The sequence below is a fragment of the Eumetopias jubatus genome, unplaced genomic scaffold (genome assembly GCF_037043125.1).
Source record: "Eumetopias jubatus isolate StellerSeaLion01/CBP00866 unplaced genomic scaffold, mEumJub1_p1.0 scaffold_10, whole genome shotgun sequence".
Lineage (NCBI taxonomy): Eukaryota > Metazoa > Chordata > Mammalia > Carnivora > Otariidae > Eumetopias > Eumetopias jubatus.
Genome location: NW_028274816.1, coordinates 102,478,293 through 102,583,974, shown reverse-complemented (window position 1 = coordinate 102,583,974; position 105,682 = coordinate 102,478,293). Strand labels below are relative to the sequence as shown.

The following is a 105,682-nucleotide window of genomic DNA, read 5'->3' as shown; positions in this document are numbered from 1 at the left end:
GGCTACTGTGTGCCAGGGTCCTGGTTACGTCCTTTACACCTCACAACAATCCTGGGAGGTGGCCAATCTGTCTCCATTCCACCGATGTGGAAACAGAGACGCCGAATGGCTAAAAACGAGCTTGCTCAAGGTGAACAGGCAGTTAAGTGACAGAGCCTGGAACTGAGACCAGGGCTCTAAGACCCCAAATCCCACACTCTTGTCCCACCGCTTCTCTCATTCAACCAAGGGCAAGTGCAGGCACCCAGAATTTAGGGACCAGAGACCTAGGTCCAAATGGTGGTTCTGTGGCTCATCTGCCCTGTGATGTGAGCATATGTCACTCTCTGGCATGCCTCAGTGTCCTCATCAGGACAGCGGAGGTCATCAGCCTACCCTGCCTGCCTCACACAGATATGAGAAGAATCAAACAGAATAGAAGTCAAGTGTTTTTGAAAGCCATTGTGCACTATAGAAATATTGCTTACACGGGACAGTCTTTGATGATGGTTTATGGTTGTGGCCGGCAGAGGATCATGAATGTGAGCCCCCAAAGGGGCTGCTTTGGAGGGTGGTTTCCTTTGTGACCTGCAGGTCTCTGAACCTAGGAGAGTAGAATCAGGATCCTGAGGCAGGCTACACTGACCCCCCCAGTCCCTGAGAGATGGGTCAATGCAGATGACCAGAGATGGCTCATGCAGACTGTTTGGACAGGGAAGGAATAAGAACAAACGAAGCACTGCCAGGTAGTTAAGCAAGCTGGGAGGAGCACCTGAGAATTCACCACCACAGGTAAATTCCTTCTTCTGCCTCACAAAGTGGGATTTCCCAAGGCTCGGGCAACCTGCTCGCTCTTCTCCCACACAGACTTGGTTTGCAAGGCTGGCGTTTATGGAAGCATTTATGTGCTTCTGAAGTTGTAATTTAGTCAACCTCTTAAAATGCTTTATAAGCTTCTCTCTGGAATTACTCAAGAGGGTTGGCGGTGGTGCACACGCCTCGCCCAGCGCAGTGGACACCTCGACGGGTGCCTGAGAGCAGCCCCTCCTGGGAGTGAGAGCGGGGACCTCAGGCTCTTACAGCAGGCCCATCGTCCCTGCTCTCCCGGCAGAGCCTCCGCACTGTTGACATCGTAGACTACAGAATTCTTCGTGGTGGGGGCCTTGTGTGCATTGTAAGATGTTGGCAACATCTCTGGATTCCACCACCAGATGCCAGTAGCAACCTCCTCCCCCAGGTGTGAACCCCAAACTGTCTCCAGACCTTGCCAAATGTCCCCTGGGAAGCAAAACCACCCTCGCTTAAGAACCACTGGCCCATCAGGACAGGGGCCGGGGCTCTGAGCAGACCTCCTACAGACACCCCCCTTTACTTTCTAGGAAAACTAGTGCCGAGTCTGGCTGTCCCTCCGGGGCCCCCTTGGGCAAGTCCTTAAGGTGCCCAGGCTTCGATTTACTTCATTGATGACACAGCACGCTCATTCTTAGGGCTGCCGTCACTGAGCCTGGTGTGGCTCTTCTCTGGGGTGTCAGGCTGCCGGGCATCAGAAGTTAGTGTTCTCATTTTCTGGGCTTCTTAAGCCCTTCTGCTGTGCCATCCACATCTGAAGATGAGGCTAGGTTTCTTTCAGGGTAACTGCTGCTCTGGAGGTCCCATCACTCTCAGCCTGTGCATCAGGAGGACCACCATGGGCCAGAGTCCAGACAGGGGTCTTCCAAGCTATGAGGAGAGGCACACACCTCTCCTGGAGCAGGTGACAAGAGGGCCAGAGAAGGGCTTTTGGTCCCTCTTGGTCCCCTGCCTTTTCTCCATGGTGTAGACTGCAAGGCCACCTCTCAGAGGGAAGCGTGGAGGGGGCCTCATGGGAGGAATTCCTCTACTTTCTTCCACCCAGGAGCCGGGACCATCGCAGGATGAAGTGAGGCCCACAGGATGAACAGATGCTCTACCTGTATCAGGAAAGAGAAGCCGGGGGGGGGGGGACTCACAGAGCTGCTCCTCTCCCAGCACAGGCCCAGGGATCTGCCCACCCCACTCCCCCTGGTGGCCCCACCCTGGAGAAAATCCACCTGTTCAGTGTTAAGGAAACCAGAAGTGCCCACTCATCAGGTTTTATTTCAAAATAGAGCCCCTATTCTGAGACCATTCTTTCTAAGGTTAATCTAAAATACACTGGGCTAAGGATAGAGGGCCTGGACTCCAGGCTAACTCAGCCCCAAACTCCCTGAGTGAGCCCTGTCCACTCCGGACTCCAGAGCCCCAGTCTGAACAGGAAGGGCCTAGACAAGGCCAGTTTGAGGTCCTTCCATCTCAGACATTATAGGCATTTCCTATGCAGGGGGCCAGGAGTCGCCTGGACGTGTCTGTGACTCATTCATCATCCCCCACAGCCACCATCCCTTCTTTGCCACTGACCTACAGAATAAAGGAGTAAAGAAGAGTTACAGACGGTCAAGCTCATGACATAGTTTCTTTTCTCGTTGTTGTTCTGTTTCTGCAAACTCCCTTGGACCCCAGGTCACCCTTTGCCTCCACGCCTACGCACCACAAGAGCTATGGCATGGGCTTCCTTCTGACCTTCCCTCATAGGCAGAAGCCACATTAGGTCACCTCCCAGGGCTGCTCCCCAGAAGCCCCATTCGGAGGTACAGCATCACCAGGATGTTGAGCGGGCATCCCAGCATGTCCAAGCTGAAATGACATCTCTGGCCAACTGAGCCAGGACATGGCTTTGCAAAAGAAGGGGCTCGGATCATGTCAGGCTGGACAGTGGGGGTCCTGGGCCTGAATTCAGCCAGACCTCAGTTCAAGCTACTCAGTCACTCTGAGCTTCAGATTTCCCCAAGAGGCACCACATTCACGGGATCAGAAGACGTAAATGGACACATGCTTGATAAATAGGAATGGGTGTCATGGATTTGAGATCAAAACTGTTCTTAGAACCCATCTAGTGTGAGCCCCAGTCAAATGCTATAACCAAGGGCACAAACCACTCGCCCTGGCTTCATGGGACACTGGCCTACCCCAGTTGTGCAAGGAAAGACAGTGGCTGGGACCATGTCCAGAGCAGCAGGGACCCCCCCAGATGAGGCCTCTGACCCTTATTCTAGCAGCTTCCAAAGCCACCTCCACTTCCTGCTGGCACAAAGTGCTGGTTTTAGAGCCACAGAGCTGACAAGAGGCTCTCTGCCCACCGTGGCCCCAGCTTCAGGGGCAAGAGGATAAGTGGAGATGCTGCTGCAGGAGCATAAAACACCCTGGCTTTTCCCAAGCCTACCTTGGAAGGCCACCAAGTTCAAAATCAACCACTGGGTTTGTGGGGCCTTTTTTGGTAAGAAGAAGTTTCCGTTCCCAAATGAGCTTCCGTCTGAAAGCCAAGGTTCTCCATGGACAACGACCCAAAAAATCAAGCCTGAATCTCCTTCCCAGCAGATCAGTCCCTTCAGCATGGAAGGGACCAGGCACAGCCCATCACAGTGTGCCCAAGGACGATAGCAGAGTTCCTCTTTTCCTGCTTCTCGGGGCTGTGGTTAAAAGGTGCCCATCACCACCACCACACAGTGCTCCAAAGGCATCAGGGGAAGAAGACAATGGACCATGGGGCAGCCAGGTCACCTACAAATGGGCGCCCAAAGGAATAAGATCATTCCAGAAGCACAATGTCTCGTGCTCAATCTCTCTCTGACTGGCCTACTGGCTTAAGCATGAGCTCCCTGGCGTTCTCCTGGTACCTATTTGATCTTTGATGCCCATACACACAGGTCCTACAGAATTTCCCACTATAAGAGACGTCTAAGAAATACTGATCCCAGGAGCACCTGGCTGGCTCAGTCAGAAGAGCACGTGACTCTTGACCTGGGGGTCGTAAGTTCGAGCCCCACGTTGGGTTTAGAGATGACTTAAATAAATAAAGACTGTTAAAGAAAAAATTTTAGTAAAAATAATTTTAAAAAAATACTGATCCCAAGTCTTCAACTCTTTAGACCCTACAACAGCACCCACCCACCCAGAAATGGGGAGACCCACACTGATCTTCATATCTTCCCCCCACACAACTACTTTTTCCATTTATTCAAGCAACGAAGTGCGTGGAATTCCTGGCCCCTCCCCGAAAAGTGTGGTTACTATATACTCTGTGTCTAATAACCACATCAAAAGCTCGTGCCGAATCTGCCTCCAGCTGTTGGGTTCTAGTGCAGACATGCAGTAACAGGTACACAAAGTTGAAGGCAGCATTATGGGAGGGGGAAAAAAAAAAAACTTCAATTAAGACATTTTGAGCCACCAATTTGATTTGTCCAAAGAATCAGAGAAAGGTCTCGCTTCTTTAGTCTTGATGATAGGAGACTCAGAGCTGTACCCAGACCTCCTAAGGATATCTTTGCCAGATTTAGCAAATAAAAGTGCATAAAAATATTGGGACATACTTGTACTAAAAATTTTTCATCTTCTATCTGCAATTCCAAATTAACTGGGCAGGGCTGCCATTTTTGCCCTCACAGGCAACAGCGAGCAGGACTCAGATGTACCCTGCTGGGTTGTGCTCTCTCTCGTCCTGGCCACCTCAGGGACATTCCACCCTCAGAGCAGCTGCCTTGAGCAAGGTGACTCAGATCTTCTTAGGCAAGATTTGGCAAGTCCCTCCCTGCTCATTTCCACTCCCCCCGGACTGAGTCCCAAACCTCCACCTACCCTCTGCTGCTGCCTGCCCTCACCAGGCTCAGGATAGTCTGGACACACCCTAAGTGGCGAAGGGGGTCTTTCCCCACTCCCTGACTGCCCCTCTAAAGGGCCCAGAGCCCATGCTCAGAGGCCTGGGGAGAGCTGATGAGCGGTGGCTCCTCCAGAGACTCAAGGGCTCACCAGGGCTCCTGGGGATGTGGCTTCCCAGCCTGCTGCTCTTTGCATGGCCCTGACCTCACCCAGATTAGGCCTTGAAATTCCCACTTCACCAGCCCTAGAATGCTTCCAGAACTCTCATTTCCCCCACCAAGATACAAAGGTACTTTCTCTCCCCCTGGGGTATAATGTTGGCAATTGCCCGGGGCGTCAGGATTCTGCTCCAAATGGCTGTGGCCTTGGAGGAGGCCCAGAGAGCCACCCTGACCCCCATCTTCAGCCATACCTCTCCAGTTCTCTCTCACCAGGCTCTGCCTCTTGCATCCCAGGCCCACTTGCCTCACCTGGAGCCAGCTTTTCCTGCACAGCTGCGTCCGCTGACAGCTCCCATCTGGAAGAGTCCAGGGCCTCCTGCTCAGATCCACTCAGCCCCTAACTGCCCCCCACCCAGCTTTTATGGAAAATTCCAGAGCTGTCACTGCCCTCCCCGATGTGCCTAGGGAACCTGTGGTTTGTGGGAGACGCGCAGCCAAGCCCACTGAGAGAAAGAAGCGGTACCTCAGTCTCCCGTGTCCCCTTGGTTCAGGTACCACTTAAGTGAACTACAAAGCAAATTTCCCAAACACCCTCTTCAATTGGATTCCATTGTCCGAATTTACAGGGCCTGGTGTGCACTTGGTCTCAGTATCTCCTCCTCACGACAACATGTCTGCAAACCAGACAGTGGGCTCCAGGATGTAATTAACTATGCTTTATACTGTGGATTCCACTTTCAAACTAGTCTGAGATCCTTGGATGAAAGAAGCCACAGAGTCATTATGGCTGTTCATAAAAATGGGCCTGAAGAGTGAATACCAGCTCTTTGCCAACTGCCCCCTATTCGCACCCCCAGCAGGTGCCTGTACGGGTCTCAGCACCCACCCACCAACCTGATCCCTCCCAACCTCTGTGGGAGGATGGAGTCTGATGCGTGCTCAGCTCTTGCAGAACCTCCCAGAGGAACTGCTCAAAGGGATGCCACCCACATACCCTGCTCCACTCCAGCCACTAACAGCCCCAGGAACACCATCCAATAGGAGCCAGGTCCCCAGGCAGCCCTGAGATGTGCTGACCCAGGCAGAGAAACAAGAAGGGCCCCAGTGGTGACATGGGGAAGATGGAACTGTGCATATTCACACGTCCTTGACCACAGCCTTCCTGTGACACCCCTTCCTTCTCTTCCCTCAAGCTTCCCTTGGGAGGGACCATGAGATCCCCCTTCCCAGAAAGCCCCAGGCACACTTCGTCTCACACTCTGCGTCTTTTGTGGACCCTCAAAGGTTGCCACCCAAAGCGGAGAGACAGAGGCCTCCAAGGGGTCTCGGGGCTATAGTTCTAGCCTGAGCTATGCCCTGTTCACCAGAGTGCCCACCTGCCCAACACGAGGCTGGGGACTGGCCAGGGCCATGTGTCAAGACCAAGCCCAGATAGGATCAGGTCTGGGACTCTGTTCCTCCTCCGTGGGTCCCAGCAGGTGGCGGAAGACGAGCTGATCTGCTTCCTGGGGTGAGCCTGCCCCCTGGAGGGCCCAGGCAGGACATGCAACCCCATCAGGGAGGGGAAAAAGTTCATTGCCGCATCCAGGGGGTGGAGCCTGAGGGAGAGGGAGGCGCCTTTTGCTGCCGGTGAGGAGCAAGGTGGCCCAGGGAGCCTGGAACCACAGAGGCAACACAGCAATTAGCCACCCTTGTGCAGCACCTACCGTGTGGCGGTGCTTGCCTCCGGAGCCTGAGCAGCTCTGAGGCACTGGGACGCCACAGGAACATTCCAAGGTTGACGCCTTTGTCCCCTGAGCATCGGGACTTAGAAGAGAGCCTCATTTCTTTCCCTAGATTCCCAGGGCTGACTGCTTGACTTTGAAAGAAGGCCAACCACAGTCTTGGAAAGCACACTGGCACACGGATCCCCGCTCTCACGATAGGCCACTTCACCAGTCTGGTCCTCAGTCTTCAGATGTGTAAAATGGGCACAATGGTGCCAACTCATGGGCTTGTTAGAAAGATGAAATAAAGAATGAAAAGGAGTTCTGTAAAGAGTCAAGTGCTAGACATATTGTTCCTCTCCCCTTTATTTTTACCCCCTCTGTGTGGCATCTCTTGTCTTCACATGTGCTCAGTGGCAATCATGACAGAGAGCCTAGCCAGACGCTCATAGCCGCAGTACTGGGAAGCAGGGGTGTGAGCCCGGGGTGGGTGGGGGCACCTAGCGAACCAGGGAGGGAAATATGGACCCAGCAGCCCCGATAAAGCTATCCCCCCTCCAGTGGCCACCCCCTGCAGATGACAGGGGAGAAAATTGAGTCCCGGGTGGAAAGTCCCACCCCTCAGATGACACTGCTAAGGGGACCGCCTCCTCCCAGTTCGGGAAGGCTCCTGGGTTGGTTTGTACAGCCCCTCCTGGGCTTCCCTGGGACACCCAATAGGGCCACAGAAGCCCTCGGGTGGAGCCCAGCTTTCTCAGTGTCCTTCCTGGGGTCTGGGTGAAAGGGTCCCAGACCAGAGCCCTCACTGGGCCCAGGGTCCAGCTCATTTCACTGCTCCACATGGACCACTAACCTCAAACCCCACTAGGCTCTTCAACACAAGCTCAGAAAAGGAGGGGGCTGCCCCCTAAAGAGCCTTGGCCTGGGTCTCTGGGAGAGGGGCTGCTCCTGGCCCAGTAAGCCTGGGATATGGACCCTGGAAGCCTTGGACCAGCCACAGGGCTCAGCTCTGAGGAGATCCTCTGGCCCGGGTCCCTCCCTCAGCCTGGGGGACACCCTTTCTCCGGGTGATCTCAGTGCAGTGTGCCTCCTTACTTCTTCCATCGCCATGGCTCACCTTTATCCACTCTCTCGTCCTCCATCCAGCAGGTTTATTGAGCTCCTAGAACATTCTGGGTGTGAGGATGAGGGCTACAAGGAACTGCCCTGCAAGGACTCACGGTTCAGGAGGAGAGTCGGAAAGCTCTCTTACTGAGCGCTGGCTCTGTGCCGAGGACTGCTTTACTAAGCCTCCCAGGGAGGCAGGGCTGGGCAGGTGAGGAAAGTGAGCCCATGAGCTAAGTCTCTTGGCCAAGGTTAGGAATAGAGCATGTGGCAGAGCCGGGCACAAAGATGTTGCTCCAGAGCGTGTGGCCCTCACGCCCTGCTCTCCAATAATTGCTGCGATGGTCATCAACACATGGGGACAGATGGAGACGCTGGAGGCTTTGGGGACAGATTGGGAATGCTGGGAGTGGTGGGGGGAGACCCAGACAGGGTGAGGCATGAGCTGAGCTTTGAAGGTTGCAATCACTTATTGTTGGGGTGTCTCTTCCCTCTGCCCCGTCTGTCTGTCAGTCCGTGAGCTCCTTGAAGACAGACCCCGCACAGTGCCTGTCGCACAGCGGGCACTCAACAAACAGCTGCTGACGAAATCGAACCACAGACAGGTTACAAAGCTTTCGGGAGAAGAGCCCAGGTCCTGTTTCCCTTTGATGCCTCAGCTCGAGCACAGTTCTGAGCTCGGGAGCTAGAACCCAGCCCCGCCTGTTCTGCCGTGGGGTGCAATCTGGAACCATCTGGCTTAGTCAGCCAGGTGGGCCATGTCTGAGTGACCCTGTGGGGCTAAGCCAGCCAGCTGAGCCCACAGCAAGCTTGCAATGGAGGAGGAGAAGGAGGACAGGGAATGAGGGGAATAAACTGTGCAGGGGCCTGGGGGCGGAGAGGGGGAAAATGAGGAGGAGGCAGAAAAGGGAGAAGCTGGCAGGGGCGGCAGAGCCCACCTATGCTCTGGCCTAAACCCCGTGACAGAAACTACATAGCATGGGCCAGGCACTGCCCCGTTCATTCAGCCATCTCTGCCTCTGGTACTCGGGGCTGAGCCCAGGGGCAGGCTGGCCGGGAGACAGACAGACAGCCCCGCCCTCCAAGCACATGGTCAATGCTGTGCGGCTTGGACCTGCACACACCTGAACACACCCACAGTACCCGGGGGCCACAGAAGGGGGGTGTTCATCTCAGTCTGAATGTTGAATAAAAACCTGGTAGTCTCCAATAACACAAAGATGGGGGTTCAGAGAGAGAGGAGGAAGGTCAGACTGAGGTCACTCACTGAACAAAGGCCGGAGGCTCCCGGCCACATGGCTGGGTCACGGAGAGCAGTTTGCAGTGGCAAGACTGCAGGGGGGGAGAGGAGCTGATTATAGAATTCAGGGCTGGAGAGAGGCAGGAAGAGTCCCAGGGTGCTCTCTGCCAGGGAGGAGTCGGTGTTTTCCTCAGTGGCCGGGGGTAGCTTTGAAAGCATCGCTAGGCCAGGAGGAAGACTTTCCATTCCCAGCAATCGTCCCCATTGGAGTGTGGAGCAAGGATGCAGGGGAAGCTCAAACTGGAGGCAGGAAGGCCAGGGAGGCTGTAAGGACATTATAGCGAACAGCATCCACGGGATGGACTTGGAAGGGGAGTAGGGAGTGAGGAGGCCAAGGTGACTCCTGGGCTCCTGGCTTGGGTTTCCAGGTCCTCTGGAATGGGGGACCAGGAAGGCACAGATCTGGGAGAATGAGGGGCGCTCCTTCCGACAAGTAGATTTGAGGAGGCAATGGCCAGTGCAACTGGGCATGAGAGTCTGGTGTGGAGGAGAGGGGCCTCCCTGGAGTGTCATCAGAAAGTACTGGCAATTGCGACCAAGGACATGTCCCAGATGGGCCAAGGGGGGAGTGAAAAGGAGAAAGAGAAGTGTGCCTGTGCCAGAATCCAGAGGACCAGACTCCATGTAAGGAGTGAGCCAAGCAAGAGGAGGTTGTAAGTCTGAGCTGGGACACAGAGAGAGGCAGGGGGCACAGGAGTGCAGAGGGGAATTGGGGAGGAAGCTCAGCTCAAATTGAGCGGGTTGGAATGGCAGGATCTTAGGGTAGGCCAGGGGCTAGGGGCAACTGAAGGTCTGGATGTCCATCATCTTAAAAGGAAAGGCTCTGGGCGTGCCTGGGTGGCTCAGTCGGTTACGCATCTGCCTTCAGCTCAGGTCATGATCTCAGGGTCCCGGGATTGAGCCCTGCATGAGGCTCCCTGCTCAAGTGGGGAGCCTGCTTCTCCCTCTGCCCTTCCCTCTACTCATGTATGTGCTCTCTCTCGCAGATAAATAAATAATCTTTTAAAAAGGGGGTCTCTGGGGCGCCCGGGTGGCTCAGTCATTAAGCGTCTGCCTTCGGCTCAGGTCATGATCCCAGGGTCCCGGGATTGGGCCCCACGTCAGGCTCCTCGCTCAGCGGGAAGCCTGCTTCTCCCTCTCCCGTTCCCCCTGCTTGTGTTCCCTCTCTCGCTGTGTCTCTCTCTGTCAAATAAGTAAATAAAAAATCTTTTTAAAAAAGGTGGGGGCTCTGCAGAAAGGGAGGCAGCAGGTTGGGCCTGGGGTAATTGTCCTGGGTCTCCTCCTTAAATCAGCCCTGCACTGGCCCCTCAAAGCCTGCCCCAGAGTCCTCTGTACCTCTTTCCATCACCTGACGCTACTAGAACCCTGTTGCTGCCATACATCCTACAGGGTGTTGAACTGGCTCATGTGTCCCCCCATGTCTCCAGTTTGCTCCATTTGTCCATGTTTGCTGAGCACCCCCACCCATGAACCACCCGTTTCCCCCATGTCTGTGCCCTGATGGTTGACCCAGGTGCCTTGTGTCCTTCCCAGCTGGGAGCTCCCTGGGCCAGACCTTGTCAGGGGGAGCCACTTGACCCAATGGCACCCATTCCCCCACCGTCCCAAATCAGGGTCTTGGCAGGTGCTGCCCTCAGAAACCAGGCCAGAATCAAAAATACATTTGCAAAAAGGCAGGAAACTTTATTGAATTATCTTTTCTTGTTAGTAGAGAAGCTGAGAAGGCAGAGTAACCAGGTAAGGGAGAAGAGGAAGTGCACAAGGAGAGAAGCACGGAGTGCCCGCCCTCGGGAAAGCGTGGGGCAGGGGAGCATCATGAGGTCTCTCCCTCTCCTGCAGGGACCCATCAGCTCTCTCCTCTGGACGCTGAAGACAGAGGAAGAGGATGCTGAATGGATTTAAAGCCTACGGGTGTCTGAAGTGCTGCGACCCAAAGAGGAGGTGGTGGTGGTGACCGAGACGCCGGGGCTTCCTGAGAAATGGGCAGGGCAAGACACACTCAAGCTGGAGAAGACCGACCTCAGCAGGTCAGGGTCCCCGGGGAGGGCCCCACGCCCCATGCCCCCACAGCGCAGGTTGGAGATTAATTGATAAGGACTCAGGTTATTGTCCCCAAAGGCGGCTCCCTCTCCAAAGTATCCCAGTGGCTCAGTGGGACAGAGCCAGCTATTTTGCAAAGAAAACAGACAAGCAAATGACCACGTCCACCAGAGCCCCCTCCCTCCCTCCCTACACTGGGGAGTCCAGCACGGCCTCTCTCCCAGCCCCCCAGGGTGCTGAACAGGAGCCGGACTCGCCCCTCTCCTCAGGTTGTTTCCTTACCTCCCGAGGAGGGTAAGCCAGCCATCCTGGAAGAGAGAAGAGAGGTCACGTGAGCAGAAGGCCCCCGAGGACAGTTGCTCACCTGTCCGCGGAGGGAGCGACTCAGATCATCATTCAGAGCCCCCAAGTTGGGCTTTTTTACCAACTCTGCCCCCAGCCCAAGGGGCAGCAGCTGGTGCCTGCCAGGTCTGTCTGCTGTCTGTGAGGCCTCAGGAGGAGACAATACCGGTCCCAAATCCAGGACATTTGCCAGAAGTTTTGTCCTCCCTCTGGTCCATTTGGTACCTCTCCCCCACCACCTCTACTCCCCCTGAGCCCACAAGGGTGGCCTGGTCCCTGCAAATGGTCTGAAGGGAGTTAAATCACCACGTTTATAGCTTTGTTCAGCTGACCTGAACCCAAGGTAATAGTTTTTCCAACATGAGATGTTCTGTCCATGGCCCCTATTCCTGCCCGTCTAATCCAGAGGCCCAAACCAGAAAGCTTAAAGGGACAGACTCTGCAGCCTGCTTGAGGAAATGCCCCCACAATCTGATTCTAGAAAATAGGGAGCTCTGGTGCTGGATCTGCATCCAGTCTGTTTAAGCTCAGATGGTCCCCTTCCGTGTGGGCCATGAGGACCTGATCCTTAAGGCCCCACCTGCTCGGCTGTCCAAGGGTCCTGTGGTCACTTTCCCAAGAGACTCGAGAGGCCTTACCTGGCGTCCTGGCCCTCCAGCAGGCTGCGGTAGGTGGCGATCTCCTGCTCCAGCCGCGTCTTGATGTCCAGCAGCGTCTTGTACTCCTGGTTCTGGCACTCCATGTCACTACGGAGCTCACTCAGCTGGGCCTCCAGGCCACTGATGAGACCCTGGATCTGCTGCAGCTGCAGTGCGTAGCGGCACTCCGTATCCGCCACGGTGCTCTCCAGCCCAGCTTTCTGGTGGGGCAACAAAGAAGTGATGAGGGGAGCCAGGCCAGGCAGAGGCGTAGAGGTGGTGGGGCCGCCGGGCAGAGGGCAGTGGGTGTACCATGCTGAGCTGGGACTGCAGCTCGATCTCCAGGCCCTGGAGCGTATGCCTCAGCTCCGTGATCTCCGTCTTGCTGGTCTGGATCATGGCGGTGCTAGAGGACACCTCCTTGTTCAGCTCTGCACTCTGAAATTAGAGGAGGAAGAAGGTTATGGAGGAGCCCAGTGGAAGGCCCTGGCAGCCCCCGGCTCCACAGGGTAAGAAGGCCGGGCACCTTGCTGTGGAACCATTCCTCGGCATCCCGCCGGTTCTTCTCCGCCATGGCCTCGTACTGCTCCCTCATCTCGGCCAGCACACGGGTCAGGTCAATGCCGGGGGTGGCGTCCATCTCCACGTTGACCTGACCTACCACCTGGCTGCTGAACTCCTTCATCTCCTATAGGGATGGAAGAGGAAGATGTGTGATGCTCTTCATCCTCCCCCCCACCCCCCCTACCCCTACCCCTACCGCCCCCCACCCCCGCCTTGGCTCTGAGTGCTACCAGCATGTTCTGGGAAGCGCTTCCAGGTCCCACAGCAGAGGGCTGGGTCTGGTTGCTCCCCTTTCTCGCTGGAGGGGATTCAGCCCTGGCAGGCCCCTTCCGGCCCTCACCTCCTCGTGGTTCTTCTTCAGGTAGGCCAGCTCCTCGTTCAGGCTCTCGATCTGCATCTCCAGGTCGGTCTTGGACAGGGTCAGCTCGTCCAGCACCCGGCGCAGGCCATTGATGTCGGCCTCCACGCTCTGGCGCAGGGTCAGCTCGTTCTCATACCTAAAGGTTTTGTTTTTGTTTTTTTAATTGGAGAAGCAACACAGAAATATTAGATCCTCCCCTACTTCTGCACTGGACCCTGCTACTTCTCCAAGACCTTCACTCCTGCGATGCTCTGATTTCACTGTTCAGATGAGCACTGGTCTCAAATAAAAGACAGTTTGGAAAGGCCAGTGAGGACAATGAACTCACTTGAGCCTGAAGTCGTCCGCAGCCAGCCGGGCGTTGTCAATCTCCAGAATGACCCGGTTGTTGTCAATGGTGGCCGCCAGGATCTGCAAAACACAAAGGGTAACCACTGGAGGGTCCACGAGCTTGGGGGGGAGGAAGAGAAAACACAGGCTAGACTGCTGTCATCAGACATCAGGCTGCCTCCGCACTGTCCCTATGAGCAGATACGGCCCTGCTCTCCGGGCCTCGATGAAGTGAGGGGCAGAGCACGTCCTTCCTCTGGTTCTGTCTCTCTGGCATCCTACCTCTCTATGCCTGGTCGTGATGGGGAAGATCGAAATGTACATTTCAGGGGAATGACCCTGCCCAGGACATCTTAAGTTAGTCATGTCTTCACAGCCTCAGACTAGCGACCTCTCTAGGTCACCGTCGTGACAGCCTTCTCCTTAAGGTCAGAAGGGGGTCAGCCTGGGTCCACACAGCTCATAGTAACCTCACTGGAGCTGGCCTCCTGGCTGAGCAGAAGGAAGAGCCAATAAATATTCCCATCCATTTGAATTTCTCATCTAAACTCTCATATTCCAAAGCAGTTAAAAATCCACCCCACATAGCTGGGACCCAGCCCAGGCAGGTGGATTTCTGTTCCAATAAGCTGGGACCCCAGCATGACAGACAGGCCTTGATGAAGGAGTCTCAGCTCAGCTTAGCACGGCCTGAGCTTCCTCCCACACCTCATAGCCAGTTGAGAATAACAGTTTAAATGGGGCCCCTACAAAATCAACTAGTATTCCCAGACCAGTGTATGAACATGTATCCCTTTCTTGTCTGATTTTAATCATTCTTAGCAGCTTTTAAAACTGTCATGGTTTCCAAACAGCTCTATGGATTGGAATTATAGGGATCAAGTCATTAATAACATAACCATTTGAGAAGCAGTAAAAATGTTGACATGAGTAGTAAGAACAGTAAAAGTGGATAATGAGAAAGAACGTGTTTGGGGAGCAGTGGCATAAGAAAGCTTATCAGTAGTGTCATAAGAAAGCTTTGCTTGGTAATAAAAGACTAAACTCTCATATTCCAAAGCAGTTAAAAATCCACCCTCTGCAGGTGGGGTGAGGGTTCCACCACGCTGCATCTTCTGGTCCTTTGGTTCCCTGGCCTTTGCAGCTAGCTCTGCTCTGCACAGAAGAAAGCTCGCCAACACCTGAGGGCTCACCTTGTCCCGCAGCTCCTCAATGGTCTTGAAGTAGGGGCTGTAGTCCCGCTCGGGGCTGCTGGGGCTCTGCTTCTGGTGCCAGTCTCGGATCTTCACCTCCAGCTCAGTATTGGCCTCCTCCAGGGCGCGCACCTTGTCCAGGTAGGAGGCCAGGCGGTCGTTGAGGTTCTGCATGGTGAACTTCTCATTGCCGGAGAGGAGGCTGCCATCGCCACCACCATAGTCACCAAAGCTACCGCCGAAACCCCCACCAAGGCCACCTCCAAGGCCACCTCCAAAGCCACCTCCAAAGCTGCCCCCAAAACCACCACCAGCCCCTCCACCGAAGCCACAGCTCATGCCACCCCCATAGCCCCCAGCTGATCCCCCAGAGACAAAGCGGGTTGAACAAGCAGAGATACTGCGGCCTCCTCCCAGCTGGCAGGAGCCACCCCCAAAACCACCTCCATAGCTGGCAGAGGAGCTCTGCAGACGATAGCTCATGGTGAGAGCAAGATGAGGAGCAGGTGTGGACAGGAGCTGGGTTTGGCCTGGGCCAAAGACTGTGGCTCTTCCCCACAGTGGGTGCCTTTTATACTGCCCTCCACGAGGTCGGACAGTTGCCCCAATCTTCTCTCCTCCCCACCCCACCCTCCGACTGGTGCCAACTGCACTTCTGTTTCCCACAAGCCCAGTTACCTCTGCTCTCCAAGGTGGGTTGTGCCTTTTGGGGTTGCTTTTTTTTTTTTTTTAATCCTTAACAAAGAGGATGATTCAGAGGGCACAGTGTTCTGCCTGAGACTACCCCTTTGACAGCTGAATTCCATTTCGTCTCTGCACTTAGGGAGCTCACTCCACAAGCTCTCAGCTCCACCCAGTACTAGAATGGGGACGGAGCTGCAAGGTGGCCCTGTGCTTTACAAAGTCACCGTAGACCTCAGCTCCCTTCTTTCTATTTCTAAAACCTCGGACTGGAATGTTCTGCATCCTTGTTAGCATTTCCCCTACTCCAGTGATCCCAGCGACTCTGATGAGAAACTTCACTTGTTCCTGTAGAATCGACCACCTTGAAAGAGTTTAGGCTGGGGAGTGGGGGTGGGGAAGCTCCAAGACCATCAGATAAAGTCACGGTGGCAAGGGACCTTAGGGACCATCTAACACAGCTGGGGAAACTGAGGTACCGAATATGGAAGCAAACAACCCTGCGCATCATAATAGCTAACACACTCAGATCCCTCACCATAAGTATACTCCCTGTGTCATTCAATCTTTGCAGCAGCCCAATGAGGTAGGTCCTGCTAGTCACCCCATTTTACACACGGAGAAACTGAGGCTTAAGGGTAGTCAGGACTGAAACCCAAGTCTGGTTTGGTCTGACACAAAGGCTGCCTTTCTAGGTATGTAATTCATACAGTAAATTGTACAAGCCATTAGTGAACAGCTTAATGCATGTTTACCTATGTAGAAAGCTTCAAGCACATATTCGCCTGTGTACCCAGCACCCAGAACATTACCAGCACTCCATAAAGCTCCATACCTTTTCCCAGTCAATTACCCACACCCTATGCCCCTAACGAGACCACAATTCCCACTTCTGTCCCCCTGGAATGATTTGGAGATCTCGGCTAGGGGCTCTTTCTCTCCCTAGAGAACATTTGACAATATCTGGAGACATTTCGGTTGTCACAACAGGGGGATGCTACTGGTATCTAGAGGACAGAAAGCAGGGGTGCTGCTAAATACCCTAGCATGCACAGGACAGCCCCCACAACAAAGAACTCTCCAGCCCAAAAGGTCAATAGTGTTGAGGTTGAGAAGCGCTGGATCCGCCTGACCCCTGTGTTCAATCGTACTCATACCAGCTGCCTTCAAGGCCTGATGGCTCCTCTAGCCCCCCGATCCCAGGACGCCTGTCTCAGCTTGTGAGCATTTGACCAAGAGGCCACATAGGAGGATGGGACCCAGGGCCTGGGGCCAGGGTCTCTGCCGAGGAGCCTGGGACATAGCTAAAACTCGGGGACTGCTTAGTCACCCTGCCAGAGAAGGCCTTAGGCCAGAATCAAAGGGCCTAGAGGTGGCCCCTCAGAGCCCAGGGCAGAAGGAGAAGTTTCCAGGGCTAAGAATGGAGGACTCGGGACTCAGGCTCCGACTCCCACTCACCAAGGGGGCCAGGGTCACCGTGAGGCCTCTCAGGGTGAGCCTGCTGGCCCACAGCAGCCGGGGGGTTTGGACCAAGCTAAGGACTAGGGTGGGGTGACCCAGGCTTGAGGTTATCCAGAGAACCCCTTTGCAGACTCAGCAAGCCAGGAAAGAAGGCTCTGAGTCAGGGCTTTCCTGCCCTTCGTTTTCTGCAGGTAGGGGACGAGGCCTGTGTTTCACCCAGTGGGTGTCAGCACCAGGGAGAGAGCCAGGGCATGCTTGAGGTCTCACAGGGAGGCCAGGGGTTCAGGCTGACCTCTGACCCTGCCCAGCCCTCCTGCCCCAAGTTGATAGCTCAGCACTCTTGCTCGCTCTCTCTCTCTCTCTGAAAAGCTGTGTGATTCAGCCCAAAGCAAGAGCTCTCAAGCTCTCTTTCTCTTCTCTCTCAGTAGAGGATCAAAACTGACAAAAAGGTGATTAATAAAACCTGCCAGGCCTGGAGTGACAATCCTCCCCCCACCCCCCCAAGGGCTGACAGCAGGTTGAGACCAACGCCTCTTAGAAGAACAATGCCACAGATCCTCCAAAGTCCCAGGAGTACAAACACAGGGTGGCCATGACATGCCTCCCCTTGCAGGGTCAGGGCCCGGCCCCTCCCCTCCAGGCCCCTCCCCTCCCTGAGCAGGTGCTTATGGTGCCTTAACACAGGAATGCCTCCCCTGACCCATGGTGAACCCCAGGGCCCTCCTGGAGGAAGCTGGGCAGAGACCCATCCTGGGGCCCCGGTTTCACCTCTCCTGGCCCTGTTCCTGATGGGGCAGGACAGAGTGCTGGGGCGGAGGCTCTACAGCTCACACGTCTTCAGCTTCCTTCTTTGCTTTCTGACAAAATCACACCGACTTCAGTAAGGAGAGGGAAAGCCACATTTGTGAGAAGCCCCCACAAACAAGGCTGGGCTTCACCCACTGTCACTGTGTCCCCCCGACAACGGGAGAGGGGTTTTCTTGGCCCCATTTTACATCTGAGGTTAATGAAGTCTGAGTTACTTGCTCAAGGTCACCATGAAGGCAAGATTCAAACCTCATCTCTGGCTCTCTGTACCCTGACCGATGGTGCCTTGGAGCCTCACCGTGAGCTCAGTATATGTTCTCTGAGTGTTCCATGCTGTATTTATTAAAGATAATAAATTAACACTAGCTAACATTTCTTGAACACTGTGTTAAACACTCTGCATGTGTCACTGCAAAAAAAAAAAAAAAACTACTGTTTTGGTCACATCCCCTTTTCACCTGAGGACACTGAAGCCCAGAAAAGTTAAATTCCTTGCCCAAGATCCAAACCTCTGGCTCCAAGGTCTGCACCCTTGGCTACTGCCTGCTAAAGCCCTTTAGGCCAGTGTCTGCACCACCCTGCACAAGCACGGGCGTCCTCGGTTGCCCTCCATGCTCCCAGGCTCCCTGTCACTGCAGGCCCAGTGGCTAGATGGTCCTGTTTCCACCAGCGGCTGGGCCTGTGCTGCTGATGGCCTGACAGGGCAGCCTGGTTGCTATCTGTCCCGGTGTGAACGCCAAAGCTTGGGGACTTGCAAGGGTGCTCAATGCAGAATGTCAAAGCCAGAGTTGTCCTAGGAACTTTCCCATCCAACGCCCTCATTCACATGTGGCGAAAATGAGACCCAGAATGCCAAGGCCCAAGGCAGTGGGAAGCAAAGAGAAATGCATGGTTTTCCTGCTTTACCACCAACTCGCTCTAGGCCTTACGTTGAATGACTTCTGAGTTTCCTTCAGCAATGCCTTTCTGAGTCTCTGATTCTCAAGGATTTGTCCAGAGTTGCCAGATTGTTCACCTGCACAGCTGAAGCATGAATACTGTCCCCCAGCTACGAATTCAGGGATCCTTGCTTGGCTCTTGGATCAGGCTCCTCTCTCCTTCTCTCTTTCCCTGGACCACATGGGGCCTGGAGCCCAGTACGGCTGACCCACCTCCCAAAGGGTTTTGAGGCTCCCCAACGGTGAAGGAGCCTCTCATGAAAAGCAGACCTCCCCCAGGCAGTGGACCTGGCCTATCTGGTCAGCCCCCCTCACCCTCAGAGACCCCTGCTTCACATAAGCAGTAGTCAGGAGCTTCTCCCGCCCAGTGTCAATGCCCTGAGTCCTTACATGGCTATAGTCCCCAACTTTCTAAAATCCTTTATACCACCCGGGCTTCCCAGAAACCCAGGGAGGGCGGCAAAGGCTTTGAATTAGGTGGAACTGAGTTTCAACCCTGTATCTGCCATCAACTGGCTGTGTGACCCTGGGAAAGTTACTCAGCATTTCAGTGGTTTGGTGACCACAACTGAAAACCAGGCATTAGATGAGTTAGCATGTAAGAAGCGCCTGATATGCAGGAAAACTTGGCAAGCAGGAGGTTGGTAGGCCCTCCCTTTTACAAATGAGGAAATTCAAACTCACCCTTGGGTCTGACCTGTTCTGGGCCTCCATTCTGTGCCAGTTTGCTGTGCTCCTGTCTCTGGTCCCTGCAGCCAGCATGGTGCCCACAAGGACCAGACAAGTGACAGTGGGTGGCATTCCTATCTTATTTCCCCGACTCAGCTTTACATTCCCTGAGGAAAAGGTCTTTGAGTACCCCCAAATACTACTCCTGGCACAGGGAAGCTGTCAAATGCCTGAGAAGCAGTTTCAGGGACACTCTGTCTGCTGGCTTTAGGGGAGAGGGGACAACGACCAGGAGGGGTATCCAGTGGGGTCATCCCAGCTGCAAATCTCACAGGAAAAGCGGCCAGCTACAGATTTCCCCCTCTGCTGCCTGCCGCCCGCCAAGGGACAGGTGACCACCAGGCGCACACTCATCCAAGGTACTAGTGAATGTCCGGAGCCATGTCTAAGGCGGGGAAAAGCAAGGGAGAAGCAAGGTCATGCATTAATTCAATGAATATTTATGTAGGTCCCATTCTGAGGGCTCAGCAGTTTGAGGAGGAGACACAGGCCCTGGTGTCACCTATCTCACAGGCCAGGTTCCCCTCGGAGGTCCCAGGACACAGATGAACTCATAGAGAACCTTGAGTCTGGTCCAGCCAGTTTCCCCAGTTTAAAGGTGAGGACGCTGAGACCCGGAGAGGGACAGGGACCAGCCAAAGTCCTCAGGGAGATGGGTAGGCATTCCCTGTGCCTGCTCTGGGAAGACCAGCCTCACCGGAGACTAGCCCAAGTCCCTAATCCCTGGTCCCAAAGCTAGCCTCTCTCTAAGGGAGAAGGGAGGCCTACTGCCTGCCTCCCAGATTGGTTGGAAACCCGACCTCAGCCCAGGGGCAGGCAGAAGGCGGGCCATCTCTGCCCAAAGACTATTTAAAGGGCTCGGCCGGGAACAAGGGATACCTGGGTGTGAGCTTCTCACTCCAGGGTTAGGCAGGAAACAGGATTTGGCAAATCCAAGGAGCTCTCTCGGACCCCAGGATCCGAGGAGAGAAGGAATGGGCTCATTCCCTCTCCAGCCCGGGGTCTGGCCCTGAGAGAAGGCCCACTGGATGAGAAGGGGGCCCCACCTTGCTTCTCTGCACCTTTGCAGACGTTATTGTGGCAAACTGTGGGCTGAGAAAACCCTCTGTGGGTTGCTCTGAAGACCTGAGACTCCTCGACAGAGACCCGGAGGCCAGTGAAGCAAGAGTGGCAGTCAGCCCGTTGGGCCTGGGAGACTCAGGAAGGGGCGTGGCTGTTCTCAGGATGTCCCTGTGCTCTGGGCTTCAGCATGAGCTCAAGTCCTGGTGTGAGCAGCTACGGTTAGACATGAGAATACTCTTGCTGACAGTGATGGCTGGATGCCATTTGAACAGGTTTCCCTCAGAGGTTAAGAAAGGGGTTTCAGATTAACACACCCTCTTCAGAAAGGTGTTGCCGGTTTCCATCACCCTCGAGACATCAAGGGAAAAGCAAGGGTCTGAAACCAGAGAGACCAGTCCCATGCCCAACCTCACTGCTTCCCAGCTGGCGACTTCATTCAAGTTACTGAACTTCCCTGAGCCTCAGTTTCCTCTCTGAAAACTGATGCTGTAGGCTGATCCCACCTTTACAAATCCTCTGGGAGAGTAAATGAGAGACCATCCACTGAATGCCCTGCCCAGAGCCCTGCAAAGTATAGACACTTAATAAATTCTGTTTCATTCCTCCAGCCCTAGAGAAGTCTGGCTTCAAAGTGTGTACTCAGGAGACACATTCTAGATTAAATCTCCCTCAGAAAAAACAGGTGCCACCCTCTCTCCAACCAGGATTGCTGGGCAAGGAGCTTCACCCAGCAAGACTCATGGAGGTGCCTCAAGGGGGCTTGATTCTGCCCCCACAAATGATCTGATTCTCAGGAGAACAGAGGCACCTCCAACCTCCTCTTCCCAGCAGGACTAAGAAACCGGTTTTCCCTCTCCCCCCAGTCCTCACCAGAGCCCAGCCCAGCCACAGCACCCAGAGTTCTCTGCTTCCTCATTCCTTGCCCTCTGTCTGGGGTTATGAATCCCAGAAGAACCAGCCTCAGAGCAGAGGCAACAAATTAAGTGTGTGTGGATGTTGCTGCCCTAATGAGCCCAAGGACAGAGATGCTGGGGACAGGGGAGCAGGAGCAGGGTTTGGACTGAGGAGGGCAACAGGGGTTGATGTTTCTTTGGAATTAAGCTTAGAGAAATCAGGGAGGGCTTCCTGGAGTTGGTGTCTTTCCCTCTGAGCACTTTAATTGCCTTATGGAAAGGAGATGGTGGCTTCAGGGGGCAAGGGGGTGGATAAGGTCCCTCTTTGCAGGAGGCAGAGATGTTACCTGGCTCAGCTACTCTGGAGGTCAGGTGTGCCGGACTGGAAAAAAAGGGGAAGTTCTAGGGACACGTGTGGGAGGGCCAGAAATAAGGAGGAAAGTCCTGGCAATGAGTTGTGAAGGGCCAGAGCCTGGGCTCCCGGAACAAGTGCTGGACTTTGAATCATGCAGATGTGGGGCCCAGTCCCAGCCCTGTTGCTCACTATCCATCCCTGGCAAAGTCATTCACCTCCCTGACTTCCTCATCTCTCAGATGGGAATCATAAATCCCGACCGCCCACAGTTGCATTAAACAAAACCCATGGGTGGGGTTGCCTAGCACAGTGCCAAGCCACACAAGGGTGAACCAATAATATCTATACAGTCAATTGGGTAAATAACTGTTCAATGCGACAAGTACTGTGCTGGGTGCACCAAAATGCTCTGAGGAAAATCCCCATCTCCTGCTTCCATGATCACTGGATGGAATAAGCCAGAACAGCAAGTTACCTGAGCAGCTTGAGTTGGTCCTCAGTGCCCTGGGCACCCCAAAGAATGAATTATGACCATGCAGAGAAAAGGGCCAAAGTAAGAAGAGATGCCAACCTGTGGGTCCTAGGCCCACAGAGGCCCTCAACAAGAAAAACTGGACATACTACCAAGAGATATTTGCAAAAGGAAAAGCAGTTCTTTATTGCACAGACAGACATGGTACCAACGAGCTTGTTATACGATCCAGCAGCTTCTTGCCCATCCCTGCTCAAAAGCGGATGGGGAGAGCTGGAGGGGAGCAGGAAGGGGAGCATGCCAAGCACCCAACAAGGAGAGCTGGATCCTCTGAAAGCAGGGACTGGCGTTTGCTCTTCTGGCCCCTCTGGCCAGTCCTCCACCCAGCCTGGGGAGGGAGGAGGAGACGAGGGACGTCTCTCCTGCACCGGGCACTCAGACCTCTCGCTTGCGAGAAGAAACCACCTTCCCGTCCACTGTCTCCTCGACGTTGATGCGAACTTTGCCACCACCGCCTCCCAGGGAGACAATAGAAAGAAGGAGCAGACTTTAGAGTGGGGGACCCTTGCTGTTCTCCCTCCCAAGGCAGCCAGGACCTTGGCTGAGCTCGGGAAGAACTGGACAGCACCCCTGAGAATGGCCACTGGCCAGGAGGTCTGGCGCTGAATCACTCATCACAGAGGTGGGCGGTGGTAACAACAGTTATGCCCCGCAGTGAGCAAGAAAGTCAGGGATTGGGGCGCCTGGGTGGCTCAGTTGGTTAAGCGACTGCCTTCGGCTCAGGTCATGATCCTGGAGTCCCGGGATCGAGTCCCGCATCGGGCTCCCTGCTCAGCAGAGAGTCTGCTTCTCCCTCTGACCCTCCTCCCTCTCATGCTCTCTGTCTCTCATTCTCTCTCTCAAATAAATAAATAAAATCTTTAAAAAAAATAAATAAATAAAGTCAGGGATTTAGTGGCAGGTGAACGGGAAGTGATCGGGGGCTTCTTACCATTAAGTGCAGGAAGGTGGGGCCTGGGGTAAGCTATTCCCCGGACAAAGCCTGCTCAACCTGGAAGGTTCTCAATAAATCTTCAGCCCCACTCTACTGGGGCTGATAGAGGGTCCCTGCGAAAGAGGTATTGCCTAGAATGGGTGTGTCCCCTCCCTACTGGCTTGTTGGGCATCTTTCTCCGTCCAGCCCATTCCAGGGGGAACGGTGGCTTCAACAGCTGCCCTTGCCACCCCACGAAGGAAGACTGAAGCGTTCTTACCTTCTCTGGTGCCAATGCCAGCCATCCTAAAAGAGAGGGGAAGCAGATATAAGAGAAGGGCATGAGCCCAGATCTCCTTAAGGGAGGCCCCGGTGGCTAGCTAAGCAATCCTCTCCAGGACCCCCCACCACCAGCCACACATCTGATTTCTCTAGAGTCTGGGACATCCTGAGAGCCTGTCCAGACCTGCCACCCCTAAGCAGATAGATTCTGATACCCAGTAACACCCCATCTGCTTCCTTTATGCTGTCCCGCTGCTGCCCGGGTAAGATGACTCTCCACCCCAACCCCAACCAGGCCCTCCCTCATTCCTCCCCCTGCACCCTCGCCCCTGCCTGGCGTCCTGGCCCTCCAGCAGGCTGCGGTAGGTGGCGATCTCCTGCTCCAGCCGCGTCTTGATGTCCAGCAGCGTCTTGTACTCCTGGTTCTGGCACTCCATCTCACTACGGAGCTCACTCAGCTGAGCCTCCAGGCCACTGATGAGTCCCTGGATCTGCTGCAGCTGCGTGGCGTAGCGGCACTCAGTCTCGGCCAGCGAACCCTCCAGCCCTGCTTTCTGGAGGGGTAACAGATCAAGAGACACCCCGTCAGGCCAGGAAGGAAGCTGCAGTGGGCATGGGTACCGATGTTGAATGGAGGGCAGAGAACCCCTCGGACGGGGCTTGGGAACCCAAGACTTAACCAGCCCTGGTTGGTGGGAAAGGCCGGGCCACACTGGGGTGGGCTGGGGTGGGCTGAGGGGCAGGTGGCCCTACCATGCTGAGCTGGGACTGCAGCTCGATCTCCAGCCCCTGCATCGTGCGCCTCAGGTCTGTGATCTCCGTCTTGCTGGTCTGGATCATCTCTGTGTTGGACGCCACCTCCTTGTTCAGCTCCTCTGTCTATAGGTCACACACAAGGCAAGTGAGGCCCACAGCCATCCTGGGAGACCTGGGGAGCCGGGGCGGGGCTGCGAGGTCAGGCCCACCTTGCTGAAGAACCAGGCCTCAGCGTCCCGCCGGTTCTTCTCCGCCATGGCCTCGTACTGCTCCCTCATCTCGGCCAGCACGCGGGTCAGGTCCACGCCTGGTGCCGCGTCCATCTCCACGTTGACCTGGCCTGCCAGCTGGCTGCCATACTCCTTCATCTCCTGCAGGGTGGGCAGGCCCGTTTAGGGACACAGGGCAGAAGAGAGAGCTGAGAGCCTGGGTTCCCACAGGCCCATCCTGGCTTCGCATTCCTGCGTACCCACCCCAGCCTCTGTTCCCCACTGAACATGAAGAGGTTCGATCACATGGGCCCCTTGGCTCTGAGGGCCTCTCTTCCTTGCCAGGTGCTACGGGAGGACCTCAAGACAGTAGGGCCCTTGTCTGAGCTCATGAAACAAATCAGGACAGCAGGTCACACTGACCACTTGGCCTGGCTCTGGATCTGAGAAGGAAAGGAGTCTGGGTCCCCAAAGGATAGTACCCCTTGCTCTCCATGGGGACCCCTGTTTTGGTGGAGGGGAAGCATATCTGAACCACTAAGCCCTTCAGCCAACTAGGAGGAGGTGCCAGTGGCCCTACTCTGCCTCCCGCCACCAGCAGTCCCTGCCGGCCCTCACCTCCTCGTGGTTCTTCTTCAGGTAGGCCAGCTCCTCGTTCAGGCCCTCGATCTGCATCTCCAGGTCGGTCTTGGCCAGGGTCAGCTCGTCCAGCACCCGGCGCAGGCCGTTGATGTCGGCCTCCACGCTCTGGCGCAGGGCCAGCTCGTTCTCATACCTGGGAAGAGAGAGGGAGCCCAGAGTAAGGACGGGCAAGAGGTCTGGGCTGTTGGAGCTAGAGGAGGGAGAGAAGGCCAAGAAAAGGTGGGGAATCCAGAAGGGGTGAGGGAGGCAGGAGCGCACTTGAGTCTGAAGTCATCCGCCGCCAGCCGGGCGTTGTCAATCTCCAGGATGACACGGGAGTTGTCAATGGTGGCCGCCAGGATCTGCAGAAGTCAGGAAGTCGGTGCCTAGAGCAGTGTTCCATCCTCCCTGCTGCTCTCCCCACCCTGTGCCCCAGGTCGGACCCCTGGCTGACACCAGCAACAGAAGCCTGTAGGCTTCCCAGGGCAGAGTTCAGCGCCCCCTCAAGTGCCCACGTGAGGTCTGCCCCCACGCCACCCTTCCTGGGCTCCAGGGCGTGAAAGACCAAGGAGCCCAGAGTGCCTGGACTCCCCTGTGGGAATTGCCAGGAGGGGTTGGGGTGGGGTTCAGTGGACTCCGACAACAGCCCTCCCAGGGAGAGTCCACCAGCCTGCCCTGGTCACTGGCCCCCAGCACACCTGGACACAGCCATGGACCCACAGAACATCCCACAGCCAGGAGGAACCTGGAGGGCAGGTCAGGAAGGCACACTACAGCTGAGGAAACCGGTCCAGGTGAGTTGAAAAGGTGAGTAAATGGCTGGCAGAGCACATCATGAGTTCGAGGTGTCCTAAGTCCCAATACTGCTTTTGGCACCAAAGATACCCTCAAAGGGTGAGACAGGTGGTCCTGGCATTCAGGGCTCCTAAGGCGACACTTACCGTTCTTGCAAAAGAAGCAAAGGGGCACCTGATGCACAGCCCTGCAGGGCGTGTGTCACTGCCCCCACCTTGGACCCCCCGCCCCCACCCCGTCCTGACCAGAATCTCAGGATCTTCCCACACTGCCAAGTTGAGCGGATGTGCCCTGGCATCACACCTGGGAAGCCATTCCCTGCTTCTCCGAGCTATACACCGACAATCACGGCCTGGGCAGGAAAGGGTCTCCTTGCCGCAGCTGGAGCACTGATGTTACAGACATGTGCAGGACCAGCCACCTGCTCCATCTCTCTGACACCCGAGGACTCACCTTGTCCCGCAGCTCCTCGATGGTCTTGAAGTAGGGGCTGTAGTCCCGCTCGGGGCTGCTGGGGCTCTGCTTCTGGTACCAGTCACGGATCTTCACCTCCAGATCGGTGTTGGCCTCCTCCAGGGCACGCACCTTGTCCAGGTAGGAGGCCAGGCGGTCGTTGAGGTTCTGCATGGTGAACTTCTCATTGCCGGAGAGGAGGCTGCCCCCGCCACCACCGTAGTCACCAAAGCCACCACCGAAACCCCCACCAAAGCCACCTCCAAGGCCACCTCCAAAGCCACCTCCAAAGCCCCCGCCGCCCAAACCACTACCAGCCCCTCCACCGAAGCCGCAGCTCATGCCGGCCCCATAGCCCCCTCCTGACCCAGAGGACACGAACCTAGCAGAAGAAGCCAAAATACTGCAGCTTCCACCGCCCCCACAGAGACTCCTCCCACCAAAGCCGCCTCCCCCAACCCGGAGGGAACCCCCCCTGGTAGAGCCACCCCCAAAGGTGGAGGAAGAGGTCTGCAGAAATGTGGTGCTCATGGCCAGGCAGTGGGTGAGTTCTCTGAAAGCACAGAGGTGCTGGTGGAAGTGCAGGCTGGGCTGAGAGCAGAGCACTGGCTGGTCATCCCCCAGCCTGGGGCTCCTTATATACCCCTCCGAGGGTGTTGTGGGACCGCATCTCCTCCCCCAAAGGGAAGCCAACTCCTGTGTTCAAACACAACTGCCTGCACACCTCTGTGTGGCTGATGTGGAGTTTCTCTTTTCTTTCTTTTTTTTTTCAATGCAACAAAAGAGATGATTCAGAATGAATGGTGTTTTGCCCCAGGGCCATGGTTTTAACACTTCCAATGCAGGCTCATCTCTGCGCTCTGGGAGAAAACCAAGAGTAGCGGGGAGCAAACCCCAATCACTCCACAGCTCCCAGGCCTCCGCCCGCAGGGTGGGAGCAGTTCAAGACAGATCTGCCCTCGCTGGACATCTCTGCTGCCACCAGCCCAGGACCTTCACCCCAAGGCGGCCAGCTCCCCACTCTTAGTTTGAGAGTCCACTCCCCATCACTGCTCTGTGTTGTCCCACTCACAGACCCCACGTGTGAGCCTGCAGGGCCTGGGGAGAGCCATGGCTTGGCAGGGGGGAGGGGAGGAGAGGGGAGGGGTGTGAGTGGGCGGAGGCACAGGGAGGCATGCAGGGCCCATGGGGGACAGGCTGAAGACAGGAGAGGGGGGTCATGAGTCAAGTTCCAGCTAAGGTGATCAGAGAAGCCTACCGTCTGTCTCTTCCCTGCCGCCACAGGACCCTCCTCCTCCATGCCTCCCCCCTCCCCCCCAGCTCCCCCCCAGCCCCCGGCTCCATTGCACTGGCACTCTCACAAAGGCCAGGAGGCTCGGGGCTGACAAGGGGCTGATTGATAATGCCGCCACCTGCCAACTGCACATGTCACTGAACCTTTGCTTGCTCCTGGGACACGTCGGGGCAAACCTCTGCAGATAAGACCGGAGCACAGTCCAGAAAGCCCCTGCCTTCTCCAGAGAGAGGGCATGTCCCTGCAGAGCAGGGCCAGAGTAACTCGGTTTGTCCTGTCAAGCGCTTTGGGGCTGTGGAGGGACCCAACCCAGAGGGCTCTACATGCCTGAGTGTCGGGAAGGAGGATTCAGGGAGGCCTGGCAGGCAGACCGGAAGACACCGCTTCTCGAGCAGGATGCTGAGGCCAGAGAGGGGAGCTGAACACTCAGGAGAGCCCTTCTCTCGGCCGCCAACCCAGGGGCAGGCTTTCGGGGATACATAATACATGCCGGCTGTGCCACTTGGAGACAGAGCCTGGCCCTCTGGCCCCGGCTCCAGGGTTTCAGAAGAGCTGGGGGGTTGGGGAGGGAAGCAAGGCCAATCTGGAGAGTCAGAAGGATATCTGGTCCAGGGCTGAAGCACAGTGAGGTGGATGGAGCTCCGGAGCCCCTCAGGCTCAGGTTCAAATCCTGGCTCCATCAATTACTACCTATGAATCCCTGGACGTGTTACCGTGGCGAGGGGCACTTTCAGCTTCCACCTGAGGCCCCAGAGCCCCCAGCCTGCTTCCACCTGCCTCCCCATCTTCTAAGGAAGCAGACAGTGGGGCTCAGTGCCTGGGGTTCTCGTCTGAGCCAGGGTGGTGCAAGAAGGACCAAAGGCCTAGGTGGATGGGGGTGGATGAGCCAGGCCTCTGAGTGCTGGGCGCAGACAGGGCGGTATTGTCTCATGGGTAGGAGGGTATTGTCTTTTCTTCCAAAAGAAAAATAATCAAACTCAGATCAGCCACAGCTCATTAAAGCCTCTGCAGACATCACGGCCCCAGCAATTAACAGGGGAACAATTGCACACCAACACTCCAGGCTGAGGGAGGCCTGGGCTCCAGCCAGCCCCTCTTCTGCCACCCTGACTCCCCTCCAGCGCCCCTCGAGAGGTGGCTTTCATACGCTATCAGGCCCATGCAGGCGCAGCAGCTGCCCCAGTCACAAATATGTTTTCGATGCAAACAGCTCCTGTGAGCTCAAGGTCTGGGCCACTTGGTGCCTGCTCATTAGCACCAGGTGGGGAGGCGGGGCAAGGGTGGGGACCCAGCTCTCTTTGGCTCCAGCCCAGGCTGCAGCCCAGGACCCTGTCCCCAGGGCCTTCTCTCCTTGGGATGGGATGGGATGTGCGGCCCAGTGGAAAAGCCTGGGCTGGACTCCACCTCTCGGTGTGACTCTACCTCTCTGAGCCAGGTTCCCAACTTAACATTGGGCCATTTTTCCACTCACATGAGTACTTAGAGTAGTCAGAATCACAGAAGGAGTTACTGTTTAACAGATTGAGAGTCTCAGTTTTACAAGATGGAAACAGTGGTGGCACCATAATGTGAACGGAATTAATGCCACAGAACTGTCCACTTAAACACAGCTAAGATGGTAAATTATGTGTGTATTTTACCAGAAGACACAAAAAGAAAAAAATGGAGCCATCAACACTGAGTCCTGTTACAGGGTCCCAGACAGCATTCGATGACACATGGGGGTGTGGTCTCCCTACATCCACCCCTCACCTCCCCACTCCCCAGGGAGATGCTAGGAAAGAGCACAAGTCCTAGGGCCTGGATAATTCCTCCTCTATTAGGTATGTGGCTCTCTTAGTAATCCGGCTGCCTCTCTCAGCCTGTCTACCAATCCGGAAAATGGAAATAACCCCTGCCCAGCCTGCCGCCCAGGGATGGAGCTATGCCCAGCAGCGAGGGTAAGACTCACCCCAAGACTCACCCCATGAATCCTCTCCCCTTCTCTCTCCTTCCCTCCCTCTCCTCCATCCCAGCCTGTTAACACAGTACCCCTGGTTTCAGCTCCCTGACTGAGACAGAAAATTGTCCCTGCGCTTGCCTCCCAATGCCACACACACACACACACACACACACACACACACACACACACACACACAGGAAGGCTTCATTCCTGACACCCAGACCTGCGACCCAGTCACCTGCCCCACCTGTTTGGGCCCAGACCCCACCCCACGGCCACATATCCAGGGGCCTCTGGGGCATAGGGGAGGGTTTCAGCTGTGACAACAGAGGCTTTCATGAACAGGGGACAAAAATCTCTGGGCAGTCTCAGCCTGAGGGTGAGCCAGACCTCTAAATTTAAGTGGGAGAGGGGGGCTGTGGGTGCTGGAGGCCACAGCAGAATAGCTCGGGAGGTGGCAGAAGGGGCTCCCGGCCCAGGGAGAGGAGGAAGCACTGTGCTCTGGGGTCCCCAGTTCTGTGACCTGAAGCAAGTTAAGGAAGGTCTCTAAGACCCACAGGAAACTGACAGAAAGAGGACCTCCTTCAGGATTCTTAGCACAGGGTATGACTGGGTCACAGCCTCCTTCACACAGCACTGGGCACTCATGGCGGCCATGTGTTCCCCTCCAGACCTTCTGGGGGCACAGGATAGAGTGCTCCTCACTGGCCCCCCTCCAGCACAGGATCAGGCAGATCCGTGGGACCTAACAGGCCCACTCAGCCTGCACCTTTCAGCCAAGGGGAAGTGGGACTACTTATTTACCTTTAATTGGCCTCAGTTCTTGGCAGCTGAACTGTAAACCACAGGGGCAAGACCATACCTACACAAGGGCAGAGTTAGACCAGGAAGCTGGGACTTAACGTTCCTTTGCTGGCCTAGGACCAGCCTCTGGTAAGCCAGGTTGGGGGTCCGTACGGGAGGTCCAGGTCACCGCTGGGTCCCATTCCAGGCTCTGGGCCCAGGTATGAGCTGGTGGGCGTAAGGGGCTTTTGTGGGGCTGCCCAGGGATGGATGAATGTGTTAGTGCATGCACACACACTGACACCGACAGGTATACCCTCTTCAGCCTTTTGACTGGGATGCCTGCCCCCATTACTCAGGCTCTGACCCCCAAAGCCCCAGGCTCTCCTTCAGTTAGGTGGAGAAATGTATCACAAGGAACTGCCCCGGGGGATTCTAGTCCCAGGCCCTCACACGGCGCAAGACTGACAGGTACTGAGAACCTGGCATAAGAAGCATCAATCCTGGGGCGCCTGGGTGGCTCGGTCATTAAGCGTCTGCCTTCAGCTCGGGTCATGGTCCCAGGGTCCTGGGATCAAGCCCCGTATCGGGCTCCCTGCTCCGCGGGAAGCCTGCTTCTCCCTCTCTCACTCCCCCTTTCTTGTGTTCCCTCTCTCGCTGTGTCTGTCTGTCAAATAAGTAAATAAAATCTTAAAAAAAAAAAAAAAGAAGCATCAATCCCAGGAGACTGGGGTACATACAGGGTGGCACCTACAGGAAACCTAGTTTCTGGTCCTGGCTCTGCCGTGAAGTCACTGTGTGACCTCGGACAAGTTACTCAACCTCTCTGAAACTGTCTCTTGCTCTATAAGATGCTACTCATACTACCTTTTAAGGTTGTTTGATCCTATGGTGCATACTATGTGCTCAAGTAAACATTAATTTCAGACACACAAATACACACCAACACTTGAAGGAGTAAAGTGGAGAGAAAACTAAATCTGAAAAAAAAAAAAAAACCCACAGTTTCAAATCCCACCTTTGCCATGTTAGAAGAGTTACATCTACAACAAACCACCTCACCTGTCTGACCCTTAGTTTACCCCTCGGTAAAAAGGGAGCAATGCGGGGTGCCTGGGTAGCTCAACAGCTTCTGATTCTTGGTTTCAGCTCAGGTCATGATCTCATGGGTCCTGGGATCTGGCCCTGCGTTGGGCTTCACGCTCAGCGGGGCGTCTGCTTGGGGATTCTCTCCCTCTGCCCCTCACCCCACTCATGCACGCTTGTTCTCGAGCTCTCCCTCTCTCTCACTTAAATAAATAAATAAATCTTTAAAAGAAAGGAGGGGGGAGCAATGCTTGTTTCACAAGCTTATTTTAAGGAACAGGTTAGACAAACTTAGAGTTCTGCAAACAGGAATTGGCCTACCAGTAGGAGTTGGTGAGCACCCTCTCTTCCCTCTCCTGGACAGGGTGCACTCTGATCCAAATAAAACCAAAACAGAACCATCTCTATGGGCCGAAAAAACAAACCCAACATCCTTCCTCGAGCCATAAAACTTTATTGGCAGGTCAAGGGGAAGAACCAGGGGTAGGGTCCCTCCCCTCCCATGGCCCTACCCAGGGGATCTCCTCTGCAGGAGAGCAGGAAGCCCAGGAGGCTGCTGGACTCAGAGAGCCTTGGGGGTTGGCAGGTTGTTGTAGTGGGCATCCTGGCCCTCCAGCAGGCTGCGGTAGGTGGCGATCTCCTGCTCCAGCCGCGACTTGATGTTCATGAGCTGCTGGTACTCCTGGTTCTGCCGCTCAGTGTCGGCACGCACCTCGCTCAGCTGGGTTTCCATGCTGCTGATCAGAGCCTGGATCTGGGCCAGCTGGGCTCCAAAGCGGGCCTCTGTTTCCGCCAGTGTTCCTTCCAGGGCGGCTTTCTGAGGGCAGGGAGAGGGAAAGAGACTCAGTGGAGACTGGTTCCTGAGAGGGCAAAGGCACAGCCATGGCCCAGGCTGCACAAGGCTGTGAGGGCACCAGTGTGTATCCCACAGGGCAGGGGGTACAGACCATGCTTAGCTGAGACTGCAGCTCGATCTCCAGACCCTGGAGGGTGCGCCGCAGGTCAGTGACTTCCGACTTGCTCATCTGCAGCTGCTCTGTGTGGCCAGCCACCTCCCGATTCAGCTCCTCGGTCTGCAAGAAGAGAGCAGGCAGAAGGAATAAGCAGTGAGGCAGACCTCTGCGTGAGGGCATGAAGCCACCTCTCCAAAGGACACCTGCTTCCCCCTACGTACCCGGCTGGTGAACCAGGCTTCAGCATCCTTTCGGTTCTTCTCAGCCATGACCTCATATTGGCTTCTCATGTCACTCAGGATCTTGGCAAGGTCGATGCCCGGAGCGGAATCCACCTCCACACTGACCTGGCCACCCACCTGGCCCCTCAGGGCACTGATTTCCTGGAAAGACACAGCAGAGATGGGCATGTCAGAGCCCAGAGCCTGCTGGGCCTGGGCCAGGTCACTCCCCCACCCCCCAGATGGGAAAGGGGCTGGTTCAGGTGCAGACCTCGGAGCCAGCACCGAGAGATAGACCAGGTGGCCACCATCCCCTGCTGGAGCCCTGGGAGCCCCGCTCCACACCCAGGGCCATATCAAGGGTACAGCAAGTGTGGCCACGGTCAAGAGGATACAGGAGGATAAAAAAGTGTCCTTAGCCCTGGGAAGTTGGGGTGGGATGGACAGAAGGCCCAGCCTGAAACCCACCTCCTCGTGGTTCTTCTTCAGGTAGGCCAGTTCCTCCTTCAGGCCCTCGATCTGCATCTCCAGGTCGGTCCTGGCCAGAGTCAGCTCGTCCAGCACCCGGCGCAGGCCGTTGATGTCGGCCTCCACGCTCATGCGGAGGGCCCGCTCCGTCTCAAACCTTTCAGAGGAAATAGGTGTAGTCAGACCAGAATTTCCTCTGAACCCCTGAAGACTTCCCCCATCTCCCCCAGGGTTCAGGAGTCCATGAGAGGGTTGCTTCAGGCCAGCTGGGGTAAGTGAGGACAGAGTCTAGTCCCCCTCACTGCACGGAGCCCCCCCAAAGGGTCTGGGATTGCCTCTCCTTCTCTGTCCTGGCTTCTGCAGCCCCCCGAGGCAAACACATACTCACTTGGTTCGGAAGTCATCTGCAGCCAGACGGGCATTGTCGATCTGCAGGACAATCTTGGAGTTCTCGATGGTGGCACCAAGAATCTGGAAGATAAGAGGCAGGAAGTTGGCACCAGTTTAGTATACTGGCACTGCCCACCCCCTTTCTTCCTAGAAGAGAGAGGAGAGCAAATGAGTATGCCTCTACCCCCTAGAGACCAAAGCCCCAGCCATGTCTCAGCTGTCCATTGGGCTGCTCTCTGGGAGGTCTTAGAATCAGTCCATGCCCAGGAGCTGGAGCAGGAGAAACCATTGTCAGGGACGCTGAGCCAGGGGGTAGGGCATGGGTGTGGGAGGGCATGGAGGTAAGTCTGGGAGGAAAGTGTCTGAGACCTGTACCCAGGGAAACTCTAAATGGTCTTAGGGGAGGCAGACCCTAGTGATCTGCAAACCAGATGCCGTGTTGGAGTACTTTTGTCTGTAGCCCCATTCAAAGCACATTCGGCCTCAGGAAAGGGAATTCCCATTTGTTGAGCATCAATTATGTGACAAGCACTTCGCACCTCATCTTTCATGCCAGGTCAGTGGGTATGCCTATTTTATAGAGGCGGGAAATGAAGCTCAGGATTTCTTGTCCAAGTTCACCCCCATCTGAGGTCCCTCTGCTGTGATGGCCATATTCACACCATTGTTTAGGTAGTTGGGTTTATGTTTTTCAAAGAGCAAGTCATGACTCATTAGTCATTGTACTGGGAGATAATTTGCATAGGTTTTTTTTTTTTAAGATTTTATTTTTATTTATTTGACAGAGAGAGACACAGCAAGAGAGGGAACACAAGCAGGGGGAGTGGGAGAGGGAGAAGCAGGCTCCCAGCTGAGCAGGGAGCCCGATGCGAGACTCGATCCCAGGACTCTGGGATCATGACCTGAGCCGAAGGCAGATGCTTAACCGACTGAGCCACCCAGGCGCCCCTGCATAGTTTTTTAATGAACCTGAACAGAATATAAAATATGAGAAGAGATCACCCACAGTACGGTAAGAATTATTTCAAGAAAGTTTTGCTGGGGCGCCTGGATGGCTCAGTTGGTTAAACAGCTGACTCGGTTTTTTTGCTCAGGTCACAATCTCAGGGTCCTGGGATGGAGCCCTGCACAGGTCTTCACACTCAGCGGGAGTCTGCTTGAGGATTGATTCTCTCTCTCTCCCTCTCCCTCTCTCCCTCCCCTGACCCTGCTCTCTTGCTCGCTCTCTCTCTCTCAAATAAATAAATCTTTAAATAAATAAATAAAGTTTTGCTTCCGTTTTGGGTGTGTATATAACAGAAAGAGAATGGGTGAAGGTACATGGTAAAATGTATTTCTTATTGTTAGGTTACAATTTTTTTAAAGTGTGTAAGCAGTATTCTACTTTGTTGTTTACAACTCTAGCTGTCCCTCCTTGTCCACAGGTCTGGTCTTTCTGCTCTATGCCCCTGGCACCCAGTACCATGCGGACCACATGGCAGGCACAGGGCCACGTAGTGGGGAGCGGCGTGTTTGGAGCCCCAGCAGGTGGGATCGTTAAATGTCCCACTGGCTTCTGATAACATTTCTTCCCGGCAGAACTCCCAGCTTTTCCCTGAGGGTGGAGACCAAGCCCCACCCTGCATGCCCTTAGGGGCTCCCTGTTAGACTTATGGCTCAAGCACCCCCAACCCCAGGACTCTCCACCCACAGAGAACTATTGCCGAAAAGTTCGGGGGGGGGGGCGGTCCCCCGCGTGTATGTCCTGCCTTTACCAGCTCCTTAGGCCATTAGCCTATGTCCCTTCTCATTCTTCCTATAAGTTCCTAAGTCCGGTGTGGCCCCCCGCCCTGGGCGGGGCAGGAGGGGTTTCAGCCTGAGCGTGATGGAAACCAGACCTGCCCCACCAGAGAAAAGGAATGCGGAGGGGCCCATGCCGGGGGCAGCGGAGGGTAGGTTTGGCGCGGGGTGGACTGCATTCCTCTCAGGCCAAATTCTTGCTTGTCTCCGGGCTGCCACCGCGGCCCCGGACCAAGACCTCTGGGCAGCTCACAGCCTCGTCCTATCTCCTCCCACTCCTTCGGAGCCCCCCTCCCAGACCTCCCCGCCCACCAGCCCCGCCCCCGCCGCCTCTGCACACCCCACCCACTAACCCGCCCCCTTCCCGATACCAGGACATCCACTTCCTGCCCCACCGCCCTGCCCCTCCTTACCTGCCCCCGGCTCTCTGCCCCACCCTGCGGCCCTCCCACGTCCTAACGGGCTAGCTCCCGCCCCGCCGGTGGTGGCTCGGGTGGCTGCCGTCCCTCCCCCGGCCTCGCCCGGCCCGCGGGGCTGGGTTTGCGCGGCAGGTGCACCTCCCGCAAATGGGCCGCCGCCCACCTTGTCCCGCAGCTCCTCGATAGTCTTGAAGAAGTGGCTGTAGTCGCGGGCGGGCCCGGGCCCCTGCTTCTGGTACCAGCCGCGGATCTTCACCTCCAGGTCGCCGTTGGCCTCCTCCAGGGCGCGCACCTTGTCCAGGTAGGAGGCCAGGCGGTCGTTGAGGTTCTGCATGGTGAGCTTCTCATTGCCCGACAGCAGCCCGTCGGACCCGGCCAGGCCGCCGGCAAAGCTGCCGCCGTAGCCCCCGCCGTAGCCGCCGGAGGACGAGGACACGAAGCGGGCGGAGGACACAGACACGCCGCGGCCGCCCGAGCCCCCGTGGATGCTGGGCGCGCGGAAGGCACCTCCCGCCCCGAGGCGCAGGGAGCCGCCGCCCGGGCCCCCGAAGGACGAGGTGGCGGACGATTGACGATAGCTGTAGGAAGTCATGGCGAAGGAGGACTCGGACGACACTGGTCAGAGGAGCAGCGGTGGGCGAGAGGAGTGGCGAGAGCCTCACCTGGCGCCTTTTATGCCCGGGGCGGGCGGGGGAGGAGGAGGGAGAAGGGGAGAGGTGGGAGGGGATGGGGCGGATATCTGAGCCCCGAGGAATTTGCAGGCTCCTGGGTGCAAATACGGGCACTGTCCCCATTGGTCAGTTCCTGGTGGCTCTACCTTCAGCTCTTCCTTGCTGCGGCCGTGCGGGGAACTGCCCCACCCCAGCCCACTCCGGAGTCCCGGAGCCCCGATTGCATACCTCCTCACCTCCTAGCACACTCCTTCCTTTCTTCACCCCCATCACACACACAGACACCCTCATTCACATTCTGACCCTCCCCCGTGAAGCTGTTAAGATTAACCCAGGCTTGAAACCCCCCAGGAATTAAGCCCTCCTGGGAGTAGACTCCTACACCCTGTCCTCCCTTCAACCCCCCATCCCCTCTGGGATTATGTTCTGAAGCCCCTTCCTGGGAGTCAGAGCTAAACACTTCCCTCCAATACATTCAGGAGATTCCTACACCCCACTTGGAGTTACAGCCTCTCAGAGCCTGCCCCTTGGGGATCACCCACACCCTGACTTCCTCTCAGTCCCCCAGAGGAGGGTGATCTGGCCACTGGCCTCCTGAGACAAAGCTGCCCTGCCCTGCTGGAGCCGTACAAAGCCCTGGGGTGACCATAGGCTCCTGAGAACAGCTGCAGGGAGGCTTCTGCAGGCTTCTGTGGCTGGACTGTAAAAGACTTGCAGGCAACCCCAGGCTCAAGCCTGACCCCACCTGGGGCAGGCCCCCACTGGGGGCCTCTTACCGCCCACCCCCTCCAGGACAACCCCAACCTCCAGCCCCCAAATCATGCATTCATTCAACACAGATTTGCTGAAATTATGATGGGGAATCTGAGCCTGAAGGAGGCAAATAACTTGCCCATGAGACATTTAGCACCTGCCACCCAGAGACAAAAATGGGAGGGGATCCCTCGCTCCTTGTGAGCATCTGGAAGGAGGGTGTCAGACTGAATCCTGGAGCCTGACAGGGTCCTGTCTTAGTACCTGGATCAATGAGTGGACTGCTAGGCCCTGCAGGGTGCTCTCCAACAAAGTGAAGAGCTTCAATAATAGGAAGGAGCCCCCCTCTCTACACACAGCCCCCAGCCTTGCTCTTCACCCTGCTCAACAATTCCACCCACCCTTTTTTTTTTTTTTGCACTTGGGAGGGCCAGGCCCCCTGCCAGACACTGCCTGTGCCTCACCCCAGTTCCTGTCCCCAAGGACCTCACCGCTCCCCAGAACTGTCCCCATGGTTCCTTAGGTCAGAGCAGTCACCCAGTCGCAAGACAGAGGCCCTAAGCCCTTTTGAGACGGTGTTAGGGAGGTGGGGCAGCAACAGGCCTCAGTTTCCCCCAGTGAAATCTCAGCCCTCCTTTCTGCACATCATCACCTGGGTCACCTGTAGCTAAAGGAAGACTTGTCCCAGCCTCTGACACCAGTCCCCAATAAACTGCCTTCCAGCTACCCACTTACCCAGGAGCAGGGGGGCGGGGGGGGGGGCAGGAAACCGCCTACATACCCCATAACCCACCAGGAGCAGCCCTGAGCCACTCAGGAAGGCCAGCCTGAGGCTGTTTAAACTAGTGAACCAGACCTGCAAGTGGACCCGAGGTGCCCAAAAGGGAAAGGAGGCGGGCATGACCCAAGGCAGGCCATGAAAGCAGGGTGCGGCTGGGCTTTCACAAAGGTTGTAGCCGCCAGGGCTGGTCTGAGGTGAGTCACTCTTTATTTGACCCTGAGAAGGAGGCCTGCTCCTTATGTGCCGGATAGTTGCTACGCACACCACCACGCCCCCGCTGGAAACTCTGGTTTTCTGGCCTGACAGGTGGCTTTGGGAAGGGACTTTGTGTTAGGAAACAAAATAATAGAACCAACAATCCCCCCCCCCCCCAGATATTAAGGGGTTGTGAGCTCCTGAACTCCAGAGGACCTTGGGGTCCCAGTGCACACCCCAGGGCCACGGTCGTAAGAACACCTAACTGAGGGTGGTACAGCTTACAGTCTTTGGGGGCCTCACTGGGTCCTCTTGGCGGCCCAGCCTGTTTCACACAGGACAATACAGAGGCTCCGAGGGGAGCAATGACCGGCCGGGTCCCCATCCAGGGGTGTCAGAGTCTGGCTTCCAGCCTCTCAACCTTCAGCCCCGTGGCCTGGGTTCTTGCGTGTGACAGAGGCTGTGCTTTCCCTTCCGAGGAGGTCCCAGCTCCAGAACAACTCCTTTGGGTCCTGTTTCCAAAATCTTATACCAACTCCAGGAGCAGTAAACCCCAGACTGAAATGCAGGTGAAGTCAGGAAGAATCCCCCACTCCCACTCTCTGGCCACAACAGTGCCCAGCACCTTCCACCATGAGCTATGTGGCCTCTGACCAGTCCTCTGGTACATCAAGAACTCAGGAGAGCAGTCTGTACAGGCTGCCCTCCCCAGAGATGGAACTGAGGGGTCATGAAATGACTGCCCACAACCAGGAGTCTCGGATCCGCTCCTGGCTGCTTGAGGGCAAAACCTGACCGGAGGAGCTCCCTTCCCAAGCTCTGGTCCCCGAGCTGGGGTTCTGTCATCTCCAGGGGATGTACGCACAGGGTGAGGATTGGGAAGGGAATATTAAAGCATGAAGGGACCCCCACAGCAGATCCTGCCCAGCCGCCCCCAGCTCATGTCTGCAGAGCCCCAGCATCCTGAGATCCCTGCGGGAAAGGGGGGCTCTGTCCAATAAGATCAGAAACACTGCTTGTTAGAGAGTTACAGTGCATGGTAGCCCAGTGTCTGATACCCTGAGTCATTTGTGAAATAGAGATTAAAATATTAATAATAGTAACAACCTGGTTCATGGGTTGTTTTGAGGGTTAAATGAGGTGGTGCTTGTAAGGGTACCTGACACATCGTGAGCACTCATAAAATGTTATTATATAATTGTGAAATAGTAATATCACAATATTTTACAATAATATTATATAATAAATACACATATTTGTTATATTATCATTATAAGTATTATTACATACATATAATAAGTATTCTTTAACTTGGTCCAACCAACATTTATCAACTACACTGGACCATGGAATCTTTTGTCAGGTAATTAATTATTATTAATAATCCATATGTCACAAGAAAAGCTGATCCACTCCAAAGATCAGCTGAGGCTCAAAGAGATTAATAATTTGACCAAGGTCACACAAGTAAGTAATGGACCCAGGATTCAAGCCCAGATTTTTTTTTTTTAATCTTTAAGATTTTATGTATGTATTTGTCAGACAGAGAGAGGGAGAGAGCACAAGCAGGAGGAGAGGCAGGCAGAAGGAGAAGCAGGCTCCTCACTGAGCAAGGAGCCCGATGTGGGACTCGATCCCAGGACCCTGGGATCATGACCTGAGCCGAAGGCAGACGCTTAACCGACTGAGCCACGCTGGCGCCCCCCAAGCCCTGATCTTTAGTGCCCTAAAGCCACAGTACCAACCAGGAATGCTGTGTTCCTCTCACAGGATGGAGGTCAGGGTACCTTCCTCCACTGGCCTCATCAAGCTGGGAAAGGCATAGGGTCACCTGTTAAGATCCTAACTTGTCCCCCCTGCTCCAATACATGATTATTTATTTGGTCAGTTGGTAGATCATTCAAGCAAAGCTCTAAGTTCAGCCACTGCAGAGGAGGTAGACTCGTGCACATGAACAGAACAGAATTCATAAGCTGGAGGAAAGAAAAATAAAAGTGTGGAGATTTCATGAACTTGCTTATTGTATAAATTGGTAACCCTTGGGCGCCTGGGTGGCTCAGATGGTTAAGCGTCTGCCTTCGGCTCAGGTCATGATCCCAGGGTCCTGGGATCGAGTCCCGCATCGGGCTCCCTGCTCCTTGGGAGCCTGCTTCTCCCTCTGCTTCTCTCTCTCTCTCTTCCTCTGTCTCTCATGAATAAATAAATAAAATCTTTTAAAAAATAAATAAATAAATAAATAAATAAATAAATTGGTAACCCTTCCCTAGACACCATCCCCTTCCCCAGGGCCCTTCATCAAGGATGCTAAAGATACTTTCTAACCTGTGCCTCCATTCATCGACCCTGTATCTGTCCCTGTCGCCTATCTACCGGGCATAGTACTAGGTGCTGAGATACAGAAGGATATACAAGTTTGTTGTTTTTTTTTTAAGATTTTGAGAGAGACAGCGAGAGCAGGAACACAAGCAGGGGGAGTGGGAGAGGGAGAAGCAGGCTTCCCGCGGAGCAGGGAGCCCGATGTGGGACTCGATCCCAGGACCCCGGGATCACGACCTGAGCCGAAGGCAGACGCTTAACGACTGAGCCACCCAGGCGGCCAGGATATACAAGTTTTTGCTGCCTCTAAAAAACTTAACAATCCGGCAGGGGATTATAGAGATGTATTAGTTTTGATGAAATGTGTTAGATTGAATACTCACATTAATTTCCACTCCTTCCTAAAACCCTGCTAAGCTGACAGTTAAGGAATACTGGAGAGAATAAAACAACAGCAAGAGAAGATGATTAACTCCGACAAAAAATTGAAAGCCCAAAAATGGTAATTAACAACAGACTGGAGGAAGCTGAGACCAGGGCTTGGGAGCACAGGGGTAACATAAACAGAATGAGTAATGTCAATATACAGTGACACAAAAATCCCTAAAGAATGAGGTCTTAGATAAAAGTGGCAAGAGGGCAACACATATGATAAATTAATGCTGACATTAATGTACATGTGATTATGCACATAAGCACATATGTGTGTATGATTGTGCACATGCGCACATACGATGTGCATGTAATTATGCACATAAGCACATATGATGTACATGATTGTGCGCGTGAGCACATACGATGTGCATGTGGTTATGCACATGAGCACATAGGATGTACATATGATTGTGCACGTGAGCACATACGATGTGCTTATGCACATGAGTACATACGATGTACATATGATTATGCACATAAGCACATAGACATGAGAGGAGATGCACCAGCCTGAAGACAAGGGTTTCCTCTGAGAGAAACCAAGTGAAGGCTTGTAGTCAAGGGGAGGCTTGTAGTCGAGGGGAACCCACACTTATCTCTGCTGTTCTAATTTTTACAAGGATGTGTTTACATAGAACCTGTTTCATGTTATGTATTGGAAAGGTAGTATTTTCTTAAACACTCTATGATGGACATTGAGAACCAACTGCATCTGATATAATAATACCCCTTCCTCTCCATCGTTGTGCCACTGGCATCCTGATCTCACTCATATACTAGAGAGTAAGCTTTGGAAAGGGGAGCAGCAGATGTGGGGAAAAGAGAGCCCCCAAAGAGTTTTCTAGGCTCCTGCCTCCACCCCTGGGTCCCTTGCACTGGTTTTCCCTCTTCATGAAGCAAGAGGGTAGAAGGGAAGAGATGGCAGAACTTTGCAGGAGGAACTTGGAAGGAGTCTGGGTGCAGGAGGGCTCCTCCAGGCCTGATGACGTGGAATGGGGGGGATGCGGTGAGGAGACCCGTGCGCTGGCTCCCCAAGGACCAGAAGTTTTAGGAACATCCAGAGTTGGCCCACCAGCAGGGACACGGGTAGCGCACATGGACCATGAAGGGGGCGGGTGGCTGGAGCTGGAGGGAAGCAGAGTATACCCCACACGAGCCTACAGCCAGCAGGAACCTTGTCAGCACACGGGGGCCATTCCTCCGGGGACTTTCTGAAATAACTGGAGGATTTCTAGAGGTGCTGGAGTGAGTAGCAACTATGAGGGCCACCTTTCTAGAACTATTGAGCCAGTAGGCATTTAGGCCTCAAACAGATCAGTAGAATCAAGTGTGTAGGTGCTGGGAATTGGGTCTGCACAGGAGCAAAGTGGGGGGCAAAGGTAAAGAGCCTTCATTTCTGCCTGGGAGCATGGACAGATGTTTCATAGAGGGCGTGACCCTTGAGCAAGAGGCTAAAAGACTAGTAGGTGTTTATCAGACAGAGGGTCAAGGGGACAGGGGCCTGGAAAAGTAGCATCACTGGGGCCAGCTTGGGGAACCCCTGGTAATTCGGTCTGGTTGGGGTCCGTGGGGGGATGGGCAGGGATCAGGGAACGGATGGGAGAGGGGGCTGTAAGCTCAGCCAAGGAGTTGGACTTCATCCGGAAGACAATGGGAAGTTATTTTAACCAGAGATGTGATGTGGCCACACCTATTCTTTAGAAGTTGCTGTGGGTTCCACGTGGTGAGGGAGGCGGGTGGGACAAGGTCGGTAGGCGTGGTCTGGGGTAGGGAGACCAGTTTAGGGTCGGCTGATACAGTCCGAGTTACAGATAAAGAGAGCCTGGGTTAAGTCCTAGCAGGGAGCATGGGTTGGAAAAGGACAGAGACAAGAAATACTGGCCATGCTGCGAGGAGCTCAAGACCTTGCTCCGGCCAGGTGCGTGGCGTCATAGGGACCCAAGGCCAGCAGCCCAGATCCAGCTGCTTCTGTGGCAGCTCATCTCGGTCACTTTCCCCTGGTGGGAACCCAGGAAAGGTGGGGCAGGGCCGGCCGGGTCAGGATGGCCCCTGGTGTTCCTCTTCAAGCCCCAGGGGAGGAAAAACCAGCCTGACAGGAACCAGAGCCAATCCTGGGGGAGGGGAAGAAGCTCGGAGTCCTAGGGAACTGCCCCTTGTCCGGGCAGTGGGGGAAGGGAGAGGGTCAGCTTCCCCCCAGGTGCCACATTCCACACTCTGGGAAGACCCGGGTGTCTCTCCCTCCCACCCTACCCCTCCCGAGAGGGGCTCGGTGTACTCGACCGGCTCCGGCTTCTCTGCACACAAAGAGGGGTGCCTCTCTCTGCCTCTGCCCTGGCCCCAGGCTCTCAGGGCCCCCTTTGGAGCCCCGTGCCAAGCCTCAGCCCATCCCACCTGCGCTGGGACACTGGGAGGGCCAGACGCAGGACAGACAGACAGAAAGAAGAATGTCTAGGGTCTGCCCTGATTCCATCTGGATGGTCCTGGGCTCCCTTTCCAGCCAGCTAACTTCCTTCCCACCAGGGAAGCAGCGCTGCCTCCCTTGGGCACAAAGACTCTAGGCTTGGGGCTCTTTCCATTTCAAAACTCATCTGATCCTGTGAATCCCTAGGTGAGCTCTACAGAGCCCATATTACCCTCACCCCCACAAGGCTCCAGTCCAGCAACCGAAATGGTCGTCTGCAAAATCAGATGTGGCTCCGGGACACTGTCTACCTCAGCAGTTTCACTGAGCACCTACTGTGTACCAGAGGTGACATCCCTGCCCTCCAGGAGGGACCAGGACCTTCCTCAGGCCTGGAGAATCCTCCCTCCTCGCCTGCCTCCTCCCTTTCCCTAGATGTCAGGAGCTCCAGCTCCTCTTTCAAGCCCAGAGCTCAGCTTGGGCCTCACCTCCCCTGGCACGTCCTCCCTGATGCACTCAGGCTGGGCCAGTTTTTCCCACTATTGCCTCCACCCCCAACAACCCCCTGGGCTCTCCACATCAGATGCACAGCCCTGTCTCCCTGTCGGAGCTTCCCCACTGCATCTGGCCCCAGGGCTGACTCCCTAGTGAATGATTAATGAGTATTTGCTGGGAAGGAGGACAGGAAGAAGCCCTTTTTTTCATTCAACCAATAATTACAGACCACCCTCTACGTGCCAGGCACCTTTTGGATTCTGGGCTTCAGGAACAAAATGGTCAAAAACTCCCTGCCCTCCTGAGATTTCAATCTGGGTGAGGCAAACACACAGTAATTCTAGCAGGGAGTTGTGCCTGGGGAGGAGCTAATCATCGGGGAAGGGGTGAAGAGCCACTAGTGGAGAGAGGCCATCGAGGGAGGGCTGGGAACAGAGGAGGTAGCACACGGACAGAGAGACCTCAATGAAGCAAAGGAGCCTTCCGGCGCCTGGGGGAGCCAGGCCAAGGGCAAGGCAGAGGCAAGCTCCCCGAGGAAGAATGAGCCAGGTGTGTCCCAGGAACACCAGGCACCCCCTGGCTGGGAGGGGTAGGCCAGGGGAAGGGCGTGCAGGAGAGGAGGCCAGGCCAGAGCACAGCACAAGGAGGGGCTGCAGTCCTGTTCTCAAGGGCTGGGCTTTTTTTCTGAGAGCTTTGGTCAGAGCAGCTCTGGGAGCCCCGGGGCTCCTCTGGAGCTAGATGGGGGCCCGGGTGGAAGCTGGAAATCTGATAAGAGGCTCTCATAAAGTTAGAGATGCTGAGAGCTCATTCTGGGGCCCTGTGGGAGAGCCTGTGAGTGAGAAGTGGCCTGGGGGCGTTCTGAAAGCAGAGACTTCTGAACAGGGGGAGCTGGTGGATTCACCTGGAGCAGAGGGAAGAAGAAGCATCCAGGTGACTCCTAGCTTGAGGCCTGAGCTTGGCATTTGCATTGCCGTCAGAGGACTGGTCGGGCGGGGGCCATGGTTTACCTGATCCGCCTCCAGATAGACAGTGGTCACCCCAGGGTCATCCCCAGATCTGGATCATCAAGCAGCCTTCTGTTCTCATTGGGTTCTGCTCACCAAGCACTCACTGTGCCCACGCCTGGCAGCGCTGACACCCACTGAGGGCGGGGGGAGGACAAAGGCTGTGCCCACCCAGGCCCTGCCCTCACAAGCCCATAGATGGGGGAGGGGGTAGGCAGGTGACTTCTGACCTGTGGCTTTCTCAATTTTCAACAAAGCTACACTGAACGGGTATCCCTTCTGTAATCGGGGGTGAGGGGCGTTTATATATTTTCAATTCTGACTTGCCCCAGGTTCCACTGGCTTCAAGCTGGCAAGTAGGGCCGGGCAGGCTTGGGGTGGAGAGGGTCAGGTTAGCTGAGTTTCTGGAAAAGTTGCCTCTTCGACAGAGAGGAAGATAGGCAGAGAGGGAGAGGGGCATTCTTGAGAGCAGAGGCAATTCAGAGCTGCTCTAGAGACAGAATGCTGAGCACCCCCTCTCCTGGCCCCTCCGGGCTCCTCCTGGGTCCAGCCGGGCTGCAGGGTAAACATTCATTAGCAGATCCCGCAAAGAATCCCATAACAAGGTAGGCTGCCGGAAGCTGGGGACGCCCAGGTCTGGGTCTCATGGGTGAGATGCCCTTTACCCAGAGAAAGAACAGCTGGGGCCCCACCCTCTGCCAGGGGCCTGGTATCAATGGACAGTTGATTGGGAGAGAAAGGGACTATACATCCCAGCCAAGACACACACACACACACACACACACACACACACACACACACACGGCCTCACCGGAGGACAAAACTTCACTGGCTCCTGGGACTATACATCCCAGCCAAGACACACACACACACACACACACACACACACACACACACACACACACACACACACACACACACACACACACACACACACACGGCCTCACCGGAGGACAAAACTTCACTGGCTCCTGTGAGCACCTCACGGCTCATGCATGCAGGACCTCTCAGGCCCAGGCCTCACCAAGGTGCCTGAGCACCAGCCTGAGGCCTCCGACCCGGCCAACACCACAGGGGCAAAGGGGAAGCAGCTAGGAAGCCCTCCAGTCCTACCAGAGCCCCAGCCCCCCTCCAGCGGAATGTGCTGGAGTTGGGGAGGGGCTACTTCCTCCGCAGGCCTGGGATTAGGGCAGGGGCCTGTGGAGACCACAACATGCAGCAAAGACATCAGTCCGAGCTCAGCAGACGCACAGCTAGGGCCCCTGGCGCACAGAAACCAAACAAACGCCTTCACACGGAGAGATCGGTATCTGCGGTTTCTGAAGGAAGGGTTTGAGCTCAGGAAGGGGAGGGGGGGGAGGTTTCAGGAACCCAGAACTTGCCAGTTTTGCCAGGCCTGTTTTCCTTTGTCCTTACCCTCCTCCTGACCACGAAGAAACATTAAGCATCTACGAGGAGCCTAGCGAGATGAATCAGACGAACTCCTACCCTTGTAGGTCGTGAAGCTAGAAACCTCTACACCCAGAGGTTTTCACGCGTGGCCTGCAGAGCCCTCAGCGCGGCGGCTGACCGCCCACACTCACACACACGTGTGGTCACTCAGACACGCATGCTCGCACACACACCGCACACCCTCCCATACCCTCCACACTCACAGTTGCGTGTTCACATGCTCACACGTACACTCACATACTTACTCATACCCCCACATGCTCACACACACACGTGAGCACGCACTCGCCCAGAGCCGCTCCGCCCTCATTGGTGTTACCCACCACGGCTTCCGGTAGGATCTCTGCTTAAGCAGAACGTCCTCCTCTTTTAAAAAGCTCAGGAACTGGCCCTTTAGCCCAACTCCATCCATCTGTAGATCAAAAACTGAGACAGGGGCAGATGCTCCACCTGCCCCAGGGCACACAGCCGGTTTCCTGCTGAACGGAGCCCCATAGGCAGGTGTCCTGGATCCAGGCTGTCGGCCCCTAGGGGAAGATCTGTGCTTACAGGAGAGTAAGGTAAACACCACAGGCTCCTGACAAGAGCAGGTGGCAGGCCAGGGTCAGAGGAAGGACGCAAATCAGAGGACTGCTGGAGCTCAGGGAAGGACAGCACCCGCAGTGAGGCCTGGGGTGAGCAGGAAGGGCCTCCTGGAGGAGGAGGGCTCTGAGCAGAGCCCAGGGTGAACCACCACAAGCAGTGAAGGGAGTGAGGATACAGAGCTGGCCGATGGGTGGAAAGTCCCAGGAGCAAAGGATCTTGAAAAAACAGTCCGTATCTACTGAGTCCTTACTATAGGCCTGACTCCCTAAGTGCATGACATGCACTGACTTGTTTAAATCATCAGAGCTCCTATGCTGTAGACACTGTGGCCAATAGCAACCTCCCCTTTTCACTGACTAGGAAACTGAGGGCAACCGGCTTAAGCTTAAAGTTTGGTAAGTGGCAGAGCTGAGACTTTAACCCAGGAGGTCTGGCCCTGTGCCTCATGGTCTCACCTCTGCGCCAAAGAAGGATCAGGGCAGTAGAGGCTGCCAAGCTGGCCAGATTCAGACAAGGAAGGGCCTTGCAGACCAGGCCACTGGATTTCTTTTTTTTTTTTTTCCCCCTGCAGAAGCAACAATGGCTTTTGAGTCAAAAGGTGACCCACGCAAAGTGGCAGATGAGTCAGACAGCCCGGCTGTAGGATGCCCTGAAGCTGGGAGCACAGGGCTATCGTCCCAGCTGGACATCCCAACAACCCATTCATTCCTTCCTTCTGCCACCCCCCCTAATCCAAGCCTTATCACCTCAAGACCTAACAACAGCGGCGCCTCCCTCAGAGCTGATCTCCAGTGCCTCTCCCAGGAGCAGGCTCGTCCATCTCCAGCCAGCTTCGATCAAGTCACTCGGCCCACGAACTTGCAGTGGCCACCTGCTCACAGCAGTGACTCCCCTGCATCCTTAGACCCCCTGCATCAGCATCACATGAGGAGCTTATTTAAAATGCTGATGCCTGCGTGTCCCCCCGCCCCGGGTTACTGAATCAAATCTCTGGGGGTAAGCCTACATTTTTAATAAGTCCACATCCTCTCCATGCTCATGGTTCTGAGGCTCACTGCAGCTTGAGGATCACTGGCGCCAGAATGAGATTCATCAAACCCCCGCGTTGGAACGATGCAGGAGGTATGGGAGAGACACAAAGATAAATCAGCCTCAAGAGCCTAGCTGTGGCCAGCTTACCTGCCAGCACGGGAAGGCTATGCATAGCCAAAACCCAGGGTGGGAAGTAAGAGATCCAATTCCAGGCCCAGCTTTGCCGCTTTCTATCGGAGTGACCTCGGGCTCAGGTGAACAAAGCCTCACCTTGTCCAGCTGCCAAACTGTCAAGAACCGTAAGGGTCTGAGATTTACTCTTTTTGGCAAGATAACAAGTTAGCCTGCCACAGTTTTATGGATGCTGGCAGACCAGAGAGTCCTGGGTCAGAGACAAAGGACATGATTATTCAAGGCACAGCAAGCCGTTGAAGTTTCAGGTTTGCACTGATTCCTCTCACCCTGTCCATCAAAGACCATGGGGTGATGCAAAGCTTGACCCAGCTGGGTGCTCCATATACAATGGGTTTTGAATCACAGCTGAGAAACCCTAAGCTTTGGGAAACCAAATCTTTTATAATGAGCAGCAAGCAAACCTGTGTGGTCTTCGCTCCAACGGGAAGCATCATCATTATTATGCAGAACAGGAAAAAATAACCTGCCTCTGCTCAAGTGGGAGATGCTATTTCTACCCTCCAAGGCAGTCGACTCCTAAAAAATCCTTGAAAAGACAGACCACATCGAAAGCCATTCAGCACCTCTGGTTGCAAGATGTGCAGAATACATGCAACAGATCCATGGATAATTGTCTCCCAACATAAATGGGAATTCATCTTGCATGGAGCTTATAAGCTGTAAACCAGATCACACAAGGGAAAGACACCCAGCATATGAGAGATAATTACAGAGGAGATAAGATAAGGAGGCGAGTAACCAGAGTCAAAGGTGGAAAGTGATAAGCAGGGAGCCTTTCACAACAGACCTTGTGGAAATGACAACAGGGAAAATATTTGCAACCTATATCGTGGGCCAAGGGCCAATATCCTTAACACATATAAAGAGTTCCTACAGATAACTGAATAATAGATCGATAACCCAGGAGGGAGAAAAAGAGCAAAGAATATAGGCAAACAGTTCCTAGAAAAGAATATGCAAATCGCATTTAGATATATGAAAATGTTCGGCCTCACAGTAAGAAAGAGAAATGCAAATTTTAGACTATCATAAAATCTCTTTTTTTTAAGATTTTTTTTTTAATTTATTTGCCAGAGAGAAAGAGAGAGGGAGAGTACAAGCAGGGAGAATGGCAGGCAGAGGGAGAAGCAGGCTCCCCGCTAAGCAAGGATCCCAATGTGGGATTCGATCCCAGAACCCTGGGATCATGACCTGAACCGAAGGCAGACGCTCAACCATCTGAGCCACCCAAGGGCTCCATAAAAATCTCATTTTTTACAGGTGTCAAATTGGCAAGGATGAAAAGGGTTGATATCTTACTGTTTGTTGAGAACAACAGACTCCCACACGTTGTTGGTAGAGGTAAAATCAGGATAAACTGTACGAACAGTAATTGCCAATATCTATCAAGATTTTAAATCTAATTCTTTGTCCTATCAACCTCTCTTACAGGTATTTTATCTTTCTGGTGTAGTTTTGCACACGTGCAAAATGACATCATGTACTAGGATATTCATTGCCGTGTTATTCGTAGTAGCAAAAGAGTGAAAACACCTAAATATCTATTATATGATGCCTTTGGTACAGTAGGATACTGTGCAACCTTCAGAAAGAATGTGTCCAGAGGACTGGTAGGAAAGAGCGATGTGCATCATTGGCTACGCCTTATACCTGTGCTCCTGGGGAGAACATAGACACGACCAGGTTTGTAAATGCAGGGATATCTTTAGAAAGATGCACAAGAAAGTGACGCACAGGCTGCTGCTTGGAGCTGGAGCTGGAAGACTGGATTCACAGGAGGCAAGAAGACCATTTTGTTGTAGATCCTTTGTCCTTTTACAATTTTGTACTCTATTGGGCGTGTATTATCTCTTCCCCAAACTATGCATAAAATATACTTGTAAAAAAAAAAAAAAACTTGAATGTTTGGATCTGCCAAGAAATTTGGAGGGGCTGGGATCCCAGGTCTGCACCTCGCATGGCCTCAAGCCTGCAGCCCCTCTGGATCTCAGTGGCTGCTGATGGCCTCCACTCAGAGCCATGCCCGGGGAAGCATCATTTACTCCTCCATTTGCTCATCTGGCCAGGCTTGTGCTCTGAGCCAGACCTGTGCAGGGTGCGGAACACAGAGATGAGAGACCCAGGCCCAGTGCCCGCCAGCTCCCCGATGGTGGCCGAGGGGAAGGTGGGTAGGAGACATACGTACAAACAACTACAAGGCAGAGGCTAAGTGGCATCGTGTGGCAGATTAAGATTAATGAGTGACCACGTAGTGAGACAGGGACAAGCTTGGCCTTTGAAACAAGCCACACCTTGGTTTGGGAGCCACTCCTTAGCCTGGCCCAGTTACTGAATCTCCCCAAGCTTCAGTTCCCTCCACTATAAAATGAGGCCTGGGTTTAATTCATGGATCCACTATTTATTTTAAAGCCATGGCACTTACCTACCTGTCAGAGCCTCAGCTCCCTCATCTCCAAAGTGGAGCCGGTAAGATAAGTCTCAGAGGGTTTGTTGGGGAGAAATCAAAACCGTGTGTCAAGAACAGTGCCCGGGGGACGCCTGGGTGGCTCCAACGGAAAGTCGGTTAAGCGGCTGTCTTCAGCTCAGGTCATGATCCCGGGGTTCTGAGATCGAGTCCCGCATTAGGATCCCTGCTCAGTGGGGAGCCTGCTTCTCCCTCTGCCTCTGCCTGCCGCTGGCCCTGCCTGTGCTCTCTCTCTCTCTGACAAATAAAATCTTAAAAAAAAAAAAAAAAAAAGAACAGTGCCCGGCACACAGTAAGCCTTCAAGAGTCGATAGCCCTTACCCCCAGCAGGAGGATTGAAGGTGATGTGTCCATCATCCTGGCACCGGACAGCCACTCATCAGGCACGGGCTATCATAAAAGATCCCGTGGAAGCCGCTCACTGCTTCCATGCTTGGTGGAGAGGAGGCAAGGGGGAGGCAGCCTTCCCAAGAGCTGAAGCTTTGAGGCTGAGTAGTGGGGAAGGGGATGGGGGCTCCTGGAATGGGCTGGGCCCAACCGGTGAGCAGATGAGGGAAGTTCAGGAGCAGGGAACCATTCAGGGTGGCTGGGGAGTCAAGCTGGAGGAAAGAATTGGAAGCTGGAGGCTGGCACAGACCACGGAGGGGAAACAAGCCCAGATCAGCCATTTGGAGGGTGAAGAGAGGAGGGGAGGGGAGGGGAGGGAAGGGGAGGGGAGGGTGGTACTGATTCTGAGGAAGTCTGCAGTGGGAGTCACATGGGTGGGAGGGGGCAGGGCTAAATGGAGGACACCCCTGGGAAACAATTACAAGGGTATTCTGGCCACCATACCTGAAAAGAGCAGCTCTAAGTCCTGGAGGAACAGTCCTGCCCCAGCCCCACCATCCTTCAGGGGACCAGTCTGCCTCATTACCCCAGGGGCCAACTGGGTTCATTTAGACATGGAGTGGGCACTGGCCTTTCAGCTTCCCCAGGCTGTTCTCCCAAACCATACCTTCCTGCAACCACACACCAGGAGCTGGCTGGTGTTGCCTCCGTCCTCAGGCTCTGGCCTCTCCTCAGGAGGGGAGCATCCTTTCCCTCAGCCCTCACATGTCTTAAGCCCCACCCCACCTGCGGTGCCACCTGCGGTTGGCAGAATAATGACCCTCCAGAGATGCATGTCCCCAGAACACCCAAACACGCACCTTATGTGGCAAAAAGGGACTCTGTCGATGGGATGAAGTTAAGGGTCTTGCGATGGAGAGATTATCCTGGATTATCTGAGTGGGCTCAGTGTAATCGCCAGGGTCCTCATAAGAGGGAGGCAAGGTGGTCAAGGTCAGAGAGAGGAGATGGGACCATGGAAACAGGGCAGAACGATGCACTTTGAAGGAGGAAGGGGCCATGAGCCAAGGCACGTAGCAGCCTCTAAGAGCTGGAAAGGCAAGGAAACAGACTCTCCCCTAGAACCTCCAGAAGGAACACGGTTCTGCGGACACCTTGACTTTGGCCCATAAGACCCATTTCAGACTTCTGACCTCTACAATGATAAGACACCAAGTTGGTGTAGTTCTAAGCCACTGAGTTTGTGGCAACTTGTAACAGCAACAAAAGGAAGCTTCTTCCTTAAAGCCACTGTGATCCCCGGCCCCGCCCAGCCCAGCTCCCTCCCCCCTCCGGGCCTGTCCGGTGCTTTGTCTCCCCTGGGACTGTCCTCTTCCCGCCTGGTGAGCTTAGTCGGCTCTTACTTCCTCCAGCCAGTGAGCAACTTGAGGGCAGGGTCTGGCTTATTCATCTTCTGTCCCCGTCATCCTGATCATTCTCCTGGGTCCTTGCGGATCCATTCCCCGCCCTTCTGTGCCCTGCTCTCCTGGAGGAAGGCTGATCAGCCAATGGGAGGCAGCTGCAGGTGGTGGGGGGTATCACTTAAGCGCCCTGGGCAGCCCTCCCCACCACCCCCCTCACCAGCTACCATCACACCGCCCCTTCACCTGTCCCTTCCGCCTCCCGCTGCTCATCCCACTCCCCTCCCCACCCTCCACGCCCCAGGTTTGGGCCCATCCCTGATCCCATTCACATTTCCAAAACTTGTTCTTTCTCTAAAGTCCCTTCAGTCGATGCTGAGAGTCCACAGTGTCCTGCAGACCCCCGACCAAGGCAGGTATGGCTAAAGTCTGCTGCAACGGGCCTGACGCCCGTGTGGACACTATCTCGGTCTGTCTGTCTTAGATGGGGACCCTCTGGAGGCTGGGAGAGACCCATAGAGCGTTCTCTTCCAGCCCCAGCCACAGGGGCAGGCAGAAACCTTAGCAAGGGTAGAGAGCTGGAGAGGGCAGGGAGCCGGGGGAGGAAAGTGTCCTGAACCTCACGCTCAGCGAGGGACCCCACTCACCACACAGGCCCACCCTGAGAAGCCCCAGACCAGGTTTCTCCTCTGGCCCGCCCCGCTCCTGGGGTGCACCAGAAACTGGCAGTGTGGGGCAGGCACGGGGCCACACCCTCGGCTCCGGCTGCAGGCGGCCTCCCTGCCTGGGATTCTGGTGCCTGGTGCCGCCAGGCCTGGCCAGGCCCCCGCACTCCTTCCCCTTCCCTCTGCAGCATCTGGGCTGGTGAGTGACTCACCCCGCCTCCCTCACACCCTGCCCTGCCCCTGACCCCGGCAGACCTGGCCCCTCTCAGCTCCATCTCTGCACTAGCTCCAGTGATGTGAGCAATGCCTGCCGCACACTCTGCACCCCAGAGTCCAGAGCAGCGCACCCCGGCCTCGGGGAGGCACAGCAGGGCTCTGACATCCCCAGCCTGGATCCCTGGGGAGAAGGCTACACAAGAGGACAGGGCCTGGCAGCCCCCACGTTTACAACACTGGCCGCCCTAGACCAGGTGCCTGGCTGTCTCTGTCCATCATGTCCATTTCTGACAGCCACCTCCCAAGGGAAATAATTACCACCCATTTTACAGATGAGAAGTGGAGGTACAGAAAGGTTGAGTGACTTGCCAAGACCCCCTGAGCAGGTAGTAGTGGAGGTGACTCCAAAGCCCCCTGCCTGTCGCAACACACCTACCTCCCCATTAACCCTGAGCCGAACTCACGGGAACCTGAGTGTGTAGGAAACGGGGCTGGATTTAAGAGTCTGAAGCTCTGGTCCAAGGCCACGCTCTGCCTTTAGCAGCTGGCTGGACCCGGCCAATCCCTCGGCCTCTCTGAAACTGTTCACCATCCTAGTAACAGGGACAGGGATCCTGCCTGCCCACCTTCCTGAACATGGGGAAACTCAACAAGGAGAGGTAGCGTCTGGAAAGTGTAGTTTCGAGGAGGGCGTTGCGAGGCGGATTAGAGGCCTGGCGTCTTGAGCCACGGAAAGAGGTGCTCGTGTCCACTCTGGAGCCGGCCACAGCTTCGGACAGGGCAGGCTGCGGGCCACGGGGCTCCCCACACGCTCCCCAGGCTGCCTGCCGCTCCCTTTGTCTTCCCCGAGCCCAGGCGGCTCCGCCCCTGCAGCGGGGGCCCAGGGACCTGCCAACTCGGTGCCACAGCGCCCCCTAGAGGCCACATGGGGACACTGCCCTGCCACCAGGAGTGTTCCTTCCTGGACCCCTCTTTCTGGACCCCTGACCCCGCTCAGTTCTGAAGCGAGAAGAAGGATCAGAGAGGGTCTATGTGGGCAAAGGCAGGCCCTACACTCCAGGCTACTCTTTGGCCTTCCTGCGCACAACAGAAGGGCACTGAGCTGGGAGTGATACAAGAGAAAGAGTCCCAGAAGGGCTAGAAGTCCAAGGACCTGGATTCTAGCTGTGTGACCCAGGGCATGTATCTTTCCTTCTCTGGGCAACAAAGGCGTGCAGGAGGCCCTCTCTCTAAGGAAAGGTACTCCCCCCTAACACTCGGTTTCCCCGTGTGTAAAATGGCCACAAGGGGCCGCTGCAGCCACAGCTGTGAAGGAAGCTGGCACCCACATGGCCCCAGCCCAACTACCTGCCCCCATCATGCCCCTGTGGCTTCAGCCCAGTCTCCTGCCTCCCAGTGCCTTCCAGACCTGCTGGAATCACAGTGTAACCCGAATGGTTAAAAACTTCCAGGAATAGGACAATCCTCTTAATTCAGTTGATTGGGAGTGGAGTTTATTGGGATCCTTGGAGATCAAGCTACGGCAAACAGGGCATATATCCAATGAGACCTAGAAACAGCCCTAAATCCTTTGGGTCTGTCTCAAACTTGACATTCTCCTGTGGGTTTTGTGTTTTTGTGCTTCATTTCCTTGAGGTTTCCCTCTGTCTTGACAAAAGTTCCCAACACATCTTAGCCATGCTGAGGGGGACACATGAAAGGGATCATGGGTTTGATCTGAGTCCAAGTAAGAATGGCATGTCCCTGAGACTGAGGGTGCTGGTGGCAGCAGAGATGGATTGAGAGATTCCTGGTGGAGAGATTCCAGGAAGCTCAGGAGGATCAAAGCCATCTGACAATGTATGAAGATCATAAGCAGGTATTGTTGGGGCCGAGGGGTCCTTAGGCACTATCTGGTCCAATGCCCTCATCCCCTCCTTAGCTGTTCACTCACTCATTCCTTTAACAAGCTCAGACAGGGGCGCCTGGGTGGCTCAGTTGTTGAGCGTCTGCCTTCGGCTCAGGTCATGATCCCAGGGTCCTGGGATCGAGCCCTGCATCGGGCTCCCTGCTCGGCGGGAAGCCTGCTTCTCCCTCTCCCACTCCCCCTGCTTGTGTTCCCTCTCTCGCTGTCTCTCTCTCTCTCTCTGTCAAAATAAATAAATAAATAAATCTTAAAAAAAAAAAAAAGCTCAGACAAAGTGCCTTCAGGGGGAACTGAGGCCAGAGACTGCAAAGCTTGCTCTTGGTTCCTTGCACAGTTGTCTCAAAACAGTTCTGCTCATCGAAAGCCCATCTCTGACCTTAGAAAGTTCTGAAAATTGTTAGAGGCCAGGTGGGCAGTGCAGGGAGGGCAAGATTTGGAGCCAGGCCAACCTTGGTATATGTGACTTGGGCAAGTATCTCCCCTTCTCTGAGCCTGTCTGCTCATTGGCAAGTGGAGGCAACAGTATCTACCTCCCATGGCTGTTGTGAGAAACAATGACACACGGAACATCCCTGTCCCACACCTGTCATAGGAACCTCCCCAACTGCCATGGTTAGGTCAGAAGGCTGCACTTTCAAGGCCCCGGGGCTCATCCTGCCGTGGACCATGCTCACCGCGCCATTCCGCAATTACCGACCCGCACATCTACCTCCAGCTCGGGACCAAGAGCCCCACGGGGAAAGACACTTCATCTGTTTCCCCCCTCCCCCAGTTTTCTTTCTTTCCAGCCCCAACAGAAAGGTCACCAAGAAATATTTGTTGAATGAAGGAACAGATGAATGAAATGATCTGAAGAGTGGATGAAAACAGAAGCTCCAGTGAGAGTTTCATAAAGAGACAGCATTGAGACTCCCACTGCCCCCCCCCCGCCTTTCCTCAGTAACTTTTCTTTTTTTTTAAGATATGTTTATTTATTTGAAAGAGAGTGAGTGAGCACGGTGGGGAGGGGCAGAGGGAGAGAGAATCCCAAGCAGACTCTCCGCTGAGCGCAGAGCCCGACGCTGAGCATGGAGCCCAACGCGGGGCTCAATCTCACAACCCTGAGATCATGACCTGAGCCAAAATCATGAATCCAACGCTTAACCAACTGAGCCATCCAGGTGTCCCTTTCCTCACTAAATTCTAACCTCACACTGTACTGTGTCTCCTGGCTTGCACTCAGTGGAGGTGTCCATCTCCTTGAACTTCCCTTTGGTTTCATGAGAACCCCCAGACAGTCCCAGTGGTTCCCAGACTAGTAAGAGGAGCAGAGAAGGGAATGTTGCTCCTGTCTGGGCCTGAGGTGGGGAGAGAGCACCAGAGCCCCAGGCCAGGAGGGCCAGCAGCAGCCTCCAGCCGTAGAAGAGACTCGCAGGGGTGTGGGGCTCAGTGAGATCAAAGCGCTGGAGGTTTATGAGTCTTGGAACAAGAGCTGTTGGAGCCAAGAGGGTTTTCCAAGGCCATCCAGCTGTCATTCTTCATTCCTCCACTATTCGCTCCTTTACCCATTCTTCCCTTTGGCAAGCACAGACCCAGGGCATTCTCGTGGGGGAAACTGAGGTCCCAGCAAAGAACCTACATGTTCGAGGTTGCCCATCTTCTTCTCAGTTCTTTGTGCCATCATTGCTTCCCACACAGGGCATTTCTGACAAGCTTCTGCTTAGGGGCGCTGCTTGTCTCTGTATTCATAGGGGGCTCAATAATTGTTTGAGGTCAGACAGGGCAGAAAGAGCACCAGCTTTGGAGCCAGGCCAAACTGGATTTGAGTCTTTGCTCAGTTACTTATAAGCTCTGTCGCCTCGAACGAGTTACCTGACGTCTCTGAGCTAGAGTTTCTTCTTCTGTAAAATGGGCATAATCCTCTCTGCTTTGTTGGAACAGAGTCTAGATTCACATCCTGGCTCCACCGCTTAGGAGCTGTGCAATCTTTTTGGCAAGTCACTGAATCCCTTGAAACATGCATGTCCTCATGCATGAAACAAAAATATGAACAGCATCATGAGGTTCCTGTGAGGACTAAGGAAGGTAATATATGTGAAGCGCTTAGCATGGCGCCTTGCATATAGTAAGTGCTTCATAAATGTTTCTCCCTGCCCCTTTCTCTTGTTCTTATTCTTGGCCGCCCAGATCCTTTGCAAAGGAATTCTCCACGAGGTGGCTGTGCCTCCCCAGTGTAGAAGCCAGAATTAGCCTTCCAGGCTCCCTGGCAGCCGGAACACAGACACGTGACCCGAATCTCCCCCTAACCAAACCCAAGGCATAAGCCAGCAAGCTGAGAGCTACTGATGTAACGAAGGAGGTGCCCCGTGGGGTCCATCCTGGCAGGAGTGCCCATAGAGACAACGGAGCAGCAATGCCAGAGCCTGAGTGGCAGGTTCGGTTGGAACATGCCACTGAATCTATGCCCACAGACGGGGGCAAGCGTGGGGCTTCCTCCAGCTGCACGGCCTGCAAGTCTCCTTTTCCGGGAGTTCTTCCCGGGGATTCTATGACACACCTAACATCCCTTAACAAACCGGCTTCAGAGTGTGGCTTCCAATCTGTGCAGGTAAAAACCCTGACTGACAGAATAGCTAAAATTAACAAGTCAGGAAATGACAGATGTTGGCGGGGATGTGGAGAAAGGGGAACCCTCCTACACTGTTGGTGGGAATGCAAGCTGGTGCAACCCCTCTGGAAAACAGTATGGAGCTTCCTCAAACAGTTGAAAATAGAGCTACCATACGATCCAGCAATTGCACTACTGGGTATTTACCCCAAAGATACAAATGTAGGGATCCGAAGGGGTACGTGCACCCCAATGTTTATAGCAGCAATGTCCACAATAGCCAAACTGTGGAAAGAGCCAAGATGTCCATCGACAGATGAATGGATAAAGAAGATGTGGTATATATACACAAGGGAATATTATGCAGCCATCAAAAGGAATGAGATCTTGCCATTTGCAACGACGTGGATGGAACTGGAGGGTGTTATGCTGAGTGAAATAAGTCAATCAGAGAAAGACATGTATCATATGACCTCACTGATATGAGGAATTCTTAATCTCAGGAAACAAACTGAGGGTTGCTGGAGTGGGGGTGGGGTGGGAGGGATGGGGTGGCTGGGTGATAGACATTGGGGAGGGTATGTGCTATGGTGAGCGCTGTGAATTGTGCGGGACTGTTGAATCACAGATCTGTACCTCTGAAACAAATAATGCAATATATGTTAAGAAAAAAAAAAGAAGATAGCAGGAGGGGAAGAATGGGGGGGAAATCGGAGGGGTAGACGAACCGTGAGAGATGATGGACTCTGAAAAACAAACTGAGGGTTCTAGAGGGGAGGGGGGTGGGGGGATGGGTTAGCCTGGTGATGGGTATTAAAGAGGGCACATTCTGCGTGGAGCACTGGGTGTTATGCACAAATAATGAATCATGGAGCACTATATTAAAAACTAATGATGTAATGTATGGTGATTAACATAACAATAAAAATTTTTTTAAAAGTCAAGAATGTTAACTATATCACTAATATTTTATATTGAAATATAAATTTCAATATAAATTTTATATGTTGAAACTATGTTTGGGCTCTACTGGATGTAATAATATATTATTAAATTTAATTCACCTTTAAGAAAGAAAACCCTGACTGATTCAGGATTTAGTAAAAAAAAAAAAAGGGAGGGGTGTGGGGGGAGGCCGGCAAAAGATTCCTAAGAAATCTCTGCTTGGGTGTCTGACTTACTTAGCCTGCTCAGGCTGCCATACACAAATACCAGAGTGGGCAGCCTCCACAACAGAAATTTATTTTCTCACAGTTCCGGAAGCTAGACATCCGAAATTAAGGTGTCACAGGTTTGGTTTCTTCTGAAGCCTCTCTCCTTGGCTTGCAGATGGCCTCCTTGTTGCTATGTCCTCCCACGATCTTTCCTCTGTGAGAGCAGACCCCTCTTGTCTCCCTTGGTGTCCAGATTTCCTCTTCATATAAGGACGCCAGTCAGAGTGGATTAAGGCCCACTGTAATGGTCTCGCTTTAACTTAATCATCACTTTAAAGGCCCTATCTCCAAGTTCAGTCACCTTCTGAGGTGATTGGGGACAAGGCTTCAGCATACAGATTTGAGGAGCTACAACTCATCCCATAACGGTGTCAAAAGACCTTATAATTCAGCGTGTCCCCAAGTGACTCATCTTCCACCCCAACTGCCTCCACTCAGTGCCTTCTCGTCTCAGTGGGTGACAACTCCTCTCATCCAGGTGCTCAGACCAAAGATTAAGGGACATCCTAGATTCCCTTCTTTTATACCAACATGGAATCACTAAAAAATCCTCTTGGAGCCACCTTCAAATTACGTCCAGAGCCGTCACATCTCCACTGTGAGTGCCCCAGTCTCTCACCTGCATTACCTCCCTCCAAACTGGTCTCTCTGCTTCTACCCCTGGTCCCTTGACCCCTTACCAAACGATAGCCCAAGAGATCCTTTTAAGACATCACTTACATGGTGCTACACCTCTGCTGCAAGCCCTTTATGTTAGTTGTGCTCATCAATGCTAGCTGTTGTAAGAACCTCAAAAATCTCCCAGGCTTAATGTGGTGAATGTTTGTCACTTGCTCACATAAGGAACAACCTGGTTGGGCAGCTTTCCTGAAAACTCCCCTCCAAACAATGAGCTCAGGCATCCAGGCTCCTTCTAGCCTCTGCCATCTACCATCTTGGAGTCCTTTACTTTCTTTCTTTTTAAGATTTTATTTATTTGAGAGAGAGAGAAAAACCTGAGCAGGGGAAGGGGCAGAGGGAGAAGCAGACTCTCCACTGAGCAGGGAGCCCAATGTGGGGCTAGATCCGTGTGATCGTGACCTGAGCTAAAGGCAGACATTCAACCGACTGAGCCACCCAGGCACCCCTGGAGTCCTTTGCTTTCAACTCTGCCTTTAGTGGCTCCCCATTTCACTGAGTGTCAAAACCAAGTTCTTTAGAGTACCCCATAAAGCCCTGTGTGATATAGCCATGCCTTACCTCTCTGATCCTCACTGCTTTTTCCTCACTTGCTCTGCTCCAACTACACTGGCCTCCTTACTCGTCTTTATTTTTTTTTAATTTTATTTATTTATTTGACAGAGAGAGACACAGCGAGAGAGGGAACACAAGCAGGGGGAGTGGGGGGAGAAGCAGGCCTCCCACCGAGCAGGGAGCCCGATGCGGGGCTCGATCCCAGGATCCTGGGATCATGACCTGAGCCCAAAGGCAGACGCCTAATGACTGAGCCACCCAGGTGCCCCATACTCGTCTTTAAACATACCAAATATGTTCCCTTCTGACCTTAGGGTCTTCACACACCCATGCCCTGTGCCCAGATTGATCTCCTACCTCGTACCTGCTTACCTATCTCCCTCACTGTGTCAGATCATTGCTTATATTTCAGCCTCTCAATGACCCCACCTTGGCCACCCATTCAACCTTGCCATCCTTCCCTCCCTACCACAGCACTCCAACCCCCCCTCACCATTCCCTACTTCTCTCTGCACTTACCACCTTAGAATACATCATGATAATTTATCTGTGTATTACACTTGTTGTTTTCCCCTCCCCCTACCTATAATGTAAGCTCCGGAGAGGCAAGGATCTTTGCCTCTTCTGTTCATTGAACAGTGCCTGGCATAGAAGGAACATAATACATTTTTACCCCATAAGGGTTGTTGAAGGAATGACATAGGAATCAGAATGGTTATCTGTCCTACATGGGCCAATGTAAATCCAGCTATTATTAAAATATGGAGTTCTGAAAGCCCAAGGTAGGCAGTGTTGAGATATGGGTTGTCTAGTTTCTTCTAACAGCACTGGAGAGCTTAGAGAAAGAGTAGTGTACTCAAATTCTTAACTTCTGGGCTTTATGGGCAGTGAGAAGACCAGGGACTTTCCATGGCTACCCTGAAAATGTCTCTTATTTCCTGTATTTACCAGGCTGAAGTAGCTAAGAGTTCATCCCAAAGGAATTCCCCAAGTTGCCAAGTCACAGCATCAGTTGAAATCACAACTTTGCCAAGTCTCCTATGTAAAAATTAGACAGTTGATCTGGAAACAGGGCACTCACAAAATTGGAATGGAAATATATGCAAGGATTTCATTGATTTACAATTCCCCCAAACTCCATATTATCCTCACACTCCACCTTACCACCCTTTACTGCCTCCAAAATTATAAATAAGTCAGATCTCTGGAAGAGAAGATACATTAGAAAGTCAAAGCTTAGAGAGAAAGGGTTACCCACCGGGAGAATTTCAAGATGTTGCAAATCTGTATCAGCAGAAATGAGAAGACTGGGTTTGAGAATTAATTCTAATTTTTGATCAGGCTGAATTAATCAATATGGAGGCATTCACCGGAGAGTCACAGTTGAGCTAGCTACTAGCTTGAGTATCTGGGAGTGGGTCTAAATATTTGCTCAGTTGGGTGGCAGACACTGAACTCAGTGTGGCTTATACAAAATAAAATTGAGTTTCCAGAAAATTCCTGTTGTAATAAAGAAGGAATGCAACCAGTTAAGGAAATGGGAATGTTGGAGTGGAGTTATCATATGGAACCCATTCAACGATTCTCCAACTATGAGAGCCCAGAAGACACTGTGTAGATTCTGGCAATTAAGAAATACCTAGACAAGAGGGAACACAGCATCTCTGAAAAGCACAGTAGCAGTGTTCTATGAGGATGTGGGTGAGAGATGCTACCACTGAATGAGAATCCCTATTTCAATAACAATGAGATTCTATGTGTCAGAGGACAAGTACGGGCATTTTAATGCTGGAGGGCTAAAAAGTAGGTAAAATGATAAAATCTGTAGGGATCAATGATTATTATGGCCAGTTGGTCATGGGTCTCTGAAACCAAAATATAGGGGCACCCGGGTGGCTCAGTCAGTTAAGCATCTGCCTTCAGCTCAGGTCATAATCCCAGGGTCCTGGGATGGAGCCCCGCATTGGGCTCCCTGCTCAGCAGGAAGCCTGCTTCTCCCTCTCCCACTCCCCCTGCTTGTGTTCCCTCTCTCGCTGTCTCGCTCTCTCTGTAAAATAAATAAATAAAATCTTTAGAAAAAAAATAAAAAAAATAAAACCAAAATATATCAGCAGCCCACCAAGGTCCTGATTCAATCAGGATTTCATTTTAAGTAACAGAAACAAACCTCACTTTTTTAACAGAAAGGAATTTAATACAGAGCATTACGTGCTTACAAAATCATGGAAGAATGGACTCTGGATTGGGCATCTAGGAATAGCTTCCAGATTAACACCACAGAACCAGCCCCCAAGGGAACTCCTGGTCTCTCACAAGCAGAAAGCTTGGGAATCTGTAAGCCAGAACCAGATCTGTTGACCCCAGGACCATATAGTACCTAGTAGATCTATACCAGCAAAAACATTCCCCACTCTAGACCTCTCCCCACTTGACTCATGTCCCACAGAAGCGTAAGTGACTGGGAAAATCTAAATTGCATCTAAATTGCTAGGTCTAAGATAATCCGCCTTTAGAGTACAGGAATGCTCACTAGAAGGATGTGGGACTGATATGAGCAAGTCGGTCTTCCATATGTGCCCCAATTCCCTATCCCGCACTCCAAAAAGAAAACTTTAGGTCAAAAAGAGGCCTGTCTCAAGCCCCATGATAGAGAATGACAGACTCATCTAATCCCAAAACCAGAACTAGCTCAGAGATGCAGAGGACTTTGAATAAAGGGAAGTCCAGGTATCCTTGAGGAAGGACTTTGCAATAACATCATAAGCACATAGTGTATGTCTACCTCCAATCTTCCCCATAGGAACCTATGGGAATTTACAAGAGTAACTATATACTGGGGGAAGAGAAATACCTGGACCTTCGTGGGTTATTGGACACTGACTCCACACTAACTCTAATCTTTGAAAATTGGAGGTTAGCGTAACAACACTGTGGTTTACCAGTTAGACCGGAAGCTTATGTGGATATATGTTATATCTGTCGTTTTGATTACTATTCTTTCCCAGGTACATCCAAAAACTACATTTCCCAGCCTTCTTTGCTGGGAAATGAGGTTCTGCACCATGTGAGCTTTAATTTACTTAATCACTCTAAAGGATTGTGTCAAGAAGACACCACTGCCATTGCTACTGGGCACAGAATTGTAGCTCAAACTGTTGATGTTGGGCACTGCATATCTCTGCAGAGCCACCATTTCTGTGGCCTCAATAAACTGTGGGTCTCTACCCCAGCTCTGTTCATGCCATATTAGATTCCACCCAGGGCTTCCTTCACATTCAAATCAGTCTTGTGTAGGAGCACCTGATTGGCAGAGCTGTGTCACATGTTCATGCCTTTGCTGCAAGGGAGGTTGGGAAAGCAAGTTTCTAGCTTCTCTCTAGGGGAGCCTTAGACTCAAGATGGGCAGTTCTCCAAGTAGAGGTAGAGGGAAGATATAAAGTGGTAAGAGAAGAAGACAGCTAGTAGCAGGAGGAGAACCAGGGAACAGAGTAACCCTTTGCATAGTAAGGGGTGTAGCACTAGTGAAAGAATCAAAAACTCTCACTGCTCCAGCAACCTACTAGAGCCATCTTGGCCCCAGAGACATCATTCAGCTTCCATCTTCATAAATCCCCGGATCTTGAGTTTTCCTGAGCTTCTGTGCCACTCCTGTCCTATGTTTACCTTTATGCAACCTCTCCCCCAATAATTTGGCCAATCTATGGCAAATTGTTTTCCAGAGATCAATATATCCCATTCCACATGCTGATCTTCAACGTGACATTAACACTCCTCCATCTTGAGATGGGGTTTGTACTTGTTTTCTATTTCTGCTCAACAAATTACTGCAAATATAGAAGCTTAAAGCAGCACCCATGTATTAGCTCACAGCTCTGCAAGGGTTCTCTATGAAGGGTATCACAAGGCTAAAATCAAGGTGTCGACCAGTCTGAGTTCTCATCTGGAGACTCAGGTGAGAAATCTGCTTCCAAACTTTTTCTTGTTCTTGGAAAATTTCAGTTCTTGCAACTAGAGAGCTGAGATCCCCTTTTTCTTGGTGGCTTTCAGCTCCTAGAGGCCACCCACATTTCTTGCCACATGCACCTTTCATCTTCAAGCCAGCAGTGGCATATCAAAATCTTGCACTTCAAATCTCAGACTTCCTCTTCTATGACCAGCCAAAGAAAACTCTTTTCTTTTAAAGAGCTTATGTGATTATGTCAGGCCCACCAGGTAATCTGAATTCACTTGAATTCATTCAAGTGAATTCATTTGAATTCACTAAATTATGGATTGCTTTGTTACAAGCAAAAGTCAAATGATAGAAAACCTAACCAACACTCAATTGGTTCTCCCTTCACCTCCTTTCTGTTCTTTCTTAATCCCAAAGAACAAATGGGTCAAAGTCCAAGTTTTATTTGCAGTAGGAAAGCTTTATTAGGAACATGAGATCAGGCAGGGAGTGGGGTCACCCCGAGACCAGACAGTGGAAGAGAGGTCTCCCCAACCTTCCCAAGGGAGGGAGTCAATGGGCAGCCAGAGGCATACATGCCCACCCAGCCCAGTCCCAGATGAGCTCTGGGGCTCGTTGCCAGCTATTCCTGATGCCAGAAGACAATGAGCAGGATTCTTTGGGGGACTGCTTGTCTGGAGGACACTCAGCTAGGGCAGGGCCAGGAGAGTTTACAGGAGCTCTAGTATCAATTCTGGTAGCCTGTGGAGAGATGGAACAGAGGTAAGAGTATGGAGAGAGAACTTAGAACAGGAGAAAGAGAGACTGGGACTTAAAGAAAGATGGGCACACTGGGAGCAAGGAGACTGGAGCTCAAAGAGCTAGAAGGACCTTGGGGTCCCAGTGGCCCCCATCTAATTCTTAAAGCTCTCCTGCAGCAGCCCTAACATATACTCTCCCATTTCTTTCCTTTTTTTTTTTAAGATTTAATTTATTTATTTGACAGAAAGAGAGCATAAGCAGGGAGAGTAGCAGAGGGAGAGGGAGAAACAGGCCCCCACTGAGCAGGGAGCCCAATGTGGGGCTCAATCTCAGGACCCTGAGACCATGACCTGAGCCAAAGGCAGACACTTAACTGACTGAGCCACCCAGGTGTCCCGATACTCTTCCATTTCTGAGGATGAAGTCTCATGAGCCTGGCCCCTTCTCCACTCAACAGGTATATTAGTAAAATTCTTGGCTATTGAGGCAAGGGTGGCCCCAGCCCATACATCCATGGCCCTGCAGGGCCACTTAACACACAAAACCACACCAGACACCCTAGAGAAGGACAGCTCCCATGCACCTCAAGGCTTCTCTGAGCTAAACATTCCCAGTTGTGTTACCCAGGCTCTTAGTACAATTTCATATTAAATTTTTATTTTATGAAATTCAACATGCATAAGGGGAAACTTTCTCTGACCTGGAGACCACTTCACTGTGTGACTCTTCTACATTTAGATTATTATGTTCGGTATATGTCCCTTTAGATGGTTGCACCATATAACTGACTTGTATGAGCCAACCACTGACTACAATACCTGAACCTCTTTTCTACCTGAACTGTTGCTGATCCAGGTCTCCCCATCCTCATGATGATTAAAAGTATTGGCTGTGGAGACCCGCAAAGCTAAGTCCCTCATTTATTAGTTGTATGACCTTGAATAAGCTACATATCTTCTCTGAACCTCATTTTCCTTATCTCTAAAAGGGGTATAACAATACCCACCTCATAGGGTGTGGTGGGAAATATATAAGATAATGCACAATTTCCAACCTATCTCCTATGCTATTGAGACTCAGGACATGTGTAGATTTGGTCCTAGCCTCACCCAAAGCTCTGTCAAAATTAATGATAATCAGAAACATGGGCAAGTGTATGACCCCTCACTAGAGACCTCCTTAAAATCTAGTTCTGTTCAGTATATGCATTCCCCAGAAAGCTCAAAGATACTCAAAAAGGGGTGGTACCTTGACAGCTTAACACTTGTGCCTCCCTGACCCCACAAGCTAGAGTTGTCCCTTACCTTGTTTATCATCACATTCACCAGACTTGGAGGAAGAGGACTGGGACTGAGATGGTCTTCCACTTCCTCCTTTGGACACATTTCCTTCTTCATAGCCACCACCACATCCTCCTCCAGAACTACTTCCTCCACCATAGCTGCCTCCACTTCCTCCTCCGTAGCTGCCACCACTTCCTCCTCCATGGCTGCCTCCAGTTCTTCCTCCAGAACTACTTCCTCCACCATAGCTGCCTCCACTTCCTCCTCCGTAGCTGCCACCACTTCCTCCTCCATGGCTGCCTCCAGTTCTTCCTCCAGAACTACTTCCTCCACCATAGCTGCCTCCACTTCCTCCCCAGGATCCTCTTCCATGACTGCCTCCACTTCCACCTTTATATCTATTTCTGCCACCTCCAAAGTGACTTCGTCCAGATTCATGAGATTCACTAAGAAGGAAAGATAACACAGAGAGAAAAATTAGTGACCCCACATATATATTCAAGGATGGACCTGGACAGAGTCAGGACCCAAATGTGAATCTTCCTAAGGTTTCCTTCTGCAAGGTAAAGGACAGGCTGGACTGGCACCAAGCTTGAAGGGAGAGCCTCCCTCTCCCTGGAGCAAGGACTAGTCCCTTCTCTCATTGTTACCAACCTCCTTTCCCAAAGCCCAAATGCCTTGAGGTTCCCCTACAGTATGAAGAAGTCCTCAACCCATCTGACCCTTGTGTACAGGAACTTCCCCAGCTGCCTCTATCCAGAGGGACAGATGTAGTGTCAGGAGCTTAGAAATTCCTAGGGATTCCACAGAGTCTGGGGAACCTACAAGTCCTCCTGGCCACCCTCAAGGAGGCTGTGGTAGGTCTTAATTTCCTGCTCCAGCCGTGTCTTGATATTGAGCAGAAGGCTGTATTCCTGATTCTGGCATTCAATCTCTTCCCGGATCTCAGAGATTTGGCCCTCGAGGTTACTGATCTGCTCCTGCAACTGCTGCAGCTGGCCACAGTAGCGGTTCTTGGTATCTTCCAAGGACTTCTCCAGGGCTGATTTCTAGGAGGCAGGAGGAGGCTATAAGAGGGATGCTACATCATAGCTCCTCCCCTTCCCACTCCAGGGATCATGCCAAGCCTTCAGTGCCTCACTCTGGCAGAGGATCTAGAGCAGAACTACCAACCCTGCTGAGCTGAGACTGCAGCTCAATCTCCATCTCCTGGATGCTGTGCCGGAGCTGGGTCACCTCCTTGTGGTTGGACTCCATCTCCCGGCCACTATTCATCACCTCCTGCTCCATCTGGCTCATCTGAAAACCCAAGAGCTCAATGAGAACCAGGCTGGATCAGAGAGTACCAAGGGCAAGGCTCTGCCCCATTCATCAGGACATTTGCCTCCGGAGCCAAGAGTGAACCAAAAACAAAGACAAGTCATCCTGAGTTCTGGGTCTGCTAGTTAGCCAAGGTAATCCAATCTTCTCAACTTAACATTCCCTCTCAGCAAGGCTTCAAGACTCTTCACACTTGTCCCTAAACCACCTATCTAACCTTACTTCAAACTGACCCCAAACACACACATACACACACACACTACAAATATGCCCTCATGTGTCAGGGTCCATGCTAGGCACTGGAGGCCCAAGGAGGAAGGGAGTCATCAGAGAGCTCAGTGTGGCATGAGAGGCACACCATGTACCTCTACTAGATTCTGATGGCACATAGCCTTACATGAGTTGTTCGTGGTCTCTTTGTTCACATATGTAATAAACTGTGAGCTTCTTGAGGGCAGCAGTCTTATTTGGCTCATCTCTGAGACATCAGGACTTCACATAAAACCTGGTACTGACAAGCTACTCAATAATTGTGTTTGCAGTTTAATGAATGAAGATAGACAGATGATAGCTGGACTAAGAGATAGAGGGGTGGGAGAATAGAGAGATGGGGGTGGAGGAGTGGAGGGATCCATGGGAGAGAGAGAGAAGGTTGAATGGGCAGCCCACTCTTCTCACCTGAGTCTCATATTGCTCCTCAATGTCCCTACGGTTCTTAGCACTGATCCGCTCATACTCCTCACGCATGTCATTGAGGATCTTGGTGAGATCTTTGCCAGGAGCAGCATTTATCTCCACACTGACATTTCCAGAGTTCTGCCCAGTCAGCTGGTTCATCTCCTGCCAGGAACAAAGGAGATGTGAAGTCAAGGGGTGGGATCCTCTCCACCAACTTTTAACCCTCCCCCTCTCCCTCCCCAGAGGTACAAAAAAGTGGCACAGCTGTGAGGGCAAAGCCCAACCACCACCATAGGCACTGCAAAGGAGGCACTGAGAGTGTCCTCAAAAGTCAGGGAGAGGGTGTCTCCCAAGCAGTGCCCCATAGCTGTCCCCTCATTGTCTCTGCACTTCTGTTCCTCCTTCTCCTCAATAAGCCACAAGTAGCCAGGGCTGTACCTCATCATGATTCTTCTTGAGGGCAATCAGTTCCTCCCGCAGAGACTCATACTGCATCTCCAGGTCAGATTTTTGCATGGTCAGATCATCTAGCACCTTCCGCAAGCCATTGATGTCAGCATCCACTCCTTGTCGCAGGCTGTTCTCCATCTCATACCTGCAGACCATCCACAGGTAGGAAATGAGCAAGAGGGCACCAGTTCCTATTGGGACCTTCAGAGCACTAGGGGGTAGAGAAAGATTTATGACAGCAGAGGGAGTGGGAGCAGGACTCACTTCATCCTGAAGTCATCCAATGTCATGCGAGTGTTGTCAAGATCCAGGAGAGTCTTACTGCTGTTCAGTGTGATGTTCACAATCTAAAAAAAGAAAAGAGATGTCATGGAACTCACACTTCCCTGCCATGACTCACTGCTGGGAGGGCAAGAAGCCAGGCAAAGCCATAAGAGATGGGACCCCCATCCAGGAAGATGCTTAAGAGGTAGGAGGAGCTTCCAACAGCTGCTACAAGGCACAGACCCCTCATAGGCTTCAGCAAAGATGTCCAGTGTGGCATTCATTCATTCATTCATTCATTCAACAAATATTTGAAGATTTCCTACAAAAGACACTGTGGAGTTTAGAGATCAATGAGATATTGCTCCTCAAGGAGCCCACAGTCAACTACCACATCCAAAATTACCATAGAAGAGATCAAGGAAAGGAGAGATGACATATGGCTATAGGAGATCAAGAAAGACTTTGGGGAGAAGGTCACAACTGAATTGGTCCCTGAAGGATAGCTAAGATTGCACATGGATAAAGAGATCGAAGAGGTTTGGGGTAGAAGAAATAGGATATCTAAGGCTGTTTATCAGAAGTTGTAAAGGCAAGGGGAACAGGTGGGAACAGCAAATTAGCTAGACTGTGAACTCCTCAAGACAGAGACCAAGTCTGGTACATCACCATGTCTGCCAAGGGCAACATTGAGTGTAGTCATTCACTAAATTGAGTGAATAAATAAATGGATAGATGGACATGTGGATGGATGGATGAGTAGATAGATGGATGGGTCGTGGGAGGATGGGTCGATGGGGGGAGCATGTGGGAGGAATGGAAGAGTGGATAGATTACTTCCATCCCCAGAGTTCTAGACCCTGTTCATCACCTAAACAACTAGTATGTGTACCTGGAAATATCAAGACAGGCCTCTATAGAAGCCCAGGAGAAGTAGGAAGGAAGAAACACAGCTTCTAATTTTCCAAACTAGAAAGCTCTAAATTCTTAGGGAGTGAGAAGAGAGACAGGCACAGATTTTCTCCTCTCTTGAGCCATATGATCTACCTGTTTAGGGCAGTAGCACTCTTACCTCTTTTTCATAGGATTACAGAAGTTTCAAACCAACAGGGACCTAAGAGCTGGTCTGCCCATCTTCTGCATTAAATGCACAGGAGAACAGGTGCAGAGAGGCATCAGGTCTCCCAAGATCACACAGTGAATTGATGGCAGACCCAGAACTGCATCACTGGCTCTCCGGGGAGTGCCTCCATCTCTATGCTCCCTCCACACTGCCTCTCCATTCCCATCCTGGGGCCAGGCCAAGAGGAGACCCCCCATATTCAGTCCCAGGCTCACCCATGTTAATCTAAGCCTCTGCTCTGCTCTGCTCTGCTCAGACTCTGAAAGTTAGGAACATGGTGATGAAAGCCCAGAGCACAGGCCAAAGTCCCAGCCCTGGTGCCATCAAGAACCAAACACAATTTGCTTCTGATGAAAGTATAATGTTTCCGAAAAATGGATCCCCTGACTATTACCTAAGCTTAGAGTCTAACATCTGACATTTTTGGAAGATAAGGCATGTGAGTGTGTGTGTGTGTGTGTGTGTGTGAGTGTGAGAGAGAGACACAAAGAGACCAGGAGAGAAGGAGTAGAATTTCCCCACTTACATGGTTCTTGAGGTCTTCGATAGTGTCATAGTAAGATGAGTAATCCCTATGGAAGGCCCTGGGCCCCTGCTTGTCATACCATTCTCGGATCTTATTCTCCAGTTCCTTGTTGGCACTCTCCAGTGCCTGCACTTTATCCAAGTAGGAAGCCAGCCGGAAATTGAGGCCCTGCATGGTGGTCTTCTCATCAGCACCCAGAATACCACCAGCACCACTGTCAAAGCCACTGCCAAAGCCCCCAGACCCCCCAAAGCCTCCTCCAAAACCACCACCAAAGCCTCCTCCAGAACCACCCCCAAAGCCTCCTCCAGAACTACCACCAAAGCCCCCAGAGCCCCCAAGGCCTCCTCCAGATCCACCCCCAAAGCATCCTCCAGAGCCACCACTGAAACCCCTAGAACGTCCACCAAAGCTACCAGCACTAAAACCACCCCCAGATCCTCTGCTGTACCTGGAGCCGAAACTGCCACCACCTCCCCTCCCACAGGCCCCAGAGCTCCCCGCTCCGTAGCTACTGGAAGAGCTGAATCTGCCCCCTCCTCCACCAGCCCCTGAGCAGCTCATGCGGCTGAACGAGGACATCATGCTGCCCCCACTGCCCCCAGAGCTGTTGCGGCCCCACGGGGAGGACATGAACTGTCTGCAACTCATGGCTGGCCCTGCTGCCGCTCGTGGGCTAGGAAGCAGTCGTCAGAGTGTTGCTAGCTCCCGAGTACAGGGTACAGAGCCGTCCCCAAGGCTTCCTACTTATACCCCCAGCTGAAGGTGGCACACCTAGGTGTGCCCTCTGTCTGCACCAGCGTCCCCCCACAGACCTGAAGGAGGTCTGGGATCGGGAGGCGGCAGGGCTGCCCCGGGCTCAGCGTCCTTTGGTGACTGCCCAGAGGCAGCCCAGCCTTTCTCCATTGTGTGGGGTAATTTAGTGATATTAGGCTGTCAGGGGCACCATAAATCAGCTCTGCTGCCAAGGGGGTGACCTAGATCCTGGAGTTTGGTCTCTAGCTGGCCCAACTGCCAGTCTGAGACTTAGCCCCTCTGGGATAGAAACTCCCAGGAATAGAGTCACTTCCCCCATTGATGATTATCACCATCTGTCCCCCTCCCTGCTCCCACCTTGTGCCCACTGTGGGGGAGCTAGGACTGGGGTACCAAGGAGCTACCATAGAGGACGGGGGAGCCCCTGCCCACGGAGAGCTGCCAGTAGAGTGAGGAGCCCAGCCCCCGCCCTCCCAGAGCCCCAGTCTGAATGGGGAGCCCAGTCCTTGCTCTCAGAGACTCCAGTCTGATGAAGGAGACAATGGCATGGCAGAAAGGCTGAGACGGTGACAAAGCAACATGCCCACTGGCGCTCGTACACGGCAAGCAGGGCTCACACAAAGGACACAGGAGAAATAAGGTGGTGCTGATGTTGGCTGACTTTTGAGCAGGAAGGCAAGAGGCTCGACTGTCCTGGTCCTTCAGCAGGGCCCAGCAGTGGGTATGGAATTGACCTTGGTTGACTGCCTAGCCCTTACTGAGCCCTGGGAGGGGGATCCAGAGATGTGTGGCTTTTCCAGCCCTCCTGGAATTTGCAAGCCCCCTGCTCCGGGCAGAAAGTCAGAAGTATGTTCTGGTGAGCAAGGCCAGAAGACAGAGGTAAGGAAGGCAGGGGGCTCTGGTGCCAGACTACCTGAGTCAACCCCAGCTCCCCGCTCATGAGCTGTGTGACTTTGGCACGTTATGTAAGTACTCTTTGCCTCTGTTCCTTCCTCTGTAAAAAGATGATGTTAATGGTATGTCCATCTCCTAGGAAGAGACGCATGAGAAGTGCTCGAGAAACAGTTTGACTGCCTCTGATCATTCAACCGCAGCAGCCCTCTGGACTCTCCCCTCACCTGCATCTTTACGAGTCATCAGCTCGTAGCTGCTCTCCCTGCCTCTCTCAGGCCTGACTCCTCCTTCACACAGCAGCCAGAGTGGTCTTTCCACACCCGGGTGCAACCCCAACACTCCAGGCATCCCTTCACCTCCAAGATAAGGTCCACCTTCCTGGCACTCAAGGCCCATACCGATCTTTCCATTCCAGCCCCATCTGCTGTCATTGCCCAGACCCCTTAACCCAATCCTGCAATCGTCCCGAATGCCCTTCAAACCTCAGATAATGCTCAGAGCTTCCAGTTTGCGCCAATTCAAACATCCCTCCACCCTTTCTACCCAGAGACTCCTACTCATCTTTGGTGACCCATCTCTGTGCCCACTCCTTCTTGAAGCCCTCCTGTGTTCTCTCCCTCTGGCTTTGCACTTTGCTCCATTGTTCATCTTGTACTTGTCCCAGTGCCCAGCACCATGTCTCGTCCAAGTAAGATCCCAGCACATATGGAATAAAGGAAGGATAACCGGTCATTCCAGGTAGGAGATGCTAAGAGCTGAAGGTGAGAAGAGAGAAGCCAGGTGGTCAGCGACAGCTTCTGGAAAAGGCAATGACCTCTGGGCTGTAGCTACAGGATGCTCAGGCTTCACAAAGGACCAGTGTTTCTTGAGATGCTTTTAGGCAACGCACGGAGACTCTGAAATAATATTGAGTCACTTGGTGAGGAAAACATTCCTTTTTCTATTTTTCAACCTTCTGATCAGTCAAAGAGAAAATCTCAATCAGACCCTACAGACCCCTCAACACACCTCCCTAGTTGCCAATCGCAGTTTCACAAACCAAAGCTGGCCTTGGGTTCAGAGCCTGTAGGAAGCAACAGCATCTAGTTAGAAGTTAAGTATTTATTTATGTCATTTCCATCTATTTCTGGCAAGTGATTCTGATTTTCATTTTTTGGCAGTAATAGAGTAGTACAGGATTTCCTTCATAAACATTATTCATTAAAATGACAGGTGAGCTGATGTACCAAAATGCAGTAACTATTTAAATGGGTCGTACAAAATATTAATATAAAATATTAAATATCAAATAAAAAATTAAACAGGGAGTGCAAAAAAATCTTGAAGGCATTTTGTGAATGCCTAACACACGGGAAACTTATACCACGGTTGGGGGCAAGCGTGTTGTTTGTAAACCTTTCCCAGGCTGCCTGCGATGTGATTGGAGCCCTGGGAAGGCCCTAGCCCTTTTTTTACCTCCTCCCCTGATTCCCATGTGATGCCGCCACCCCAGGATGTACCCCCCCCAGGTCTTGGATGCCCGAGCCGGGTACAGAAGGGGTTGGCAGAGCTGGGGTGAGCAGGGGAGGCCAGAGCCAGAAGACCAGCCCCTCTCGGGCCCTGCACGTGCATTCTGCGCAAATGCATTTGTGTTGGGGAGGCAGGTGGTCCTAAAAGTCTAGGCCTGACTGTGTTGGGGCAGTCGGGACCTGCCTGACTGACCAGAAGCTTCCAGCTGGGGTAACTGTACCCAGCTGACTTTCGTGAGAGAGCCCATTTCCAGCCCGGGTCCAGAGCCCTCCAACCTCTGCCCTCAGTCACCTCCTCCCTCCACCCTCGGGGCTGGCCCTAACCCACACACAGCTCAGAACAGCAGGTGGTAACCCTCCAAATTCCATGGCGGCTACTGGGGAAGGCTGGGCTGCCGGTGGGGACACCCGTGTCCCAGAGGGACAACGAGGCAAGGACCTAACAGTTCATGTGATCCGGGTCGACTGTCACAGCTGGCCGTCCCCTGAATTTTGGACTTGGTTGGCCAATTTCCTAGGTGCACTAAGGAAACACTGGTCACTGCCAGCCCCCCTCCCTTCCCTGAGTGCTAAGGGGTCCAGGCCTTTCTCCCACCTCTGGGCTGTCCCTGCACATTTGCCCCGGGGCTTGTCACCTTCTCCCGAGCTCTCTCTCTGTCCCTCTGCTCTCTCCATCTGGCACCCCTCACTGGGGCTCAGGGAAGCAGTGGAGTGGAGAGACAAAAAGGCTGTCTCCCAGCCCCAACTTCCCTGCCCTGGGGCCCTGGCCTCAGTTTCCTCATGAGAAGCCCTTCCATACACGGTTGTCGGGGGCCATAAATACAGTGCACGCATCAGGCTTTGTCTGGAGGGGTCTCTGGATAAATTTCCAACTGCAGCCCTGCTCCCCACATCGGACAGCCCCCTCCACACCTACTTCCAGTGTCAAGAGGAGCTTGCTGCGCTGGACAGTCCTGCGGCTGGGAAATGAGACCCTCCTCCCGTAGCCCCTGGGCGCCGTCCCTCCCCCCCCCTCACCGCCCCGCCCCAGTTCTCCCTGTCTGGCACAGGGATCTAGACTGCGGAAGATGGGTTCAGGGATCGGGGAAGCTCGCAGAGCCCTGGCCTGGGTGAGTGATTTCTTCTGGCTCATTCTCCTCCTCTCTCAGGGCTCGGGGGCTGCCCTCAGAGTCCCACCTGAAACGCCTCCTGCAGGAAACCTCCAGAGCACGAGTGAGAAATGGCGCACACTCAGCTGAGGGCACCCTGGCGCCTGAGACCCAGGGTGGATCTGCACTGCCTTTGCAGCCCCCTGGGCAAGGCTGCAGCCTGCACCCACCGCGCCAGCACCCACAGTGCAGGCCCTGCTCACAGAGGGGGAGGGAGTGGGACACAAAGGGCTGCCAGGACTCAGATGAACAGAGGAGCAGAGAGGAAACCAGATGCCACCTACAAGGTGTCCCCAGAGGGCAGGGATAAGAGGACTGGGGGGTGAGGGGGCAAAGACAGCCTTCCTCGGACCACAGGAGCCCTGCTGCTTGCTGGAACCAGCCGCTCACACCCCGCACTTGTTGTGTCACTGGGCCCCAGGTGGGGCCCGGGGAGCACCTTGAGTCATCGTGCATGGCTGTTCTGGGAGGCAGGCGTGGGCCCATTATCCATCGAGGCAGGGACTGCCCACTGGCTCGGGGTCAGGTGCCTTCACCTGTTTGCCAACGCTTCTTTCTTCACATCTTAGGCGCCTGCCACCACCCGACGTAGCCAGACGCCATGACAGCAGGGGCCCTGGGCAAGGGTGCGAGGACATACCTAGCAAGGAGGCTCAGAGCACTAGCTTTTGGAGCCAGACAGGTCTGAGTCCAAAGCCAAGTTCTTCCACTCATTTGTGGAAAGTCACTTCCCCTCACTGAATCTCGCAGGAAAGTGCTGGCCCAGCAAAAGGCAAAGGAGGAACTGCTGGTACATGTCCTGTCTGCCCAAGGCCAGGCCCTTGCCCGGGAAGTCCCTAGCACCCCCTTGTCCCCTCTGTGGCAGCATCCAAGTTCAATGAGGTGGGCCAGGCCAGGACATCAGGACCTCCAGCCTCCTGGGCCTCAGGCGTCCTTGGGGCCGCCCCCTCTGACACTAGGTTGTAAGACTAGTTGGCTACATTACCTAAAGCAGGTTATCTGTGGCCTTGAGGAAAAGCCTTTCACCAGATCAGGTAACCACAGGGCAATATGCCACTGGGGCCCATCAAGTTCCCTGGACACAGTTGAGTTCCTCTCACAATAAAAAGGGCCCCCAAAACTAAAGAGTACCAGTATTTCAAGGTGGGCCCATCCATAAGACAAAAACCTTGGAATCAGCTAGGAAAAAATTCATACTGGTCCCGTGGGGTTCTCAGCCTCGTCCCATCCCGGAGAGAGAACCCAGCAGGAAGGAAGCACAAGCCCGGTCCAGGACCAGAGGCCTGAGCACCTGGTCCACTTTCAGTCTGTATGACCTAGAGCAGGCCACCGTCCCCCTAAGTTGACAAGGTTGGAGGAGCCGTCTCCCACACTCCTCTGGCGCTGCCCTTCTATGCTCTGAGAGGGCGGGGAGAGAGGATCAATCCTACCAAAATGCATAGGCAGGAAAGGAGCCAGAGAGGCCCTGTGACCTGCCCCAGGCCTCCGAGAGGCAATTCCTTCTGCCTCCGCTAGACTGTGCTGTGGAGTCACTTTCCTGGCTTCCTATCATTCAGATCTGGGGTGGCAGTGGGGGAGGCAGTCTTGCCATGGTCAGAGAGGCTGGCCCGGGTCTTTAGGTGGGTTCCCGTGGTGCCAGGCCTTGTGAACAAGAGCACTGGTCAGCAGCAGGACCCAAAGTGTTGACTCTGCTCTTCCCAGGGGAGTATGGTGGTAGGGGACCCCAGAGAGGGGTGGACTCCAAGTGGAACTCTGGTATGGCAGCTCTGCCTGCTCTTTTCCTCTGGGGCCCAGACAAGGTGGAAGCCCCTCAAGGCCCACTGTTTGAGTTACTTCCCCCCCGCCCCGCCACTACAGAACCTGCTTTCAGCCAGGGGGCCTCCAGCCGCCATCTTTACCATTAAGCAAGCCCACTCCCCCTATATTCCCTCCAAACAGTAATGGCAGCCAGTCAAGAGGAGGGGAAGCTCACCACACCACACTCAAGTCTAAAATATTTCACGTTCTATATTGCTCTAAGCAGATCTCTTTTGGAGGTAGAAGGTTTAATCTCCCACCACCTCCACAGCAGAGTGATGTCTGGGAATTCTTACACAGTCTGGAACATTCTAGGCTTCAGTCCTCATGGGTAACTGCTGATAGGTTTGGTTCTTTTTCCAGGTCCATGTGGCCTCCCAGATGTGAGCCACTCCTCAGATTCCTGACACACATGAGTTCATTGCCCAGCTGAGAACACTAGTCCTTACGGTCCGGCATCCTTAGGGATATCATATGGGTCCTAGCACTCTTAGGGCCACAAAACCATCCCTTCCCAGGAGCTTCCAAGGAAACTCCTTCAAACGCCCTCCTCTCTGAGTTATTCCCTCACACCTCTGAAATTAATCATTCATCTCCAGAATAGAGCACCCTCCCCCAGACACCACCCCGGATAAACCCTTCTTAATGCCAAAACTCAGGTAAAAAGACATCCCAGAGTTTCGGGAACACAAAGCAGGCCTCTCTTCCCTGGGGTGAAGATGAGGTGAAGAGAAACCAACCTCACTTCATTCCTATTCCTAATAACTCACCCTCTTACTCTACCATTCATAGAGCACCAACTATGTGCCAACCACAATGCTAAACTCTTTGCCTGTATGAGATCATCCAATCTACCATTGGCCTTATGTGGTGAGGGTTTTCATTCCCTATTTTGTAAGACATCCAAATTCTTCCAGGCTAGTCAGTGTGGGAGCCAGGACTCCAACCCAGAGTGTCTAATTCCAAAGCCTAGGCTTTTAGATCCCTTGCTTTCAAGAACTATTCCTTCTTTAACCCCAGTCCCATCCTCGGTTCTGCCTAGAAGTTTCATTCACACAGCCAAATGAACGAGCTCTTGAAATTGACACAGGGACTAGTCAACTCTTTCCTACCTCGGGGCGATGAGCCCCACCTAGCTCTGGAATCTTCACTACGCACTCAGCAGGTGAGATCCTCCCCTTCCTCCTCCTTTTCCAGCCCCCTACAGAAAGAAAAAGACACTTTTCCACCAGAAAGTTCTCCCACAACCTATAGCCTGGTTCTTAATGTGCATTCACTTACTGGATTCCCATATTAACTCTAAGAAGCTGAGTTCACCATGCTTACTAGGTAAGTGGGGAAACTGAGACTCTCTGAGATCACAGAGCTAATACAGAATAGAGCCAGGGTTAGAATCCAGTCAATCTGTTCCCAAAGCCTCTAACACTGCCCTCATCATAGATGGAGAATCACCACACATGAGAGGTAGCTCACCCAGTGTTGCTCACAGTCGTGCCCTGAGGTTGGCACCGTGCCAGGGCCTGTGCTAATGGCCTTCATGTATTCTTCCAGCAAATCCTCACAAACATCCCATGAGGTAGGTAGTGTCATTGTACCCACTTTACTGACATGGAAACTGAGGCTTGGAGATGAAAATCAACCTGTGCTATGTCAACTGAGAGCAGGCAGGTTCAGTCCCTCTAGAGGCAAGAGCAGGTGGGATGGAGGGAGACAACTTCTCAGTAAATCATGAGTTCTTACTGGGTTTGTGGACCTCCACTGATAAGCTTTAGGGGACCCATGAACCTCATGAGTTATGGGCAAATGTGTGTGTGCTTATTGGGCTGGGGGAGGAGAATAGATTTATAGCTTTCAATACATTCTCAAAGAAATCCCTCATGACAAAACTGTTTAAAAAAAAAATCTTTAACCTACCACTGTGCCTGGCACACAAAAGGCATTCAGTAATATTGGTATATGAATAAACAAACTAGTGAATAAATGAGTAAATGAATGAGTGAGTGAGTGAATGAATGTTTCTCCATGATAAGAGACACCACAAATTACCTAGGACACACTTCTATCTGTATCTTTCGAGATGGTGAAAGCCATCCCAGGACTGAGCTTAGTCCGCCCTCAGGCCCTTTCTCCCAGTCCCAGAGGCCACAGCCAGATGCTATAAGCTCCAAAGAGATGCTTCCCCCGCTTTCTCCCCACCTCCACTCCTGACAATGACCAGGCAGAGGCGGGAGTTGTGCAACTCAAATAATGAAGCTTTATTGATTGCCAGGAGGGGGCAAGGGTGAGGCAGGACTCAAGTGTGAAGTGCTTGGAGGGGCAAGAGGGGTATCCCCCAGCGAGATTTGTGTCCACATAGGGGGGCCTCCTAGGCCTGAGCAATGCTGAGCAGCCTCAGTTCTTGGTGCGAAGAACCTGCTCGTGAGTGGACACCACCTTGCCATCGTGCACATCCATGACCTTGGTGCGGATCTGGCGACTGGAGGAGGTCACTGGGGAAGAGGGGACAGAGGGTGTTACGAGCAGTGGACAGGCAATGGAGAAATCAGGAGCGGGGAGACCAGGAAGTTGATGGGACTTAAATGAACTATCTCCCTGCTGCCCTCTGCCCTGATTATCACTTCGCTCACAGCTCTTAGCCCAGCACTGATACCATCAACACATTTTTTTCAGACTAGAGCTCCCTAAGGTCAGGAGCAGAGTCTGTGTCCTCAGACTGGAGGTTCCTAAGAACTCAAACAGGACCGGTTCAGTCCAGATCAACCCAAGTGAACTGGTCTCGGCAGGAAGAGTCACATGGGGGGGGGCTGTCCCTGGTGCTGACCACCAGAACCATGGGGTCTGCCACAGACACCATGCGACAGAAGTAAAAAGTGGAGGCCACTAGCTCCTAACTCTAAGGAAGATTTAGAAAATGCCTCCTTCTACCCAAGGAGATTTATAAGGGATCCTGGGTGAGAAAACTCTAGCCAACCCCTCAAAAAGCCAACTCCCTAGACCTGCTGGGAGACGGGAAGTGGTGATGAGTCCAGGCTTGCGGAGGAGGAGGAAGGTCTTACCATCTCTGGAGGACTGAGAGCCAGAGGAGAACTGGGAGGAGGAGAGGCTATGAAGACAGAAAAGGTCAAGATCATTAGACACATGGAGTAGAGGAGGTGAATAGTTGTGGGGGAGCAGGACTGGGATGGGGGGCTGGGCACTCACTGGGCATCCTCGCCCTCCAGCAGGCGGCGGTAGGTGGCGATCTCCTGCTCCAGCCGCGTCTTCACGTCCAGCAGGATCTTGTATTCCTGGTTCTGCTGCTCCATCTCGCAGCGCAGCTGGGCCAGCTGCTCCTCCACGTTGCCAATCAGGTCCTGGATCTGGGCCAGCTGCATGCAGTAGCGGCCTTTGGTCTCCTCCAGGCTGTTCTCCAAGGATGCTTTCTGTGAGGGAGGGAAAGATCAGGATTAAATGAGGGTAGTCACTCCCTTTCCTCCTAGTCCTGAGTCCAATCCACACCTGGCAGCTCCCCTACCATGCTGAGCTGGGACTGCAGCTCAATCTCTAGGTTCTGCACAGTGCGCCGGAGCTCGGAGATCTCGCTCTTGCCACTCTGCACCAGTTCGCTGTTGGTGGCCACCTCGCGGTTCAGCTCCTCTGTCTGCAGAAAAGAAAAAAATCATTCACACTAGAAGTTCCTAGAAGGCACGTCTCCTGAGTCCTCTCCATCCAGGATGACACCCACCTTGCTGAAGAACCAGTCTTCGGCATCCTTGCGGTTCTTCTCTGCCATCTTCTCGTACTGGTCGCGCATTTCATTCAGGATGCGGCTCAGGTCCACACCGGGGGCAGCATCCATCTCCACGTTGACATCTCCGCCCACCTGGCCTCTAAGAGCATTCATCTCCTGCACAACCAAAGCACAGTCCACAGTCAGGAGCCTCACTATGGCAGCCAGTTGGGGTTCCCCAGTCAGAGGTGTTCCTGGCCTGAGCATTGCCTTCCCCCATCTCAATTCCATCCCTTCCCTCCCAGCTCATCTTCTAAGCTGGCCCTCACCTCCTCATGGTTCTTCTTCAGGTAGGCCAGCTCCTCCTTCAGGCTCTCAATCTGCATCTCCAGATCAGCTCTGGACAGGGTCAGCTCATCCAGCACCCGGCGTAGGCCATTGGTGTCGGCTTCCACACTCATGCGCAGGTTCAGCTCTGTCTCGTACCTGGAATGACCCGAGAGAAAAGGAATGAGACACCCATCCTGGCCAAACTGAAGGCTTTGTTCTTTGCCCCCTGCAGCTTCTTCCCATAGCCAGCACCCTGTGGGTGGTTTAGGGAGTCAGTCTTGAAAATGGCATGGTTGGTCACAGCACCCATTGATGGCTCAGATCTGAACATTCCTGGGGGCAGGGAATAAGGCCATTCATCATCCTGCAGAATTCAGGGAGGGGAGATGCTTCTGGCCTCACAACCAATAGCACGCAGGCCTCCAAATGTGACTGCCTCCTGCACTTCAAGAGCAGGTGGGGAAGTAAGGAACACCTTTCCCTAAAGCAATGGCACCCAAACCTGGCTGTGGATCAGAATCACTCAGGTAGTCTGTTAAAAATAACTGAATGAGAACTACAAGGGTAGGGCCCAAGAATCTTGTATTTTTACAAGTACCCCGAGGGGTTTTCACGTGGCCATCCTGGCAACTTGTCCGCTTTGTTTAGCGAACACCCTGGGGAGATTGGACATCCTAAGCCCCCACTGCAAACTTACTTGGTACGGAAGTCATCAGCAGCCAGGCGGGCATTGTCAATCTGCAGGAGGACATTAGCATTGTCCACAGTGGCCGTGAGGATCTGCAGGTGGAGAGGACATAGGTCATTGGTCAAACGGCCATCACTAGCCAGACTTCTCTGAAGCCTGCATACATCAGGCCTTTGCTTTCCTGCTCTCACCTGAGTCTCCCCTTCTCCCAAAGCCTTTGCCACAGCAGCCTAAGGATAAGCCACAGTGGTCCAGCTTTGACCCAGGACTTTGCTGACTCCTGATCAGAAGAATGGACAGAAACAGCCCTGGCCTTGGAACCAAAAGCCCTTGAGCTGTGGTCCTGGTTCTACCACTGATGGGTTGCAGGGCCTCAGTTTCCCTATCTACAGAGGAGAGGAGTGACCTAAGGATTCTCTTTCTGCATCAGCCAGCCCTGCCAGTCTTCAACATTCCTTTTCAAGCCTGCAAGAGCATGGGACCTTGGGGGGGGGGGGGGCTTTCCCAAAAGAGGAGACCCAGCTAGTGCAGGGGATGAGAAAAGAAGAGGCAGAAGAACACGAACAAAGACTGAACCCTGGACTGGATGGAGTTCCCTCCCCATCATCTAATTTACCTAATCCACACAAGGCATCAGAGCCAGACACCAAGAAGCAGGATCAGTGAAGAGGGCTCCCAGGGTGAGGTTGGAGCAGGGGGTAGGGGTGGGGCTGGAATCAGGTGACACAAGTCCCCCAGGCTCCCTCCTGTGCAGGGCATGTAAGGTGGGTCACCACTGATTGTCTCTGTGGGGTTTTTGTGCCACCCCCCGGCTGTGGGGAGGGGCCAGTGCCAGGGCTCACGGGTGGCAGCCGCCACAGCCCAGACTAATGAGCTAATGAGTGGTTTGGGTGTCTAGCCCGGTCCCGTTACAGACTCGCTCCTCCCCTGTGCTGGGCAACAGGCAGCTGCCTCCTGTACTAGCAAGTGGGCACAAGGGTTCTAGCCCCAGCTCTGCCATTGATTTGCTGGGTGGCCTTGAGCAGGTCCCAGCCCCTCTCAAAGCTTTGTCTTCTTCCTCTATAAAATGTAAGGGTAGGAATCCCCAGTCTCACATGGCCTGGGGTCTGGACCTGAGCTAGGCCAGAGACACGGACCCGCTCTGCTGGAGGTGTCTGGAGCCAGAAGGAGGGATCTAGGGTTGGAGCCTGCCCTGTCTTGGAATCTAAAGATTTCAGCAGCCTGAGGCATCTATTGCTCCAGAGTGAGATTGCTGTGATGGCAAGTCCTGCTGCCCAATCCACACACCTTGTTCCGCAGGTCCTCGATGGTCTTGAAGTAGGGGCTGTAGTCCTTGGTCTCAGCCGGCCGCTGCCTCTGGTACCAGTCGCGGATCTTCACCTCCAGGTCAGTGTTGGCCTCCTCCAGGGCGCGCACCTTGTCCAGGTAGGAGGCCAGGCGGTCGTTGAGGTTCTGCATGGTCACCTTCTCGCTGCCCACCAGGAGCCCATCGCCACCGCCGAAGCCACCACCGAAGCCAGCACCGAGGCCACCACCAAAGCCAGCACCGAGGCCACCACCGTATCCTCCACCAAAGCCGCTACCCAGGCCCCCCCCGAAGCTGCTGCTGCTGCTGAAGCCGCCGCCATAGCCGCCCCCCAGGCCGCAGGCCCCCCCGGAGGAGTAGCGGGAGGTGGAGACTGACAGGCCCCCGTAGGCGCTGGGGGCCCGGCAGGACCCTCCGGCCAGGACAGAGGACATGCGGCTGGAGCCACCACCGATGCCACAGGAGCCCTTCATGGAGCTGGAGGAGGTGAACTGGCGGCTGCTGGTGGTCATGGTAGAGAAGGGAGGCGAGTGAGTGAGTGAGTGAGTGAGTGAGTGAGCGAGTCGGCAGAGAGGAGAGAAAGGTGCTCAGGTAAGTTGGAATAGGATGTGGGTGCTTTATACTCCTGAGTAGGGGGCGGGACTGGCATTTTCCATTCCCCTTGGCTTTCATCACCCACAGGCCAGTGCCAACTCCAAGTCAGATCCCTCCCCTCCCCCGCCTCATCACGTCTGTCATATTTTACTGGAAACTCATTGTTTGGGGTGTTTTTGGTTTCTTGTCCCGCCAGGCGTGATTCACATAGGAGGTGTGGGTCTGCAGGCTACACTTTCGCATCTGGCCCTGGGAGCCGCGGCCCTCGGGAGCCCGCACGCCGGGCTCTGCCAGGTGGCAGGGAGGAGGGCCCTTGCACCATAAACGTGGTGACCTGTGAGTTTCCCATTAACCAGGTGGGCCTCTGACATCCACCAAGAGAAAGCCCATCACCCCAGGGGGTACCTGGCTGGAGAAGGGCCATCCTGGCAAGGTTACGTGAGGCACAGCAATGCCCTCTCAGCATCACCATCTATAAAAAAAGACAAGAAGTTCCTGGGGGTCTTCCCAGATCTGACCTGCTAGGCTGTGCTAAGAAGTCTATCACATCCAGTCCAGTGACTCAGGCTTCCACCCTGACACCCCCCCTTGAAGGGAAATCCACGCAGCCTTCCCCAGCCCTGGGCACAGGATCCGAGATCCTCCACATACCTGTGGTTGGGCCCATGGCATTGGCTGGCCCTGAGCAGGCGGCCAAGGGCAGGTGGCATCTCAGGCACAGCCAGAGCCGGGGTGAAAGAGCATGGAGTCAGATGGCGTCCTGGCTCTGTACCCCTGTGCCACCCAGGACCTGATATTTCTCTGAGCTTCAGTTCACTCATCTGTAAAGTGGGGGTAAATATCATCTGCCCTGCCTAATGCAGGGTCAGCTCTGAGAATCCAACATGATAGTGTACGCGAAAGGGTTTGGTAAGCCAAGCGTGGTGCAAAGTCTGGTGAGCATTGTTGTAGCCTAGTCTGGGCCCAGGGAGGGTGGAGCCACACCCCTGGAACAGGACAGGAAGGCCTTTTTCCTTCTAGCCTCAGGTGTCTCTCAGCCCCCAGGGCGGGTGCTGTGGGAGAGGCTGGCTCGGGCACCCTAATTGGAGCCCCTTGTGGGGCTGGCCCAAGGGATTTGGGGGTAGGAGGCATTGTAGACACCGGGAGTGGACTTGAGGGACCCTGACTCCTGAAACCCCTGAGGCTCAGGGGACATTTCCAGGGGTCCATTTGGCTCTGCCTTGGAAGTTCGTAGATGGGGACCTCAGCTGCCCCGCGTCTCCCAGACAACCTCCAAAGGCACCCCTCCAGCCACGCCCCACCCTCCCGCCAGCCCCTCAGCTCCACGGACCCCAGCAGGCATGTTGGGAGGAATGCAGTCGTGTCTGGGGCTGCCTGACGCGTCCCATCTTCCCAGACAGGCCTCAACAGCCCCCGCTGTTGGCTCCAGCTCTTCCTAGGATCAACTGCTCCCAGAAGGGAAGCAAAACTACCCTCTTCCCCCAATCCTGACTGCCACCAAAGCAGATGCCAGAGAGCACCCCCTCACCAGGGCAGACAATGCTGAGACAGACACTTGAAGCTGTGGGCTCCCCAAATCTGCTGCCCAAGGACTTGCAAGGATGTGAGTAAGTAAGGGCCCCACCTCACCCCACCCACCCCTGACAGACACTCTAATTTCCTTCCAGAGGATGGTCCCCCACCCTGGCCCAGCCCTACAACTTCCCCAGTGAAAGGCAGCAGGGATTTTGGCTGAGGGACAGATGTATTTGTTAGGAGGCATATTGTTATTGGGTGGGGCAGGGGAGCACTTACCAGAGAAAAATGCAGCATCCACAGGGACCTGGGGAGTGGGAGTGGGTGCAGAGCCCAACACCAGCTTTCTCTGTGCTGCCCACCACCCTGTCTCCCTCCACTGCAGGGAACCACGGATAAAATCCCTAGAGCACAGGACACAGGAAAAACTCTCCTCCCCCACCCTTACACCTGATTCAGTGGAACCCAAAAGAGGCTCCTTCTTTTCCAAGAGAAATTTAAAAGTAAAGAGAGTAGGGAACCAATGACATATAAGCTCATGCACACAATCTAAGAAGAGACCTTTGCCAGCCCTCCTTGCCCCTGCGGACCCTAGAACCCCAGCATGGAGTATAAGTCTGATCTCCCCTGCCCCCACCCTGCCAGCATCCAGGATGAGAACCCTGGCCCAGAACCTGAGACCAAGCCCTGCAGACATGGAACCAGGCACAAATGGTCTAGTCTGGTGCTCACGGAATTTAGAGGAGAGGCAGCTTCCTGGAGCAGCAGCGATTCATGGGATGGGGGCTTGTCTGCTGAGCCCTGGACTCCTGGACAGGCTTTGTGTGGGCACCGGTACCTGACCTTCACTCCAGCTGCCCCAAGAAGGAGGGGGCAAAAGAGGAGCCTAGGGTGGTGTCTCTTGTGGTTGGCGAGTCTCCCTGCCAGCCTGCGGGGTGGGGGGGGGAACCAATGCCAATCCAAACAGTGAGGCGGCAGAACCAGGCAGCCCCCCACAGAGCCCGCATTGTGTGCTCAGGATGGGCTGGGCACTTAGGGGATGGGTTCCTAAGGAAGGAGGGGACCTCATGACATCCCAGTCCGAGGAGAGAGGCACAGCCCCTGTCCTCAGAGCCCAGGCTATTGGAAGAGACTGTCCTTGTGTATCCTTGTGAGGATACACATCAAAATTACTTAAGATACGGACAAACATAAGAAAAGTGCAATCTGTATGTATTAGTTTCCTGGGACTGCCATAACAAATCACCACAAATGTTGTGGGTTAAAACAACAGAGGTGTATTCTCTCACTGTTCTGGAGGCCAGAAGTCCAAAATCAAGGTGTCAGCTGGGCCACACTCCCTCTGCAGGAGGGAGTGCCCTTACTTACCTCTTCCAGCTTCTGGTGGCTCCTTGCATTCCTTGGTTTGTGGCAACAAAACCCCGATCTCTGCCTCCCCATCTTCACACGGCCCTTTATGTCTGCACCTGTCTCTCTATGTCCTTTTCTGTCTCTTCTAAGGACACTCACTCAGCAGGCGCCTGGGTGGCTCAGTCGGTTAAGCGTCTGCCTTCGGCTCAGGTCATGATCCCAGGGTCCTGGGATCGAGCCCCACATTGGGCTCCCTGCTCGAGGGGAGCCTGCTTCTCTTTCTCCCGCTCCCCCTGCTTGTGCTCTCTGGCTCTCTCTGTCAAATAAATAAAATCTTAAAAAAAAAAAAAAAAAAAGGACGCTCACTGGGTTTGGCGTTCACCCTAACCCAGTATGATCTCACCTCAATTCTTACCATAATGACATCTGCAAAGACCCTATTTCTAAATAAGGTCACACATTCCAAGGTTCCGGTGGATGTGACTTTGCGGGGGACACTGTTCAAAGGACCCACTACAGGTGTGACAGACCAGGAGCTATCCATATTTCAGGGGCGGGGATGAATACTTGGTGGAGGCATGACTGTAATGAGATGTGGGCAGGGCCAGTCTGGAAGGCTTCTGGGGGTAGCTGGGAGCTCAGCATAGAAGGGCGCTAGGGAATGGGGCAGCAGAGAGACAGAATCCCCAGGTGTCTGGGCCATACTTCCCATCCCCCAGTTTCTCTGGGCCCTTTACACATAGACAACTGCTCTGGGAGAGAGCAGAGGGAGGGACAGAGGACCTGAGCCGAAGGCAGATACTTAACCAACTGAGCCACCCAGGTGTCCCTGTTTTTAAATTTTTATTTTGAAATCATAAAAAGTTGCAAAAATAATACAAAGAGTTCATATGCACCCTTCACGCAGCTTCCCCAATAGGGTCATGTTACATAAACATTGCACAATTATCAAAACAAATAAACATTGACCCAATGCTATTAATTAACTATGCATTTTATTTGAATTTCTGACTTTTCTACTAATGTCCCTTTTCTGTTGCAGGATGGCACATTCCATTGGTTGTCAGGTCAGCGTGGTCTCTTCCGGTCTGTGACAGCTCCTCAGTCCATCCTTGTCTTTCATGACCTTGACAGTTTAGAAGAGGCCTAGGCAGTCATTTTGTAGAATATCCCTCAGTTTGGGTTTTCCTGATATTTTTCTCATCACCAGACTGAGGTTATGCGTTTTGGCAAGAAAACCACAGAAATGATGTGTCCCTGTCAGCACATCACCTCAGGTATAGAAGACATATACTGAATGGGTTTATTGCTGTCCGTTGGCTAAGGTAGTGTTTGCTGGATTTCTCTGTTGTAGCATTACTATTTTTCCCATTGAAATTAATAAATACCTTGAAGAAGATACTTTGAGACTGCAACCATACTGTTTCTCCTTCAACTTTTTTTTTCTCTAATTTTGCATCCATCAGCAGTGGGAAAGAGCTCTTGATACCCAGTGAGCTTGAGAGCCTCATTTGCCCTGGATTCCTTGAGGGACTGTGACTTTTAAGAAACACTTTGGGGAAGGGGTTCCAGGCCCAAGAAAAGTTTCTTCCTCTCTCGTCTAGTCCCAAAGCCAGACTGGGCCTCCCCAAACCCTCTCTGTACCCTAAGACACTCCCAAGCCACTGCCCTTGAAGACATACCAGCTATTTCTGTAGTAATTGATGTCCAGAGTCTTTTCCTAGGTCCCCACCAGACTAGAAGAAGAAGGGGACAGTCAGGGTCTTCCCAGTGTCACAGGTAGGAAGTATGAGGTCCAGAGAGGCTCATAGTCAAGTGACTAGTTGGAGCCCTCCTTGTGATTCTCAGACATCCGGGCTTCTCCTCTCCTCCTAGCAGAGGTCCACATCCCCTGCCCTTCCTTCCTGTCCACCCCTTTCACTTGGCCTATCCCTTTCCCCACCAAGTCCCAGCCATCTGTCTGCCTGTAGCAAGGGTAAAGTCTCCTAGAGCCGAGGGCTGTCACTTCTAAGAATGACATACTGGGACCTGAGCTGACCTGGAGCTCAATTTCTGCCTCCAGAAAGGCTGGACTAGCATGGGGACAGGCAGGCTGGTAGGCAGGATCGCAGGCACAGGAGGCAACTGGGAGCCTGGAGCACCTCCTCGAGGCCCCGTGTCCCCGTTCCCCTAGGAAGGTCTGCCACCCACTGATTTCCCAGGCCAGCCTGCCCATCTGGGCCTTGTCCTTGTGAGAGCCTGCGCTGACACAACAGATGGACCGAGCCAAGTGTTTCAGTGTCCATGGCCTTGTCTGTACCTGCCAGCTACTAAAGATGACAGGACAGAAATCGACTGCCCCACATTATAGATGCAGGAGGCTGGGGTTGAGGTAATTCCTAAGGTCCACAGAGAGGAAGCCGCTCAGCCAAGATTCAGTCCCAGCTCTGCCTGGCTCTGAGCCTCACTTTTCAATGACAGGACCCCCTGATAAAGGGTCCCTGAAAGTCAGAGCCAAAACGGGCCTCAGGGGTCACATAAGCCAGCCTCCTAACTTTACAGATGGGAAAAATGAGGCCCCAAGAGGGAAAGGGTCATGTCCAAAGTCACACAGAGCCTGCTTTGCAAGTGCAAAATGTTTAACAAGGACCTCCCTGAGCTAGGTAGGTTGAGAATATGTGGGGTGAAAAGAGTTGTGCCTGCACCCCAGAATCACATTTAAGTTGTTAAGAATATGAAGGGTTAGGTAGACAAAGCCCAGCAACAGATGGGCTCAACTAACCATCTATTAGCTACTTATTCAGGGAAAGTAAGACTTACCTTTTCTAGCCAATTACCCATAATGCTCACTGAGAACTGAGCTCCAGCCCCTACAGCCCAGTCCCCTCACCAACCCCTATACCCCTACCCATTTTCCAGCCTCTGCCTGAATTTCCACTTCTGTCCTCTCTTCCTGCCCAAATTCTTCATGGTCTTTAAGGCCAAGCTTCAGTTCAATACACAGATTTAAGATATGGTTTCTGAAGATTGTGTGGCATAAAATAGATGAAAGATGAACAAAAGGGAGGGAGGAAAGGAGAGAGAGGGGAACAGGAAGATGGTAAGGGACTGTGAAAGGATGCATGGAATGGATGGATGGATAAGTGGATGGGCAGAGGGATGGATGTATAAGTGGATGGATGGATGGATGGATGGTGGATGGATAAGTGCATGGGCAGGTAGATGGGTGGATGGATGGTTGGGTGGATGGATGGATGGATGGGCAGATGTATAGATAGATGGATGGGCAGGTAGATGGAGAGATGGATGGATGGATGGATGGATGGATGGATGGATGGATGGATGGATGGGCAGATGTATAGATGGATGGATGGGCAGGTAGATGGAGAGATGGATGGATGGATGGATGGATGGATGGATGGATGGATGGATGGATGGGCAGGTGTATAGATGGATGGGCAGGTAGATGGATGGATGGATGGATGGATGGATGGATAAATAGATGAATTAGCAAGTGAGTGAGAAGATGGATGGATGGATGATTGAAAGGAAGGACAATGGAAGGTGGATAGATAGTGGGTGGGTAGGTGAGTAAAGGATGGATGGAAAACAGAAAAAAAAGGCAGTCATCCCACCCCTCCCAGGGTGGGCAAGCATCCTACAGGAGTTCTCAACTTAGCTGAACCTTGATGATGAATAGATGCTGAGCAAGAGAGGAAGTGAGAAAGGATATCCCATTCGCTCACCTGAGCAAAGACTCAGTGGCATGAAACACTGGTCTGAAGAAAGTGCAACACCTAAGCCTTGCCACAGAGTTGAACTGCCTGACGGAACTGAGAACAGAGGTCAGGGGATACACGTGGAGCTGAGGATCGCAGACTTCATACTCACAACACTGGGGGGACCGAAGGTTCTACACACGGGAGTGACACTATCAGGTGTGTTTCACAAAGGCCCCTTCAGGGTCCACATGGAACATACTTTAGGAGAAGGGACAGAAAAGGGGAAACCAGGAGGATGTTGGCCTTGCCATCATCCAGGTAAGGGATGGGGTCGGCTCAGACCTCTCCTCTGCCAGGAAGGCCCACCCCATCACCTTGGACCACCAGGCTTTCCCCTTCTCAGCCTTCCCACTGCCTCTGGGAGGTGTGCCAGCTCCTAGGAGAGCTTACTACAGTGCCTGAGGGGGCCACGAAGTTTCTCTCACATAGTAGGTGCTTGGCATGTTAATTTACTATAATTACTCCTGCCTGATGGGGGAGACACAGCCCTTGTTCTTGGGGGTGTCCAGTCTGATGGGGGAGGGCAAATGAGCGGAGAGCTTTCTCTACTCTCTGAGGGGAGCCCGGAGCCGAGGAGCCACCAGGTGGGGTGGGTGGTACATAGAAGACTTCTTGGAAAGGGTGCGTTCGACCTAGGTTTTGAAAGAAGGAAGAGCCCTGCATGGGTGGAGTGGGAAGAGGGCATTCCCAGGCAGGGGTGTGGCTGTGGGAACTCCAGTGCCCGGCGGTGAGTCGAAAGGAACGTCAGCACCTGAGCCGGAATGGCTGTGTCAGGAGTCCTGGGCTACAGGGCCAGCAGAACAAAGGGCAAGGGAGGGGAAGGACAGCGGTCCCCCAGGAGTTCCAGCCTCATGAGTAGAAAGAATAGGCCCTCCACCAGACAGAGGCTGGGTAGCAATATCAGTCTGCTGCTGCCGTCCCCCAGACGGAGCCATCCTGTGGGACTGGGGAAGGCCCGGGGCCTTCCAAATCAGTCAGACCAGGGTTCCAGGCAGGCCTCCCCCACTGACCAGCCATGTGACCTTGGACCAGTCACTGCAGGCCTCCCAGCGAGTTTCTTATCCAATGAGCATAGCAGCTCCTACCTTGCAGGATTATTGAGAGGACTAGATTATTCATGGCGAGTGGCCAGCATGGTGCTTGGCACAGAGCAAACGTTTGGCAGATAGTTCTCTTAAAGTCAACCCTAGAGTTTGACCAGTGGGGGGCAGGAGCTAAGCTCAAATGGAGAACAGGTGTTGAAACTCAGGCAAAGCCACAAAGAACAAAGAGGGGTCCAGGATAGCGCTGGGCAGTGGAGGGGCAGGAGGTGGGAGGCCTCGGGAGAGCTGCTGAGGCCAACAGGCCCAGGTGATGAGCTGCTGAGTCTGTGAGGGGCCAGCCAGGGTGGAGTCTATGGGAATGGGCAGGTCCGGAAGCCCTGCCGGGGAAGAGTCAGCAGAACGGTTTGGGGTGCAGGGAGAAGGCATGGGAGCTGCCAAGAGGCCCACTTCTGAGGATGGAGGCCCAGCACTGCCTCCCCTGCCTGGGAGAGAAGGGGACAGGGAAGCAGCAGCTCAGGTGCTCCAATGAGGCCCTGAGGCCAGGAAAGCCCCACCAGCCACTCAGCACCACCCAGAGCCTGCTTATTTTCTTCCCAGCCCTGGCGATCGGCACAGTGGGCGCACGCGCGCACACACACGCACACACCCGACACACACACACACATACCCCACACTATTTCTGTGTCACTCACTTCCAAAAGAGGAGGCTGGGTCAGCTTATGATAAAAGACACATGTATAATAAAACTGAAAATATCCAGCAAGGGTCGAAGGCAGATCAAAATTAGGTAATAGGGTACACTGTTAAGCATGTTTTGGTTGCAAGCACAGGAACTTGAATTCATTTCAAAAAGAGGCAATTCACTGACTCATTGTTCTCTCCCACTCTCCCCTCCTGCCCCAACACACACATACACGCACACCCCCGGCCTCGATCTGTCTCCTGGCTTCACCTGCACAGGCCAGCCACCCCCATGAGCCTGCAACCATAGCTGAGGCAGCCTTCAACTCACCCTTCAGCCTCACGGCCAGAGAGGATCAACTCAAATTTGACAAACCCCAGGGAGGGCCAGGAGGGCTGATACAGCCAATGGCCAGTATCTTATATGACCAACCCAGCAGGCGACCTGCCCTCTGTCCAAGGACCAAGAAAAAGGGATCTGGCATCAGAAGGAAGGCACAGACTTGGCCCCAACCTTTACAAGCTAAGCAGGTACCACAGTGTGTGTCCACCGCCAAACTGTACGGAAGAGACTGCTATCCCTGACACGTGTCTCTGGGTTTCCTGGCAGCCCAGACAAAAAGGGAAACATAATGGAATATGAAATTTCACTAAGAAGGAGACACAAATGTCTTCTGAGTTCTGAGGTCTGAGAAGAATCTATCTTCAGAGATTCTAAGGGATGTGAAGAGGTTCTATGTACTGAGTCCCATTCTGTCAAGCACTATGCTAGACATTGCCACTGATACTCTCATTTAACCTTGCAAACCCCTTTGGGGAAGGTGTTACTGTGTCCATGTTATAGACATAGACAGGTAAAGGCAGGGAAGCTCCACTGGGCCTCAGTCCCCAAAGTCCAAGCACCTCCCATGAATATGTAGGTGCCCCAAAGGTGCCAATGTGCTCCATAAAGCCAAGTACCCTCACCCTGGCAGCATGGCGGCCTGCTTCCTGTAAGCACCAAGCTCTGGCCACTTCTCCTGGACACTTACTGGCCAGACTTCCAACGGTCAGCACCAGAGACCTCTGCCTGAGGGCCTTCTCTGGCCACCAGAGCCCATTCTGCCTGTGCACAAGGCAAAAGTTGTGGTGCTGGAAAGTTAACCCCATTCCCCTGCCTAAAAGCTCCCTCAACCTATCAGGATGGGAGGGTAAATACCCCAGCTCCCTCATCCTCTGGGAGGAACTCTGAGGTACTTATTCCGCACTGTCCCTAAGAATTACGCTACAGTGGCCCACAGGGTTCACTTGCCGGATCACACACCTCTTATTAGTTTCCTCTCCTTCCCTGTCCCACCTACCCACGCCCTAATGGTGTTTCATGAGACGCCACTCAAAAATACTTCTTGTACTTGAGTTCTTGTTTAAGGATCTGCTTCTGGAGCCCAAACCAAGGCAACTGAGAAGGGAAGTATATATATTATACAGAATATATTTTACTAATATATAAAATATATTATCTTATACACATTCTAATAACACAATAAATATTATAAATGGTACTGATATAAGGGATGTGTAGCACTTAACTTACAAATAAGAAGAGTACTCTTTATTATAAATTCGACAGAGTCCATTGATCTTCATAGGATGCTTTCCTTGATTTTTGCCAAGCTCTTGCAACCTGTAGTGGCAATCAACAAACAAGTATAGTTCTGACATAACGACTAGTTGAAATTTTTGTTTATGTTGGGAAGGAAGATCAAAGAGAAACAACACAGACATATGCCCTAACTTGAGCCATTCATCAGTGACACGAGTGACCTCTTTGCTGAACTGGATTGCAGATTTCAAATACAGAAAGCATATTGTCTTACAGTTTTTGCTATTAACAATGCAACAACTAGAGACATGACACACTTTTAAGATTAGTCTGCATTATTTTTAACATTTTTCCTTAAAATATTTAAGTCTAGATTTTCTTAAGTCTAGACAATCAATAAAACACAACAAATCTAGCCCTGGTTTGTAGCATTTACCATTTCCATGGTGTAAATACCCCACTGCCTCATCTAGGGGAGGAGAAGGAGAAGGAGGGCTAGGGGAGGGGCTGCCATGGAAGAGCTTGGCCACCAAAGGCATAGGCACCACCCACCCTGAGCTCAGCACAAATCCTGGCCCGGAGTAGCCCCTTGTGGCTGCAGACTGAGTTCGCTTGGCTCCTGCAGGAACTTGCTCTCTCTGCAAACTTGATCAAGTCCAGCGAAGCCAGGGGTCTGCTCATCTGGAAGATCAACACAGAGGTGGCAGCCTCCCTGATAGCCTACCTACCAGTCATGCACCCTTAAACAGGTTGCTCAACCCCCCTGAGCCTCAGTTTCCTCACCTGCAAAAAGGGCTGAATAGGTGCAGGGACATAGCAAGGAGTCTTGGCAGAGAGCAGGCAGGAAGGAGACATTTGCTCCAACTCAGCCTTAGGAGGCAGGACCCAACCGCCTGTCCCCAGCCTTGCTGCAAAAATCAAATGTAATAATGGGTCCTCTTCAGGTAGATACTAATACCCTAAATTCACAGAAGAAGGAACTGAAATTTAGAGGTAAAAGGATCAGCCAGGGACACACTCCAGGTTCAACCCCAGGCTGAGCTCTTGCCTCCTTCCACTATTCCACATTACCTTCTGGGAGGGACTACGGTCTAACTTTAGGTTTTTTTTCCCTTTTGGTTATACTTTTGATTTGTGTAGTCATATTATTATCTAAATACAAAGCTAATTTAAAATATATTAGATGGCATCACAGGCTACAGCACAGATGAACCCTAAGGACATTATGCTACATGAAATAAGGAAAGGATTAATATTATATGATTCCACTCACGAAGTACCTAAACTAGTCAGAAGCGTAGAAACAGAAAGTAAAAAGTTTGTTAGCAAAGGCTGGGGCAAAGGAGAAAAGGGAATTGGGGTTTAGTGAGTATAGAGCTTGGATCTGTTGTAGAACATTGTGAATATATTTAACACTACTGAACTCTGTATTTAAAAATTATTAAAATGGTAAAAAAAATCTATTACATGGTAATATAAAATTGACAATCTAGGGCATTGGGGTGTGCAATCTGGTTTTTTTATTCTTTTTTTAAAAGTTATTTTAAGTCATCTCTACACCCAATGTGGGGCCCCAATTCACAACCCCAAGATCAAGAGTTGCAGGCTCTTCCTACTGAGCCGGCCTGGCGCCCACGTTTTTAACTAGGAAGTTGATGTGGTATTCAACAAATGAACTGATTTTATGGTTTTTAAATTTTTTATTTACTTTCTTTGCTCATATACACACAGACACAATTTTATGGATATGTATAAAAGTGAATGCACTCTTTTTTTTTCTTTCCTATTTTCTTGGATCTCTTCTTTCCCTCTCCTATCCCCTACACCCACCTCAGCCTCCCACCCTACCCCCAAGGTAACCCATGTTAATAACATATGTACCCTTTCATGTTTTTGATGCTCATATATATGCACACACATATGCACTCACATAAATGGGGGACTGGATTTGTTTATTCACACAAGTGAGATCAATATACTACCTGTGTTTTTCTGCATCATGTGTTTATTTCCCTTTCCCAATACCTTGAAGAATCTCTTCTTGCCATCCGACACAGCTCCAATTTATTGACTGTGGTGACTGCTTAATATTCCATAGTATGAGTAGACCCCTATTTATTCAGCTATACACTATCGATGGGTAGTCACTTGGTTTTCCTTTTTTGATCACTGTAAATAATGCAGCAATAAAGAGCCTTGCACCTATGTCCTTTTGTTTCTGTTTCTTTATTCATTAAATAATGAAGCCCTTTGATCATTTGAAAAACATCTTGGATGTGTATTCACACATAATGAACCCAGAAAGGAGACTGAGAGAAGAAAAACTCTGGGGACAGAACAATAGATGAATGTGTTTGTTTTTTATATTTCTGTTTACATTGTCACACTATTCATATGGCAGATAAAGGCTACTTGTTTTATGTGTAACTATCCTATAATCGTAGGACAGAAAGGGACATGGGGCCCCAGTGATGTGTCCACAGGGAGTCAAGCCAGAAATGGACTCTTTCACTAAACAGCTGACATCTTTGCTTTAACAACCCCTGGACTGTTAGGGAAAGAGGGGTGCAGAGCTACATCTGCCCATGGCAGTGACCACACAGCACATCGGAAGAAGGGGCACATAAAGGACTCTACTCTCTTGGTGCCTCAGCTCTTGCAAGACCAGGCTCCCACCCTCCCACGGCTCAGGAAGAAACTTGCTTTCTCTTCCATGCAGCTCATCAACACCTACCATGGTAGCTGCCTTGTACCAACATGACAAGGGGCACGTGGAATCCAGAGAAGCCTGTCTTCAAGAAACTTGTTGCTGGGGCACCTGGGTGGCTCAGTCAGTTCAGCAGCTGCCTTCTGCTCAGGTCATGATCTCAGAGTCCAGGATCAAGCCCTACATCCTTGGCCCCTCCCCCTGCTCATTAGCATGCACATGTGCTCTCTCAAATAAATAAAATCTTAAGAAAGAAAGAAAGAAAGAAAGAGAGAGAGAGAGAGAAGAAAGAAAGAAGAAAGAAAGAAAGAAGAAAGAAAGAAAGAAAGAAAGAAAGAAAGAAAGAAAGAAAGAAAGAAAGAAAGAAAGAAAGAAAGAAAGAAAGAAAGAAAGAAAGAAAGAAAGAAAGAAAGAAAGAAAGAAAGAAAGAAAGAAAGAAAGAAAGAAAGAAAGAAAGAAAGAAAGAAAGAAACTTGCTTCTGATTCCATGGAAACCTGAAAGAGCAGAAGTCTGTGGCCCAAACCCAAGACCAGACTCCACAAATCCTTACTGAGTGTCCCAGAGGCGCTACGTGCTAAGAGTTGTGGGGACCAGCAAAACAAAAAAGCTTCATTCGTGTTTATGTCTCAGGGAGCTGTCAGAAGGTCTTAAAACAACAACCCTCAGAGGTGGGAAGGCAAACATAAGAAATGGCTTATCTCAGATGCTAGGAGGGACACTGTGCTTTTTATAGCCCTCAGAAACAATGGGCCCAAAGAAGGCAAAACCTGACGAGCTTACCACTCATTTATTTACATCAGCAGATACACTTTATGGGCTATCATTAATTCTCACTCCAGCCATTGTTTTAGTTCTTTATGCAATTATCCAAAACAATATTTCACAAACTTTGACACTAACTCAAGCATAAAGAATCTGAGGGTGTGTTCAAAATAAAGTTACAAGGAACATTCAGGAGCACTCAACCTCCTCATCTCAGGTGCCAGGATCTTAGGAAATAGGAAAGGCCAGGCAAGAGCAAAATGCTGTCTGATTTGGAACTTGAATCTTAGCTTGGGGAATCCAAGCAACAAGATATTTTTGAATGGAAAAGCTAGGCCTCCTGATTGAAGAGGAAGCTCACATTTCTGCCTTGATATCATCTTCAAAAGGGGTTCATGTTTTGTTTCCACAGGATATGACAATGAAAGGGAGAAACATGCTTCCTGCTCTCAGGTAGTTTTACTAACTAGCTAGGAGACCCTAAAAAAGTTTTTTCTTTCCCTTAATTAGTTGAGCCCTCTGTTTCCCCATCAGTCAAGTGGAGACCTTTTTTTCCAGAAGGTTCTCTGATGGGCGATATGCACCTTGAAGATGTGGGCACGGACAGCTTTGTTAGGTAGAGGGCATTCTGCAGCCTCTGCTCTGACATCTTGTTACTGAACAACTCATAAGCATGTGATCCAGCTCAGGAGTTTTTGCAACCCAGGCCAGGACTCTATCTCTGTGTGAGGGTCCTTCCATAAGGTCAGCTTTAGAAGTGACAGGTGAACTATCACCACTGCTATTCAACATAGTACTAGAAGTCCTAGCCACAGCAATCGGACAACAAAAAGAAATAAAAGTCATCTGAATTGGCAAAGAAGAAGTCAAAGTCTCACTCTTTGCAGATGATATGATATTTTACATGGAAAACCCAAAAGCCCCCACCCCAAAACTGCTAGAACTCATACAGGAATTCAGTCAAGTGGCAGGATATAAAATTAATGCACAGAAATCAGTTGTATTTCTATACACCAACAAGACAGAAGAAAGAGAAATTAAGGAGTCAATCCCATTTACAATTGCACCCAAAAACCATAAGATACCTAGGAATAAATCTAACCAAAGAGGCAAAGAATCTGTACTCAGAAAACTGGAGACGAGAGATGTTGGCGAGGATGTGGAGAAAGGGGAACCCTCCTACACTGTTGGTGGGAATGCAAGCTGGCACAGCCACTCTGGGAAACAGTATGGAGTTTCCTCAGAAAGTTGAAAATAGAGCTACCATACAACCCAGCAATTGCACTACTGGGTATTTACCACAAAGATACAAATGTAGTGATCCGAAGGGGTACATGTACCCCAATGTTTATAGCAGCAATGTCCACAATAGCAAAACTATGGAAAGAGCCCAGATGTCCATCAACAGATGAGTGGATAAAGAAGATGTGGTATATATATACAATGGAATATTGTACAGCCATCAAAAAAAACAAAATCTTGCCATTTGCAACTATGTGGATGGAACTAGTGGATATTACGCTGAGTGAAATAAGTCAATCAGAGAAAGCCATATATCATATGATCTCACTGATATGAGGAATTCTTAATCTCAGGAAACAAACTGAGGGTTGCTGGAGTGGTGGGGGGTGGGAGGGATGGGGTAGCTGGGTGATAGACATTGGGGAGGGTATGTGCTATGGTGAGCGCTGTGAATTGTGTAAGACTGATGAATCACAGACCTGTACCTCTAAAACAAATAATATATTATATGTTAAAAAGAAAAGAAGACAGTAGGAAGGGAAAAATCAAGGGGGGAAATCGGAGGGGAAGATGAACCATGAGAGGCTATGGACTCTGAGAAACAAACTGAGGGTTCTGGGGAGGGGGGATGGGTTAGCCTGGTGATGGGTATTAAAGAGGGCACGTATTGAATGGAGCACTGGGTGTTATATGCAAACAATGAATCATGGAACACTACATCAAAAACTAATGATGTAATGTATGGTGATTAACATAACATAATAAAATAAAATTTTAAAAATAAAAATAAAAGTGACAGGTGAATTAACAACAGAGATTTTTAAAAGATAATACTCAAAGTTGGTGAGCAGGTTTTGAAATAGGCACTCTCGTTCCCTGCTGGTAAAATATGTAAATTGGTACCATTTCTCTTGACATCAATTGGACAGTACAAGTCAAGACCCTTAAAACATTCATTATCTTCTCACCTAGTAATTGTACTTCTGGGAATCAAGCCTAAGAAAATAATGCAAAATATTTATAAAAGCTTTATGCAGAACGATGTTATTGCTGTAATATTTTAATTGCAACAACAACAAAAAAAACAGTGGAAACAGCATTGAAATGTATAACAGTTTTAATAACACAGGGAAGTGTTTCTCTTAAAATATTAAAAACTGAATGCAAAATGATATAGTGTGATTGTAGATAGGTAGGTAGATGATTAGATAGATGGATGGATAGATAGATGATAGATAGATAGATAGATGATAGATAGATAGATAGATAGATAGTAGACAGACCTGTAATACATATATATATATATATATATATGAAAGAAACTCACCAAAATGTTATTAGTGGTTGCCTTTGGGTATTGGGATCTGGGGTTCAATCTGAATCATAACCTCACTTATGGCCCAGAAGACAGGATCGTTGACCATAAATAAGGAGACATGTTTGCTCAACAACCAAAAATGATCATGCATTACAGAGTGATGAATCAAGCTCAGCAGCCTTGAAAGATGAAAAATATTTTGCCATGTAAAGCAGGGACTTCAGAGGTTAAATGTGTCATTTATCACCACCCCTCTAAGCACCTCTAAAATTAGTGTTAATGGATAAAACCTGTATTGGACAAAGAGAACAGGAGGAGGGATTACAGTAACAAAATCTCGGAATCTAGAAAATAAACAAAAACGTAATCTTGGTGCTTTCCCAGGGAGAAGCCAAGAAGCAAGCAGATTCACACAGCAGGACCCTGGAAGCCTCTGGAATAGGAGCCACCAGGCATCTCTGAAGGTGGAGGGCAGGTGGGCTAGAAACAGGAAGATAAATGGGTCAAAAGTCTGTATAAAAAGCAGGGATACCTCCATAGCCCCTTTCTATCCCAACCCCACCTAATGCCAACCACTCCTCCTTTACCTCAGGAGAAACTGGAGGTGTACTCTGGAGAATTTACCAGAGGGACTAAACTCTGAGGGACCAAGCACAGCTTGGGTAAGCATGGGGTAATAAACTGACTTAAGTCAGATTAACAGACTGAGACACTCTCAGTCCCCTTCCTCCACATAGTTTCCTGAAAGTTGGTAGCTTTTCATAGGCCAGCCTAGGAAATTAGAGACATCCTTCCTGAGGAAGACCCTACCCGAGAGAAAAGGCCTAAAGATACTGACATTTGGGGTCCCCCAATAAAAACAGCATATTCACCAGATTATTCTATAGCGAGACTCAGCAGGGGGAAAGCCCCCCTGCTGTACACACACACACTCACTTTCCAATCAGCTTCTTCGTGACTTACTCTTAAATATTAACCAAAGATCAAGAACCACAGACATTTGAGGGAAGCCTCTGGCATAAAGGACGGAGATAAGACAAACCAGGAAAAAGGCAGCTGAGAGGAAACAGAAATGATGATGGAAATGGAAGAATTGTTAAAACCATGAAATATTGTGTCTTGAAAAAAGAACAAGAGACTATTCTTTTAAAAAGTATCCAGAGTTACTAATATGTATCCAATTTTTAAAAAACTAAATAATAAGATTGGATAGCAAAGTTTAGGAAAATTTCAGAAAGTCAAAAAAAAAGAGAGACAGAAATTAGATGAAAAATAGAATGAAATACATAGGAAAAAGAAGAGTTCCAGAAAGAGAGAAAATGGAGGGGAGGAAATCATAAAATAAATAGAAAATTTCCTGGAAAATTTCTGAAGAACATGAATTTCTATGCTGAAAGATGCTGCTACATGCCCAATCCAACAGATCCAACACAGCCACATGGAGGCAGAACATGTGATATTGTAGCCTGCTAGAGAGCAAGAGAAGAGCCTAAAAGCTCTGGGGGAAGGGGTAGAAATCGGATAACATCCAATATCTAGAATCAAAACAGCATTAGACTTCTCAGTAGCAACACTGGAAACCAGGAAATAGTGACCCAATACCTTCAAGGTGCTGAGGGAAAATTATTTGCAACCTAGAATTCCATACCCAGCCAAATTATCCATCAAGAATGGGAGTAGACTAATGATGTTTTCAGACATGAAAAGTCTACACATCCTGTCTCAGGAAATTGCCAGAGGATGTGTTTCACTATAATGAAGAGGGATGAAAAGAAGAAGGGAGACATGGGATCTAGAAAGAGGGAAGCAACACAGAAAGAAGGGATGTTCAAGAGGACAGTGAAGGAAGATTCCAGGATGGCGGGAGGCACAAAGAGCACCCAGAACATGCTGGAGCAGGACAGTGGGCTCCAGGAGAAATATCTTCAAGAAGATAAAACTGATGGAACACTCAGTGTTTTGACATATTAGGAGGAGACCTATACTTCTGTGCAGTGAACTAGGGAATACACTTAGGTTAAGGACATAGAAAACCTCAGCAAACTGAAAAAGATATTTATTCCAAAGAAATGTAATACAATATAAAATATTTTTGACTGTAAAGAATAGTTAATCATGACAATGTAAAATTAAACATTTCTCTAATGAAATATGGATATATTGAGAGGGTAGGAAGAAATAGGGAGGGACAATGTTGAATAAGAGAGCTGAATTCCCCTCCTTCACAGCAGGAAGTCAAGCAATCAAAAACTAAAATTGGGGGGCAGCTGGGTGGCTCAGTTGGTTGAGTGTCTGACTCTTGGTTTCAGCTCAGGTCACGATCCTGGGGTCATGGGATTAATCCCTGTGTCAGGCTCCAGGCTCAGCATGGAGTTTGTTCAAGATTCTCTCTCTCCCTCTCCCTCTGCCTCTCCCACCCCCCCAACCCCTGCCCTCAAAATAAATAAATAAATAATATCTTTTTAAAAAACTAAAATTGAAAAAAAAAACAATCAAGAAATGGCTGTATAAGCCTGTAATTTAGAAATAAGGCAAATGCCAAAAGTAACAGAGTTGAAAGTGGGAGGTGGGAACAGAGGCAGGTGACACAGCCTGGGGATGGCTCTTCTCCACAAAAAGACTTATTATGTGACACATACATAACTATGATTTTGTTAATTAATTTTTTTAAATATAGAAGGTACCCATAGCAAGCAAGAGGTGTGGGAAAGGATGGTTGACTCCTGGGTGCAGAGCAGGGCAGGGCAGGAAAGCACCAAAGCGAGTTGAGGCAGAGGGTCGAGCATTGGCGGGGAAAGGGAAAGTCACAGGTGGTTAAACAGAGGACCTGATCAACGTCCTTCTTGATCTTGACCCTATTCTTGCTAGAAAGGCCATCAAGCAGAAATGGGAGTGAGAGAGAATGGACAGCGAGGGCCCTGCTTAGGGGGCCGTGCCTAGTTCTTGGGAGAGAGGAAGCCAGTCTGAATGTGGGGGTGGGGTCGCGTGGGGACAAAGAGGAGGGCATGAGTGACAGATGTTTCCTAGCGGACTCGTCAGCCCTCAGGCCCCTGCCTGAGGGAGATGAGAAAGAAGGGGCTGATAAGGGGTGATGCGGAAGAGCAGGTCGGGAGAAGAAAATTCAGTTCTAACCATGGACCCCCATCCCCAAGGCAGAAGGCTCTCTCTCCCACCATCCAACACAGAACTTGCTGGGCAAGTGTGAGAAGCCGAAGAGTAGAGTTGAGAGCTCAAGCTTTGGAGTCTTTGGGTTAAAATACCTAAAAGCATGGCCTTCGTAACCAGACAGACCCAGTGTGAAGCACAGTCACACCTCTGACTATCTTGCATGACTTTTTCCAAGTTACTCAACCTCTGAATGGCAGGGTTGTCTCCATTCCAAAACAGGCCTGACCATACGCACTTCCCAGGGTGGCTGTCAACACAGGGAAGCTCCTTCCCATCCTGTGTCCCACCTCCCACACCCTTGCTAGTAGAGGGTTCTTCTAGGAAGACCCTACCAGGGCTTCTGAGCTTTGCTGTTTCCTGGACCCCTCTGGCTGTGAGGTCCCAGGAGGTCCCTGGGAGACACCTTCAACCCCCTCCCATTAGTTCAAGAACAGAGACCACACAGGTTTGCATCAACCAGAAAGTCAGCTTTATTTGCCCACCACCAGCGGAGGGGAAGGGGAGACAGCTGGAAACCGCGCTGGGAGAACAGGGCCCTGGCCCAGGCCTTCAGGAGGTTGGGGCCGGCAGGTGGGCAGGAGGCTCTGGAAGAGGCAGCTCAGGGCTTGGAGCTCTGGCCCTGGTTGAAGCTGGATGAGCCCTGCTCCTTGAGGATGGGCCGGGTCTGGTGGCCGGAGGAGGAGGTGGAAGAGGAGAAGACTGTGGGAGAGAGGGGAGGGGGTGAGAAGGGCATTGGGAGCTAAGAGGCCCCACACAGGGAGGGCTGGGGTCTCTGGGGCACCCAGGACCCTCAGGAGCCTTACCATTGTGGGAAGAATAGGAATGGCTGGACGCCTGCTGGGAGGAGAGGCTGTGGGGAGAAAAGGTAGAGTGGTTAGATGTGCTGGGAGCGCAGAGGGGCTGGAGGGGGGTGGAGGGGGCTGGGCACTCACTGGGCGTCCTCGCCCTCCAGCAGGTGACGGTAGGTGGCGATCTCCTGCTCCAGCCGCGTCTTTACGTCCAGCAGGATCTGGTACTCTTGGCTCTGCTGCTCCATCTCGCAGCGCAGCTGGGCCAGCTGCTCCTCCACGTTGCCGATCAGCCCCTGGATCTGGGCCAGCTGCATGCAGTAGCGGCCCTTGGTCTCCTCCAGGCTGTTCTCCAGGGATGCTTTCTGTGAGCGGGAGAAAGAGAGTCAACAGAGGTGGTCACTATTGTCCCCCCAGGCCTCTGGGCATGTTTCCTAAGAGGTACATGGATTGTGATTCCAGCTGGGCTACTGATGGGCCAGACAATGTGGAGGAAAGGTATTCCATTGTTCTGGGCCTTACTTTCTGTGTCTATATAATGAATATAATGATCCCTCCAGTCCCACTCCTGCAATAAGAGAGGCAGAACTGTCTTGTGGCAGTGTTAAGGGCCTGGTGGCCCTTACTGGGGACTTGGGGACTGGGGCTGGGTGGGGTCCCTCATACCATGCTGAGCTGGGACTGCAGTTCAATCTCCAGGCCCTGGAGCACCCTCCGGAGCTCGGTCACCTCACTGCGGCCACTCTGCACCAACTCGCTGTTAGAGGCCACTTCTTTGTTCAGTTCCTCGGTCTGCGAGAAGAATGAAGAGCAGGTGTGAGACGCTCCAGCGGTGCTCCCTTGCTGGGCAGTCCTGCAGGAGGGCTGAGGACCTGAGCCCCACCTTGCTCAGGAACCAGGCCTCCGCGTCTCTGCGGTTCTTCTCCGCCATCTGCTCGTACTGGTCGCGCATCTCGTTCAGGATGCGGCTCAGGTCCACGCCAGGGGCGGCGTCCATCTCCACACTGACGTCCCCGCCAGTCTGACCCCGCAGGGCAAGCATCTCCTAGGAAGGGATGGCGGGAGGTGGTCAGCTCAGCTGACCCCTTTCCGGGTTCCTGAACCAGCCTCCCGCAGCCAGTGGTCAGCAGGGCCTCACTTCCTCATGGTTCTTCTTCAGGTAGGCCAGCTCCTCCTTCAGGCCCTCGATCTGCATCTCCAGGTCGGTCCTGGCCAGGGTCAGCTCGTCCAGCACCCGGCGCAGGCCGTTGATGTCGGCCTCCACGCTCTGGCGCAGGGTCAGCTCATGCTCATACCTGGCAGGACAGAGGTCGGGGCATCATGCTCCATCTGGGAGGCTTCTGAGGCTCAGGACCAACAGCCCCACTGCTTGCCTCCTGCCCTCTGCCCCGCACACAGTCCACCACCACGGTGGTTGCTCACTTGGTCCTGAAGTCATCAGCTGCCAGCCTGGCATTGTCGATCTGCAGGATGGGCTGAGCGTTCTCGATGGTGGCGGCAATGATCTACAGAGAGGGTGGAAGGACAGGCCTGTTAGCCAAGACTCCGTTGCTCAGGGGGAAAGAGCAGAGAGGGGAGAAAGGTAGATCCCCAAACTTGAGGGTCGCCTAGCTGGCAGGTCATGCCCTCCGGCCAGCCTGGGTGTCTTTTCCACCCAGCTCAGGGTGTGTGGAGGGATGCCCCCCAGTCTCCTGCCACCCCATCCTCCATCCCAGGCTGAGAGAAGCTGAGGGTGCAATGCACACCTGCAGGGAATAAGAGAGTCAGGGCTCCGGTCCCAGCTCAGATACCTCGATGCTGAAAAGGGACCCTCTGCCACCAATTCTGAGTGGCCTGTGTGGCCTCTCCCCCAAGGTGGGCTCAGTCTCCCTGTTTGTAAAATAAAGATGCTAGAAAGTGGTTTTCTAAGGGCCACTGCAGCCATGACCTCTCTCAATGCTCTGCCCACCTGCACCGCCCACCAGGCCCACACACCTTGTTCCGCAGCTCCTCGATGGTCTTGAAGTAGGGGCTGTAGTCCTTGGCCTCATTGGGCCGCTGCCTCTGGTACCAGTCGCGGATCTTCACCTCCAGGTCGGTGTTGGCCTCCTCCAGGGCACGCACCTTGTCCAGGTAGGAGGCCAGGCGGTCGTTGAGGTTCTGCATGGTCACCTTCTCATTGCCGGAGAGAAGGCTGCCATCGCCACCGCCGAAGCCACCGCCGAAGCCAGCACCGAGGCCACCGCCAAAGCCAGCACCGAGGCCAGCACCATATCCTCCACCAAAGCCGCTACCCAGGCCTCCCCCGAAGCTGCTGCTGCTGCTGAAGCCGCCGCCATAGCCGCCCCCCAGGCCGCAGGCCCCCCCGGAGGAGTAGCGGGAGGTGGAGACTGACAGGCCCCCGTAGGCGCTGGGGGCCCGGCAGGACCCTCCGGCCAGGACAGAGGACATGCGGCTGGAGCCACCACCGATGCCACAGGAGCCCTTCATGGAGCTGGAGGAGGTGAACTGGCGGCTGCAGGTGGTCATGGTAGAGAAGGGAGGCGAGTGAGTTGGCAGAGAGGAGAGAAAGGTGCTCAGGAAGGCTGGGAGGATGCTGGGGCTGCTCAAACCCCAGGAACCTTTTATAGGCACTGGGGCAGGCGGGGCCTCCCAACTGCTGACTTGCGGGCTCCCCTGCGGATTTCGTCACTCCAGGTCACGTCCAACTCCCCGCTCTGGATCAGGATTATTCAGCCCGGGGTCGACTCACTTTGCTGGGTGCCACTTGAGTTCCCACCCAGCTCTGGGGGTGTGGAGCCGAGAGAAAAACACACAAACGCGAGTCGGTCATGACTCAGGCTGGGCGGCGGGAACCTGGCTCTCAGTTCCTGGAGCCTCAGGGGCCAGTGGGGCCTTGGCACAGGCAGTCTGTGGCAGCCGCGTCCCCAGGCAGTGAGTCAGCCCATGACGGACTCCCTGCCCCACGGGACAGCCTTGGCGGCAAAAGGCCCCAGCAATCATGCCAGCCCGGGGCTGTCTCGGGCTGTGCTGTGGGGTCCTACGTGCCCGGCGCTGGACAGGAGAGCTGGGGTCGTCGTTTCACTCCACTTTGTGCGCTCTGTGGCCTGAGACCCCTTGCCTCCCCTCTCTGGGCCT

General features: G+C 52.7%; 6 protein-coding genes across 10 annotated transcripts; all 6 read right to left on the bottom strand.

The window, feature by feature from the left end:
• Positions 1 to 8,402: 8,402 nt before the first annotated feature.
• LOC114201389 (keratin, type I cytoskeletal 13) lies at positions 8,403 to 14,914 on the bottom strand. The gene is made up of 9 exons (XM_028094057.2): positions 14,432 to 14,914; positions 13,237 to 13,319; positions 12,888 to 13,044; positions 12,510 to 12,671; positions 12,296 to 12,421; positions 11,984 to 12,204; positions 11,286 to 11,311; positions 10,873 to 10,935; positions 8,403 to 8,530 (listed from the first exon to the last, which is right to left on the bottom strand). Exons 1-9 carry the CDS (start codon positions 14,912 to 14,914, stop codon positions 8,403 to 8,405), a joined length of 1,449 nt encoding a protein of 482 aa, XP_027949858.2.
• Positions 14,915 to 22,049: 7,135 nt separating this feature from the next.
• Positions 22,050 to 26,449, bottom strand: KRT15 (keratin 15). Of its 3 annotated transcripts, none has more exons than XM_088028277.1 (8): positions 25,919 to 26,449; positions 24,950 to 25,032; positions 24,668 to 24,824; positions 24,050 to 24,211; positions 23,838 to 23,963; positions 23,406 to 23,638; positions 23,084 to 23,108; positions 22,050 to 22,357 (listed from the first exon to the last, which is right to left on the bottom strand). In XM_088028277.1, the coding sequence occupies exons 1-8, from the start codon at positions 26,447 to 26,449 to the stop codon at positions 22,265 to 22,267; spliced, it is 1,410 nt and encodes a 469-aa protein (XP_087884403.1). In that variant the 3' UTR covers positions 22,050 to 22,264. The 3 variants fall into 3 exon arrangements, with proteins under 3 accessions (XP_087884403.1, XP_087884404.1, XP_027949833.2); XM_088028278.1 differs by having other exon boundaries at positions 22,050 to 22,344; positions 23,083 to 23,108; positions 23,418 to 23,638; XM_028094032.2 differs by having other exon boundaries at positions 23,418 to 23,638.
• Positions 26,450 to 31,457: 5,008 nt separating this feature from the next.
• On the bottom strand, positions 31,458 to 35,955 carry LOC148163453 (keratin, type I cytoskeletal 19). The gene is made up of 6 exons (XM_028094035.2): positions 35,417 to 35,955; positions 33,054 to 33,136; positions 32,666 to 32,822; positions 32,198 to 32,359; positions 31,971 to 32,096; positions 31,458 to 31,840 (listed from the first exon to the last, which is right to left on the bottom strand). The coding sequence occupies exons 1-6, from the start codon at positions 35,843 to 35,845 to the stop codon at positions 31,586 to 31,588; spliced, it is 1,212 nt and encodes a 403-aa protein (XP_027949836.1). The 5' UTR covers positions 35,846 to 35,955; the 3' UTR covers positions 31,458 to 31,585.
• A 28,304-nt stretch (positions 35,956 to 64,259) lies between these two features.
• Positions 64,260 to 70,568, bottom strand: KRT9 (keratin 9). The gene is made up of 8 exons (XM_028094024.2): positions 69,918 to 70,568; positions 68,269 to 68,351; positions 67,993 to 68,149; positions 67,555 to 67,716; positions 66,730 to 66,855; positions 66,382 to 66,605; positions 65,578 to 66,002; positions 64,260 to 64,273 (listed from the first exon to the last, which is right to left on the bottom strand). The coding sequence occupies exons 1-8, from the start codon at positions 70,566 to 70,568 to the stop codon at positions 64,260 to 64,262; spliced, it is 1,842 nt and encodes a 613-aa protein (XP_027949825.2).
• A 7,843-nt stretch (positions 70,569 to 78,411) lies between these two features.
• LOC114201366 (keratin, type I cytoskeletal 14) lies at positions 78,412 to 82,565 on the bottom strand. Of its 3 annotated transcripts, none has more exons than XM_028094016.2 (8): positions 82,035 to 82,565; positions 80,757 to 80,839; positions 80,059 to 80,215; positions 79,745 to 79,906; positions 79,535 to 79,660; positions 79,222 to 79,442; positions 79,077 to 79,123; positions 78,412 to 78,509 (listed from the first exon to the last, which is right to left on the bottom strand). In XM_028094016.2, exons 1-8 carry the CDS (start codon positions 82,563 to 82,565, stop codon positions 78,412 to 78,414), a joined length of 1,425 nt encoding a protein of 474 aa, XP_027949817.1. The 3 variants fall into 3 exon arrangements, with proteins under 3 accessions (XP_027949817.1, XP_087883416.1, XP_087883415.1); XM_088027290.1 differs by lacking the exon at positions 79,077 to 79,123 and having other exon boundaries at positions 78,412 to 78,538; positions 82,035 to 82,347; positions 82,432 to 82,565; XM_088027289.1 differs by lacking the exon at positions 79,077 to 79,123 and having other exon boundaries at positions 78,412 to 78,538.
• Positions 82,566 to 102,375: 19,810 nt separating this feature from the next.
• LOC114201373 (keratin, type I cytoskeletal 16) lies at positions 102,376 to 105,073 on the bottom strand. Its single transcript, XM_028094027.2, has 8 exons — positions 104,540 to 105,073; positions 103,988 to 104,070; positions 103,704 to 103,860; positions 103,449 to 103,610; positions 103,232 to 103,357; positions 102,710 to 102,930; positions 102,581 to 102,627; positions 102,376 to 102,476 (listed from the first exon to the last, which is right to left on the bottom strand). The coding sequence occupies exons 1-8, from the start codon at positions 105,071 to 105,073 to the stop codon at positions 102,376 to 102,378; spliced, it is 1,431 nt and encodes a 476-aa protein (XP_027949828.2).
• Positions 105,074 to 105,682: the final 609 nt, after the last annotated feature.

Excerpts from the sequence above, each read along its gene's own strand:
- KRT9 (XM_028094024.2), bottom strand. The coding sequence starts at position 70,568 with ATGAGTTGCAGACAGTTCATGTCCTCCCCGTGGGGCCGCAACAGCTCT. Across the intron at positions 68,150-68,268 it reads TTGGATGACTTCAGGATGAA|GTATGAGATGGAGAACAGCC; the intron begins GTGAGTCCTGCT and ends GATGGTCTGCAG. Across the intron at positions 66,003-66,381 it reads GAGGGTGGCCAGGAGGACTT|TGAATCTCATGAATCTGGAC; the intron begins GTAGGTTCCCCA and ends TTTCCTTCTTAG.
- LOC148163453 (XM_028094035.2), bottom strand. The coding sequence starts at position 35,845 with ATGACTTCCTACAGCTATCGTCAATCGTCCGCCACCTCGTCCTTCGGG. Across the intron at positions 32,823-33,053 it reads GCAGATGACTTCCGAACCAA|GTTTGAGACGGAGCGGGCCC; the intron begins GTGAGTATGTGT and ends TTCCTCTGAAAG. Across the intron at positions 32,360-32,665 it reads TGAAGAAGAACCACGAGGAG|GAAATCAGTGCCCTGAGGGG; the intron begins GTGGGTTTCAGG and ends GTGTCTTTCCAG.
- LOC114201389 (XM_028094057.2), bottom strand. The coding sequence starts at position 14,914 with ATGAGCTATCGTCTGCAGAGCTCCTCTGCCAGCTATGGAGGTGGTTTT. Across the intron at positions 13,045-13,236 it reads GCGGACGACTTCAGGCTCAA|GTATGAGAACGAGCTGACCC; the intron begins GTGAGTTCATTG and ends CAAAACCTTTAG. Across the intron at positions 8,531-10,872 it reads TCGCAGCACTTCAGACACCC|GCCCCTGCACAGTTTATTCC; the intron begins GTAGGCTTTAAA and ends CTCCGCCCCCAG.
- LOC114201373 (XM_028094027.2), bottom strand. The coding sequence starts at position 105,073 with ATGACCACCTGCAGCCGCCAGTTCACCTCCTCCAGCTCCATGAAGGGC. Across the intron at positions 103,861-103,987 it reads GCTGATGACTTCAGGACCAA|GTATGAGCATGAGCTGACCC; the intron begins GTGAGCAACCAC and ends CTGTCCTGCCAG. Across the intron at positions 102,628-102,709 it reads CTGGAGGGCGAGGACGCCCA|CCTCTCCTCCCAGCAGGCGT; the intron begins GTGAGTGCCCAG and ends TTCTCCCCACAG.
- LOC114201366 (XM_028094016.2), bottom strand. The coding sequence starts at position 82,565 with ATGACCACCAGCAGCCGCCAGTTCACCTCCTCCAGCTCCATGAAGGGC. Across the intron at positions 79,907-80,058 it reads TGAAGAAGAACCATGAGGAG|GAGATGAATGCTCTTAGAGG; the intron begins GTGAGGGCCAGC and ends TTGGTTGTGCAG. Across the intron at positions 79,661-79,744 it reads AAGACTGGTTCTTCAGCAAG|ACAGAGGAGCTGAACCGCGA; the intron begins GTGGGTGTCATC and ends TCTTTTCTGCAG.
- KRT15 (XM_088028277.1), bottom strand. The coding sequence starts at position 26,449 with ATGAGCACCACATTTCTGCAGACCTCTTCCTCCACCTTTGGGGGTGGC. Across the intron at positions 24,825-24,949 it reads GCGGATGACTTCAGACTCAA|GTATGAGAACGAGCTGGCCC; the intron begins GTGCGCTCCTGC and ends CTCTCTTCCCAG. Across the intron at positions 23,639-23,837 it reads TGCAGTCCCAGCTCAGCATG|AAAGCAGGGCTGGAGGGTTC; the intron begins GTAGGGCCACCT and ends TTACCCCTCCAG.